This window comes from Gobius niger (assembly GCF_951799975.1).
Source record: "Gobius niger genome assembly, chromosome: 2".
NCBI classification, from domain to species: Eukaryota; Metazoa; Chordata; class Actinopteri; order Gobiiformes; family Gobiidae; genus Gobius; species Gobius niger.
The window spans coordinates 26,543,942-26,673,258 of NC_136853.1; the positions used below are offsets into that span (position 1 = coordinate 26,543,942).

The 129,317-nt window shown below is 40.4% G+C and overlaps 9 protein-coding genes across 13 annotated transcripts; 7 read left to right on the forward strand and 2 right to left on the reverse strand.

The window, feature by feature from the left end:
- The first annotated feature begins 6,096 nt into the window (after positions 1 to 6,096).
- Positions 6,097 to 16,469, forward strand: pthlha (parathyroid hormone-like hormone a). 2 transcript variants are annotated; one of them, XM_079582660.1, is made up of 4 exons: positions 6,097 to 6,142; positions 13,271 to 13,393; positions 15,487 to 16,032; positions 16,124 to 16,469. In XM_079582660.1, exons 2-3 carry the CDS (start codon positions 13,284 to 13,286, stop codon positions 16,007 to 16,009), a joined length of 633 nt encoding a protein of 210 aa, XP_079438786.1. In that variant the 5' UTR covers positions 6,097 to 6,142; positions 13,271 to 13,283; the 3' UTR covers positions 16,010 to 16,032; positions 16,124 to 16,469. The 2 variants fall into 2 exon arrangements, with proteins under 2 accessions (XP_079438786.1, XP_079438785.1); XM_079582659.1 differs by lacking the exon at positions 6,097 to 6,142 and adding an exon at positions 12,867 to 13,073.
- A 1,751-nt stretch (positions 16,470 to 18,220) lies between these two features.
- c4h11orf98 (chromosome 4 C11orf98 homolog) lies at positions 18,221 to 21,316 on the forward strand. The gene is made up of 4 exons (XM_079582661.1): positions 18,221 to 18,321; positions 19,168 to 19,292; positions 19,420 to 19,517; positions 20,942 to 21,316. Exons 1-4 carry the CDS (start codon positions 18,283 to 18,285, stop codon positions 21,070 to 21,072), a joined length of 393 nt encoding a protein of 130 aa, XP_079438787.1. The 5' UTR covers positions 18,221 to 18,282; the 3' UTR covers positions 21,073 to 21,316.
- A 131-nt stretch (positions 21,317 to 21,447) lies between these two features.
- On the forward strand, positions 21,448 to 25,585 carry mansc1 (MANSC domain containing 1). The gene is made up of 5 exons (XM_079582658.1): positions 21,448 to 21,830; positions 22,716 to 22,794; positions 23,224 to 23,544; positions 23,631 to 23,771; positions 24,042 to 25,585. Exons 3-5 carry the CDS (start codon positions 23,301 to 23,303, stop codon positions 25,025 to 25,027), a joined length of 1,371 nt encoding a protein of 456 aa, XP_079438784.1. The 5' UTR covers positions 21,448 to 21,830; positions 22,716 to 22,794; positions 23,224 to 23,300; the 3' UTR covers positions 25,028 to 25,585.
- An 8,673-nt stretch (positions 25,586 to 34,258) lies between these two features.
- Positions 34,259 to 68,807, forward strand: lrp6 (low density lipoprotein receptor-related protein 6). Its single transcript, XM_079551804.1, has 23 exons — positions 34,259 to 34,565; positions 36,042 to 36,438; positions 51,109 to 51,306; positions 51,385 to 51,581; positions 51,695 to 51,826; positions 52,317 to 52,713; positions 53,781 to 53,952; positions 55,978 to 56,194; positions 57,146 to 57,435; positions 57,611 to 57,837; positions 57,910 to 58,094; positions 58,317 to 58,643; positions 58,876 to 59,078; positions 59,175 to 59,386; positions 61,628 to 61,818; positions 62,752 to 62,961; positions 63,072 to 63,197; positions 63,275 to 63,511; positions 63,629 to 63,739; positions 63,847 to 64,077; positions 64,155 to 64,291; positions 64,366 to 64,463; positions 67,868 to 68,807. Exons 1-23 carry the CDS (start codon positions 34,511 to 34,513, stop codon positions 68,166 to 68,168), a joined length of 4,851 nt encoding a protein of 1,616 aa, XP_079407930.1. The 5' UTR covers positions 34,259 to 34,510; the 3' UTR covers positions 68,169 to 68,807.
- Positions 68,808 to 73,143: 4,336 nt separating this feature from the next.
- Positions 73,144 to 80,741, forward strand: tbk1 (TANK-binding kinase 1). The gene is made up of 21 exons (XM_079551865.1): positions 73,144 to 73,199; positions 73,891 to 73,996; positions 74,249 to 74,389; positions 74,506 to 74,635; positions 74,740 to 74,921; positions 74,998 to 75,158; positions 75,311 to 75,421; positions 75,510 to 75,689; positions 75,795 to 75,991; positions 76,089 to 76,147; positions 76,675 to 76,766; positions 76,857 to 76,958; positions 77,037 to 77,115; positions 78,840 to 78,961; positions 79,043 to 79,119; positions 79,204 to 79,243; positions 79,331 to 79,432; positions 79,678 to 79,774; positions 79,844 to 79,944; positions 80,041 to 80,112; positions 80,447 to 80,741. The coding sequence occupies exons 2-21, from the start codon at positions 73,910 to 73,912 to the stop codon at positions 80,484 to 80,486; spliced, it is 2,172 nt and encodes a 723-aa protein (XP_079407991.1). The 5' UTR covers positions 73,144 to 73,199; positions 73,891 to 73,909; the 3' UTR covers positions 80,487 to 80,741.
- Positions 80,742 to 85,467: 4,726 nt separating this feature from the next.
- On the forward strand, positions 85,468 to 88,327 carry gpr19 (G protein-coupled receptor 19). Its single transcript, XM_079551713.1, has 2 exons — positions 85,468 to 85,595; positions 86,367 to 88,327. The coding sequence occupies exon 2, from the start codon at positions 86,393 to 86,395 to the stop codon at positions 87,671 to 87,673; it is 1,281 nt and encodes a 426-aa protein (XP_079407839.1). The 5' UTR covers positions 85,468 to 85,595; positions 86,367 to 86,392; the 3' UTR covers positions 87,674 to 88,327.
- Positions 88,328 to 90,355: 2,028 nt separating this feature from the next.
- Positions 90,356 to 91,313, reverse strand: crebl2 (cAMP responsive element binding protein-like 2). The gene is made up of 3 exons (XM_079551860.1): positions 91,241 to 91,313; positions 90,793 to 90,990; positions 90,356 to 90,716 (listed from the first exon to the last, which is right to left on the reverse strand). The coding sequence occupies exons 1-3, from the start codon at positions 91,253 to 91,255 to the stop codon at positions 90,570 to 90,572; spliced, it is 360 nt and encodes a 119-aa protein (XP_079407986.1). The 5' UTR covers positions 91,256 to 91,313; the 3' UTR covers positions 90,356 to 90,569.
- Positions 91,314 to 91,722: 409 nt separating this feature from the next.
- dusp16 (dual specificity phosphatase 16) lies at positions 91,723 to 101,520 on the forward strand. The gene is made up of 7 exons (XM_079582683.1): positions 91,723 to 91,868; positions 94,437 to 95,132; positions 97,649 to 97,787; positions 98,118 to 98,281; positions 99,215 to 99,374; positions 99,446 to 99,569; positions 99,863 to 101,520. Exons 2-7 carry the CDS (start codon positions 94,854 to 94,856, stop codon positions 100,878 to 100,880), a joined length of 1,884 nt encoding a protein of 627 aa, XP_079438809.1. The 5' UTR covers positions 91,723 to 91,868; positions 94,437 to 94,853; the 3' UTR covers positions 100,881 to 101,520.
- A 2,089-nt stretch (positions 101,521 to 103,609) lies between these two features.
- Positions 103,610 to 126,044, reverse strand: eps8a (EGFR pathway substrate 8a, signaling adaptor). 4 transcript variants are annotated; one of them, XM_079582657.1, is made up of 22 exons: positions 125,934 to 126,044; positions 117,592 to 117,670; positions 116,055 to 116,119; positions 114,830 to 114,897; positions 114,590 to 114,751; positions 114,371 to 114,520; positions 114,223 to 114,305; positions 114,019 to 114,155; positions 113,784 to 113,857; positions 113,358 to 113,484; positions 113,177 to 113,265; positions 113,024 to 113,098; positions 112,760 to 112,908; positions 112,447 to 112,627; positions 112,246 to 112,373; positions 110,510 to 110,621; positions 110,288 to 110,428; positions 107,547 to 107,805; positions 107,071 to 107,251; positions 106,166 to 106,298; positions 105,800 to 105,852; positions 103,610 to 104,223 (listed from the first exon to the last, which is right to left on the reverse strand). In XM_079582657.1, exons 2-21 carry the CDS (start codon positions 117,648 to 117,650, stop codon positions 105,841 to 105,843), a joined length of 2,385 nt encoding a protein of 794 aa, XP_079438783.1. In that variant the 5' UTR covers positions 117,651 to 117,670; positions 125,934 to 126,044; the 3' UTR covers positions 103,610 to 104,223; positions 105,800 to 105,840. The 4 variants fall into 4 exon arrangements, with proteins under 4 accessions (XP_079438783.1, XP_079438782.1, XP_079438781.1 ...); XM_079582656.1 differs by lacking the exon at positions 105,800 to 105,852 and having other exon boundaries at positions 112,339 to 112,373; XM_079582655.1 differs by lacking the exon at positions 105,800 to 105,852 and having other exon boundaries at positions 103,610 to 104,044.
- Positions 126,045 to 129,317: the final 3,273 nt, after the last annotated feature.

Genomic DNA, 129,317 nt, shown 5'->3' on the forward strand with positions numbered 1-129,317 from the left:
AACCACAGGATTAGAACTGATCTGAGATCAGATCATGGGGATAGTACCGTGATGTAATGGGTGTGATTGGTGCCTGATGTTTGGAGACAACAGAGCTGCATTGACAGACACCACAGCAGAGCTGCACTTACTCATATTTTCTCTTTTCTGACGTAGGTCAGAAAATGTTATTATTCTCCTTTGGTGTTACAGCAAGTGAGGCTTTAGACTCACAGCACAGACATGAACCACAACCACTGATGCTTTAAATATGGTTCCTGGTTTAAAGGGAGACACTTTCCTAAATCAAGACCCTTTTCAGCACTATCATGGATTTTCATCCATCCAAGCAAATTAAGATAAGATGACCTAAAATGGAGAATAATTCAAGCAAAAATGACAAATATATTCACTAACTATCACTGCGATGAGGTGGACCTATGACGATATAGGTCAAACTGTTATCCCTGACACTAATAATGGCCGGGGGTTGATGACTATGACTATGTACACCATTTCCGGTTGACCTTCAACTCTGTTTGTTTTTCAATTTGTACGGCAGGTAAATCTGAGTATACAGTAAAACAAAGGCAGGGAAGTTTAACTAGTTAAAACAAGTGACTGGCACAGTTAACATTTTACACAATAAATACAGTGCCAGTTAATTCCCAACCCTGACATCTGCCCTAACTAATGCACAATGACAAATAAAGCACTTACTTAATGTAGAGTGTGTACTTCAATGTGTAATGTGTTAGTAAAGTCCAAAAGAATGAATGGTCTCAAGTTAGCATCTATAATTGGTAAACAAAAACACTAACTTACTTATCAGCAAATAGCCAGTTATGCAAAAGCAGTAGTGCACCACTAGGTATACGGTGCCGCCAACATAACAAGTACAACACTAAGTCAATAAGAACAATCAAAAACTATCAAGTCGAGTCAGATGAGGCGAGAGATCCGACTTTTCCTTCGTCCATGTAACCACGGTGACTGTCCTGCTCTGTGATGCCATGTGTGACTGTGATGTCACTAAGTCCTCCGCCACGGGCCACCTCCGCTGCTGTAGCATTTTTCTGCTCTGTGTTCATTGGCAGCAGTGACAGTCATTTGTGGTGATGCCTGAGGTTTACGGAGTTGTGAGGCTGCTGGCAGCAGAAACAGAGAGACTAGCCTGTGTGGGCCGCCCTCCAGCCTAACACGCAGCACCCCGAGAGCACAGGAGAGCCCTTGGGGGCACAGGCCAGACACCCACAGAGAAAAGCAACACATGAAGAGAACCATCTGACGCATCTGGACTACAACCAAGCCACACTCTGGAGAAGAAGAAAATAGAAACAAAGCCTAAAAATACTTTTTCTGTTCAAGTGACATTACTTGACACATGCAACCGACAGTAGTGCAAGCTCTGCTTGTGCTTTTCCCTCAGTAAAAGTGTCTGTGAACATGTGAACCAAGACTAAATGTTCTCTCAAAACTAATCTACTTAAGCTGTATTGTTTGTTTATTGATTTATGGTTCTGTCTGACTTTTCTCTCACACAATCATGTCTGTTGATACCGTACATTTGTATTGTATTGCACAATGCCTTTTCCTGAAATATGTGGCTCTCATTGTAGCAGACATATTAATGTATTGTCACTGTGAAACGTTAGGATATGGTTTGGTGTGATTATAACACTAAAGATTGGAGGGTTTATTTGTGGACTTAATGTCTCAGGTAAAGTGTTCTTCCCTTGAGACAATGGAGCACACTTCAGAACCTGCTATTTTTCCCCATTGACTTTTCAAATAACAATGATAAATAAAGCCGCTAGCACAAATTAGGCATCAGAGTTTGTGAAGTGTTAAAGCAACCAGTTAATGTCCCCTCCTCTTCTTGGGAGTTTCACCTCCTCAATCCTATACAGTATTAGAGGAGACCGGTGCATGTTAGTATAAATTACTAAAGTTATCATCTCCTCAATCTTGAATGTCTTCCCTGTCATGGGATGTATATAAATTCTACATTTTTAAGTAAAGTTGCACTGTGTGCAAGACCCGACCGCTAATTGCCAGTTGTCTTAAAGGAAAGGACTTTATCTGTATAGCACCTCTCACAGACACGGTCACAAAGCGCTTTACATGAGACAATTTTACCGAGTTGAGCGAGGGTTGATAATGTCTTCCTCAATATATCACCGTTCACACAAAAGTCTGTAAAGGATATGAGGCCATTGGCTGTAATATCGGCTGCTTCTCATTTGTTGCTGAAGCCCTCAAGCTATTTAGTAAATGTTTGGGTGTCGCTCATACAGTGTGAGCAGGTCACCCCTAGTGGTGAAAACAATCACGATCTTTTGCCTGTGAATGATCTATGTGCGATACGTACGATGTATGTACAATAATTGAATAAGTAAATCATGCCTGTTGTGCGGCTGGATGTTTCATTTCGTCTGAATTACAGCGGAATCAATCTTGTATCGGCTACTGCGTAAGTTACTGATCAGAATCGACTTATGCAAATCTAAATAAATTGTGTGAATTATGCTTGACGTTTAACGTATCTGTGCCAGACACATATAAATAAATTGTTTATCAAATGTTTAATGAAGAATGTCGCCTTAGAGCTGGGCCTTAAACTTTATCAAACTAGGGCTGGTCGATATGGCCAAAAATAAAATCTCGATTGTTTTGGACGATTAAAATTTTAATCAACTTTATTCTCTCATATGAAGAAAACTGCTCAGAGTCCTGCTCATTAATCTTTCATAATGTAGCCTACAATTACGCCCATTAAGATAACATAACCCTTTATTATTAAAATCGTTACTCAAGCAGTTTGTACAAAAATTCATCTAACGTAGAAACCAATGAAGACCCATTTCTACTTATGTTGCAGCTTTTTTGTTTTGTTTTTTGTTGTGTTTTAGTCACTTTATCATTGCATTTTTGTCACCTTTTTGTCGCTCTTTGTTGCTTTTTCTTTGTTGCTTTTTCATCACTCTTTAGTCGTGTGTTTCTGTTGCTTTTTTGTTGTGTCACTGTTGCTTTTCAGACATGTTTTTGGGTAAAGATTTGGGTAAAGCCAAACTGGAGAAAATGTGCTCAGTTCATGAGGGGGTTAAGAGGTTAACGATATGGGGATGTACAACACACATGTTATAGTTTTATCACAAAGGCTTTCATCTGAAATAAACTGCTCTTTCTTTGTTTTCAGTCAGATCACTGTCTGGCATGATCAAATACAGAAAAGCTCTATAGCACAGCTGTGTTATAAGTGGAATCACTGAATCAAATGCAATTCTAATATCCACCTTTGCTCACGGAAAGAGCTGAAAATCAACCGTAAGAAAAACTGTCCATCAAAGCAAACGTTAAATTCTCCCAGAACAGCTGAAGAAGACAGACATCTTTACAGATCATGCAGGATGAATTAGAGAGGAGCCATGTAGTCTCAGACCACACCCTCGCTCTACACACACAGAGCAGCAAAATAAAGGCGCAATAGGCTATAATGCCCCAAACAAATTTTTAAGAAACACTATTAAAGTTCTAAGACGGCCGATGCTTCTTCAAACTTAAACACGGTCTATCTTTGAAATTAGACACAAATACCACTGCACTCGACGTGGTTTTTGCCTGTTCAAAATGTGGCTGAATCTAACTCTGCTCTGTAACACTGTAGTGAACCGGTCTTGGGAAAAATATGAGAGCTGACAGAGAGGATCACTGCAGTAATATATGCCCAGTGACTCAAAGGGGAAAGAGGTTTCTGGGAAATCATCCGAAGAACAACATAAGCAGATCTGAATGCCACACTAGGACATCACGCCGGCTCAAACGTGTTCTCAGTGTCAAGGAGGCCATGGAACTGTTATGCAAAACGGCTGCACGATTATGTAAAGATATTGAATGGTGATTGTTGTGGTTTGTAATTAAATCAAAGTTTAGTTCACACTGCGCATTTCAAACACTGCGAGAGAAAAATGAAATATAAACTGCTACACCATAAAAATACAATAGTCACATGCAAAATGTTTACTCAATGAAGTCATTTTACTCAAGTACAAGTAAAAAGTATTGACCCAAACACATACTGATTCATCTTCCAGTTGTGACAAAGATAATGAGAAACAAACTTTGTATTAACGTGAAAATCCTAAAACATAAGAAGGCACAAACTAAGTACCGTATTTTCCGGATAATAAGTTGCACTCTTTTTCATAGTTTCTGGGGGTGCGACTTATACTCAGGTGCGACTTATATATCAAAGTATACGGTAACCCCACGATGCTTGTTATTTTCACACTGACAGCCGCTAGAGGGCGCTCTAGGCTTGTGTACCAGTATCTATCAGTTCTTCTGTACCACTGAAGATAAAAAACACGGTAATCGAGGAGCAGAAAGAATAAGAATAAGATCTTTATTTATATAGCGCCTTTCACAGACATAGTCACAAAGCGCTTTACATGAGACAAAAGAAAGTTTGGAGTGAGCGAGAAACTTGTGCGGGACTGGCAAAAAGTGGAGGTTACTCTTACTGCAATGAAGGAACAAAAAAAGCTAATCGCGAGCTAAAAGCTAGAGGAACGAGTTCACAAATGGGTGCTTGAACGACGTGATGCCGGGAGAGGCTTGTAAACGGTGTAGTTACGCCTCAATGCCCAGGTAGTTACCACGGCTGGTGCGACTGATACTCCGGAGCGACTTATAGTCCGGAAAATACAGTACATATATCTTATGTTAACATGAACTTTTGTAACTTTAAAACTTGCTCACATTGGCTCAACTCCAGAATACAGATACTTCATTACAGTATTACTCGAGTGGAAGTAAAAAAGCACTGAATGATATAACTACTCTAATGAGGACAGTTCCTTCAAAAAGTTACTCGTAAATGTAACAACCCGCCTCTGATTGTTTTATATTTAGATGCCACGATGGCGTATAAAGACCCCTTTCATAATAAGGCCTGTTTCTGACACGGACTGTAACAAGGAAGTAAAACATTAATAGCTTTCATTCACAAGAAAGGCTCCAGATAAAACGCACGTTGGCGGCACTGTACACACAAGACTGGAGCCCACTAATAAAGATTTTAATATGATTGTATTAGTGCTGTTTCTCGCTTCAGGCCTCATCTTTAACCAGGCAGTTAATTAGGAAGTGAGTAACATCTTTCCCGAGACAGATTCACACTTGCATGGTTTCAGTGACACATGGCATTATCCACATACAATCACTTATGAATTCTTACTCATGTGACTACCGTATCCATCAAGCGAAAATAAATGTAGGATTGGCACGTTTTTCCCCTTCTTCTGCCATAATGTACAACTGAATCAAATAATTGACTGGCACTATGACAATCTAGTGTAATTTTATGACTCAAGATGAAAGTCGTGTGAACAATGTAGACACGAGTGTAGTTTAGACATCACAGAGTCATTCACTCTCATTGTGAAATGGCTCTATTGACTGTGCAAAACAACTGTTATGGTTACTCAAATTGATATTTTGACTTTACTACCACTTGTCTGTCTGTCTCCTCGGGGAACAGAGACTCCCTTCACGCTGCCAGCACCAGGGAGAATCATTTGACCTTCGTTCACAAACTCTTAAGAAAATCCAAGCAGCACTGGAAAACTGCACTATGAAAACAAGGCATGAACAACCAAACCACTACTACTGTTTTCAACTTCTCCCCCTCCAGTCGCTCAAACTGTCTGACAGTGGGAGCCGTATCTAACCTTTAGCCCATGTCTCTGCAAAATGATCACATTAATCTGCCTAAGTCAATTCCATGTAGGTGTAGAAATAACAGTCACGGTTTCTCGTCATGCCTCAGTGACGTGTGGGTCTATCGCTGAGAAGTTATAGCAAAAGTACCACGGAAACCACAGGGACTGAATAAATAGCAGAAGATAAAGTAAGCATCCATCTAATTGCACGTGGGGGTTTCTTCTACCGAAAGGCGGAGATGATGCTGATGACCGTATGACATCAGCAGGAGGGCCTAACCAGAGACTTATAAAAGCTTTTAAAACCTTCACACACTAACAAAGTGAAGCCAAGAAGACACTCGACAATCTTACCACCCAAGATTGGTCTCCCTTCTCCAAGTGCAGCCGTCAAGAGGACCTCCGATTTTACAAGTCTTACCCGGACGGCAGACTCATAGGTGAGCGCTGTTTGTGTGACGTAACCTCATTGTCTTTCAATGCCTAATACAGCAACAATGTAGTTTGATTTTCGCTGTTGTAGAATTATTTTTAGCCAACACTGCCTAAAACAAAAACGGCATTGTAATTTCACAATATGCACAAGTTCATTGTTAGATTTTCCCTTATAGCCTCGTTTTGGCATATTTTGACGGCTATATAAGTAATTCTTTCTACTGTGCACCTATGCATGACCTATGCATGATCATGGCTCAGAACTTAGACGTAACTGTTCCTGGATCGCTCTGTCACATATTAAGACATATGACTTACTGCCAGTGTTGGGGGTAAGGTATTACAAAAGTGCAGTTAAATGTATAAACGGAAAAAATTGCAAACTTTTTCCCAAATAAAGGACTCTGCAGTTGTAGCTAACGTCGTCAAAACAAAGCAGAGAGAATGGGGGAAAGAGAAGGAAAAGGAAATCTTTGACTGCAGTTTTGCTCAGTGGAATTATTACAGTTTTCGGTTTATATTTTGCCAAAAGTAACTCAGAAGTAACTCAAAGTAGTGAAACTCAGCTACATTTTAGAAACAGTAATATGTAATACAAACATATTACATTTTTATATCTGTAACTACTAATACAGAATATATTACAGTTTTAAAGTAACTTAACTGCTTACTGCAACAGTCATTTCAAGCAGTGCACAAATTATGATCGTGAGGACAGTTCAGGTTCCTTTCTGATTCCTTTTAGGCTTGTTTTGTGTGTTGTTGGGTGCCCCAGTGTGAGAACTTTAACCAACATATATCATCTTTACAACTCCTCACTGACACATAAATGAAAACAGACTGTGAACTTTGATGTTGTTTGCAGAATCTGCTTTTAATTTCAATATGTATTTTAGTACTTAAAGCTTTAAGTCTGTGTTGTTTCATTTCAACTGTCAAAAATTACCACAGTTCTATTTGGTCATTTGACGAGGATTATCTCAAAATACTATACTGTGGTTCACGATACCAAACAGCTTGGTTTACTCGTGCTGTATGTTGTGAGAGCGGAGCATCATGGAATTCCATTTCAAGCACAGAGGCTGAACTTTTGCGTCAATCCTCCGTGGATAGAGCTTGTATACTGGAGAAAAGCAGTGGTTTTGTGGGCTCCACTTGGCGTATTATGTTGAATAGTAAGAGGGTCAGACAGAGGAGCAGCAAACGTCCACAAATATGTCTACTCTGAAGGATTAGTGTTTGTGGTTGTAGCGCGCAGTGGAGCGTGTGGGCTTGTGGTGGGCATATGTTGTGTACTGCAAATCGCACAAGAGAAATTTCCTAATGTCAAGTTTGCCTTTTACAGTCTCTAGTCATTTCTTCCATACAAATGCACATTTCGAAATTCCTTCACTAAAATATGTCACCACGGAGTAAATGTGGGGCCGCAGGGGAAAGGGTGATCCAGAGGTTATGATGAGAGGCAGGAAGGCCACCCCTGAGAAGAGAATGACTCTTCATCATTCCTCAATCATCGTCGTCTCTCTCCATTCACTGTCGGACCTCAAGCTTCAGCCCTGTGTTTCACAGCTGTGACAGCGCTCTGAGACATTAACTACTTTTCCTTCACATTCCCTGAGAAGCAGAACCACTAAGTACTTTCAAACTCATCAACACCTTGTGATATTGTTAGGCTTTGGTTTAAACTTATGGTTATGGAATATAAAAGTCCATTATAATTATTGAGATGAACACAATTGTGCTGAAATAATTATAATTCCCAAATGAACTATTATTTAAAAAATCGTTTATGACGGACATTAGCCTTTTATTTTTTAATGACAGACATACTCTAAAGACTGAAATATGTGCACTTCTTTCAGGCCTGCTGAATAACTAAAGGATAAGCCATATGTCAGTGTAGTACCTGCAGGTTAGATCAAGCAGGACCATCATGTCCACTAATGGGACTTATGTTAACAGTGCTCACTTTTGTATAGAGAATAAGAACGGTGGGGAGACAGCAGAGCTGGGGGGTGTGCTTTCAAAGATTAAAAGCCGACATTTGTTTTGTGCATGTTTTGCTCTGCCAAGACACAGCAATTTTCTGTGAATCTAAAACAGCTTTCCTGGCTCAGACTCCACATACAACCTGCTGCCAGGAAAAGTCACTTTTTTCCATCTACCTGTTTACACACAGGTAAAGTAGCTCTTGCAGGTCAAAAGCGCAAGGCCATTTTCCAGGCTGAAAGTGGTGGATGTCTGCAGCAGGTAAACTTTTCCAGCACACAGCTGTGTAACTCCTCCTTTTGTCCTGGTGTTTAAAACACAATACATTACTTTATGCTGACCTCCACAAAAATCAGTGCAAGTACGTTTGCACCAGATACAAAGGTATAAAATATGCCAATTATCTTGATTGATATTTAAAACGTCTTAACAATCGATTTAAAACGTTCGGGTATTTTCAAACAATGACCAATACCCTCAGTGTGTACATTATGCGGCGTTTATAATGAAGCTATCACTGGGTAAACGCCAAGGTCCCATTCACAGACCAGCGTCGCCAGGCCTGACTGTTTGAGGTAATTGAAAACAGAGTGAGTCACCTCTGCCAGGATTCTTAGTGTTGAGCACAATAGACAAGGAAGTCCTGATAATCTGTGTTGTGCAGCTTAACCTGAAAAAGAGGTGTCTATACGAGTAAGGCTTTTCCAAACGCCGAGCATTCATCATAGCGCAGTGGGCTCATCTACAAGAGCACTGGAAAGACTCCAGGACGGGCTGGGGAATCAACTGGCTGAAACATTTTCGGTAGGTTGTCTAAAATAACAGCAGATAAATAGAGATCATCGTTTTTGATAAGTCTGCCTTTTAGTGCTTGAATCAGTAAATATCTAAGGAATTACTGTACTTTGAAATTACACAAACAGGGCAAAACAATCAAATGTTTTACAAAGAGCTGCAATTAAACATTTTGTTTGGGTTGGGGCGTATCATGACAAATTAATGGGTCGGTACCAAAAGCTTACACAGATCAAGCACCGAATACACGAAATACAAAAACAAAGAGCCCTTAACATTGTGTACCAAGCTCCTACGCAGACTTTAAAGGAACAGGCCACCGTTTTTCCAAACTGAGATATGTTCTTACCTGAGCTTAGACGAGTTGATGTGTACCTGTGTGGTCTTTGTGCGTGCGTGTTGTTAGCATTTAGCCTCTCCTCCTCTCCTCTATGGGGCCAAAAGGGGGTGAAGTTAGAAGCGACCAAGCTCTTCCACGTTTTCCCCAATTTAAATACGGTTACGTGAGTAGTTGCTACACGATCCAAGTATTACACAAAATCAAACGGAGCACTTCCATGTCCGCACAGTAAACGCGGACGTCGAAGTGCTACAAAGGTGTTATTACGCCGTACAATATAGTGCCCCTTTTTATCCGCTTAGAAAATCGACATGTTAAATTCTGTGTAACTATACTTGGATTGTGTAACTACTCATGCAACTGTATTTAAATAGGGAAAACGTGGAAGAACTTGGTCACTTCTAACATCACCCCCTTTGGCCCCATAGAGGAGAGGAGGAGGGGCTAAATGCTAACAACAGCTTTGTTTTTTTTGCGTGACTGAGCGCACGCACAAAGACCAGACAGTTACGCATCAACTCGTCTAAGCTCAGGTAAGAACACATCTCAGTGTGAATAAACAGTTCCTTTACCATTTGCCTGAGTCACTGATAGTAATAATACTGTAATAATGTTGTTTGATGTGTTGTTTTGCTTCACCTGGATCAATGTCGTGCTCAAATCACCTTCACTACAATCTGGCCAACCATCCACTCCCAAATTCTTACCTCCACAAATGTTGATTGTTGCTTTTTAGCCTCATTTAGTTCTACTTTGCTCCTCACTGCACCAGCAGGCAGAGCAGACCTATTGACCTACTGAAACGGTTTCTTGACACAGGTAAAATGCATTTAAATCTATGTATTTCCTGAAGGAACTGCATAAGGGGATCGTTGTCAGTGCGCAGAGCCATAGTGCGGGCTTTGTTGTGACTGACACATACTGAAACGTCACAATGCGTTCCAGCTGTCGTCTTGTGAATTAAGAACAGGCCCCTGACAGAAAAAAAAAAGCCCAGCGCACACTTATCTCCCAGTGTGGAAATCGTTTGTGGGGAAAAAAAAAAAAAAAAGTTTACTCAAGATTGTGGAGTCAACATATCACGTGTTTGGAGGTGAGATTTATGTGCACTTGCAACAGTTTGTTATATTTTTGAGCACAATGCGAACACTGGACTGAGATGTGTGTTTATACAGGACGGAAATGTAGCCAGTTGATGTGTCTGTTCTGCAGTTCACATAGAAATGCTTTTGTCAGAAGGCATTTGTAAACAATGGGAGAGTATTGGATAATGACACATGCACTTCTGAAAGTCAAAATCCCATCACGCCATTAAAACGTGGCTTTAATTACCACAGGCCATCAACAAAATCACACGGTCCTAAGATGGAACGCCCCATGCGCTGTGAGAAACTGCTTTTGAGTGGATGAATAGTAGAGTTATATCCAGTCGTCGTAGTTGTTTTTTGTTTTGTATACTTTATTGTCCCCGTACTAGGGAAAGTTCATTGTCTGATATGACCTGTCTTCCCTTCCAGTAGGACTCTCTGTGGGTTGTTGTGACGGGCAATGTGTCCCAAATAACTCTGTTTTATTTAAATGGATTTGAACAAAAGATTTTCTCCAAGGGCAATGCTTCCTTGTTAGTAACTTTGCTTATCCAGAGCCATTTTCGAAGCATTTTCCAATAATACGGCCATATCTCAAGCGCTTGTTTTAAAATAGGAGTGTAAAACATTTCTACGTTCCAGAAACTCCCCGTCATTTCCAGTGTTCTGTGTGACTGACGGTTTGTTGACATGATCCAATTCTGCTTTGTTTGTACAGCACATTTTGTAAACAAGAGTGCGGCACAAAATAAGTAAAATAAACATTTCTTCAACTATAGCTAAAAAATAAAATCCAGAGGAATCGACAAAGGCAAGTGGACTAAGGAATAAAAACAAGAAAAACAACATACAGGCTTAATAGTCTATAACAACAAAAGACACACACGTATTGCGCTTTACGAGCTTGACAAGCTTCTCAAAGTGCCTCGACCGCAATCATTAGTCATTCATTCCATACTAGGTAGTAAGCTACAAAAGTGATGTATCACTTATAGGGTAACACATGTCCGACTGAGATTTGTATAATAAGGTACAATGCCGAGGATCCCTATGCAAGTACTGGAAGAATCCTCAAACTCAGAAAAGTATTATGGATTGAAGCATTATAAACTTGTGTGACTCAAACGGTAACAATGTTAATGCTGTGTAGATCGTAGTTACTGCTCTTTAAAGAGTTGCATAACACCACATGCTGTACTTCAGAAATGTTTCCGCCTACACAGTTACTCAGCATGATTCGATTAGGCCGCATTAGACTCATTAGACGTCTAAATCTGCATCCTCTTATATGTGTTCATTGCTGCCTGAAAAAGCCAATTATAAAAATCTATCAAATTAATCTACTGCGGGGTAGGCAAATTATACCCGCAAACATCAGCATTTCCATTACATATAAACTATAGTGCATTATCTTCAGTGGCACCGTTGAAAGCATCGTCTCCCAGAGGCACAAACCAAAAAAAAAAGGACGTCAGATCCCTCAAACATGACTTTTTGTGACGGCTGGTGGCTGCACAAAGGCCGGCAGTGACCTTAAGTCAAGCTCCTTGTCAGTGCGCATTAGCAGGTAGGATTTACAAAGAGCTAACATGTTATTCAATCTGCGTCATATTGGTTATGCAGTTTGTTTGTTTGTTTGTTTGTTTGTTTGTTTGTTTTATAATATTTTGGAATGAATAAAACTTTTCTTATCTCTGTATCCCCAAGTCTGTGTAGTAAATGGACAGGAATCTGACCATTTGAACCTAACATTTAACTCATCATAAAGCATTAACCCATGCCCTCAGCAGTGTTCATTTTGACAACATATTTTAATTTAGTTTTTGTCTTTTGATGAAAATGTAATTCAATTTTAGTTGAGATTTAGTCACAAAAAAAAATCTTCAAAATGCAAGAAAAATTGCAGAAAAATTGCAAGAAAATTTAGTCGACTTAACATTTATAATATTCATTATGATATTTAATCAGGTCCTCTGCTTCATGGAGCTGCTCCCACATGAACAAAGCTCAAAGCTGCTCCTTTGGCGGTAAATTAACATGATAACAATTGACGTTTGGATGATTTTAGTCTCTCGTTTTCATTTTTATTTAGTGTTATTTTAGTCGACTAAAATATCTGGACATTTTAGTCATGGTTTTTAACTTAGTTTTAGTCCAATTTCACTCATCAAAAATATCACTTTGACTAAAATTAGGACGAAATTCACACTGGCCCTTAGATGTAAGGAATTGTCTGGCTTCACATACTTTCAGTTGCTTCTTAAAAAAGTCTTGTTGTATATTGTTTGGGCGCCACCTACCTGTCACGATCCAACTAATTCTCATCTGCTCCTCTTCCACTCAGTCAGGGCAGACACGATGGGAGACCCACCTCTTCATTGCTAAGTCCTCCCTTTTCCTTAGCCTCTGACCTGCCAAGTCTCTCAGACAGCGTGCAGCCAGCGCTCCCATCACACTGACGTACAGCAGTGGCAGATCACACATTACATAGAGACATGCGCTGTGCAGCATCTGGACTACTGGAGACACTTCTTCAAGTTCGCAAACTGAGGAACTATGAGCGGCATCTTTGAACTTGTGGAACTTTTGTCTCAATAACTTGTCACCGGAATCGCTTTATTGACATTTTTCCATCAGAGCAGAGATTGGAAAATATAAAGTGGACATTTGGACGTTATTGTTGTGATTTTGAATTGCTTTCTGTGTGCCGGACACACTTACAATGTAAGTTTGACAAAATTGACTTTTTTCTTGTTTGTTCTAGCTCCTTGTTGTCTTAATGGAGTTGTTTAATCCGGAGTGGCCTGTGTGGAAACTGAAGCACAGACTTTTGTATTTGCACATATTAGAGCTCAGTAAGAAGTTTTGCTTGTATAGATAATCTAAAAAAAAAAAAATCTTTCCTGTTTCTTTCCTCGCAGAAACGTTTCCAAGATGCTGTGCTCCAGGAAGGATCTACAGCAGTGGTGTTTCGCTCTCTTCTTGCTCTGCTCCCCTGTGCCGTGTGCCTATGGACGACCCATAGATGCTCTGAGCAGCAGAATGTAAGTTGCACTTTTCATTTTCTATCCCCTTTACATGTTTATTGGTCATTTAAATCTAAATATACTCCCGGCCCCTGAAAGTAGACTAAACTTTCAGAAGTGTCATTTTTGCCGTGGGTGGGAGGCAGAGGATGGAAAATGTGTTCATTTGTTAAACTGGCTGGCGGCTGTTGAGTTAGCCCTGGCCCACCTGTGTGTTGACTCAAAGCAGAGAGCGTTACAGCGCGATAAACTCACCGCGCTGAAGCTGAAACTGGCTGACCCCTGGGGGAAGGCTGTGTTTGCTGTTACATCCCATCATCTGACACTTCACAGATTCTGGACCTCTTTGACTCCGCTCTGTTGGATGTCGTCCTGAAAAGAGGCGCACAGGGGTTTAAATGTTTTGGAAATATTTCTATGCAGATTTTGTTTAAATATTATTTTATGAAGATTAGAGTGCAGAATAACGTGTCAATAAATGGGTGTCATTGTTTTTTTTTTTTAATGACATCTGACCTGAGCAGGAGTTTAAACCATGGACAGGTTTGGAACATTTTGAACAGACAGAGGTGATGTAAAAGTTAGGCTTGCTCTGAACTTACCATAGCTTTCATTTAGTCGATCTACATTTGATAAATAACTTTAAAGTGGTTTCACTTTTGGAATATTATCTATTATTATTTTATTTATGCAAAAAAAAAAAAAGATTAAAATTTTAACTTTTCACTGTTTATGCTCAATATATGCAGGGTGTAAGATGTTATTATTAAATACTTACAAAATACATTAAGAATACTTAAAATCTTACATTCATTTGGAGCAGTTAAATACAGCGTTACGGGATAGTATAAGCCTCCATCTGAGCAGACTAGGAGCTATAAGGCGGATACCTGGATGGACCAACTGTGAAATGAACGGAATATTTGTCGATGGCCTTTGAGCTGACCTTTTCTCATCAAAGAGAGCGCGAAGAATTTCAGGAAATATCAGTATGCAAAAAAACAGTGCTTTTCACAGGATAATAGCATTTTCACCTCACCCCTCTGCCCTCAGGACGGAGGTACAGGGCGCTCAAGCCTAATCCCCTCTGTCTTCACATTTCTTAACAACAGGCCTGATTGTACCACTGTTGTTCTTTGTTGTTCTGTCTGTCCTGTTATCAAACATACACTGTGTATGTGAAAAAGAACTTCTCCTTGGGGACATTAAAGTCTAAAGTCTAACTTTGTTTGGGAGCCCCATCCCCCACTCTTCCACCTAAGGACTACAAATGGAAATTACCTTGAAAAAGCTAGTCAGGGACAAACATCTTTGCACTTGAGCTTAATGTAATTGTACATTGCCCGGATAGATAGAAAGAAAGATAGATAAATGAATACAATGTTTATTCAGGATGTTAACATTATTTCAAATGAAAAATAGACTGACTTTGTGGAAGGAGGACGTACATTTTGGCCATTTAACCAAAGAGATCTGACGTTTTTTTGGGAGACAAGCCCTTCAGATAAAACCATGGCCTGATGGGAAAGTTGATCAGCTGGCCTCAGGTCCCTCTGAAGGCGCACTGTTTGTGTGCTCAGACACCAGAAGTGTTTGGCCGGCGATGGGGAGCCGGAGTTCCCATGGTTCAAACCGTGCACTCTGTATCTCTGTTATTATAGGAGTTAAGATTCAGAGTAATGTGACCCCGCAGCAAAGCAAAGCTCTTTCTTCTGCTCCTGCTGTGTGTGAAAGATAAAGGGTCAGGCCCTGTTATAGGAATCAAAGCACCACATATTATAATGTTTTCTCATCTCACAAGCACCTTCATCAGCCTTAATTGTCATTTTAGACTCTTTTATATCCTTTTTGTTTAAATGTGTTTACTTTCACAACAAATGAACATATGTGAGCATAACTTTGTTCGTTCACACTTTGGTTCCCATTTGCTTCTCCAGTAACAGTTAAGCTTTAAATTAGGCTATTTAGCCTGCACGTTGTGTCTGGGTCTATTTTGCATTAATGTGTATATTCCGCCCTCTCCTGGACAACAGGTTTATTGAATTTTGGAAGCCGGTTTTCACTGAACACATTTTGGTTCATGCTTCTGACCAAATGTTTTTGTTTTGCAGAAAACGCTCGGTCACACATGCCCAGCTGATGCACGACAAAGGGCGGACGCTGCAAGACTTTAAAAGACGAATGTGGCTTCAGGAGCTTCTGGACGAGGTCCACACGGCCGAGATCCGTGACTTACCAACCCGGACGACCAGCAGTGGTAGTAGTACCAGCGGTACCAGCGGCGCAGGCGGGGCACTGCCAGGAGCAAGTCTGGGCATCAACCTGAGCACCACGGGCAGCACCCTGCACTCGAAACCCCCCGGAGGAACCAAGAACCTGCCCATCAGCTTCAGGCTGGACGAGGAGGAGGGCACGAACCTGCCACAAGAAACCAACAAGTCACAAACATATAAAGATGGTGGTCTCAAGGCGCCTGGCAAAAGAAAAAAGAAAGGCAGGTCTGGGAAAAGGCGGGAAGGCGAGAAGAGAAAGAGGAGAGCGCGCTCACTCAGTTGGAGTTTGGGAGAGGACCAGGGCAGCGGACTGCACGTGGAGTGGAGGTCTCTGCTCGGCCTGCAGAGGGCGCTGCATTGAAACGCTGTCAGACTCTGACATAGGTGAATATTAAACTGTAGTTTAGGCCTGATACAATAATGTTGTACTCAAACAAACCGCTTCTAACCATGTGTTTGATATTCTGTGTTTCAGAAAACTGAAGACTCCTGAACTCATCTTACAGTCATCTGTAACAGTGATTGTTTGGCAGAAATTGGAAAATATTTATTATTTGTACATATTTGAGAAATAACTGAATAGATATCTGTAAATGGTTAAAAGGTTATTAATGCTCTGTGGGGCAACAGAATTTAGCCTCTGTGAATCCCTACGTTTCTTTTTTTTTATTATTCCATGTCAGATTTTTTACAGTAATTTATTTTGTTCGAATGGTGTATTTATTCTGTAAATGTATCGAGGTGCTGCTGACCTTCTATATTTTTGTACCATAATGCACTTTAGATATAATATAAATATATATACCATTAATTTGCTTGTTGAGAAAAAAATGATGATGGCTTTCATGTGATAATGTCAATCTCTTGTTTTATTGTGTTTCATCTTGTGTCCTCGTTTCTGTACTTTGTTTTTCTATACTTTTTTCTCAGCCTGTTACCTCTGGTGTTTTCCATCAGCTGTGTTTTCAATCCCAAAGTTTATTTGTACATAATGTGTTATTGACTCTGTATTGTTGTTTGGCATTTGCACTGAGATTACTGAGCAAATTAAATATTTGACAGTATCTGATTTTTCAGTATTTTGTTATTAATTCACATAAAATCAGCAGGCTTGAGTTACACCGAGGTTCTTTATTTTTGACCAGAAAAAACAGGCATAGCTAGACATTGATATTGTGAATTACTATCACTCTCATCACAATATAAATAAATCAACAATATATAGAGCGATTATCGCCGATCGCCCTGCCCAGAGCAAGGTGGCGCTATTGCACCCTTTGTCACCCTCAATCTTAGATTATGGTGTCTTCGCTACTGCCTTTGTGGTATTTTTTACATTAGTTAGTTCTTAGTTGCACCTCAAGTGGAGGAGTTCAAGTATCTCGGGGTCTTGTTCAGACGGATGGAGCGTGAGATCGACAGACGGATCGGTGCGGCGTCAGCAGGGGTTACGGTCGCTGTATCGGTCTGTCGTGGTGAAGAGGGAGCTGAGTCGGGGCAAAGCTCTCGATTTACCGATCGATCTACGTTCCCACCCTCACCTATGGTCATGAGATTTGGGTAATGACCGAAAGGACAAGATCGCGAATACAAGCGGCCGAAATGAGTTTCCTTCGCAGGGTGGCTGGGCGCACCCTTCGAGATCGGGTGAGGAGCTCAGTTACCCGGGAGGAGCTCGGAGTAGAGTCGCTGCTCCTTCACGTTGAAAGGAGCCAGCTGAGGTGGCTAGGGCATCTGTTCCGGATGCCTCCTGGTCGCCTCCCGCGGGGGGGGGGGGGGGGGGGGGGGGTTCCAGGCATGTCCTAGTGGGACAAGGCCTCGTGGAAGGCCCAGGGTACGCTGGTGGGACTCATGTCTCCGAGCTGGCCTGGTGTCGCCTCGGGGTCCCCCCAGAACAGCTGGAGGAGGTGTGTGTGGACCGGGAAGTTTGGGCATCTCTGCTGAGACTGCTGCCCCCGCGACCCGGCCCCGGATAAAGCGGAAGAAAATGGATGGATGGATGGATAGTTCTTAGTTGGGGGATTTTTGGAGCACAATATCATTATATGGCTATTTCACAGAGTTAGGACAGAATGGGCAAAACAAACAAAATAAATAAATAAATAATATATAAATAAATATTTTTTGCAGGGGGGCTAACATGCCTCTCAGTACCCAACATAGTGGGTGTTTTATGACTATGTTTATATTATATTATATTATATTATATTATATTATATTATATTATATTATATTATATTATATTATATTATATTATATTATATTATATTATATTATATTATATTATATTATATTATATTATATTATATTATATTATATTATATTATATTATATTTAGCCTAAAACAACAACTATTATTTGGTTTCCAGTGGACACGAACACGTGTCCCCTCAGGCTTGACATTTACATTGAGGCCCATCTATCTTAGGTGGATATTTTTTCCATATGCTAAAACCTATGGGCCGATGGTATAGAGAAAATTCGAGATAGAACAACAGGCAGGCAGTGACGTATGAAGAACAGTTCCGTCTAAGAACAGTTCCACCGATCGAAAGGGGGCAGTAATGAGTAATCCACAAACGTTTTGTGTTTCTTTGTAGTAACGAAGTAGACTGGTTACACGTGATTGTCAACATGGGCGCTCCAGGGGGAAAAATCAACAGACCAAAAACAGTAAGATGCTGTTTACTTGATGTATTAAACACATTTCTTCTTATAGAGGTGTTGAGCTGATAAAACAAAAGCGTCACTTTGGTAAAACAGCCTCCGTGATCTTCAAACAGCAGCGGATTCGTGTTTTGACGATATCACTTCCCTTCACCTTTGGTACCAGATACAAGTCTGCTATTGGTGTGTGCAGTATATCTGCAACTGCTTTCTCGTTTGTGTGAGAAGGTTATAGTTTTGAGGTAATTCAATAGTCAAAGCCTAAAATAACGTGAATATTCAAGTATATCTTATTAATGCACTAGAAGCAAAGATAAAACAGGCAAGATAAGGTATTAGCAACATTTTACATAAATATCTAATCTCAATTCTAATATTCATTGTAGAAAGAGAGACCAAAGTTCTCAATACTTCTAATTAATACTCGAGTACTGCATAATAAAACTCTTAAAAGCGATTTCTTCAAAATGTTGCTGAAGAAAATAACTTAATTTTATATAGGGCCCTCACAAAGCACTTTGCATGGGACAATTTACATTCACTCCATTTCCCACAGTGCCTTCGACCACCACCAACCCCTCACTCTATACACACCATGAGCCTAATGTTTTGGCAGAAAAACCAGTGTACTCGGTGCCAAGCTACACAGACATGGGGAGACCATGCAAACTCCTCACAGAAAGTCTGGATCAAGCCTGGAACCTTCTAGTTGTTACGCGGTGAAACCTAACCGCTGTGCCACCGTGATCCCATAATCAAGAAATTGTACTTGTGTGAATTTTACTATTACTGCTATTACTACACATGGAACAGTCAGTTTTTGAAGAGTAATCAAATCTTTCTGCATTGCAGGAATTGGGTAGAAAGCTATTTAAGCGGCGACGTGTTTTAGGTCGAGAAAAAAGGAAGAAACACCAGATTGTGGGAGCTGTGGTCGATCAAGGACTCATCACCATCCATCACTTGCAGAAGAGAAAGTGAGTTCATGCACAGCAATAAAACCATAACATTTTCTAGATCAAAAGAAATGTTAATTTTGATAATGGAAATGTTCTCAGAATTTGTGTAATTAATGCATAATGTATTATTATATATTGTTCAAAGGTCAAGTCCACGAGCAAACATCACATTATCAGGAAAGAAGAGAAGAAAACTGCTCAAACAACTTGGTCACATGGAGAAGGAGAAAGCCGGTATGGAAGGTAACGCTCACACTCATTTTCTCTTCTTACTAGTAATATTTAATATCTTTGAAGCTCAATCACAAAACAGCAGTCGTGGAAGAAGCACTTAATATTCTTACTTAAAGAGACTAGATGCAAGTTGGTCATTTTATGCTAACTTCTGCCACCTCAGGTCTTGTGTCAGGTGCTCGTGCCCAAAGTAGCAACTTTTTGAGTGTCAGTGCAGGATTATAGAAGCAGTTGTGGTGAACATGCCTGAGCTCATTCTACACATTAGGACATGGCTGGAACATGTAGGGGATGAAAATACTTCATTTTAACATTTTTTAAACTCTGTATAGTCCCTTTAAGTAAAAGTGCAGATACAGGACCAGAAATGTACTTGAGTAAAAGTAAAATTATCTGATACAATTAAATACAACAAATTAAAAGTATAAAAGTATGCATAAGTAAAAAGTAAAAGTATATAAAAGTTTAATGTGCAGGATTTTTTAATAATTTGAATCAAACCTGGTCTAAACAAGAAAACCACAAACTCGGGTCAAAACAGGAAGCAAACTGTCTGAACCTGATCTAAACAAGGTCTGAAGGAGTAAACCACTAAACCAAGTCTAAACTGGGACCGAACCAGTTCTTCGTAAGAGAGGTCACTTTGAAAATAAAATACTTGTACTTTTAACCCGATTTAAAAATTTAGTAGAGTAGAAAGTACAAATACAGGCTCTAAATGTAGAAAAGGAAAATGTAAAGAAATGTATAAAAAGTATTCATCCTAAAATTTACTTCAGTAAAGTAAAAGTCAGTGTTAATTTTGACAACATATTTTAATTTAATTTTAGTCTTTGTCTTTTGACGAAAATGTAATTCAATTTTAGTCTAGTTTTAGTCAAAAAAATATCTTCAATTTTAGTCTAGTTTTAGTCGACTAAAATTGCAAGTAAATTTAGTCGACTAAATTTAACACTAATTTAGTCGACTTTGCATTGATAATATTCATTATAATCCTATTTAATCTTGTTCCTCTGCTTCATGGAGCTGCTCCACATGAACAAAGCTCAGAGCTGATCCTTTGGCAGTGAATTTAAATGATATGAGGCTCTTTCAGACGGTCAATAGAAGTTTGGATGATTTTAGTCTCTCCTTTTCATTTTTATTTAGTCTTATTTTAGTCGACTAAAATATCTGGACATTTTAGTCATAGTTTTAGTCTCATGAAAAACTTTTAATTTAGTTTTAGTCCAAGTTTAGTCGTCAAAAATAACACTTTGACTAAAATTAAGACTAAATATTTTAGTCGACGAAATTAACACTGGTAAAAGTACCTATCATTTGTCCTTTTTACTTGTACTTTTTACTTTCCACCACTGCAAAACGGGATGTGAAAAGTGTGGGAACTGGGCTGGATAATTACCCGATAACAAATACTGCTCTGCTTTACACAGTTGAAAATGAACCGCAGAAAAGCATCACCACTGTCCAGAGAAAGGTGAAGAAGCAGACGACGGCCCCAAAACAGGCTGCGGGTCAGGAGGACGTGGAGATGGCAGATTTGGGGAGAAGCTGCAGCGCCTGATTTGTCCACTAGGGCGCAGTCTACGGCCTGAACTGAAGTTTATGGATAAACGTAACACAGTCGATGTGTTTCTCCTCAATGCATTTTGGAAAGCTGATGTTTGTAATGCGATATGTACATTAAAAAATAAATTAATAAATACACAGAAACGTGGCGTAGAATAATATGCCAGATGCTTATTACCTTGCACCTTGATATCACTTAATTCTTATTGCTTAAAAAAATACCAATATTAATGGTAGCTTTTGTTTACAATGTGGAATCATCCCTTTTGCCGTTGAGCTGCATTGTTCTTGTGCTTCATCAATTATTAAAATCAAATAAATCCATCCTTTTAATAAACAACATGATTTATTTTATTCATTTATTCATCGATGCACTGATTTAAAACGTAAAGCACCGTGTTGCTGTCGGACCTGGGCATGCTGGGTCGCGGGTCCCTCTTCATTCCCTCCCCCTTCCGGAGGACAAAGACTAAAATGGGTCAGACTCCAGCGCGCAGCACATCCTCCGCACCAGCCACCATGTAATGCACTCCATCATCCTGCAGACTGAGAAGAACAAGATGCCGCTCACAAGATCTCCAGGCACCTCGGCATTTCTTCGCCTCGTCTGACTGCCGCCGTTCACAAAAGATTGTTTTTTTGTCCCCCCCCCAGACATCTCATGCGCTTGAGGATGCCCGGCTGTACATTGCGTTGTTCGCTGGAATGAACCGAAGTGAGAGCTACAGATGGATGCGTCCTCGGTGAAATAAGGTATACGGCGTGTAGCTTATCCATATATTTTTTTCCTGAAGGGTAAATCATAGTTAAAATACCCGTATTCGTCACAGTTCACGTAGTTGCAGTGATGTTGGAGGGGTTGGAATAATGTGCGTAATACTAGTGTAAGCGGGTTCGGGCAAAATGCTCAATTACACAATGAGAAATTAGCCATCGACTAAAGTGAACAGTATTGCTTCTCGTTTGGCTCTGGATCACGGGGTTTCTTTGCTATGCAATCCACGGACATGTATGGAAAGGAGGAGGATATTTGTGCGGATCATTGGCCGCATTAGCCATACATTTGCTTTAAAAAGTTAGCAGAAAGGCAGAAAAAAAAAATCACACAACAGTAGTCTACGGCTACGTATTAACAGGCATATAACACCACGCCCCCAACCCTAAATGCAGGCTTTGGGAAAATTTCCCTTGTAAGTTTCATTGAGAAATAAGTGGGATTGTTGATCATCTTACTGCTTTTAAGAATCAAAACTGTTTTTAATACTTAATATTTAATAATATGAGGAACTATGAGTATTTGGGCTGCACACTCGCACACATCCCAGTTCTATTGCCTAACAGCATAAAGGTTTGATTTCTGGGCCAGGTGAGGCCTTCCAGTGTAGATAAGTATGTTTGCATAGTTCCCATGGCAAAAAAAACATGTACAATAGGCCAGAATGAATGAGAGAGTTGAGTGCGAGAGCGGCACAACAGGTGGAAATGATGGCTACAATCTGGTGTGGTGGTGTTATTATCTTTTGTATTTTTATGTAACCATGGACCAGTCACACACACACGTCATAATTGAGATAATGGGTCTGATTGGAACAGCTGTAAAAAAAAAAATGAACTAAAGCTTCAAATGAACCCACGCAGGAGAAGGAGCAAAGTCTCACGGCGTGGACTGTGGACCCGAAGAAGTGTCTGATGGAGGACGACTTGTACTGCGAACCTGGTGAGTCCTCTGCTGTGTTTGTACATTTGACATATTCCTGCTGTAGCTCATGTACTTTGTTCGAAGTACTCTACACAGATCATTTATGACAACATTTAGAAATAGTGCGGAGCAAATTTTCCAAATATGGACACATCTAGAAACGCCTTTGATGTAGGTGTAGGTTGCACTGTGTTAAGTCATAACAGCCCTTGTTCTAGTGTGCCATTTTTAGCCGTCTATTTTTACACCGCTGTTAAATTTAGTTCTTCTACATCTGTTGTCAGTGAAGATATTGAACATTGTAACATTTTGAAGTTCGCATTACCTTAAGGCACCTGAGAAAAAGCTCATGTTACGAAACACTGTTTTGATGATCATGTACACATTGATACAAAACCTTCTTCCAAGGTGAACAACCCCTATTTCATGCTTGTTTTCTTTCAAAAGGACATTTGTGGATCCCTGCTTCTCTTCCGTGGACTTTGTTGTCTCTTGATTAGATATCTGTGGACTGGCCCGCTGCCATGACTTTATTAATTCCCCAATACCCTTTGTGGAAAATAAGGCTACCTGCTGCCTTGGCATTGCTAATAATTGTGCAATGTGTTGTGGCTGTGGAACCAGAGACATGTTACTCAAGGCAACATCAGAAAGCTATAGTGAATGTAAGGCAGGCCCTAAGCAAGCCAGGGGTGGTTATGGACGCCCGAGTGGTTCGATCCGAGCGGGACTGTGTTCTGGCGTGTTGCTCTGAAGAAGTTAAGCCAGGTAAGTTATTAGGTCATGCTTTTTTTTACATGCTCCATTATTTATTTATAGTTTCTCTAACAAAAAAATATTATCACTGCCTAAAGGTGCTAAATGCAACATGGTCGTATTCAATGGCAAAAAACAGCCTAGTGAAGAAAACTGCTTCCTGTTCCACTGCCCGGCTGAGCAGGACTGTCCACTAATGAAAGCTGTGGAGAGCGTTAACACATATGACATCTACAAAGGTAAGTGAAAGGTTATATTAAAGAAGGGCTGCACAATATATTTTTCCCCATGCATTTTTGTTTAAGGAATGGATGGGATTTTACGATATATTGTAGACGCTGTGTTGCCTAATATTGCGATAATCAATTTGTGATATATCGTGCAGCCCTAGATTTAACCATTTTCTCTATATTTTGTTTACAGTTCAATTCATTTACATGATTTCATTTTCCAAGCTCAACATGTGTGGATGGAGAAAACAAATACATGCATTTTTACCCTCTGTGCAGGATTGATCCATCTAACAACAGTGAGACCAATACTTACAACAATCCTGCCCAGTATTGCTACCAGCACGCCTGCTACAACAACTACATCCACTCCAGCTACTACTACACCCACTCCAACACAGATGCCCACCACTGCGCCGCCTCCAACCACCGCTCTGTCTCTCACCACCACCACAGCGCCACACACGGAGCCTTCACCTGTTGTCATCATAGCCACTATACCTGCGGACTCCGCGGCACCCACCACCACAACTGCCACCACAACAGATGCTGCAACCACCTCGGCACGAAGACCGAGTAAAAGCAACAAAAAGCAAAGCAAAAACCCGAAGAAAGGAAGGCTGCATCCATTTACCACAACAACCACGTCTGCACCTTCAACCGCAACCCCGGCGCTTCATGTGATTTTGGTTGACACGGAGGATGCATATAGAACTGCTGACAAACCACAGTCAGAAACGGAAATGTTCACCACAACCCCAACTACCACAATCACTACACCTACTTCTACGACTACTAGTACTAGTGCTGCTACTACTACTACTACTACCACTACTACTACTACTACTTCTACTACCACCACCACAACAACCGCCGCACCTACAACCACTACTGCGCCTCTTACCACCTCAACTACAACTGTTCTTCCCACTACTACTGCTACTACTACTATAACTACAACTACTGTGATCGCAAAGGAGGAATTTGATCATTTTACTACTACTACTGCTGTCAGTCTACTCATCGTACCCAAAGGTGTGGTCCAGCCTGAACACTCACTCCAGGACCAAAGTCAGGACCAAAGTCAGGCCAAAGCGGCGACAGCCAGCCACACGGCTGTGAAGAGTGGGGTAGTGGCTTTCATGGTACTGGGACTCGTCGTGATTACAGTGGCGTTGGCAATAGGGGGCAGGAAAGCCATGGAGTCTTTTGATCGGCGTCATTACACCAGATTAGAGCTCAATGATCTGCACTATGAAGTTTGAGGACAATATCTTCACTTTTTAGACAAAAGACCGATGGTTTAAGAAGCTATAACTAGTATTTTTAGGCTTCAACACCCAAGACATGTATGCTTCACAATGTATTATGAGCACTGAACTTTGTATGCCATTGTGGATGTGCAGAGTAAAGAAGCACATGCAGAAAAGGCAAACATTCATTAATATTTTTCTCATGCATTCCAGGTAAAGTGATCACATGTGGGTCGATCCTGCCACATGAACTATGGGTCAGTTGCTGAATATAACCTAAACAAAGGCCACTTACTTAAAGGGTCAACAATTGAGTGCACTCTTACACACATTATATTCTTAATTCACCTTTATATAAAGTAAATTTCACATTAAAATTTATATAACATTACTGAATCACATCTCAATTTTTAATCACACTAATCTTATTGTGTCTGTATAGACACACATGTTTTTTTATACTATATTTAGATTTGGAGTAGGCTGAATGTGCATTGACTTACATTACATATTGACTGTGTTGGGTAGTAACTGAATACTTGTATTTAGAATACTCATTTTGAGTAACTGTATTCCGGTACAATTACTTTTTCATATGAGGGTATTTAGAATACAGTTACTTTACTAAAATGAAAGGAATACATCGCGGTACTCAATCACTACATTTCAGCTTCATGTTGCACAACATGAATAATAAAGAAAAGATCGAAACGATCAGGGAAATGTTTAGCTCTGAAATGCCTCACTTTTTGTAATCAATGATGTCTTTCATCCCAAGACATAACTGAAGATTTAAAACTCTACACACTTAACGGTTCATGCAAACAAATGTGCACCGTGATGTGCTGTGATCCGCGTACCAAACAGGCATTTCAACAAACTTAGTTGACATGTTTTTATACATAAATCTAATGCAAATCAATGTGAAAGTATTCTAAGTATTCAGAATACAGTACTCTGATTGGATAGAGTAACGGAATACGTTATGAAATATATTTTAAGTCGAGTATTCAGTATTCTGTAACTAAATACAATTCAAAGTATTCTCCCCAACACTGCATATTGATAACTTTATGCCTTCATGAATTATACCAGTGGTTTTCAAACTGTGATACTAAACATGTTCCACTGATGGTACTTGGGCTTCTTCAGGTGGTACTCAGGGTCATCTGCAGTTTTACACTTTATTTTAATTGCAACATAATTCCATTTATTATTCTGTATTTATTTTTTGTTGTAATTTAAGTACGGTGATTCATGGTGTTCACCCAGATATAATTTTGTCCAAGACTAAACTGGGTTTAAAATAGACCTACATTTTAGGTCTATTTTAAACCCAGTTTAGTCTTGATTTGCTCTTGTTCTGGGCATAATGGTACTTAGATGCAATATCTTGGTACTTGGTGTGAAAAGTTTGAGGACCACTGGATTATACAGTTCTGCGATCTTGTTTTCGAAGGGTATATTTCATAACATACATTATAATTTGTTGACAGCTTTGGTCAGGTGGTGGTGGGCTGAAGTTGTACATATTTTGGCATTGTTATTGTGTACATTTTGGAGCCACCTCATTTTACTTGATGTAATTTGATAGTCCAGACAAAAAAAGTCATGCTATTGGTGTCAAAAGTAAAAAGCAATATTTTCTCTTAAATACTCAGGATGCAGAAAGCAGAGGAACTGTTTAGCGACTGTCTTACCATATGAGGTACACAACGTACCTGCATGTTTTTACTACAGCCATAATGAGCTTGTGGTGATCTCACTATGTCAGCCTCACTCACTGTGTGGTTTTATGTCCACATAATCACTCACATGTGGATTCAATTCAACCTAAATGCAATCTTAAAAGTGCATTGCACTATTATATCCTAATTAATATATGCCCTAACTTGCGTCTTTTAATTCAATATTTTCAGTGCTTTGACTGTGCTAGGATTTTTGAATGTTTTGAGTGTGCCGACTACAGTGGACATGTTGAATCGCGAGTTCACCGGTAGAGGCCAGCAGCAACCTAGACCAGCGTCTGCCCCGTCTGCACTGCACTTCTGTTTAGATGTATTGATAGACTGTTTTCGTTTTGTGAACGTGATGCTTTAGCATAATTTTGAATTTTGAAATTTTGTTTGTAAGGATTAAAATTGGATTTTTCAACCTTTCACATCCGTGTTTGTGCCTTTTTAAAGTCTAGTTGCAATTATTAATTTGCACTACGAGGCAGTCTGCAAATAACTGCTGAAGTAATGTAGCCGCAAAGCAGCGATTATGGGCCCTCGCGGACCGCCCTGTCCAGAACAAGGGCCTTTGTCTCCCTCAGTCTTGAAAAAGTATCATTGATACTGCGTCACGTATGTTTATTTTTCTCTCAATGGTCTTAGTTTTTTTAATTTTGGCATGAAATACAACATTGTGACAATTGTACAGTTAGCCGAGGCGTACTCTTTCTGTAGGGGGCGCTAACGAGCCCTCTGTACCTGACAAAGTACAAACGTGTTTTTGACATTACACCATTGACAATATATTTTGAATGCCTTATACAGAGAAATTGTTGGAAAGCATCTTTATGTTTGCAGCGGGGCCGCAAAGAATCCTAAAAACCTTTCCAAATCATTTGATTTGTCCAGGGCTTCCCAAAGCCCAGGTACTAACTGCCATGTCTTGGTGTTGAAGGAAGTACCTCCAACAGTTCCTTCCAGTCCAAGGCTTTGGTTCAAAAAGAGCTGCTTATTTACAAGTAGACATTGTTCGTACATTCACAATCATTTTTTCTTTCCTTACACGTTTCATCTGAAGCATTTTAAGCTGTCAATAACAGAAAACAAAAAATAACAAAAACAAAGGGAAAACAAAGGAACAAAAACTAACCTAAAAGGGACAGCATGTGTAATGGATCAATTCTACTCACCTACTCATCTACTTTACTTCACCAATGGCATAAGCTTTTTAATGACAATTTCAAAGCGAAGAAAAACTTTTCATGGTATACAGCTGCATAGTCTATTCAAAAAACAAAAAAATACGACCTAAAGGTTATAATACTTTCTATTTTTCTATATTTATCCAAATTAATTGGAAAAAAGGTTGGATTCTGTCCTTTCAATTCTGTCTTATGAATAAAGCAAAAGAAGTACATTATAAAATATTACAAAGGTATTATTCATGAACAACTTGGAGTTGTTCAGAACTCGCCCGCCCTCTTCAACAGAAACAGTCTTCACCCGAGTGGACTGGGCTGTCACATGCTGTTGAAAGACTTTCAGCATGCTGTACAAACAAACGCACGGGATTGACAACCATCAACAATGGCGTCACACCCTGCCCCGTCTACTTCTCCTGGGAGCCACCCTATTCCATTGAGGGTCCCCTGTCTCCCGTGATATGATACACCTATACGGACTATTATTCAAAATAGAAAGAGCTCTATTAAAAAGAGCTCTGTTAGAAAGAGCTCTGTTAGAAAGAGCTCTATTAAAAAGAGCTCTGTTAGAAAGAGCTCTGTTAGAAAGAGCCAGGGAAGTACTGGGACTAAAAAACGGCCCTGGACTCTGACCAGCCTGGCCCAAGTTAGTGTAAACATACACGTCCACAAAGACATATTTTGACATCAATTTATAATAGGCCTAATTTTTATTGCGCAATTGCTGTGTCGCCAATGAACAACAGAGCTGTTAAACAAATAGAATAGAGGGTTTTTTTTTGCTGCTTCACTGTGCAATTGCACGCCGGGTAGCAGCACCCTCTTACAGACTGATGGCCCTCAAGCCAGCAGCCCTTCTGTGCTCCTCCAGAATGGACCTATGGCCAGTCCGCCCCTGGAAGGAGCTCTGTGAGGCGCTCGGATCAGACAAATCTAGTAGCCTACACATCCCGTGTCAGAATGTGGTAACTGGCCCGGTTACATTTAAACACACTGCACTTAATGCCAGATCATTAAATAACAAATCGCTTTCAATTAATGATCTTATTTCCTTTTATAACCTTGATTTTATGTTTTTAACTGAGACGTGCTGGATAAAAACACAGAGAATGCTGTCCTAATTGAGTGTACCCTTCCTAATTTTAACTTTATGTCTGAAATAAGACAAAATTAGAAGGGTGGGGTGTCTGTTCCCTATTTAAGGACAACCTGTCTTGCCACAAACACAAAATTTGCGGACATAGAAAATGCAGCTTTTGTCAGACGCCCACCGACAATGTCACCCACCTCTTCTTTTCCTGGTCATCCAGCTTCAAATTTTGGCAAGAGGCTGAAATCTACTATAACTAAAAATAAATCTATCCCCAAAACTGGCAACTGCAATCTTCTTCAAGTTGGAGAACATTATAACATTATAAAACCATATAGCCGACCATAGTCACTCCTAATTGAAGAACTGTTAATGGAGCACACTTTCAAATGAAGTGACATCAGAAAATAAAAAAGAAAGTTATGTTTCATCCAGGGGAGAGGGGAGGGTCTGCTGAGGAGGAGCATTCTGAAGGGCAGAGGGTGAAAATAATTGTCTTTTTACTGACAAAAACTAACATATTAGAAAGTCTATTCAAACATAGACTTTGAATAAAAAGCAGTCAGAGATGATGAAACCTCTGAAAACACAAAATAAAACTTGAGAAAGGTTCAGGAAAAAGGTGCCTTATCGATTAAATTCAATGTCCATGAAAAAATCTCGTCCTTCGCTGCTCCATGAAGGTAGCAAAATAAAAAACATAAATTCAGCTAAAAAAAAATCTAAAATAATTTTACCAAATTTTGACAAAAACTATGTTAATTTCGTCGACTAAAATATTTAGTCATAATTTTAGGCAAAGTGATATTTTTGACAACTAAAATTGGACTAAAACTAAATTAAATGTTTTTCATGAGACTAAAACTATGACAAAATGTCAAGATATTTTAGTCGACTAAAATAAGACGGAATAAAAATTGAGAGACTAAAATCATCCAAACTTCTATTGACCGTCTGAAATAGCCTCATATCATGTAAATTCTCTGCCAAAGGATCAGCTCTGAGCTTTGTTTATGAGGGAAAAGCTCCATAAAGCAGAGAGCCTGATTACATATGATTATAATGAACATTATAAATGCAAAGTCGAGTTTTCTTAAATTTAGTCGACTAAATTTACTTGAAATTTTAGATCTTTTTTTTTACTAAATCTCGACTAAAATTTAATTACATTTTCGTCAAAAGACTAAAACTAAATTAAAATATGGTGTCAAAACTAACACAGTCAAAGCATGTATTTTTCTTAATTCTTGGAATTTAAAGGATCTGTATCATGCTATTTTAGCCATCCCAAAGTAAAGTATAGGCTTTTATCTACCTCTACCACTATGGAGTACTCATTTTTGAGTATTTTCCGGGGGTATTTTGCAAACCCGGAAGACACGACGATTCAATTCAGTTAACTCCGCCCCCTCTCTCCGAGCTAATCCGCCCCTGCATTATTAGCAGTAAAAGAAATATAATGTCACATCATAAAGTGAAGTTACTTCACGATGCAGTTATAAGGAGTTGACATCTGCGACACAGCTTCATAAACGGCTAACACACACATGCTAACACGCGCTTTGATTGTCGTGGCCGCTCCATCACATTATGGGACTCGCGTTGGTTATAAAAGTTAATCCACTTTGATTCTGGCGAAGGTTCACCAAACATCCATCAAGAGACAGTCACAGAAAAACACTATTTTGGCTGACATTATCGTTAGGTAAGAAAAATAAACAGGTGTCCAGAGTAGGTTAGAAAGAGCTCCATTTTCAAAGCTTTCAGTGCAAACATGACGTCTGTTCAGACGCTCAGGGGGTGCGTTTGTTTTGGTCGCAGTTTTTTAAAATGTATTTTTTAATTTTTTAAAACATAAATAATGAAAAAGCTCGTTTTCCAGCAGAGGGCGGAGCAGCTGCTCAGAGAGCAGGATTCAGGTGGATTGCTGAGAACTGCGTGAATGAAGCCAAAAACCACTCTGGGGATGTTTTTGAAAAGGAAATAGCATAACAACATGGCTAAAAGCTCCTTCAGTGCTTTCATAAGTCACACAGGCCAGCACCACGTTTTATTCTTTTCTTTTGCCATGGCGCATTATGGGTAATTTTGGCTTGTGCGATGCAGCGAAGGCTACACTGATGTATCCTTGGCAAATTCTCAACATAACCAAAGGGAGGACACATGCCTCTGGACGACGTGAACATTGGAACTGCACTTGATGATGGATGCCTGACCACGTCCACATCAGACCAAGGTAAGGCAAGGCAAGGTACCTAGGCTTTGGGAAACAGCCCATGTGTAATTCCTTTTTTGTTTGTTTGTATATACTTTATTGTCCCCGTAGGGAAATCTGTCCACTGCATTTAACTCATCCTTCGATGCCGCTGGGGCAACTCGTAAGGAGCAGTGGTCGACGGCAGTGCCGTGCCCGGGGACCCATCTCCATGATGTGGAGCCAGGCTGATGGTCAGAATCACCTGGCTGGAGGATTCACCTATTGCACATGTTTTTAGTGGTAGGGGAAACCGGAGTACCCGGAGGAAACCTACGCAGACACGGGGGGAACACGCAAACTCCACACAGAAAGGCCCCGTCCTGGTGGGAATCAAACCCGGGACCTTCTAGCTGTGAAGCGGAGGCACTAACCGCTGCGCTACCGTGCCGTCCTTACTCCCGAAATACAAACTCAAGAGGTCACTGCTGAGGCTAGCTGAGCATGCGCAAACACGAGAGACAGGGGACTGGACAAGAAGAACTGAAGCTCCAACAAGGACTGGACGTTCTGCGATCTTGGCCCATCTGTTGAGGGACTCTCATCGGCCCTGGGTCTCTATAGCCTGTCCATCCATGGGAGTAAATCTCTCCTTCTGTGGTTCTCCCTGCACACTTCCTCGTTGTGCCTGAGAGTCTCAGGCCGGGATCGGCAGTTCGAATGCCAACATTTAAATGCCAACATTCTGCCCAAAAGTTGCTATAGTCAATGGTCCAAAAACACAAAAAAACATATTTTTTTTAAATTTTAAAAGCAAAATGGGAAATTTCTGGTCTGGCTGATGTGACCTAATGTCTGTGACATATGACCCGAAGGATTTGTTTCTAAGTAAAAATTTGTTTATAGGGGCAATTTTAGTAAAAAACAGAGGAAGAATATGCCTGTTATTTCCAAAATTAGTACAGTCGTAAATAACAGAAACACCCGCATTACTTCATTGTAACTGAATCTTTCCCTTTATTTTGTGAGTTTGTGCATCAGAGTGAGTCTGTGGAAATGTTTAGGAAGAGGCAAGACAGAATTAGAGGTTTTTGAACTGGTATTTGGACACAAATTATTGGAATTCTACAGTCGTCTCCACACACCCCTGTATACAGCTGGTCATCAAGTCTGACTGTCTTTATTTGCCTCTGCAAATGTTCCTTCTTTTTGTACAAATACCGGTTCAAAAACCTCTAACTCTGTCTTGCCCCTTCCTAAACACTTCCACAGACTCACTCTGATGCAGAAAGTCACCAAATAAAGGTAAAAAAATCAGTAACAATGGAGAAATGCAGTTGTTTATGTTTTTTACGACCGTTTACTAATATTACTAATATTTCTTCCTCTTGCCAAACTAGGTAAAAATGACCTCATGGTGAAAAAACTGTGTCAGGGCGTTAGTTTGAAGCCTCAAGGTTCAGAAAATATGCAGAAGTTTGAAATTACATTTTTTAATCTGTTTTATAGAAGCGTTTTGAAAAATTGTGATTATAATGTAAGTCTGTGGAGTCAAGGGCCCACAATGGGAATCCATTTTAGTGACTTTGCGATAGAAAGTTGGCTGTGAAAGGGTTCTAATATTTTAAAAGTTTGATTATTTTTATATGTATGCCAAGAGAAGAGGTCAACCTCCAAATAAAAAAAAAAGTTGTTCCTTCATTTTTTTTATAGCTCTCTAAAGTTACAAGCACATTTTTGTGTGGAAGCTCCTACAACGCAACATGTTATACTAAAATTGCCACTACATAAACAAATTTCAACTTAGAAACAAATCCTTCAGGTCATTTTACACAGACCTCAGGCCACATCAGCCAGACCAGAAATTTCCCATTTTGTACTTGAAATTTTAAAAATATTACATTTTTTGTGTTTTTGGAACATGCGCTGTAGCAACTTTGGGTCAGAAAGTTGGCAATGAAAGGGTTAAAACATTATGAAAGTTATATTATTTTATATGTATGGAAAGAGGAGAGTCAGACCTTCAAAATAAAAAAAAAGTAAAAAAAAATATTGTTCCTTCTTGGAGTTATAGCTCTCTAAACTTTCAAGCACATTTTTGTGTCGAAGCTCCCTTAACATGAGTATTTTTTTTAAGTGTTTACAATGGGGTAAAAATCCAAATGACGTCAAATTATTTTAGATCACCAAAAAATACACCCCCTGGAGAAATTTCACTCAATTGGCTTTAAACATGTAGGAGTTATGCAAAAAATGTACTTGAGTGTAATTAAGGGTTAAGATAAATACAGAAATAAATAAATTAATACAAAATGAATAAATAAATATATAATAAATAAATAAATACACTTATAATAAATGCATGCATTTCTTTGCAAATTTGATCTTTATTTTATTTATTCATGTATATATTTATTTATAGATATATTTATTGTTTTGGCAGCCACGGTCCTCCATACCTTAAAACCAGCTCTTTCCCACAACAGAATGTTACTTTTATAATTGTGAAGAATTATGAAAATTTCCTTTCTTTCTTTCTTTCTTTCTTTCTTTCTTTCTTTCTTTCTTTCTTTCTTTCTTTCTTTCTTTCTTTCTTTCTTTCTTTCTTTCTTTCTTTCTTTCTTTCTTTCTTTCTTTCTTTCTTTCTTTCTTTCTTTCTTTCTTTCTTTCCCGATACCCATAGGCCTACTTAAATTCTTGTTATCTAGAACCAGTAATGTTAATTAATTTTCTACATTTGTATCGTTTATTTGAGCTGAAACAACCAAGGAAACCAACATACATCAAAACTAAAAATATATATTTTTTGGTACATGCTTTTTTTTTTTTTATTGGTATTATTGGTTTTGACTACTACTTTTATTTTTTTTTCGATACCAGTACAGTACCCAGCCCTAGGGCTCACACGAAGAGGCCGTACCTGTAGGTTGCAAGGCGCTTTCGTTGCTGTAACATTATCTTTGACCTGTTGAGAGCATGAACGGAGCACAACAATAGAAACCGGAGGGCCAAGGAGCTCCGCGAGTGGAGAGAGGGAAGAGGCGGAGGGGGGGCGAGCTTCCTCACAGCGGAAGGAGACGACGGGTTTCCCGCAGGACAATGTGAGGCGCAGAGAGTTGATCCAACGCAGTTAGCGATTAGCCAAGATGGAAGTTTGGACTAATTAACACGTTTTGCAGTGGTATTACAGTCTAATTGTTTGGGGATATTTGTATCTACCGGAGGAATCGGCTGCAACGATGGGAATACTGCGCTGAGGAGAAAGCGGCGACAGGGCAAAGAAAAGGGAGAAAGATGGATGTCGTGCTGCGGAGTCTGTTGTTGTGTAGTTTTTGTTTTCTCGTACGAGGTAAGTTTTTGCCATTATCACAAACTTTTTCTTTACTTTTCAATTGTCTTCAGATTGCAGATGTATTTAACAATTTCAAGATCTCAATCTAGTTGGTTTTATATCAGATATAATGGGATATTTCCAGGCTTGGGCCCACTGTTTGATTCCTGGTGTGGGAAGCTAACATTAGCAGCTATGCGTGCTCTTCTGTGCCTGAGAAGCCAGATTCAGACCACAGACAGGACTGTTGTAGCCAACTTGTCTAAAATGCCAACGATTATCTAAGCTTAATGTTCAAGTCGGCTCTCTTAGCTCACAGCAGAGACTGGGACAGTGATTTGAGCTAACTTAGCCACTTGCTAACTTTCGTTCGAGTAACTCCACAGCTTGCAACGATTACTTGAAACCCAAGAACAGCAACAGCTAAGACAACAAATGCTACGTAGAGCTAGCAAATTATGTCTTAGTCTTTGGCTATAATATAATGCATATCAGAGCCATTGTAATGTGTATGTTTACCAACTGTGTCTTGTATTGGTTTATGACAAATAAACCCATATCTGTTTAGTAATGTGTTCTTGTGTCATAATTACATGACATATTAAACGTTGTTAATGCAGAATACAAGCACCTTTACGTTTGTTATTGATTCGATCCATTTATGTTTTAAAAGGCAAAATTAATTGTAGTGTTCTATCTTCAAAAGTGCTTTTCAAAGCTTCTTTTTTGTGTGTAGTTTGTGAGGAGATGTGCAGTTCATGCTGTGGGTTTATTTGCTGTTGGTCAGGCACTGAAAGATATATCGCTATCGTGTTAATATCTAGATATGAACATTCAAGATATCAATATTGTAAAGGAAAAATATATCGTTATCGTATTAATATCTAAAAATCTAAAAAGCAATATATAAACAATAAGGATTTTCATCAATATAACTGCACTCTTTTGTATTATGATTTTATTTTTCTGGAAAATGCTTAGTTTTCACCTAGGGATATCTGGCATGAATATGACATTTTGTCCATATCGTTCAGCCCTACACTGCATAGTCGCTTACAAATGTATCTCTTAACTTAAGTTGTTAAGGTAAGTGAGAATCCCTGAGCTTGAGCCTCTCATACTTTGATCTAATATAATCTGAATGATAGAAAAACCCAAATCAACCCATGAAATGCATCAGGGCTTAATGTGGCCCTGTCAAGCGCCTTTAATACAACATGCCTATCAGTGGTATGGTTGTGTTCTGTGGTGCATGTGGCATCACAAAGTGTCATCAGTGAGGATGGAGCCCACATCCCTTATTTCCTGAACTTTTTAGCATGAAGAAAAAAAGTGGATGCAATCATGTTAAAAGCATTTTGTGTGTCCATCGACAATAACAATCAGGTTGCTGTTTTTATTGTCTTTGATAACATGCTGCTAGGCTGTGATGCTGCACAAAGTGATACCATCATTGTGTGTAAATCAATCATGTTTTTTGTTTTGTTTCCTCAGCCGTGCCTCTGTTACTGTATGCCAATAGACGGGACCTCCGACTTGTGGATGTGGCACATGAAAAGGCAAATGCCACAGTGGTGGTTGGAGGGCTTGAAGATGCTGCAGCTGTGGACTATGTCTTCTCACAGGGTTTTATCTACTGGAGCGATGTAAGCGAGGAGGCTATCAAACGGACTGTCTACAACCAGTCAGGGGCAAGTGTGGTACAGACTGTTATAGCAGGCCTGGCCTCTCCAGATGGACTTGCCTGTGACTGGTTAGGGAATAAACTTTACTGGACAGACTCAGAAACCAATCGAATCGAGGTCGCAGAGCTGGATGGTTCTCTGAGAAAAGTCCTCTTCTGGCAGGAGTTGGATCAGCCCAGGGCCATCGCTCTAGATCCAGCGCGAGGGTAAGTCAATTCCAGTATTTTTACAAATTTTACAATTTCAATGATCAGGTCGGCAAGGTTGATATTAGGGCATATTTGACCTTTCAGTGACTGAGTGCCTTCGCTTTCCATCCCAGTGGCTCTTTTGATGCTTCAGGATCAATTTTATTTCAGCTTTTTTAGGGTTATCGAAATGGAATGTGTATGTAACCATGGATACAGTTTAGTCAGCAGTGAAAACCTAAAAAACGTGTGAAAAACTTAATAAGAGCTATAAATCTAAAGTTGTGGACATGTTGGAGACCACACTCATCTGCACAATAACTGAGAGGTGCAAACCTTATTGCTGTCTTCCGCAACCCGCAGGTTGGGGGGTCTTAAAAAGTCTTCAATTTGATTTAGTAAAAAAAGTTGTTGAAAATGTGGGTTTAGGTCTTAAATTTATAGCATGCGTTTTTAAGACCTGCTCTTGTAACAAGTTATTTATATAATTAATAACACAAGAGTTTTCTGTTTGGTTTATAATGAAGCGTGGGTCAGAGCCTGGTGGTGCAACGCTTGGAAACGGCTGTTTACAGAGGAGCTCACACTGTTAGCCACGTTAGCATCGTAGTGTCTTTTTTTTTTTACTCCATCTGACACTTTTTAACTTTTGGAGGCAGCTGTCCCTCTGTCAGCAGGTCAGAAGGATGCACCTTCAAAAGCCTGTTAGGTCAGCGCGAAACGGCACGAGAGCACATCGGGTTGGCTGCTACATCCTTAGCATCATGCGGCGCGGCTATCTTACAGAAGTTATTACGATAATATAGACCTTTAAAAAGTTGCAAGGTTCGTGTTTGTGTCGACGTTTTGTACAGGGCATCTGAGGCTTTGAGTGAGGGACAGGGCGTAGGGTGAAAGGGTGCGTCCCTGAGTGAGTTATGGTGTTTGGTGACGATCTGCAGCAGCGCAGACTTGTTTTGCGTTTCCTTTTCACCGGAGTGGCACCGCTCTGACAAAGAACGTTTTAACGTCAGTGAAGTAGATTGATAGCGTACTTAACTCCGTGAGTGTGCAAAGAAACAAACTGGTGTTAAAATACACTTGTCTTTGTCAACTTAGTCCAAGCACTGGATTCTCTCTGCTGTTTAATTCCGTGGTAGTCCATTCATTTGGAACAAGAAATTATGGTAATTCATGTAGAATATTATCTAATGGCCACATAATGAATCTGTATAAAGCTGCTAATTAAAGCAATATGTAAAAGGAAATGCCTCCATCTCTAATACTTATTTCCGTAACCATTTGTTAATTTTAGTAATGCACAATAAAGGAAACTTGAACCGATACCGATAAACTGATAACTTCCAGATAACCGATAACCAATAATTGTGTATATATTTGCACTTTATTTTGTGACACGAAATCAGTTCTGCCCCTCATGTATGAAGTCTACCAAAAACTATACAAGTGTATAGATATAGATCAAATAATGAGGTGGTTTCCACCTTTCTAAAAGCCCAGGGTTTTTACTGTTCCATCATCTAAGCAGGTCTGTCTCTGTCATTCTGCTCATCGGTGTCACATCTTATTAGTATTTTTCTTTTTGTTGACATAAGTTCTTGGGGATATGATGATACATATCGTGGGGACGATAGAAAAGTGTACTTTTCTCTTCTATCGTTTCTAACCTAATTTGATCAATAATAAAGCAAATATTTCATGAAATAGGCTACGACTAATGTATTAGTGTTGTCTTGTCACTATGCAGTAAATATAAGTGATAAAAAACAAGAATAAAAAATAACTTTTGCGCAAAGAACTCTGTGTTGTGGTTTTGCGACAGTGCTTTACGTTATTTGAGTGAGTTTGCTGTCTTCTGCCGCTCCTGCACCTGCTGTAGCAACGACTACATCTCCTGGACATACATCCCTACTACAACATGTTTATTTCTGATTCCCCACCTCACATAAAAGTTCAGTTAAATGTCACCTCTAAACAGAGGTTACATTAGCCAAAAAGTATCTGTCATTCAATAGCTTTGATGACTCTCTCTAAAACTAAACAGCTTTTTGGTGCCATGATGGATCTCACATCGGAGCTCAGAGCACATGGATTTGGATAAACACACGAAGGAGAGAGAAGAGGCGTGGTGCAAGAGGTAGTGAATGAGCAGATGGATCGGCAGCTAAAGACGCAATATGCGAATGGCTCGCTCAATGTTTCTGAAGCATTACGTCAAAATTGAGAAAATGCAAATAATAAGCTCGAATTCACAGTTGCATTAGTGTAATATGAGCCTTAATATGGATGAGATGATGACACTCTGAATACTGTAAGTTGTTCTCCGCTGAGACCTTAATGCACAAGTTTACATATCTGTTGCGAAATTCGTGTTCTGAGACTCTGTTCAGATCATGATTAGTTAGATCCATTTATCCCGCAATCTCACATTTTTCCTAACTTAAACAATATGTAGTATTTAAAATGCAAATTAATATTAATATTAATTCATGATGGATAAAAATAGCTCATGACGGATTTTTTACAACCCGGTCCGTCAAAATATAGGAGAGAAATTATCCCTAGCAAAACCACTGCTTCAGAGATACAGATTTGGAGTAATATAGACTGAGTGTTTAACTGAGTCTAGAGGTGTGTCTCTTTTCCTACCCGTTCTGTGCTGTGCTGGCTGCAACCTGCCACTGACATGAGAGAGAAGTGATGTGAAATCTGTGCTTGTGACAGATTCAAGTTTGCATTGCGCATGAAGTAGATGAGATGGCACCAAAGCACGAGACTCTCCCGCATTGGGCTAATTTGTGCATTTATGTGGCAGAAAACACGAGCTGCATGGCTCATTTCATCAAATTAACTCCTCTCGTTCGATCGAGGGGCTATCGTCAAGAGGTGATCATGATCGGCCGATCACGGACTCATTTTTGTGATTGGTGAATGGTAAAATGCACCGATCAGAAGGGGATTTCATAGATTTTCTTTCAGTAGATATTCTGGTGAAAACTCTGGCATATAGTGCCGCTCTGAAGTTGAACTGGGTTTTAAATGTAATTCGTGCCTACACAACAGCCTGTATACTGCTCTAAGGACCTCTGCGCCTGCCGGGTGCACTCGTTTCCAGACTGCAGTGCAACTAAACTAAACAACCACGGAGCTAGAGCTAACCCGCTATGTTTAAGACAGAAGCATAATGAAGGTTCATGACCATAAAGTACCCGTGTATGGGACTTTTAACAGGAGGAGGCCATGTGCCATTATTTACATTTGCATCTACCGCGTGACTTCACATGCTCTTGTAGGTAGTACAGATGCAATATTTAACACAAAACAGTGCTTTATGAAACATGTTGAAACTACGATCAGAGGCTGGAGTCCGTGAAACCTGTCCTGTCTTATTTCACTGAGAAGATGTGCTCTTTAGTGCTGAAGTGTTACTAAGTGACTGCTAGTCTAAAGAGGAAGTAAAATGTGTCTGTGTTTGGCACCTCATGTCACCGTCTCCTTGTGCAACTTTTCTACTTTTTCAAATGTTGTCCAAAGTTACAGCCCAAAACCAAAATGCTGCTCCTAATTCCACTGTGTTTTGGCTGCGTGCTCCTCCGGCCTCTCCATTACCATCCATAATGTCTGAAGCAACTACAGTCACAACTCGGACAGGGATTTGATTGGCTAAAATAACACCCGCTGTAAAAAAATACTTTACTGTAAACTATAGCAATTAAAGACTAACTTTATTGGACCATGAGGGAAATTCTGTTAAAGTAATAAAATAATACATGTTAAAGCAATACAGCATGTAAGAATATCCGTAATAATAAATGTAAAAGAAATTCACCCAATACAGCAAATTACATTTGGAAAAGCCCAGTATTTGTCACTGTTAAATTATGAATCATAATAATCAATTAAAACCATGTGATCGGTGTCGGCAATGATCGGTGTAGACAGATCAAATTTTAGTGATCGGTTCCAAAAATCTTGATCGGTGCACCTCTACTATCGTCTTTATTTTCTCAGAAACACAAAGATAATACATTGGTTTAAGACCCGCTCCGTGTTAAACTTACTTGAGGATTTCCTCGTCTTTTTCTCATTTTGTTGCGTTGAAAATGTTGGAAGTGACTTTGATGTAAAAAGTCAAAAAAAGTCTCAGTTCATGAGTATTCTTCGTATTTTCAGCTAAAACAGTGCAGAAGTCGCCCGGGAGAGCTTTTAGCTCCGGCCTGCAGTAGGAGCGGGGCGGCGCCGCCGAGAGAAAGGCAGCGAGTTGGAGCTACAGATTCAATGCGATTTGAGGTTATAATTATTTATCGGGCCTATTTAGCGGCTTTATCTCCATCAGTGATTCACCTCCGTGTTTCACTGTAGTAATGGTGCACAGGCCGTGTTGACTTCTCTCCATATGTAACATTTATGGTTTCATCATTTCAAATGACTTTGTCTCAGAAATGTTGAGGCTTGTCTCTGTGCTGTTTGGCATATTGTAAGCGGATACTTTGTGGCATTTGCGAAGTAATGACTTTCTTCTTATCGTGCATCTTCAAGAAGCTACACCACTTTTTTCGAGAGTCTTGTATTTCAGCTGAAGTTATCCCTTTGTTTTTGTTTTTTTGCATCCACAATTTCCCTGCCAGTTGTTTATGGATTTTTTGTTGGTCTACTGGAGGAAAAGTGTCGCTCATCCGCCTGGAAGCTGCACATGGGACGCACTTGGACGTTCCAACAGGACAATGATCAAAAGCACAAGGCCATGTCGACCTCTCATTGGCTCCAGCAGAATAAAGTGAAGGTTATGGAGGGGCCAACTCAGTCTCCTGATCTCAATATCATTGAGCCACTCTGGGGGAAATCTCAAACATGCAGTTCATGCAACACAGTCCAGGAATTTACAGGAACTAGAGGCTTTTTGCCAAAATGAATGTCCAGCTTTACCATCCGAGGAAATAAAGAGGCCCATTCACAACTACCACAAAAGACTCCAGGTCATTGTCATTGATGTTAAAGGGGGCAATACCTCATTATGATTTGAAAAGAGTAAACTCAGTTGTTTGATCATAAATCACTTCACACAACCACTAACTATGAGTGAGAAAAACCTTTTGTGTTATCATATTTTCTGAAAATGGCCAAAGAATAAAATAAATAAATCTGTTAGGGTATGGCACAACTCTATATCATTCATAGGCTCAAATTTGTCCCTTCCTAATGTGAGCTAGTCTGTCTCAACATAGACCACAAAAGAGGAATGGATTTACCCATTAGGACTCGGATAAAGAGGCTGTAATTTATTCATTACTTTTATTTAAATGGACAGATGATGCTCCATCTTTTTGTACGCTCCTTTTGGTTGTCTACAGAAACTGTGTCTCCTCTGTGTTTGATCATCGGCGCTGCTGATAAGTCATACTGTGCACTAGACAATCAGTCCCCTCAAGATTTGATACTTGAGTATTATTCAGTCGCTCTGTTGAGTCATAAATCACAGAAGCTGTAAATCTTCAGTACCTGGTTGTTTGACCCAATACAAGTTTATTTTTTCTAATTGCAAAATGTGTATAATTGTGATGAATATTGTTCTGTGAGAAAGCTACATGACGGCATCACAGCAAGCCCAAATCAAAAGTTACATTTCGGTCACTGTGGCAACTGTTTCTTTCACAAGAACTCTTGCATAAATATAATTTATGTTTACTCATTTATTTATTGTAAGTTAAGTAGTTACATTGCACCCATGTGTAGCACATAATTAATGCTAACTTTTGGCATCGCATGTTGTCACCTGCCGACCTTCTGAATGTCTTCTGTAACTAGAGAGAGGGGCTAGGTCTTTGTAAATATTTTCCCTCTTTCTGCACCATTTGCGCGCTGTGAGGTGAGGGAGGTGCGGCGCCAGTCTCCTTCTGCTATTAGCGAGTGTGGCGCACATAGATGCGCCACTTGATGAGAATGCAACGGTGCCGGACGGGCAAAACGGGATCACAGTAGCTTTAAAGCCACTGAAAAACTGTCTCTTGTTGAGAAGCACAGTCCGATGGGCACTTTGCCTCGCAAATTCAGTTAAATCCATTTTACTAGTTATTTTGCGTGTAGTTATATTTGCGCATAAGTCCCAGCGCCTCCACAGGTTTAAGTCATTTGGATTGAAGCGAGGGCTGCTGCTTCTGCTCCGCCTCCTCTCACTTGTCTGGGTCTTTACAGCATGTGCCGCTGTGAGCTCCTACCACGCTCTGTATGAGTTTTGTTTCTCTGCTACTGGATCTGTATTTGCCGATATAGGCTTTATCTGACAGATAAATGCTGCCTGTGCCTTCAGGTCGCATCTTTCCCCTGTGACGTGGTGGTGTTTGTGTGAGGGGCTGGTGCTTTTACTGTGCGAACTTAAGGAGTCACGGTTCTCTTGAATTGGAGCTGTAGGTCAACGTCGGTGTCCTTTTGTGTGTTCTCTGATTGTCATTCGGGCTCTATTTCATCAGATTTGTGTGGAGTCTCTGCCACAGGCAGGTCTGTTTACTCCGCCCCCTGTCTGCAGCTGAGCAGTGACACAGGGGAGACACACATGATTGTTTTACAATTACGCCTATTAGAACTGTTTTCGTGTTCTCCAGAGTCGCTTTAGTTAAAATGTATGTAAAATGCAAAGAAAAGTTTGATTTTGACGTAAGCAGAAAACTTTAACTTTTTTTTTTTTTTTAACTTTAAGCAGAAAAGTAAAACGCTGTTCAGTTGCCATGCATAATAAAAACCGAAACCATGCGGTCAAATTGACGGACGGCCTTCAAAATTTTCCGTCAAAGCTAAAAATATTGACTTGAATATGACAGAGAATTTTTAGCTAATGTAGCCTCTGCTCTGCACAGATGTGTAGCTATAACATTATTTTTTCATGCATGTTTCTGCCTCTTAAAAGCAAAAAGCACATTTTGAACATTAAAACTGGATAGGTTGTTTCGCCAAATGAATGTGACGTGTAGCATGACCTCAGGTTAGGTTGCTTTATTTGTAGGTAGGTAATTTATCTTTCAATTCCAAGAAAAACTAGTCAAACATTAAAACACGTTATACAAAGACAAACATCACACACCTTAAACCTAAATATAAAGCTTGTAAGTACTCCAGATACTGACAGGATGTGCCTTTACTAAAGATACAACAGAAATTTAAGCCACTTGGACGATAACAAGGATAAAGAGCAGTGTCAGGCACGATTAGATCCCGACTTATTCATAAAGGAAATGGCAGCAGGAACAAAGCTTTGCTAAACGGTTCATATGCCTTATAGGCATTGAAACTATGCCCAGATTGAAGCAAAAAAACTTCAGATGCAAAGGGTGATCACTCAGTGTCTTAGGAGGCTTCTTGCCATCCTCTCTGTCTATTGTACAGAAAGTCCAAACTGGTCTGAGGCCGGCGGATGACTTGATTTGACCAGCTGATGCAGGGCGTTTTAGTTTCTAACAGAGGAACTTCAAATGCCCGATAGAAAATCATCATGGATTTATCTACATGAAAAAAGGACAGTTTCCTTAATACAGTCGTTGGTGCATACAACAGCGCAGTTTTCATCAAAATTCAGTTAACTTTGACCTTTGGCAGTTCTAGATATATTGTTTTAAAGTTGGATTTTGTTGATAACTGCTTCAGTGTCGGAGAAAAACTGGTTCTCCGAAACCCATGGTGGAACGCAGTGCTGGACTCATTTCAACATGGATGATTAATGCATCAGGTACCAAATACAATGCAGCTCTTGTGGTGAGGGGATATGTTGTGTGCACGGCATTTCTCCTGCTTTCTTCTTCACTCTCTCGGGACCAAGATTTGTTTTGAACTGGAAAAATCCCTTCAACTGGTTGATGTATTTCTGCAAATCGTTTAGCCTGAGTTTGATTTAAGTTAAGTGTTTTTTAAGATGATACTACTTACCAGGGCTCCACACTTACATTTTAGTTTTTTGTTGCGCTGGTGCCACAAAGCTTTTGATTTGGTTGTTCTCACAATATTTTGGTCACTCGGATTCGAAACACAATATCAAAAATTGTTTTAATTTATTAAAATTATGAAGGTCAAGGTCAGGATCCAATTCATTTATACAGCACATTTAAAACATCTATTGCTGCCCAAAGTGGTGTACACAGGCAATGCAAAATTTCAACAAAGTTAAATACATGATTAAATTACAAACAAAACACAAACAAGCTTGTGTTGAAGGCCTGAGCAAGCAAAAACTGTACTGAGAAGACGTAAATGGTAAAAGCAGTGATGATCTGCTGATCTAACTTGAAGTAGCTGTCAATAATCACACCCAGATTTCTAGATGTTCGGTGGCAGTGGTGACTCAGAGGGCCTAAAATGGAAAACTCAAAAGGAATCCCAAACGTTACAACCTCTGTTTTTAGATTTGTTAAAGGAATAGGCCACCGTTTTTCCATACTGTGATATGTTCTTTCCTGAGCTTAGACGAGTTGATACGTACCGGTCTTTGTGTGTGCCCGTGGAAGAGCGTGGTCGCTTCCAACTTCAACCCAGCTTGGAGCTATAGGAATACATTGGGAGAGGCCAAATGCTAACAACATGTTTGGTTGCATCAACTCATCTAAGCTCAGGCAAGAACATATCAGTATGTGAAAACGGTGGCCTGTTCCTTTAATCTTAAAAAATGTTTAGAGCCTACCACTGCTTTGCTCCCTGGAGGCAATTTACCAGGGCTCTATCTGTATTTGGTTTTAAAAGCAGATATTGGACATCATCAGCAAAACAGTGAAACTAAATATTGTGTTTTTGAAAAATGGCCCTTGGGGCAGCAAATACAAAGAAAACAATAACGGGCCTAAAATAGAGCCTTGCGGCACTCAACAGCTGACCCTCGAGCTAAAAGGGCCCAAGTAGACAGAGAAAGAGCGGCCCTCAAGATACGACTTGGAGCATTGTACGGCTGTGCCTTTGATGCCCACACAGTCCTCGATTTGAGAAAGCAAAATTTGGTGATTTACAATGTCAAAAGCTGTGCATAAATCACAAGAACAGTTGAAAAAACAGAGTCAACATATTTAAAAAAAGATCAGTAAAACTCTTAAAAGTGCTGTTTCATTGCTGTGACACCAGGCTATTGGCTTCCAGGTGGTTTTGAATTTACACGAGCCACTTTAGCGAGATATTACTTCATGATCTGGGTTGTGTTTTTTTTAACCAAGGCCGCTCAGTAGCATGCTTGGGACACAATATGACATTGACGAGGAATTAATAATGGTCATTAGATAAGCCCAACCGACTCAAAGGCATCTTTCAATATTTTAGGAGGAAGACAATCAAGCGGACAACCGGAGGGTGTGAACTGGTGCCCAATTTTTTGACAGATCTAGAGATTCGGATGTCAAGGTGCTCAAAAACTGCAGAACAAACCGGGTCTGCAGCTGTGCAAGCCTGTGTTGAATCTCAAATCGCAGAAATGTTATCAACAAAAAAAATGAGAACGTGTTCACATAGTGATGCAGATGGCACGATGCTGCTGATTCACAGTTATGAATATGTCCAAAAGTGCTAACAAGTGAGCTGAATTTAAGTTTAGGTTTACTGCAGAACCATATGCCCCCATTGCCACAATTGTAGTTTGCAGCTTCTATCCCAAGACTGACGATGCACTTTTTTCACTAGGGCTGGACAATTTATTGCATTTGTAATTTTATTTTTGGCCTTTGTAGCTGATGGCCGTGGTCTATAGAAGTGAATGGAGCGTTGAACACTCCACCATGTGCTTTTGTTTACATCTCAGTCTCCTTGAGGTGCGCGGAGGATGGTGCATGTGCAGTTAAGATATCAGCGTATAACTATTGCTTTTTTCTCTGTTAGCATTGAGTCACTCCATTCAGAGTCCCAGGCCGTGCTGCTACACGCTCCCCCTGCACTGATCACAGAAACTCCTGTTGTGTCAAAAAACTAACCACCGACTGGATTCATGACTATGCCCCCCACAGAGCTGAAGATGAGCCATGTTTCTGCTTGTGTAGAGTAAAGAGTTGTTTGCAGCACAGTTGGGATCTTTTAGGAGGCTTTGGGAATGTTTTGGATAAAGATAAGAACTTATCTCAGAAGCACTGACAAAAACACAATTCAGTGCAAATAGCAAGAAATTATTTAGGCTATTTACAAAAAGATATTTCGGTATGAGATGATTGTAAATTATGTACGTGACCATATGGGGTATTTTGTTTAAAATGATTCTAAAGGACTATAAAGGTGATTGTAAGCTGACTTAATTCATTTTTTCCCCCTTTGATCTAGATTTATAATCAACTGACTTGTTTTTGTTGTGCGAAATAAGCTAGTTGTAAATAATCCATGTGTAATAACATTCTCAGTTTAAGATATGTTTTAGGTAACAAAATATAAGAGCGATTTATGATTTTTGGCTAAATCTTTCAACCCTGCTTTATACTGAGGTGTAAATAAACTCTGCACTAGCTGAGGCTTGTAAAAGTTCTCCGGGAACAACAGCCTCATCCACCGTAGGCTCGTCCACTACCTGCTCCAACAGACTCACCACTGAGAGCGAGACATCGCACTGACGATGAGGTGAAATTATACCGCCGTATTCACCTAACTGTGCCCCGCCCACTTTTTGCCACAGGCCGGCACCTCTTTTCTATTAACACTTTGTTAGAGTGCGAGAACGAGAACTGTAGCTTTATATTCGACAATAACCGTATGAATTTTGAGTGCATCTACTACAAGCTACTCTGTAAAACCTAACGGATAGCTACTGTTACTGTGTGGTGGAGGCTAAACTGACCGGGTAGGTGCCCATGGCTCCATGCGGGCTCTGCACTCGTTTTATGCGTGATCGTGGTCAGCGAGGACAGGGCGGACAGGTGGACTGTGTGGTCATTGGACGCTCACAGATATGAGCGGCTCTTACACAGTTTCTTCTGATCAGATTGATGTTTTTCAATCAATCGATCAATCGATCAATTTAAAGCTATTGTATTCATGATCTAATTTCAGCTAAGTCTGTGGGTCTTCCCCCATCTGGAAGATAATGAAAGTTAAGTCACCTGCCCCTGAAGCCTCATGTTCATGTTGCTGCTTCGATGAAGCTGTGATCTCTGGTCCCTCCCTGGTCCTGACTCCAATCAAAATCAGCTTAGTGCGCATGCAAATTATATCGTCTAATTATACCGGAAAATGATACCGGTGTAATGGTGTACGATATGATATGGCCCAGCCTTAATTTGGGCTTTATGCCCGCAGGCCTGGGGTTGGGTCGGGGCGGTTGGGCCCCATCTAAACTCTAATGTGGGTTGGCCTTACTGAGCAAGTATCAAAACACTTCCCTTACTCAATACTAGTGAAATGGGGCTGCTTTTATTGCTGACACGGGGGGAAAATCTTTGACAACGCAAGGAAGTGAGTAATGTAGTGAGATTATTAAGACAGATATACAAACCTGCAGCATTAGCGTGTTCAGCCTCAGTCTGTCCAATTAAGATGTATTCACATGGGCACATACACAATAACACAATAACGCACTCCTTAGTAGAAATGTCAGTGGCACTATCCACCATGAATGATAGGTAGCGGGCCAGGGATATTTTACGGACTGACTTCTTCAATATATTAGAAGCGTGTGTGTGCCCGCCTCAGAGGAGTGCTCTGGAGATGCTGTTGGTGCCGTTCTTTGTTGCTTCCCTCATATAACCGACCGTATATATTGTTTGTTTTGTTTTGCTTTGTGCGACCACTTTACACCACTCGCTTATGTGACCATTTTGGTCACCGTCTAGCGCCCTGCTTGCCGTGTTTCACTCGCTGCTTGTTTGCTGGTATTAGGTGTCCTTGTTTGAGCGAAACTCAACCTGCTACAGTTTTAAAGACATTTTTGCTTCCAGGCAAAACTATCTGTCATGTTGTTTGTGTTGAATGGGAATTCATGGATCTCTTTTCGGGTCATTTTTTTCTCATTTGGAAATGTGTGGAAGATGTGACGCCTGTTAAAATGATTCAACACATTTTTTTGAGGAAAAGAAATTGTTTTGGAGTTGCGATATGCAACTCTTGGGATGTCCCAGGGATCACCCTTGGTCATCCTCACAATCACCCTGGAATGACCCACAATCACCCTGGGATGATTGTGGGTCCCAACGCCATACCAGTTGAGAACCACTGTACTAATATATTCAAAATTTAGTATTAAAACTAGATACTTGACCCTTGAGTCTTTTCCAGCCAATGCGCTGCGGCAAATAATCGTGCCGGGAGAGCAAAAAATATGTATATACTTTGAGCCTTTTTTTGGTGGTGTGCCTCGTATGCATTGTGATGTTTGTGTAGGCTCTCGGCCGTCTAGGAATTATATCCGTCATAGTAGAGATTTTCAAATGGTTGACTTGAGGACGTTTTGCCTTAAGAAACAAAATGTCCTCAACTCCCAACCTAGTGGAAGTTTGCACAGATAATATTTTGGCTCATTGAAGTACTTCTCCTAAATGTAACTTTCACGGGATACTATTTCAAATGTCAGAATTTAATACCTAGAGTCTGAAGATTCTAATGGAGCCTCTACTCCACAGTGAACCGTGAAGTCCCAGACAGTTCATACTAAGATTTAACCGTCCCACTGCTAGTAACTAAGTCTGAGTCTGATGTTGTGCTCGTAGAAGATACCATAGATACAGCAGATAGATATTAGGATGCATGTCTTCTGGCAGACGGCATGTTTGACACACACAAAGTCGTGAATGTGAATGTTTTTGATACAACAGATTGACCAGTCGAAGTGAAACACCAGGAAACTCGTGGTTAGATTCTGTGTTATATTATCTACATATTTGGGCAGTTCAACCGCTTTGTTCCTCCATGTCGCTTTATCTGTAATTGTTTGAAAATGCACCCCTAATTCAGCATTTGTTGAAGTACAGTAGTTGTGGAGTAGTAGGTGAAAGAGCAGTTCTTTGTTTTCCGCGGGAATGTGACTGTTTGTAGATGTTGCCAAAGATACTGTCTGTATTTATGAACAGGCTCCTGGAGCAGCCAAAGTCATCTAATGGAGGGGGATAAATGCACATGCACATTATGGGGGTGACAGTGCCTCGGGTTGTCTTAACCCCTTAACACCGTGTGCTGCTAATTCACGACATACCGCTTCCTGCAAGAATTTAGTATTAGCTTGAAAGCAAAAACACACCCAACCTCTGAGTGAGAGGCGGGACATGGCCACACTGCAGACCCTCCAGAATATCCTGAAGGACAGTTCCTCTCCTCTGCACACCTTCATAACTCAGACCCCCTCCATTGGAGACCAGCTCTACCACGAGCTTTAACCAGTGTTAATTTCGGCGACAAAAATATTTAGTCATAATAAATGAGACTAAAACTATGATTAAATTGTCTGGATATTTTCGTTGACTATATAAAGACTAAATAAAGGAACAGCTCTGAGCTTTGTTCATGAGGAGAAGCTCCATAAAGCAGAGGACCTTGTTTAAAGGGGCTAGATGTATGTTAGCCATTTTATACTCACTACTGCCACCTCAGGTCATACATGTAACTGCACCTTCTATATGAAGCTTGTGCATGACGGCACTTCGGACCCGAAGTAACACCTTTTTGAGTGACAGCGCAGATTTTTTGGAGGCAGTTGTGGTAAACAGGTCTGGGCTCATTTTACACATTAGGACATTGTTGGAACATGTAGGGGGAGGAAATTTGATAATTTTACAGTTTTTTGACTCTTATAATAAATATTATAAATGCAAGGTTGACCAAATTTGCCATACATTTAGTCGACTAAATTTCTATGCAATTTTAGTCCACTAAAACGAGACTAAAATTTAAGATAATTTTTTGATTAAATCTCAACTGAAATTAAATTACATTTTCATCAAAAGACTAAGACTAAATTAAAATATGTTTAAAATACAGCTTTAAAGCAGTACTAAGTAACTTATTTACCTTAATAAATCCTCTCCGTAGTCCCTGTGGGGGTAATACAAGTGTTTGTGGGATGATTGGAGGGTCTTTCATCTCCCCCTGGTGTCTCTGGCCAGAAAACCATGTTTGCAACTTGACTGCCCCCGGTGCGGAGAAAGCAATACACACTAATGTAATCACGAAGAAGAAGCTAACATGCTAACGGGCAAAGCTAACTGCGGGCTAACGTCACTTTAAACAGTGTTTACAGCCAAGTTTGAGTGAGAAAAATATTTCTATTGTATAATTGGATGTACAGTAACCCTCTCTCCCTTCGCCTTTCCTGTCAGCGTAGTATTTACTCTCCAAGACAATTAATAAATTTAAAAATCGTAACTTGCTACTACACCTGCAGTTGCGCTTATGGCTCTAGGGGGAAGAGTTACTTAGTACTGCTTTAACGTTGTTTTATAAATCTGTTTTTATAGATTTTTTTTGTTTTGTTTAAATTGACACATTTCAGGTTGAATATTTTGTTCCTTCCTGCTATGTCAATGTTTCATAAACATAAACCTAAACCTAAAAACACTGATAATTTATTTTTTATATAATTGGAACTAAATTCAGCCATCAAGGGGTGAAGGTTAGCGCTTTATACTTGCTCCTGCAGGTGCACACTGCCGTATCACTGTTTACCATCATAGTGGACATGTCGGCGATGCACCAGCTCTCATGTTCTGTATCAACATAGTATTTCTCCCTAATAATTGCCTGTGTATTGTGCCTTGTTTTCAGGTACATGTACTGGACGGACTGGGGTGAGATTCCCAAAATCGAAAGGGCTGGAATGGATGGGACCAATCGTTCCATAATCATTGATAAAGAAATCTATTGGCCCAATGGGCTAACTCTGGACTACAGTCTGCAGAAATTGTACTGGGCTGATGCCAAACACAACGCCATTTATCGCTCAAATCTTGACGGCTCCTCCAGGTTTGTGACACGGCTTAATTTTCCCACAGTGCAGCTCTGCCAGGCTTGTATGTGGTTCTAGCATCTTTGTCGTTGCAGAGAGGTGGTGGTCAAAGGAGATCTGCCTCATCCGTTTGCCTTGACGCTCTTTGAGGACACATTGTTTTGGACTGACTGGAACACCCACTCCATACACTCGTGCCAGAAACAAACCGGTGGCGATCAGCGAATTGTTCACTCAAATATTTTCTCCCCCATGGACATTCATGTGTTCAGCCCCAAAAGACAACCTGCCTGTGAGTTGAAACCTCTCTGCCTCTCTTATGCTACATAGGTTTAAAGGTGCATTTTGTTGTATGTATCGTTCTGATGGGCACATTTTTCTTTCTTTCCCCTTTGTGTTGAGCAGTGGGGTCTTCCTGTACTGCAAATAACGGGGGTTGTTCCCACCTCTGTCTGCTGTCTCCATCAAAGCCCTTTTATCAGTGTGCTTGTCCCACTGGTGTTCAGCTCCTCCAAGACGACAAGACCTGCAGAGATGGTGAGGACACTCTGATATCCTTTGCTTGTTCTGTTTGTTCTCTCTGAAAAGATTAATTGCCATTCTAGCCAAAGGAGAGTTGCCAGCTTCAAATTATAATGCAGTCAAATAAACATGGGTTTGACAGATTTGACAGAAATAATGGAGAAGGAAATTGCTCCTTTTTTTCCCTTTTACCTCAAAAGCAAAACGCAGTGTAAATATTGACATTCAGTAAATTGCGTTCTGTTTTGGGGGCATTAAACTCCTCTCACTTTCCTCTTCACTAAGCTTTGCTATTAGCTGCAAAGGCTTTTGTCACAAGTGATGTCGCATGATCCCCTCACAGACAATAGCCTCTTTGCTTGAGAAGATGTGAAACATGATCTTAATTTGGCACTCTTTCATTTACCATAAACACAAAGACAGTATTCATAATGTATTAACACGTTTATTATAATGTAGTTACATGTACAAAACTATTTTCTTCATCTTTCTTCTAATTCCACAGGAGCAACACAGATGCTGCTTTTGGCTCGAAGGACTGACCTGCGGCACATGTCCTTGGACACACCAGACTTCACTGACATCATTTTACAGGTCGATGACATTCGTCATGCTATTGCTATTGATTACGACCCAGTTGAAGGATACATCTACTGGACAGATGATGACATCAAGGCCATCCGACGCTCCCTGGTAGATGGCAGCGATGCTCAGTTTGTGGTAACGTCTCAAGTGAGTCATCCTGATGGCATTGCTGTGGACTGGATCGCACGAAATCTGTACTGGACCGACACAGGAACCGACCGCATTGAAGTGACACGGCTTAATGGGACCATGCGCAAGATCCTCATAGCAGAGGATTTGGATGAGCCCAGAGCTATTGTTCTGGATCCAGTGGCTGGGTGAGAAATAATACTCTAAACTTGAACTATTGGCCCTCATTTGTCAGTGTTGTGCACAGAATGGTGTAATGGTGTAAATGGTGTTATTACGCAAGTGAGTTTATATTGTTCCTGTATGTTTCACAATCAAAAAGCACATCCCTTTCTGAGCAGTGTGCTGGATCAAAAAAAGGAAATAAATGCAATAAGAAAAAATCCCCACAATTGCATATTAGCTCCCAAATTTTTAATGTGTGCTCACTCCAAACGATGTTAAGTTTCAGGCTAAGCGTCTTTCATCAGACATGTATGTTTCCTCACATTTTCAAACTCCAAACTGTGTAATGGAGACAATGTGGCCAAAGCTGGTCCACACTCTGAATACGGTGTGCAGAACATACAACATAGCAGGGTCGTAAGACATTAATAAAAAAAAATCAAGCATGGAGCCACCAGGAATCCATTATCTACCAGTGCTGCCATTTTCAGCAGCTGTAACTGACCCGAAGTGTCCAGAAGTACAAGATGTTTACTGCTCAGAGACTTGTAAACACAACCACTATAACTAAAATGTTTAGGCTGGGTCAGGAACGATCCAGTCAGAGTTTTCAACATTTCTTGAGACAAATAGTTTAATTGCAGTTTTTGTTTCTCCTGATTCAAATAATTAGCAATGTGTTTTAAGCTGTTGGGTGCAGGAGGATTTTTTAGCACACTGAACATACTTGTCCTGCAAACTTTGCAACTTTGATAAATGAGGAGCAGTCACTTTAATTATTTGCAACAGGGAATATTGGTCCAATGGATGAACATATTATACATAAAACAAACAATTTGTTCCAGTAACTTCTATCATGTTTTGCAGATTTCACTTCTCTATGTCCAATCATGATTTACAATATATTTTTATTGTGATATAAAGAATTTCAAACTGACCAGATGCAAGTAGAAAAGAGAGAGAGTAAATTTGCATGTTAGCACAGAGGTACTAAAAGGACGACAGTAAATATGACCAAATGACTCGTATATTACATTTGTGTTTTTCTATTGTAAACCCGGGCTAATTACAGTTGACTTATGTTTTATAGTTTCATGTACTGGACTGATTGGGGAGAAGTACCAAAGATCGAGCGCGCTGACTTGGATGGGATGGAGCGAGTAGTAATGGTCAACACATCCCTGGGCTGGCCAAATGGCCTCGCTCTGGATTATGCTGACCGCAAAATCTACTGGGGAGATGCCAAGACTGATAAGATTGAGGTAATTCTTACCCTTTGATTGATGTTTTATGAGTTAATAATAATAAAAGTAAAGAAATTAATTGTAGTTTCATTGAAACTCTCAAATTGAATAGAGTTGAATAGAGAATAGAGTTCTGCTACAGTGAGTTTTCTTAACTCTGGGTGATCTCAACTAGGACTTGTGTAGTTCTGTTTCTATTTAGGGTTTTGGTTTCTGTGGCTGTGAAACTTCACATTAGCACCTCCAGCTGGTTCTGCTTAAGCTTTTTCCCCCCTAACTTTCTCTGTGGTTTGCAATGTTTGATGGCAACCTTCGAATCAAAAGTCCCAGCCCCACTGAGATGGTCCTCAGAAGGGTGTTAGAGTATTCAGTGCTCCGTCCACCTCCTCATGGTCTGGGTACAGCTATTTTTCGTGGAGCAATCCCACATCTGTTTCCGATTGGGCGACCTCTCCAGCTGCGGTCGACAATGTTTAGAATAGACCAGAATCTGAAACCATTGCCACACTGCGGTCAACTCTCCAACCAGCAGACCTTTGGACTGAGGATAGAAACAGCATTTCTATTTATACCCCAACTCCTATTGTATATTGTGTTGGGGGGAAGCGTATCCTTTAATTTAGCTAAAAGTTTGTTCATTCATTGAATAATACAACCCAAAAGTTTAAGACCAGCTGAAAAATGGCAACAATTCACATTTTGCATGGTTGGATCTTAACAAGGATCCAAGTAGCACTTTAAAATGCTACAAAAAGAAAAAGGAGTGAGACAAAAAATGTTTTGAATAAAGCTTTTATTGGGCTGTTTTGCAGCTGATCAAAAGTTTGACCACATGCCTTTTAAAGGTCCAAATCTGCACAAAAATGTGGATTCAGTGTCATTTTCTGTCAGGTATTCACACTGTCATCCCATCCTGATGGCAAAGGCAAGAAATAATTCTCTTTTTGAGCGTGTTTGGGTTGTTGAGCTGCATAAGCAGGGCCTTTTGCAGCTCACCCTCGCTGCTGAGGCAGGACGCAATAAGACCGTCATTTTGAATTTTTAAAAAGTTTTAAAGGTTATGGAACCTTGTTAAGATCCAACCAATTTTTGCCATTTTTCAAATGGCCTTAATCTTTTGATCGGGACTGTACTATATAATGAAGAGGTAATTGTTAGAGATTTTTTAATGGCGTCCGAGAGGATAGATGAAGAATAGGCAGCAGTCTGGATGTCTGATGCTGGAGAAGTTTATTTACCATCGGTGCGGGACCCGGAGACATCGACTCGAGACATTGTGCTAGTCCTACCATTCAAGTCTGTCTATGCTTTCACAGAAAAGGGATAGATACTCTCTGTCGAGCGTCATACTGATATGCAAGCAAAACATTCAGTGGCTGAGGCCAGGCGCCTGAGCACCACAGGACAGAGATAGTACGACTGTACAGCATGGCGCAGTATGATAAATAGTGATTTAATTGTATTCTGTAACAGATGCTACTCACGCTGTGGGCCTCTAATCTTTGAGATAAGCCATTATTTCAAATTTACCTCCGCTTTTCTCCGAAGTAATTCGGCAGTTGTATTTAATATGAAGCTTTAGCACTAGACTTTGGGAAAATCTCAAATGTTTATTGATTCTGAAAAATGTCGGTTTGCTTGGTTGACTTTGGTAAAACATTTTGTGACAATAATTTGCAATGGAAAAAATCTAAAAATCTATACTGGACATTATCCATCAACCCCAAAACACTATGTTAGGCGGCTAAAAGATGTGACTAGTTGGGGAGAAATCAAGCATTATCACATTATTTAAGATACTTTTATACTGGTGAATGTTTTGATCCACGTTGACAAATCAGATTTTCTTAAGCTTTAGCTTTAACACTTTAGATTTATCATTGTTTTGTTGACAAGCTGCTGTAAACTATGGCACTAAATGAAAGAATTTTGATCAAGCACGAATGTCTGCAGTGTAGCATATGACCGTATGCTTAATTTAATTTCTGCTGAACATTATCAATGCTTCAATGTGTGCATTGCATGTGTTCCTGTGGTTTTCAGGTGATGAACATGGACGGAACAAATCGACAGGTTTTGGTGGAGGATAAACTTCCTCACATCTTCGGTTTCACGTTGCTCGGTGACTACATCTATTGGACCGACTGGCAACGGCGCAGCATAGAGCGTGTTCACAAACGCAGTGGCGAGCGCGAGTTCATCATTGACCAGCTGCCTGACCTGATGGGCCTCAAAGCCACATATGTTCATGAATCCTTTGGTGAGTTGTTGACAATGATCTAATAGCAGATCTAATAGGAGACTTTGTCCTTAACTTACCGTACATACCAGTGTCCTCGTGGCATAATACAGTTTCCCTGGACTTGCATATCTGATTATGCTTCCACGAGAAGAGATAAAAATATTATGAGCCATGCATTCCAAGAATGACAATTAGACCCCAGTCTCCAGCAATGTTTTGCAAAGGGATATGTTAAGGACCCAGTATGACTACAGGGAGACAATGCTAGGCCATGGAAGAGTTAGCAAGTTTAGTCAGTTGACAGTAAGGGGTGTCAAACAGATGATTTAATTCGGACCCTGTGCTGTAGAGCATACATTCCAGAGTATGTAAGAAAAAAAGTAAGTCTCTAGCCCATTATTGTGCGGCGTTATGATTTTTTAAAGAATAACCAGAATGCTCATTCTAGCCACTAGGGGGCTGCTTGAATATAAAAAAAGGAAAGAGTTCCACATGTGTCCAGCAGAGGGCACTGACATAATAAGAGCTCAGGATATGAACAACACATTATATAGCCACGTGGTAAATGGACAGTCTGCCTCAGGACGGCAGTGGCTTCAATAACAGCTTACCACCACCGAGTGTGGAGTGAATGAATAATGACTACTATATAGTGAGGAACTTGTGAAGTGCAGTACAAGTGTAAGCCGCTGTTATTAATGAAGCTACAGTTAAGTTGGGGCTTTGACCAAATCACAGCTTATTATTTTCATTTATTGTCAAATTTTTCTCTATGATATGCGGCCCGCGACCCGCCGTGGGAGCTTAATTTCGGCCCGCGACTCAAAATGAGTTCAACACCCCTGCTCTAGTGAGACAGTATCATGGCAAGAGAGGACTAGTATCTAACAGCAGTAATTGATATTGAATGTTACAGAATGTGTTTTTGTTAATTTAAAATGTCTAATAACTGTCTAATTTTATTTGCAGGGACAAACCCATGTGCAGAGAATAATGGAGGCTGCAGCCACCTGTGCCTGTATAAGCCCCAGGGAGTGCAGTGTGGCTGTCCCATTGGCCTTGAGCTCATATCGGACATGCAAACATGCATTGTCCCTGAAGCCTTTCTGCTTTTCTCGCGTCATACTGATATTCGCCGCATTTCCCTGGAGACCAACAACAACAATGTGGCTATTCCTCTCACTGGTGTCAAAGAAGCTTCAGCTCTTGACTTTGATGTCACTGACAATCGCATCTATTGGACAGATATTACGCTGAAGGTAAGCTCAGTTACTCATGTAGGTGTGTGTCTGTTTAACACCTGCTGTTGATCGACAAGCCTCAACAGTTAAATCAATAAAGTTAATAATTGACAACAATGTCTTATTGTCATTAATTGGGATTTGACGCTGTTTTATTAAATGTTAACTTGTGCTCATGTCATTTTGTTTTCAGACTATTAGCCGAGCATTCATGAATGGCAGCTCTCTGGAACATGTGGTGGAGTTTGGGCTAGACTACCCAGAGGGAATGGCTGTGGATTGGCTTGGAAAGAATCTGTACTGGGCCGATACTGGCACTAATCGCATCGAGGTGGCCAAGTTAGATGGACAGCACCGGCAGGTCCTGGTCTGGAAGGATCTGGACAGCCCCCGTGCTCTTGCTCTTGACCCAGTGGAAGGGTGAGACCATAATAATATCTTCTTTGCATTTACGTATTCAAGACTTTAGACTAACCACTTTTGTGTAACCAGATACATGTACTGGACGGAGTGGGGCGGAAAGCCAAAAATTGACAGAGCAGCCATGGACGGCACAGGTCGCATCACATTGGTGGCCGATGTAGGTCGAGCCAATGGACTCACAATTGACTATGCAGAACGGCGCCTCTATTGGACTGACCTGGATACTACACTCATAGAGTCATCCAACATGCTTGGTAAGAGTTTGACTGGGCTTTATTCTGTGAACCACTATCATGAATCCATAGCAGGGTTAAATGTATTCAACATGTGAGCCCTCAACAAATCTCTATTCTGTGAAGGTAAACTAATTTATCTGCATATTTTTTTAAACAGTTACATAACCGGGTGTTTTTATCTACAATGTGTCCCAGTTATTGTGCATGTGTGGATAAAGCGCCTTGTTCTCTGTCACGTAGGTCAGGACCGTGAGGTGATTGCCGATGACCTCCCTCACCCCTTTGGCCTCACACAGTACCAGGACTACATTTATTGGACTGACTGGAGCCAGCGCAGCATAGAACGTGCCAACAAGACCAGTGGGCAGAACCGCACCCTCATCCAGGGCCATTTAGACTACGTTATGGACATCTTGGTCTTCCACTCCTCACGGCAAGGGGGTTGGAACGCATGTGCCTCAACCAACGGCCACTGCTCCCACCTTTGTCTCGCTGTCCCCGTCAGCAGCTACGTCTGTGGATGCCCAGCCCACTTTTCCCTCAACTATGATAACAAAACTTGCAGTGGTAAGGCCCATTGTAAACATTTCAGCTGGAGCTTTTGTTTGTTTGTTTTTTTGTGGTGTGACAGAGGCACAACGGTCCTTGTTTAGCAGAAAAAACTTGTGAATCAAGAAAGATTGTTGTTGTTGCTTATGTTGTGTGGCCTTCTGTGTACACCCCGTTCTTCTTGCTTTGAATTTCTCATAGTTTCATTATGAATAGTCACTGATATTTGCTTGTGTATATTTTCTTCCAGCTCCGACATCCTTTTTGCTGTTTAGTCAGAAAACCGCTATTAACAGAATGGTCATTGACGAGCAACAAAGTCCAGACATCATACTTCCAATTCACAGTCTTAGAAATGTGCGTGCCATTGACTACGACCCGCTGGACAAGCAGTTGTATTGGATTGATTCCAAACAAAATGTTGTCCGACGTGCCCAAGAAGATGGGAACCAGGTGGGTCAGAAATGTTTCCTGCCAGTAGTTTGTGATCCTTCAGTTGATTTGCTTTTCGCTAACCAATGACTGTTTTTTTTTTTTTTTGCTTTGCAGAGCATGACAGTGGTGTCTACCTCAATGGGTGGACCTACACAGGGCCTGCAACTTTACGACCTCAGCATAGACATCTACAGTCGCTTCATTTATTGGACAAGTGAAGTCACCAATGTCATTAATGTGACCCGGACAGATGGAAGTAGAGTGGGAGTGGTGCTTCGTGGGGAACATGATAAGCCTAGAGCCATCGTGGTCAACCCAGAGAGAGGGTAAGTGCCTCAAATCACATCATTAGGGTTGTGCTTATGTAATTCAGACTATCCACGGCGTTGTTTGCCACATTCAACCATGCAAATGCATTATACATTGTCATGTATTTCTCGCAGCTGTTTTAATATTTATTTGAAGTGCTCTATTTTACCCGTTTGGCAAATGCAGTTTCTTTTCAAATTGCTCTAATTTGTTCATCTTGTTTATTCTCTTGGCTCGTGAAGTTTCTGCAGCCCGCTGTAGCTCGGTGGTGCCATGTTACTTGTTTCGAACCATAATTACAGGCTTTCCTTAGGGCTATGGTTCTTATAGTAATCTCTGGGTCATTGTGTGGTTTTGAAATGAAGTCTGCAGATGTTCTGGTTCTTTCTAAACCCAGAATGAGAAATAGGCCAGAAACAAACACCCATAGTTGTTAATCATCTTTTAATATAACTAACTTTTTCAAATAATGGAGCCTTGGGACCCACCTCCATCATAATAATCCACAACCCAAATATAAATATGAATCTCTTTTCAAAAGTAAAAAAAAAAAAATTGGTCTTGTTTTATTTAATGTCAAAACATTGATATTAAACAAACTGCATTTTCGCACAGAGATCTTTCGCATTGTTGTTCGGGTTGGGCGATTTTGGAATAAAAGATGATCACGATTATTTTCCTCATATTGAGCAATCTTGATTTTTGATTAGATTTTTTCTTTTGTTTTGATGATAAAAAGCAATAAATGTGGCTTTTCCTGCACCAGTAAGTAAACGGATGCTGCGCCGGACTCGAAAGTGCGAGCTAACTGTCCTGCTGCAGACACAAAGACTAGATGGACACCTCTAAACCTCACAGTACAACATCCCTCACCTGCCTCCGCACCACGTAAACATCTGCAAAGGAGCCTATAGTTGCAGATTAGACGTGCTCAACAATCAGGATGAATCTTGGACCATTCCTCTTTGCAAAACTGCTGCAGTTCAGCGAAATTCCTGGGTTCACTTACTTTTTCCTCCCTGTCCTGTGAATGTTTACACGTTATGGGCATTAAAAATATGATAACATGTAATTGTTTGGGTAGAATAATAATGAAACCTGAATCTAAGTAGTGAGCTAGGAAATATTTTTCATTTACTAAAATCTTGGCTTTTTAATGTGAAAAACACAGACAATTTATAACTCTCTGCCCAGTGCCCACTGACTGCAAATTAGCAGTTTTGCTCGAACACTAAAAACAATGCATCTGTTTTTTCCAATGCTTTTAAATATAAAAACAAGTGATAGACTAAACAGCTTTATGAAGCATGGAAAGGACAAAGCAATGAAATATATCGAATTTTCATACATTTCTCTGTGTATGGCTGCCAAATGGGTTCAAACCTGCCCTGAGCCGCTTCAGTCATTAGGGGTGTTTTAAGATGAGCCAGGTTGGCTCAGGCGAGCGGTGCATTTCCGGCCGTGACGCAATCTGTGTGACGGTCCTGATGCTCCCGCGAGAGCAAGGCGCCTGGAGCGCCTGAGCAAGGCGGGTGAAGTTGCTTTTCATCGCCTTGCTTGGTCACCTGAACCACAAAGGCCTAAGGGATTATGGGAAATGAGGTGCGGTCAACACGTGCGCTGAGAGAGGACTGACGGATGATGGGATCTTAGTTGTGTTTTGATTAGAAGCATGTCGCCCTGACGCTCCGCGGCCTCCTCTTTTTGCATCGCATAGATCTTTGATCTGCAGAAATGCTCCACAAAGTGCCAAGGATGAGTCCAACATATACCTACATTTAAACAAGCAGAAGTTTCGGATTCCAATCTTAAACTGTAAGAGGAGAGTCTATTCACTGATGACGCGTATCTGTCTGGTGAGTGGGAGAAGCAGATATGCGTTCATAAACTTTTAAAATAGTTTAATTTACAAACTCTTTCTTACAAACGCTGCGTGATCTGAGGCTCCTCTGTTCTCGGGGCCGTGATGTGTCCGACTTGATTCAAGGCGCCTTGCTCTTGCCCCGCTGAGTAATGTTGTGAAGATGCTACAGATGGGAAAGGAACAGTTGAGAATGGAAATGGATTTTAAATTTAAAATTTGAATTCAATTTGAATTTTAATATTGTTGAGAGACGTTATAAAGTTTAAGTGAGCAGAGTCACTGATTCTCCTGCTTTTGAGCAGAAAGTGGGAGTGGCTGACTGACCAGGCTAGGAGATTACATCAAGCATTTTTGTTATAGTGTTTTGTCTTTCTTGTGTCGTTTTCACCTGCAGGTACATGTACTTCACTAACCTACTGGAAAGGTCTCCAAAGATTGAGCGTGCTGCTCTAGACGGGACAGAACGGGAAGTTTTGTTCTTCAGCGGATTGGGAAAACCTGTTGCTTTGGCCATAGACAATGAAGTTGGAAAACTGTTCTGGGTGGACTCAGACCTACGACGCATTGAGAGCAGCGATCTGTCTGGTGAGCATATTTTTCTCACAGATTTTACCCATTTATGATCAGCTGTGAAAGGACAGGTTTTTTTTAAGTAATTGCGTCATTTTTGGGGTTGACCTGTCCTTTAAAAAAGACACTCTGTAGGTATTTTTCTCAGCACATTTCAATGACAGTAAGAAGATAAAAAACAATGTGTTGGCAGCTTTACACATGACATAAACATGACCCTCACTGGTCACTTAGTCCATTTCTTGTATTTATTCTGTATTGTTGCTCTTCATTGCCCTCTCCTGGTTGTTCATTGATATTGCTTTATGTTGACGTGTTACTAGTCGTAGTAGTGGCTTCAAGTATTCCACGGCCTTTGTAATATTCTTGTCTAATACTGTGTGATGATCAAATGCTTCATTCTTAAAAAGTAGAGTCTGAAACTTTCTGTATCATGGGCAATGACATGCTGGCATAAACTACCATCAATGTTCGAACACAGCACACTCAATCAATTTTTATGAAGCGCTTTTTGTACAAAAACGAAGCATCAATTCATCAGCGTTTCATTTTTTTTGCCTGCTATGTTGTAACATGGGTTGCTCCCTCGTCTCCTACGCACCTGCCCTAAGTATTGGATGTGTGAAGTCCTCTTCTCTATACAACAATGAAACAAAGTGTGACTGAGTGCATTAGTATAGGTCTGCAGTTGATCTATCTGTAAGGTTTTTCCAACAGAAAAAGATTTTGTAGTCAGACTGCTAGAGATTCAAATAATGAAAATGAAACTGTATTAATTTATTCATAAATAATATATCTGAAAAATGTATTGACACTTGTTGATCGCTTGCCGCCCTTCCCGCTCACTCTCCTGCCATCCCCTTAGATATTCTCCCATTTTGTTGGCTTTACTCCACAAGTTTTTGCCCCACAAACCTTTTGGTTTTGTCCCTGCCACTATGATTTCAGGAGCCAACCGGATTGTGATTGCAGACTCAAACATTCTGCAGCCAGTTGGCCTAACAGTGTTTGGGAGCCATTTGTACTGGATAGACAAGCAACAGCAGATGATCGAGCGCATAGACAAGACCACAAGAGAGGGGCGCACCAAGATACAGGCCCGCATTGCTTATCTGAGTGACATCCATGCTGTCCACGAGCTGGACATGAGAGAGTACAGTAAGTGCTTCTTCAATTACCTGAATGATGAGGTTGTGTGTTTGTTATTAAACTCACATACCCATTAAGACAGAGCTGTATTCTGTTCGCTCAACAAAATGTTTTCACAGGTAAACACCCATGCACATGGGACAATGGTGGCTGCTCCCACATCTGTATTGTAAAGGGGGATGGAACGACTCGCTGCTCCTGTCCGATTCACCTGGTGCTGTTGCAGGATGAGCTTTCCTGTGGAGGTGAATGTGGTACACCGGGGTTTCACCAAAGTTTTTACTGCTTCATCAACATTAGCCTTATACTGTGCTGTCCACAGAGCCTCCCACCTGTTCCCCTGAGCAGTTCTCCTGCACATCTGGAGAGGTGGACTGTATCCCACAGGCCTGGCGCTGTGATGGCTTTGCTGAATGTGATGACAGCAGTGATGAGGATGACTGCCCAGTCTGTTCTGAATCTGAATTTCAGTGCGACAGCCGCCAATGCATCGATATGAGCCTGCGCTGCAATGGAGAGGTCAACTGTCAAGACAGTTCAGATGAGAACAAGTGTGAAGGTGCGCACTAGTGACAGTTCGAGTGTTGGCTATTATAATCCTTATTTAATTTCTCATGAAGCACAATGAAATAGTAAATGTGTGTGTACTGACAAGTATTCTTCACTCTGGTTTTAGTGCGCTGTCCTCCTGATCAGTTCAGCTGTTCCAATGGTCAGTGCATTGGAAAACACAAAAAGTGCGATCATAACATGGATTGTACTGACAACTCTGATGAGCTTGGCTGCTGTAAGTTCTTTTTCCCATATTAACAGTTCAGGATGCATTGTTAGTTGTATTTATCAATTTTCCACTTGAACAAATGTTAACCGTCTTAAATGGTCCTTTGATTTTAGATCCAACAGAGGAGCCGCCGCCTCCTCCGAACAACACCATCAGCTCAATTGTTGGCGTGGTCTTGGCACTGTTTGTGGTTGGTGCGATTTACTTCGTGTGCCAGCGTGTCCTCTGTCCTCAGATGAAGGATGATAGTGAAACAGTAACCAATGACTTTGTAGTTCATGGGCCGTCCTCTGTGCCACTTGGATATGTACCCCACCCCAGCTCCCTGTCCAGCTCTCTCCCAGGTGCTGCCTGTGGTCCATAGTGTGATTGTAGTTAGAAGCACTTTCAGGAAGCTAACCCCCACTGCTGCTGTTCACAGGTATGTCGAGAGGGAAGTCTGTGATCGGCTCCCTCAGCATCATGGGTGGGAGCAGTGGCCCGCCGTACGACCGTGCACACGTCACTGGTGCCTCATCCAGCAGCTCGTCGAGTACAAAGGGCACTTACTTCCCCCCGGTGAGTTTAAATCCCTAATGAGATCACTTTGAAGACAAACAAAGTGTAACTCTATAATACATTTGCTGTTTCAGATTCTGAATCCTCCACCATCTCCTGCAACCGTCCGATCTCAATACACCATGGAGTTTGGCTACTCCTCAAACAGCCCCTCAACGCATCGATCCTACAGGTATTCATTCATTTTTATTTATTTCAACCGTGCTGATTATTATTTTTTTCATAAAGTAATAAAAGTCTTCAATACTGATGCGAAGAGACAAAATCTTCCATTCTCACGCAATTTAAAAAGAGCACAAAGGAGACAAACTAATATTATGTGCCCCTTTATCCAAAAAAAGCTCAAACATTTTCAAGATGGTCTGAAGTACCGGTTAGAGCTGTCAATCAATTCTTTCTAGATGTATTGTACTTGATTGATTGACTTGAGTGTTGTTCTCTTCAACAAATACTTTAACGATACCATTGCGCTGACATACCTTGTTTTAATGGCGATAATGTAAAGGTAGCAAACTAGAAATAGCTCTTTGGTGCCTAAAACATGCCGAGACAAAAATGGGACAAAGTATTTTGTCAGACGTTTGCTCTTCTCTATGGTCCTCATGGCGGACAGCTGACTTTGCTGTAATACCGCCCCCTGGTGGCTTTGGGCTTCATTTAAACTGCTTAAAAGCCTGGCTCCAAAGAGTTTTTCTTTTTCCTAAAAATTGCTGAGACCCATATGCCAACGCTGGGGGAGGTATCATATTTTGGAAGCCGAAATCTATGATTGACAGACCTCTTGGGCTCTGTGGAGGCGTCGTAGGAGAGTGAGCAGCCATGTTGATTTTACAGACCACTCCGGATCATTACTTTGAATGGGGCTTATGGGACCCACCGATCTCTATTATTTAGCTCTATGGGGAAAAGGCAAGGCATGTTTGTTTATACTGTACATTTCACACACCGTTTCATACTTGTTCTGTAGGTGCAACCTATGGTGGTATCTGTGTAAGCTCTCAGTCGTACAGGGATCATCCACATTAGATGAAGTTTCTTGTGTCATCTTCTGTAGTGGAAGTGTAGAACGATTGCCGCCGCTCGTCGCTACCTGCTGCTGCCGCTTATTGGACATTATATTTGCCTGGATACTTCATTCACCTGAACTTTAAATTGTCATATTTATTGCTCTGTTTTATTGCCTTATTGTTTGGTGCAGCCCTGTGAGGCAACTTCTGTTGTGATATTGGGCTATACAAAACAATTAAACTTAAACTTAAGCTTGTACGACCGACAAGTGCAGGTAGCCTTTAATAGAGGGCAGGGACTTCGCCAAGATAACACCTCCCATTAGTCTTTATCTTAGTGAAACCCTAGAGTTGCTGGCGAAGCCTTTTGGATGAGAGGCGAAACATCCTACGACTACAGAAGATGACTCAAGAACCTTCATCTGCCTGTTGTGGTGTAATCTGTTGAAAGCTTAGTACAGCCTTCATCCCAATTTACAATACTTGTTTTGAATACTATCAAAATTAATTTGTTAAAGTACTAATACTTAATTACTTTTTTATTTGAAACTGACTAAACTAGACTAAAACTTGAGTTTTCGTCAATTAAAGCTAGACTAAACCACATTTAGAAATGACTCAAATGTGACTAAAACTAAAAGCATTTTCATCCAGAAAACTAAAACTAAAAACTGTTCTAAAGTAACTATTGATATAAGCCTACACCTAATGCTCATAATTCTAGTATTTGGTCACATTTTATTCACAAAATTGGTCTAATACGTTTTTTTTTTTTTTTTTTTTACAAATCGAGATGAAAACACCATTGTGTCTTATATTAAATCCATGTGGGAACATGCTGCAGGCAAATTTAGGACCTACTGCATATTGGACCATGGATAGGCCATTTTTGTGTGTCTTCAGCTTAATTTTATTTTATTTTTTTCTGGTTGGCACATGGTGAAATGTGTCTGTGCCACACAAACACAAACCTGTGCCTGCGGACACGAGTGTGAACAGCCATACAACTCTCGCTTATTACATCAGCATCTTGTCCATGAGAGGACTGAAAGATTTTTATTGTTTTGACTTTAGTGCAGCTTCTTGGTACCGATTAAACTTGGCCTTTCAAGAAACTGCTTGTGTTCAAGATTGTGAGTACGTCTGCGTCTTGTTAGCTGATCTTTGGCACAACCAGATGTGTAGAGTAGCCAAAATATTTACTAAAGGGAGAGTGATGCTTTTTTGATATAATCATAAAATAAAATGTAGTGACCCAAACAGTTAAGTAAAAAAAAAGTACTTGAATGTTACTTGAGTACTTTGATTAACTCAGTTGAGTAACTGAGTAACTTTGAGTAACTGTTTGAGGGAAAAAGTCTTATTTACTTTCAATGGCACCAGAAATTGTGTGAAACAAAACATAAAATCATGTGGAATTCTAAGAAAATGGGATGAAAATACAGAAAAACTAATTGATTCTGAAGAACAAGGAGCACTAGAGGATCTGCATGTATTTTATCAGCTGAAATATTTACTCACAGTGGAAAAAGTAACAATTATTTTTACTCAAGTAATAAGCAGATGCATCGTTATTAGGGCCCGACCGATATATTGGCCGATATTAGGATTATTTTCAATATCGGCTATCGGCCAAAATTGGCCGATAAAAAGGCCGATTTCTTCGGGATCGAAAGTGGTAGAGACTTCAGCACCAGAAAGAGCTTTAAAATGAGCCCACAACTTCCTGGGCCTCAAGGGAGCGGAGAAACATTTATTCCGTATAATTACGGAATCATTTGAGATTTACTGTTTTTTGTTTTGGAATCTACTGATTTTTGTCTTTCAAACAAGCTCCCTCTGAAGTAACTACTAAACATAATTACAGAGCGCCCCCTGCTGTCACAGTTCAAAACTGACACATTTAGAATCTTCATACCCAGGAATATTGACAGTTCTAAAATTTGGCCAAAAAATATCAGTGGTGCAAACCGGCATCGGCCAATCAAAATACCGGTGTACAGTTACATTAAAAAGATGCACCAGGTTTAGCATTATGCTAATTTCCATCTGTAATCCCCACATCGGTCGAGCGATATTTCTGTATATTTCTATGATAGAAACCTTTACTATAATAATACATGCTTAACTTTAGGCTATTTGAGAGATTAAAAAAACAGCATCAAATTAAATGACTTAAAATATCGGCCTTTGTATCGGCTATCGGCCATGCCAACCCCCTTTATATCGGTATTGGACCCCGAAAATCCATATCGGTCGGACCCTAATCATCATAATTTTACTCAAGTAAAAGAAAAGGTACCGTATGATAAAACTACTCGAAGTACATGAGAATAGTGTAATCTGAGTGCGACTAGACAGTGTAGTGATATTAGCCGTATTTGGGCCCGGATCTTATTGGTTGAAGATTTACCTGCATTTACCTGAGAACCTTTTGCTTGAAAATGTTTTATTTAGATGGAACAGTTTGAGCAAATCTGACACCGGCCTATCGCAGCTTGACCCAGCCCCCGCTGTAGGAGCCTGGAATCTGATTTATCTTCTCCTAATCCCTCATTGTCTCTTTCAGCTACCGGCCATACACATACCGGCACTTTGCCCCACCCACCACCCCCTGCAGCACTGACGTGTGCGACAGTGACTACACACCAGGGCGCCGGGTGCCTCTAAAATCTGGCGCCACAGCTAAGGGCTACACCAGTGACCTCAACTACGACTCCGAGCCTTTCCCGCCACCGCCCACGCCTCGCAGTCAGTACCTGTCTGCGGAGGAGAACTGCGAGAGCTGCCCGCCTTCGCCCTACACAGAGCGCAGCTACTCTCACCACCTATATCCACCTCCGCCGTCCCCCTGCACGGACTCCTCGTGAGCCTCAACGCCCCTCCACACAGCTCCATCCCCTCACTGTAAATAGTAATTGTGCATATCTGAGGTTAAAAATGGGAAAGAGAGACTGATAAAGGAGGATGACAAAAGGAGAACCAGGAGCTGCAGAACATTTGTACATTTAAAAAGAGAAAAGCATATTTATATATTTTCTATACAGTGTTTACTGATGATGCCATAGAGGTTTGTATTAAGAAATTTGTACATTTTTTTAAGAAAAGGTTTTATTGAAATTATCTCAATATATAAGTTGCCTTAAAGTGGAAGAAAAAAGAGGCTGAAGGACAAAAAGCACACAGCAGGACATTTAACTTATCTGATGCCAAATATGACAGACAGCAGCAACCATAGGTGGGGACGAGCGCTCCCCCTGAAGGTTCATCCGAGCAGCTGCAGCTATTTGTGGTTACCATGGAAACTGGAGGAGCAGGTGAAAGTAGAATGTGGTACATGATTTAGATTTACCTCCTTTTATTTACCAAGCGGTCCATCAGGCTGTCTTTGCTATGAATGTGAGTCATGCACAGCCATACCACCACACCGAGCGGCACATACTCTGTTTCTGGCCTTCTATTGAAAACCTTACATACAATTTATCTCTGCAGAACAAGCATTGCATTTTTTTTTTATTACAATTATGTTTTATTTCAGAAGGGCAGTGGTTCTCAAACATTACACACTTAATGCCACTTTGTGACATATTTGACCTGCAAGTAGCGTTGGGCCAAGATCAAATCAGGGCTAAACCAGGTCTGAATACGGTCTAAAATATGACTAAGGTTAAATTATGTCTCAACTGTATGGAAATGATGTCTAACTTAAATGCATCGTTTCAACTTAAAGGGATTTCAGGAGACTCATTTCCTGGTTATCCAGAGTGTTGCCGATTTCTGGAGATATTTCTTTTTTGTCATTCATGCAGTTCTTGTATTTGAAGAGTTACGTGACGCTAGGCTAGTGCTAGGCTAGCGCATTTCTATGGTAACAGCTAGCCTGCATTAAAAACAGTCTGACCCGCTCCACAGTGCACCTGAGGCAAATCACTTATAACGCCAGACTACCCATATAAATGTCTCTGTCAATAGAGTAATTTTAACCATTTAAAAGAGCTAATTTTTGAGCAGCATCAGCTTCGTGGTTGTATAAGCTACGCAGCGGCGGAGTGATCTGCTAGAAAATAGTCCCTCAAAATGCGGTCATTCATGTGATGCAAGGTCAGTTATATTCCAAAAATTACTCTATCGACAGAGACGTTTATATGGTTAGTCTGGCGTTATAAGTGAGTTGCCTCAGGTGCACTGTGGGGTGTCAGACTGTTTTTAATGCAGGCTAGCTGATACCGTAGAGATGCCCTAGCTTAGCACTAGACTAGCACCACGTAACTCTTCAAATACAAGAACTGCATGAATTACAAACAAAAATATCTCCAGAAATCAGCAACACTCTGGATAACCAGGAATTAAGGCCCTATGTCAAAAATCCTGAAATATCCCTTTAACAAGCCCGAGCACCACAGTTTGAGAACCACTGGTCTAAGGCTTCATTAAGATTCCGCTAAAGTGACCCAAATCCATTACCTGTATCTGATCTTTCCATGACCGAAGACGGATACTTTTTTTTTTGGTAATGTGACCCTGGTTGCTTCCATATGTGGTCTTAAATCTGATGTTTTGCTTTTAGTCTGAACGGCCGAATCACGTTTGTCCGACCTTCAGATGTCATTGTGCATCAAGGCAGACTGCAGAAGAGAAGGAAGAAAAAAAAACGTTTCCTTGTCTTTGGAAATCATGAAGTGTGTCGGTCAATGAAGCCACGCACATCTCACATCCGCAGGTTTCTCTGTGCAGACGTCGCAGCTACTGCCCCACAAAAGGCCAGACCCTAAAAACGGACTCTCCTCCTCCTCCTTAAAACCGTTACGTTGTCACCAGTGGTTTCTAAGTCCATGTTCACTGTGTGTGACATTGAGCCTTCTCCTGCACATGTGAGAGACGGTGGATTTGAGACCTCATCAAAAGCATTGAACCACCTTGGAACCGACACACGCCACTGTAAGAGAAAGTAGCGCTGTCTGTTGGCGGCCTGTGGAACTGCGTGTCTTCGGAATACGCGGGAACAAGTGAACCGATATCAGCGCTTGAAGCACCACTTCATAAGATTGATGGATTTGAGCCAGTGTTAATTTCGTCGACTAAAATCTTTAGTCAAAGTGATATTTTTGACGACTAAAATTGGACTTAAACTAAATTAAAAGTTTTTCATGAGGCTAAAATTATGACTAAAATGTCCAGATATTTTAGTCGACTAAAATGAGACTAAATAAAAATTAAAAGGAGAGACTAAAATCATCCAAACTTCTACTGACCGTCTGAAAGAGCCTCAGATCATGTAAATTCTCTGCCGAAGGATCAGCTCTGAGCTTTGTTCATGTGGAGCAGCTCCATGAAGCAGAGGAACAAGATTAAATATGATGATAATTAATATTATTTATGCAAAGTCGACCAAATTTACTTGCAATTTTAGTCGACTAAAACTAGACTAAAATTGCAGATATTTTCTGGACAAAATCTCGACTAAAATTGAATTACATTTTCGACTTAAGACTAAAACTAAATATCAAATCTAATGTTCAGACAAGAGATTAAAGTCGCATTTAATGGAGATGAGAATGACATTGCAAAATATCAGATTTAATTTTTTTTAAAAAGGCCAAATTGGGCATTGAGACTAGAAAATGGCAAAAGATCAAGCTCCGTATTGGACTTTTTTTTTTTTTCTGTTTGTGCACAATTATTAGTAAAAGCTGTGGTACGAAAAAATTAAGCTCATGGTACAAACTTCTATTAAGCTCTATGCACTTAATGATTTTGGAATATTTATCCCCCATAGAATACCTTAAAAATCGAAACTTATGCAAAAAACAAAACAAAAAAAACATAATTCTAAGTTGTAATAAGTTTCTTTTTCAGTATCTTTGTTCAAAAGTCTTTATTACTGCAATGGTGTGAACCAGGTAGAGATGCCCATGACTCCCCTCCAATTTAACAGTAACATTCAATGTGAAACCAAAATGAATGTTTGTGCATTAGTCTGAAATATGTGAGTGTTTGCCTGCAGCTCTTCGGTCTAAAGGTAAAACTACCAAAACCTGCCTATCAAGGATGGGAAGCAGCGTTTCTCAAACACAATCTTGTGCCTGACCAGTTCACATTGTCATGTTTTGTTCTTTTTACTGTGAGGAAAAACAGAGGAAACCAGTGGCCACTAAATGCTACGTACTATTTTTATACTGCATACGGTGTAGATACATGTATTTATAAGCTATATAGAAAATAATTGTAAATCTATCCATTGAAATCTTGCAGTACTTCACATCTTTTTATATCGCCTCATTATATTTTTCTACAAAATATCACTCCAGATGTTTGACAATCTCAAATCAGTCAATTTGAAGAACATATCCAGGTTTTAAGTGTCTGTTCAAGAGTCAGTCTGATGTTTTTACTGATTGTGCCAAAATAACTGTTACCTAAATAAATAACTGACCAGTGTGGAGACAGAAGTCTGGGACCAGAAGTGAACAAGAGATGGCATCAACTCTGTTGCCTTGACAATTTTACTGTATTTGCAATGTCTTTTGTAAATCTGTTTCATGTCTTTCTGCTTTTCGTGACCACAAGAAATATATTTTTTGAAGTTAACTTTTTGCCTTGTCTAATCATCAAAGGTGTGTGTCCCGTTTGTTCTGTTCCACGTTTAAAGGTGCCATCAAAGAGAAAACTGTACACCAGCATGAGTGACAATCTGCATAATTTTAAAATCACAATTTGTGCATCAGCCCATTTTTCTATCATAAAACGCAATGTGATCTTTCAGAAGTTAATGTAGACAAACGATTAACTTAAGCTCTTGGTTAAAAGAAAAATACCAGCATAATAACAGGGTTTTAAAGATTTGAATGGTAAATTGTTCGTTCTTGGATCGTGTCCATATCTTTACATGAGATAAATGGTCATATCAGTATAAGACTCAGACTCTGTAACAAATGAACTTAACAGAATACAGTTTTACTTTGAACGCCTTTATTATTTTATAACAATCCCAGACTTGTTAAAAATGAGAAAGGCAGTACAAACGTGGAATATTGCCAAATGTCCATTTTAATTTATGTTTATGGTATGAACTACCGGTGGTACTTTTACTGACGTGTCAGATGTACTTAAACGTTTTTCAGGATGAGGTTCTCATTTGATAACTGCACTTTACGGTCCTGATATCCTGGTATCATGCAGATGTGGTGCAGCTGGAAAACTGCAAAGCTGGTTCTTGTGATTCTTTTTTTTTTACCTTGCGATATCTAATTTGTGCTAATTGATTTTGAAGTGATTATTCAAAAGTACAGACAAAGGTTGAAATATCAAGCCAGTAGCACTTTTGGTTTTCTTTTGGATTCGAACATCCCGTTTCTTTGCAAAAATGTGAAATGACCAACATGCTTTTTTTTTTTTCTTTACCTGTAAACACATGGACCTGTACAGCTCATCCAGCTGCCACCATAAGCTGTAACTCAAAATACTGTGTTTTCCTCCTTAATTTGTTAAATACAATTGCGTGAAAATGTATATTACTGTGTTTTGTGTTTTATTTGAATTTGAGTTGAGCACACATTTTTACACCTTCACAACCTTCATAACCTAACCTAACAGGAAGTGGGCCTTTACAAATACATTCAAGATAAATGTTTTCTTTTATTAATGCATTACACGGTCGTTATAAAAGGCAATGTCAGAATAAACAAAACATACATAAATAAACGGTTTGGTATGGCCCAATATCACAACAGGAGTTTCCACACAGGGCTGCACCAAACATCAAAACAATGAAACTAATTTAAAGATGGCGGAAGTAACAATGACGTACACGTCCTTGTCCACGCCCACTTCACTCTCATTGGTCGGCTCTGACACGTGACCAGGGGTCTGCGGAAGAGTCGCAAACATCCGCATACAGAGGGGTAAGGAAATAAACAAAAAAATATCTACGTAAAAGACTGAAAAACAACCGCGCGATGTGTTATTAGTTTCTTTGATTGCTCAGAGCTTAAGCCTTTACGTATGAAGGAACGGCACGTAAAGGTTTGAGTGTGTTTTTGTGATCGAAGCTTTCCTGCCTGATTGCGAGTTCTTTGCTGTCGTGTCGAAAGCGAAACATAACAAATAGCCATGTTCAGAGATTAAAATATACACGAGACTGTATTCTAATCCATTCGGTCTGGGCACGTTTAATGCGGTTTCAGTTAACTAGCAACTAATGCTAAATCTAAACCAGTGTCTAATTTACGGGTTTTTCTTTTACATTACTGTGTCATTACCGTCATTCCGATCTTGATACCGAAGATAACTTGTTCATCTGGTATTCTTTAGTTTGTGCTTATTCTGCGGATTTGTCTGGTTCGGTTACCGTGTGTTAGAAACAGGTTTTTGTTGTTTGAGGCCTAATGGGAATTTCCCGGTAGATTGACGTCACCACTTATCAATATTGTAGGTAAAATAAGACCGCGTGAGCTTATGGAATATACAGCTGAGAATCGGGGCTAAGAAAGCATGATTTTTTTTTGTGTGTGTAGTTGAATTAACTTTATCAAAAATGTAAGCTTAATATTGTAACTATAGAACCTTTGTTAGTTGTGCTGTTTTTGTCTACAGAGTCTCTTGAACCTTCAGGATGCAAAGTACCACAAACTACCTTTGGTTGATATCAGACCTTCTGGGTCAAGGAGCGACAGCCAATGTTTACCGTGGGAGACACAAGGTTAAATGTCTTTACTTTCACTGTGATGTTAATCTTGAATGCATTCTTACAGGAGTGGGAACTTATAAGTTGTACTTCCTCCCACTCCTTTTCGAGTTCAAGTACAGTATTAAGTATATGTAGAAACATGTTAAAATGTAAACGCTTCACGTGTTAATGTTAAAAACATGTGTATACGTATGTAATGTACATTGAACTCGGAATATACAATCAATCAGCCAGGGTTAAGTTTTGAGTTGTCTTTGTGTTCAGAAAACGGGAGACCTGTATGCCGTGAAAGTCTTCAACAACCTCAGTTTTCTGAGACCATTAGATGTTCAGATGAGAGAGTTTGAAGTCCTTAAGAAACTAAACCACAAAAACATCGTGAAACTGTTTGCAGTGGAAGAGGAGGTGGGTAATCATTTCATTTGCAAAGACACATAACAGGACAACAAAGGAACTACAAGTGTGAGAGAAATGTAGGTTTGTCACAGAGCATTTACTTTTTCCTCATATTTATCTTTCAGTCCAACACTCGTCACAAGGTGCTTGTCATGGAGTACTGCCCTTGTGGGAGTCTTTACACTGTTTTAGAGGAGGCTTCCAACGCCTATGGCCTTCCTGAGGATGAGTTCCTTATAGTTCTTCATGACGTAGGTCAGTGTTGACTGAAGCGGTTACGGAAACTGAAAATTCTAACTTCTATTCCATGAATTGACGCTCATTGTGGGGTTTCCTCTCTTTGGCTGCGGTGCCTTCAGTGGCCGGTATGAATCACTTAAGAGAATATGGCATTGTCCATCGCGACATCAAACCTGGGAACATTATGCGGGTGATTGGAGAGGATGGGCACTCCGTCTACAAGCTGACAGACTTCGGAGCTGCCAGAGAGCTGGAGGATGACGAGCAGTTTGTGTCATTGTACGGCACTGAAGAATATTTGGTGAGAAACTGCACCTTGTTATTAGCCCCAAATAATGTATCTAACTTGGCATTGTTTTGTTTTTCTTGTCCCCTAGCACCCAGACATGTATGAGCGGGCTGTTTTAAGGAAAGATCATCAGAAAAAGTATGGTGCCACTGTAGATCTGTGGAGTATTGGTGTTACTTTCTACCATGCTGCTACTGGCAGTCTCCCATTCCGGCCTTTTGAAGGTCCCCGCAGAAATAAAGAAGTGATGTACGTCTGTTTATCTCGTTATATTTACAAAAGCTCAGTTTTATTGTACATGTCAAAGAGTATAATTTCATTTATTTTTCCAATGTGAAGTTTTTCTTGTATAGAGGACTTTTAGCTGCACATATGAAAATCACTGACTGTGTTTATATCAGGTATAAAATTATCACAGAGAAGCCTCCGGGAACAATCTCTGGTCACCAAAAGTGTGAAAATGGGAAGATCGAATGGAGCACAGAGATGCCAGTCTCCTGCAGCCTGTCTAAGTAAGCATTCGGTCATATATAGTAAGAAAGACACATGGGTTTAGCATATTGTACTGTTTTATATGTTTTCACTGCATTTCTTAAACAGGGGATTGCAGAGTCTTCTTACTCCAGTGCTCGCCAACATCTTAGAAGCGGACCAGGAAAAGTGCTGGGGCTTTGACCAGTTTTTTGCAGAGACCAGTGACATCCTGCATCGCGCTGTAGTCTATGTTTTCAGCCTACAACAAGCCACCCTTCATCACATCTACATCCATGAGTACAACACGTAAGCTATTCAAAACCACCACAATGATCTGTTTTGTAGTACTCGTAGTTTAGTACTATCGTAGTCCTACACAGAAACCCGATCTTTCCCCATTACGTTTTACAGAGCAGCACTGTTCCAGGATCTGCTGTGTCGAAGGACCAGTATCACACTCCACAACCAGGAGCTTCTTTACGAGGGTCGCCGCCTCATCCTCGACCCAAACCGTCAAGCCAAAACATTCCCCACAACCTCCAGAGACAATCCCATCATGCTCGTCAGCCGAGAGTCCGTCACCACTGTTGGACTCATCTTTGAAGACCGTATGTCTTGATATTTTACTCATATAAACATATAAATCATTGCCGTACTTTTTAAATCCAGGTAATTCATTTGTGATTTCTTTTTTGGTATTTGCAGCAAGCCCACCAAAAGTTCAACCCCGCTACGATCTCGATTTAGATGCCAGTTATGCTAAGGTACTATTAAACAGATATATCATATTTTCCGCACTATAAGTCGCTCCGGAGTATAAGTCGCACCAGCCTTGACAACTACCTGGGGATGGAGGCGTAACTGCACCGTTTACAAGCCTCTCCCGGCAGCATGTTGTTCAAGCTCTCGTTTGTGAACTCGTTCCTCCTGCTGTGGCCATATAGCTTTCAGCCCACGATTAGCTTTATTTGTTGTCTTCATTGGAGTGACCTCCGCTCACAAGTTTTTCGCTTTTTAGAAACTTTTTTTCTTCTGCTCGATTATCTTCGTCTTTTTCTTTCTCAGTGGTACAGGAGTAGCCGACACTGGTACACAAGCCTAGAGCGCCCTCTAGCTGCTGTTAGCGTGAAAATAACACATGTGAAATTATATATTTTGATATATATAAGTCGCAGCCTGAGTATAAGTTGCTCCCCCAGCCAAACAAAAAAAGTGTGGCTTGTAGTCCGGATAATACGGTAGTTATAGTCGATCAATAAATTGGCCTAAAACAAACACATCTGCTTTATAGACTTTTGCAGGTGACGTGGGACACTTATGGAAGACTTCTGAGTCTCTCCTGGTGTATCAGGAACTGGTACGAAAAGGAGTCCGTGGGCTGATGTGAGTAAAAAATGTTAAACACGCTGAAAGTATCGATATATTTTTGTCCGTGCTATCTTTTACATCAGATGTGATTCTTTATCCGTTCAGAGAGCTGATGAAGGAAGACTACAGCGAGATCCAGCATAAAAAGAATGAAGTCTTCCATTTGTGTGGCTACTGCACACAAATACTTGAAAAGACAGAGCAGTTGTGAGTATCATCCATTAAAAACCTCTTTAAAACACCTTTCACTGTGAGTTGTGCTAACTGGTCTGTTTTGCTGCACAGATTTGAAGTGTTCATGCAGGCCAACATGCTGTCAACAGAATACGATGAGATCTCAGACATGCACAAGAAAATCCTTCGGGTATTAAGTATTGATATACACTTCTATTTTGATTTATTTGAGCTGAAAACCTTTCTTGGATGTAACACTGCATGAGACATGTAAGCAATGGTCCATATGTTTGATTGGGGTGTGTGCTTGTGTTTATGGATGGCCATACTAGCCTCACTCAATATTAAAAATGCTTAATTAGGCCAGAGTGGCCTGGCGTCGCAAGGGCCTATTTGTCATGTTAGGGCAAACAAAGAATGTAATTGTGACCACGCCCCCTGACAAACCGGAAGTCCGCCATTTTGACAAGAAGTCTGTAAAATGCTGAGTCAGCATTTTTGCTGACGTCACATTTTAAAGAGGGGGTATTGTTCTTTTTTCAATCACATAGCACCAGTCTATAGCAACAACTACAATGATGACGAAACCTTCTGTTGGTCTGTAAATGCGGTAAATTAGAAAAACTGCCTTGTATAAAATTGCTCTCTCAAAATGGCCGTAGCGAATGTCTTGAAATAGGCCTCTGTCTCTTTAAGAACCTCTGACTCTTTCCGACACGCCCCCTCCACACGCTGTCTGTGGCATCAGTGGGGAGGGGGTTCTGCTGAGGAGCAGTGATTGGTTACTCGGCTGGTGACGAAAGCTCGGAGGCGTCTCCAGGAGGTGGGGTCGTTCCTAGGAGGACTCAGGCAAACCTATCCCTAAAATGGCTGCCATCAGAGTTTTTACAGATTACTCAAATATACGTGAATGTGCCAAGGCAACACTTCAGGCATGTTTTTAATGAGGGAATGACATAATAACATGATGTAAAGCTTGAAAAAGTAGATTTTGCATAAAACCCCCCGTTAACGAACTCCTCCTGGGGCGTTTCACCGAATGAGCTCAAAATCGCTCCAGCTCATCTACAGATGTGGGGCATCAAAAGTTACCCAAATCTTTTTGCTATGTTTTACGCTTTGTTTGCTCCCATTCGCACAAACAAAGTCCGACTAAAAATCGGAAATATACATTTTATTGACCTTTCACCCCTGGACACAACAAATGTGGCGTCCCGATCCAAAAAACCAATGGGACCCATACCGTATTTTGTACAGTGGTGGTGGTACATGGTGACCCCCGGGGCCCTCCATATTATTCTAATTGGACTGACACATAAATCTCCTATTATACAAAATTACAGTGCACTGATGCTACTTGTGAAATTAAAAAGATTATGGACGCGCTAGCGCCCTCTGCAGGCTGGAGCCATTATTCACATGGAGAGGCTAAAAATGTACTGACAAAGATTAATGGCACATCAGGGCAATAAAATGCAGTCTGGCGCCCTTGGTAGGGTTATGGCGCTAGAGGGGGCATGGCCCGAGAGGGCCGTTCGATGCCGCTTGCGGCTTTAATTTATTAGCTCTTTTTCCCCACATTGAAGAAGGAATTAAAGGAACAGGCCACCATTTTTTCCATACTGAGATATGTTCTTACCTAAGCTTAGACTTGATGTGTACCTGTCTGGTGCCCTCAGTCATGCTAACAGACCAAAGATGTTGTTAGCATTTAGCCTCTCATCCTCTTCTAGCCTCTCCTCCTCTTCTCTATAGATAGATACTACTCACGTAACAAAGAACATAAGAAAATGTCTCAGTATGGAAAAACTGTGGCCTGTTCCTTTAAGTGGGGACATACTAGAGGAGATTTGGCTTGAGCCTGATTTGCCTCTCCCAGAGTTCAGAGAGCATTCAAATATGTTTAATTTTCAGATTTCAAGTTCTTTGGAGCCCATTGAGCGAACGACACAAGACATCAAAAGTAAGATCCTACCGGGAGGAGTGCTGACGGACTCGTGGACTCAACAAGTGGGGACTCACCCCGAGGACCGAAAGTGAGGATGTTGTTGAGACTGTGTGTGTTTACATCTACTCGGTTATAATATGGTTTGATAAACTGCTGCTATTCTCTTCAGTGTGGAGAAAATCAAAGTGTTGCTGGATGCCATCACAGCCATTTACCAGCAGTTTAAAAAGGACAAAGCTGAACGACGTGAGTACTGTTTGTAAGTAAGCTATATTTCCAATCAGTACTACTTGCTTACCTGTGTGTTTCTATTCTTCAAATCCTTCCCAGGCCTGCCATACAATGAGGAACAGATTCATAAATTTGATAAGTAAGTGTTGACATAGAACGTGTTTTAAAAATCTGTCTGAATGGTGTTCAGTCTTAACGCCTGTTTTGTTGTTTGTTTGTTTGTTAGACAAAAGTTGGTCCTTCATGCCAGTAAAGCAAGATCCCTTTTCACAGAGGAGTGCGCCATGAAGTATCGCTTGTTCATTTCTAAGAGTGAGGAGTGGATGAGGTGAGCAACATCTATTTATTACTCACCGTTATGGTATATTGCTTAAGGTTTATTAACACAACATTATCAGAACAGGCGGTTAAAACAACCTAGACAAGCATTGCTGATCCATGAGGGGAACTATGTTTTCACACTAACTCAATATTATTAAAACACTCCTACAAACCAACCAAAGAGCAAGGAATAATAAAATATAAATAAAATGGTAGAAATGAGCACTTTTACACTTTTAGCTGTGTTCACAGGAAAGTTCATCACGTAAGGAAACAGTTGTTGGGTCTGTCTGGTCAGCTGATTAGCATTGAGAAAGAGGTGACGATGTTAATGGAGAGAGCCATCAAGGTAAGTGCGAGTACATTTGTGTGTTTGTTTACGATGCTTTGTTAACAAACTTAATCTCTTCATGTGCAGCTGCAGGAGCAGCTTCCCCAGAAAGTCCTCCCTCTGGTGTCCAGTGGGATGAAGCCACAGGCCTACCTGAGTCAAAACACACTGGTAGAAATGACTCTGGGGTGCGTGTTGTCTCACATGTTCTGAAGCCACTAATAAAGCTTCTTCTTCAGGTTGAGATTATGTATGTTTAATGTCTTTCTGAATGCTTATTGAAGGATGAAGAAGCTAAAGGAAGAGATGGAGGGAGTGGTTAAAGAGCTAGCTGAAAACAACCATTTCTTAGAACGGTAAGACATAAACATGTTAGGAATCCATATTTGCTAATGAATTAACACGTGACACATGCATGTAAACACGCCGGACACACACACACGCATGCACGCACGCACGCACACACACACACACACACACACACACACACACACACCCTTTTACATTGGAGTAAAGGTAGGTGTAATGTAATGGTAGTCACAAAACACACAAAATATTTGATTGAGTGAAATGTATTTATTTATATATTTTAACCCTAAATAACAGACAGGAATGTCTATTGCAACGAATCATGCCATTCTTAAAACATATATAAGGATATGATCAAATAAGTATTTCTGTTTCTTTCAGATTTGGCACGTTGACGTTGGACGGAGGATTGAGGGGATAATCTGTGCATGGCTCCAGATTGTATATATTTGCTGTAAATATGAAGAAGCTGTGTAAAACTTTTCAACTTTTAAACATTAGAGAAAGATGCTTATACATCTACTGTAACAATTTCTGCTCAAAAGTTTTAAATGAACATGATTTGGTTGTACGCAGACGTTTACATACAATGTGTAAAACATTTTTCCACTGTCTGACATTCAGCCAGACTATTTCACTTGCGGCTACTTTGTCATTACCAAAAATAAATATTTTGTGTCAACAGTTAAATGTTGGCTGCAGAATACTATTTAAATGATTCTACAAATTCTGAGCCTGACAAATGTTTTAACCTCAGACAGTGGGGGAAAATATGTTTTTATACACTGTAAACGTACTGTCTCTTTGTTTAGTTCTATAGCTCAAGGGAGTCTTAGGGCGTTTTCACACATGTTGGAGCGCCTTATGGATGGACCCGAGACTGCTCTAGTTTCAACTCCATTTACGTCAAAGTTATTTCAGCCCGTGATCCCGCACGCTTATACCAGACGTCGCGCGTATCCATTCTTTCTCTGCGATAAAAAGAAGCGTGAAAGCGAGAGTTCGGCCCGAGGTTGGCCGCCTTCACAACACACCCGCTCCGATGCACAGTGATGCTCAGGCCGCTCCGAGACCACCTGTTTCAGCCGGACTCGGGTCGGCAGTTTAGACCGATTTAAAGGGCTGCGGTTCACACTGACCCAAAAGTGCTGCTGTCGGTTCGAGAGCCCCTTTAGGTCGACCTAACTGGAGCCCGTGTGAAAACACCCAGAGCTCAGCAGCTTTGATTTACTCACTCCCCATTATACCTTTAATACAGGTCAGAGCTGCAATGAAGTCCTCCATGCCTGCCTGTCCTTGCCCTTGTTATGAAGAAGCACTCCATTTGGTTAAGCACTTTTGGAAGTTTTAGTTCAAAATATTCTTTCGGTCCTCAAGCAAGTGTGGAAAAACAATCACTGTAACATGAAAGTTTTTACAGGTAGAGGTTACTTATTTTTTTCTCCTCCTTACAGTCCTTCACTGGTTGCCATTGACTCCTGCTATTGATATTGTCAAGAGTCTCCCAGCCCAGTCAGAGCATGTGGAGACTATTTTTTATGAGCTGAGCAGGGAACAGGATGAGTCCTCACCCCAGCTGACCATTGGTGTGATTTCTGTTAACCCAAACCTTCCAATTAAATGACATTGGGGGAACGTGGGGCAGAATTTGCCAATCATGGTGATGCCCCTGAACAGCATTATGACTGTTAGAAAATCCCGGCATAACGTACTAACCTGATAGAAATTATTATCTTTTTTGCTGATTTCTAGATATTAAATTCTGTAGGTGTATACTTTTAATTTCTATCAACTGCATTGGCTTTCATTTGTTTCTTATATGTTATCATTTCATTACTATTGGATCTTTAAGGAGTTACAAATGTTACTTTAATTCTTTTGAGCAACATTGGCCTGCTGCCAAATAAGTTAAATGCAGGGTGACCGTTAAGTATATTATTTTTCATTTGTCAGTAGATCTATATTTGCAGTTACTTAAATGTAACATTGATTAGTCTTTTAATTTAATTTTCACATGTCTGATTCGCTAAAGGAAAATATTTTTATGTGATTCTAAACTGGTCATCTCTACTTTCTTTTGTGAGGTTGTAAATAACAAGATATAAACTGCTAATCCAATCAATGTTACAACGTCCCATTTTGTTTTCAATTTGATACAAATATTTGTGTCTATTTCTTTCCCTTTTCTTGCAGATGTCCTTGCACAATAATCTGATTTTATATTTCATTAATAGGCAGGCAGATGGAGCGTATGACTAAACTAAACAGAACCGTCAGCGTTCCGGTCTGAGTGTCAAAACAAATGATTAAAGCTGACACTCGTTAGGCTTCTGTTGGTATGCTGTTGCCATGGCATTCCAATGTGTTGGAACGCAGGTCTTGTTGTGTGGTTGGGTCATGGAGTCTATGAATAAAACAGGTTCAACTTTTGTGGGTTTTCATTGCGTATTGTCCGTGAGGGCTTTAGTTTTCCAGAGAAGGGTTCTTTAAGTCGTCATCTTTACTGGTTGTGCACGGAAGTAGACATTTGCCTTTGATTCCATTTTCATTACAGCTTTGACGGTGGATAAGTTATTGCTCGTAATTAAAACAATAGCCTATAGTTGTGTGCCAGCCAGTGGTCTAATGCAGTGGTCCTCAAACTATGGTACTCGGGGTCATCTGCAATTTTAGACATTACTTTATTATACAGTACTTTTTTAATCCCCCGAGGGAAATAAGTTTTCTGCACTTGACACATCCTCTATGCTGCTGGTCAGGGGTGGATCTACAGGGGCTGCCGGTCTTGCCACCCCATTGATGTCAGCCAGGTTTTGTCCTTGTCTGGAACTGTCTGAATTCTAGTGTAGTCTCAACCTGGCACTTTATAAATGCATTGTTTCAAGGACTAGTTGCAATCCAGAACATCAAATCCTGATTAATGTGATATACAATACACTGTATATTTCAGCCGAGTGTGAAGCGGCCAGGATGAGGATCAGCACTTCCAAATCGAGGCCAGAAAGAGGGAGAGAGGGAGCTGAGTCAGGGGGCAAAGCTCTCGATTTACCGATCGATCTATGTTCCCACCCTCACCTATGGTCATGAGATTTGGGTAATGACCGACGAGATAGCAGATACAAGCGGCCGAAATGAGTTTCCTTCGCAGGGTGGCTGGACGCACCCTTCGAGATCGGGTGAGGAGCTCAGTTAACCGTGAGGAGCTCGTAGTAGAGTCGCTGCTCCTCCCCATCAAAAGGAGCCAGCTGAGGTGGCTACGGCATCGGTTTCAGAGCGGAGTTACAGAGATATTATCGATAAACTGAGACTAGATCTGCATTTTGACAGTTGCCATAGTTACAACAGTCTAAAGAGTTTAAAACGGCTCCACTTTTAAACTCTTCAGACTGTTGTGACGTCACGTGAACGCAACCTATAGATACAGAAGGCGTCTCCGGAATCGCCCATATATGGTCATGTTTAAGGGGGAAAACAATTTTGAAAAAATCTAAACTTTCTCTAATAGGTAGCGTTCACGTGACATCACAACATTCTAAAGAGCCTATAGTTTAACATTGAGGTGGAGGTCAACTGACGGTAACTATGGTAACGGTGGTAACTGACAAAATGCATATTTTTATGTCTTTGTTTTTTGGCTCATATCTCAGTCATTACTGGAGGAATCCACAAGAAACAAAAACTGTCACAAAGTTCATCGTCTCCTCTGTCAGCACATATGAACTAATGTCCAATTATTATCTCTAAAAAATGTCAAAAAGTGGTGACAATATGCGAAAACATGACCATGATGTTGTCCAATAGAAAGGACTTTCAAACATAAAAATAATATCACAGGTTTGTGAATCCAATCACGATCAAATACTGAAGAGGAAAAACATTCGTGAACGCTACCTATAGGTAGCGTTCACGATTTAGAATGTGATGATGTCATAATGTCAGATGGAGGGCAGGGCCAATCCAACTCTATGGGAGAAATGCAGTTTTTGGAAGAAATCTCCAAAACGAAAATTGACAAATGTTTTTCCTCTTCAGTATTTGATCGTGATTGGATTCACAAACCTGTGATATTATTTTTATGTTTGAAAGTCCTTTCTATTGGACAACATCATGGTCATGTTTTCGCATATTGTCACCACTTTTTGACATTTTTTAGAGATAATAATTGTACATTAGTTCATATGTGCTGACAGAGGAGACGATGAACTTTGTGACAGTTTTTGTTTCTTGTGGATTCCTCCAGTAATGACTGAGATATGAGCCAAAAAACAAAGACATAAAAATATGCATTTTGTCAGTTACCACCGTTACCATAGTTACCGTCAGTTGCTCTCCACCCCAATGTTAAACTATAGGCTCTTTAGAATGTTGCGATGTCACGTGAACGCAACCTAATGCAGAATTATGAATATAGTTTTCTACTAAATAAAGATACAAAGACATGGAGAGGAGCAAAGTGGTTCAACAGCCCATAAGTACATAAATAATGGAGAATTTATGTATTTAACATGTAGCATCATATTAGCATCGGGCTAATGCTAACGTTAGCCAGCGCTTGCTACAACTGCTGTTTTTTCACATCTACAGAACAATCTGCTCTGAGAAAATATCCATATGGACACGATTTACACTTGACTTTATTTGTATGTGATAAATCAGTTCATATTCCACCAGAAAATGTCTAAAAATAGTGAAAAAGTGTGTTTCCCAAAAGATTCTATTTTCCCCTTTGACCAGTCCACGCCCCCTTCTATGACGAGATGCCGTCTGTATCTATTGGAAACTTACTCCGTCTCCGTGGTGATGCTGCGGTTGCTATGGTGACACACGGACACCGAACCCATCAGTGCTCGAGCGTTATGGGAGCTATTAGCCTCCTTGTACAAAGCAGACAGAGCTGACCAGTGGTGTGAAGATCAGCAATATGAAATATTCACATGATTCTGTGATTTGAACATGTATTGTTTCAGTGGGCCAGTGGCTGACTGCCCCCGATCAGGCTCTGAAAAATAGACAATAGCCTACTTAATTAAAGAAGATCCTCAGATTTGTTGTCATAAAGTCAGTGATCTAAACACAAATCAGTCGTGCTCCACACCAGCCATTCCCGAAGTCCAGAGAAGTGTTCCCTTGTAGAACACAGAAATCACAGACATTGTATTTCTATGGCTGAACAATCAGTATCCCAGCAGCTTTTAGACTTAAATGCATAGAATAGTAGAAAAGGGCTAAATAGGTATAGGTATATTTAAGCAATACACCAAATATCCTATGGGGGCTCGGTGGATCAGGCACTGCTTTGGCTCCAAAACGCTTGTTCCGTCCCTGCTTGCGCTCGTGAAGCCAATCTGCTCCTCCTTAGCGCCATCCCCGCATCCTGTGAAGAGGACGGACAGCGGAGACAGCGGAATCCAGCCGAACACCACCATGATCTCCTCCTTATCTTTTCTGCGCTGTCGCTTTTCATCTGGAGTCTTTGCACATTGCGGAAACCGACCGAGCGAAGCGTTTCTCTTTGCGATCCTGTGAACTGGTGAGTCCGCGCATCGACTCGACTAGGCCAGGGAGATGGAGACATTGGAAATTCAGATACGACGCAGGTCACTGGAACTCTAATGTGTCTAATGGGGTTTATCATGATAACAGTGTGTAAATGGCACGGAAAATATGGCGTGTTTGTTTATCAATAAGGAATCGTACATAAGGATGACAGGCGTATACCGATGCCCGCGCGCTCACTGCCTTGTTTACAGCCTTTTTTTTCTTCTTCATTTTTTTTTTTTTTTTTACTCAGGCTAAATATTTGTATCAGAAATAGAAAATATGGTCGAGATAGTGCAGCCCATGTTCTGCTTCTGTGCCTTGTTTCATTTATTTCATCACGCGTTTTCATTTGCGTCTTAGGCTCGCCATCTATTGGATTGAATCACAGCGTCAACACAGTGCTTCAAATAAGACTACGCATGAACCTGTTTCTCTTTTGCGATTCCTTCTGCTTTTTGTTTAAAATTGTATGTGACTTAGAGAAGAAAATTGGCGTATAGGCAACGGCTACACATGCACGCCTACAACGCACCGCCTCGTGAGGTTTTCACAACTTTAATGAGTGATCTCAGAGGACACTGAGAGAGGGAACTGTCTGAGCTTAATGAAATAAAGCACATGGGGAGGAGGCTGCGGGTGAGGGTGCAGTCACAAATGAATTCTTATGGGTGCTGTTGTAAATATCATTTAAAGTAATCTTTAGGCTTTTTAATTCATTCGTGCCAAACTAATTAAATGCACCTTTTTTTTGTCTTCACAGATGTTCACAATTGGACGAATACAACCATGGTGTATTCTAAGCCATCACACTCAATTATCGATCCCTCCATTTATTCACCAGCCTTTTCCTCTTACGTGTCATTTAACTTCTCTGAAAAGGAAAACTCAAGTGGCCTGTCCACTTCTTCAACAACCCATCTCAGCAGTGTTGAATCCTCCCTGACCAGCAAACCGAATGGAACACTTGATGATAGTGAGCTGACCTCTACTGAGGTGGCCATTTTAGGTGTTGTGTTTGGCATCATATGGCTGGTGTCTATCTTGGGAAATGCTCTTGTCTGCCTGGTCATACACAGGAGCAGAAGAACTCAGTCGACCACCAACTACTTTGTTGTGTCCATGGCATGTGCTGACCTCCTCTTGAGCCTCGGCTGTGCCCCCTTTGGCCTCTTGCAGGTGGCCTCAGGACAATGGCCACTTAGTGCAGTTGTTTGCAAACTTGTGCGGTATTTGCAGCACCTTTGCCCAGGTGTTCAAGTGTATGTACTGCTTTCTATTTCCGTTGACCGCTTCTATACAATTGTCTATCCCCTCAGCTTTAAAGTTTCAAGGGAGAAAGCCAAGAAGATGATCCTGGCCTCTTGGCTGTTTGGAGCAGTCTTTGTAGCTCCCTGTGTCTTTTTCTATGGCTTCACAGCAACCAATAGCAGCACGAGTTATTGCGATTTTTTCCTTCCCCTCAGCTGGGCGGGAATAGCCTATGCTGTGCTTCAACTTCTGTTAAGTTTTATGGTTCCTGTGGCACTAATAGTGTTCTTCTACCAGAGAGTTGTTCGCTACATTTGGAGGATTAGTGCTGATGGCCACACAGTGCGCAGAACAATGAATATTGTCCCACGGACTAAAGTCAAAACTATCAAGATGTTTCTAATGCTCAATTCAGTTTTTTTCCTGTCCTGGACACCCTTTTATGTCGCCCAAATGTGGCATCCGATAGACTCTAACAGCACCAACAGACAGAGGTTGCTGTTCTTTGCAACTCTTATCTGGATTTCCTTCAGCTCCACAGCAGCAAAGCCTACCTTATACTCTGTGTATAACGCAAACTTTAGAAGAGGTATGAGGGAAACCTTCTGCATGTCATCAATGAAATGCTATCGTAGTAATGCCTACACAATCACTGCTAGTTCTCGAATGGCTAAAAAAAACTATGTTGGTGTGGTGGACATCCCAGGGCAGACCAAAACAGTCTCCAAGGATTCTGCTTATGAATCACTTCATCGAGAGGAAAAAGACAAAAAAGTAGCATGGCCTACCAATTCCAATCCTCCTAATACTTTTGTATAAGGTTGTAATAACTGGTTACACTGACAACAGAATAATGAAGTTAATGACATGCTCAGCTGTCACGCAGAGAGAGCTCTGTACTAATACATAAACAGAATGTCCTCAGTGTGTAAAAAGGGCTTATTGCCCCTGTTGACACACATTCAAAGTTTGTGAACAGCAACATGTTTCATAATCACACATCCGTTTGTCTGATGGGTGTTCTATGTTGGTGATGGCAAAACATTGATCTTGTAAGTGGAGTAGATGCATATGTTAGTGTTATTGTGTGTACTTCCCAGATTTGCTACTGTAACACGTGATAATATGTATTTGTGGCTTCTAGTCATACTTCAATTTACTTCAACTTAAAATGTGGGTCTGATATTTTAGTCAACTGACTTAAGAAGGTTTATTTCTCACATGCAGTCATACATACAGCAACATGTGTTTTGTATCTGCTACAGATCAAGGGTTTAGGACCACTTGCCTTTAAAAGGCCAAATCTGTACAAAAATGTGGATTCAGTGTAATTTTCTGTCAGGTGTTCACACTGTCATGAGGGGGTGCTGTCATTTTTCAACTGGTCTTAAACTTTTGATTGGGACTGTAACAAACACAAATATTTAAATAGAGCACACAGAACTGGGCATCACAGTGATGCAGAGGATTGTTCTCGGTCATCACAGCAAGAAGCCTTTCTGTGTGGAGTTTGCATGCTCTCCCTGTGTCTGCAGTAGCGGCTACTCCAGTCTCCCCTACCACTACAGCTAAAATATGTACAATAGGATTCCCTCTAGGGCCAGGACTCCTCTGAAAAATAGATTCTTAATCTCAGTTGGGCTTTCCTGCTTAAATAAAGATCAAAGAAAAGGAAAAAATAAGATATATGGGTGATTCTTCAACTGGGGGCAATTGACTGTCCATGACGGAAATTACATTTTACAAAATAATCTGTAACTCCTTTTAAAGTCCAGTATGAACATACTTGGTTGTTTTTGTCTGTCTTGTTTTTTTTTTCCCCGTAATGGAAATGACTGTGATGGGAATGACAAAACATCCCATTTCTTTTTAAATCTCCAAATGTGTTACGTGCAGATATTGAAGAAACCAATTATGTATGTGGTTTCTTTAATATCTGAGTTTTCAAGAGAAACATGAGCCGTTTGGACATGATTCAAAATGTTTTTTTCTTTAGTTTACAAAAATTGCTTCTGTTTTTTTTCTTGATTTTGCTTTTCTTATGGCTGCAGAGTCCGCGTACTTTTGTGTTCATTGTTTTTTCGATATTAAAAGGAAAATGTAAAATCAAAAATTGCGTTTTTACATATTGTCTACTTGACGCAATATTTTAAAATTGACCATTTTGTTTTTGTTATTTGTCTATATCAGACATTTACTTGATAATAAACACTGCCAACAAAGAAAATACTACAATTAATTAATCAATTTGATTGTAATGTACTTTCTTTTTTAGCAGTTGACTATGAAATACTTGTCTGATACAGGGAACTTTATAAACAAAATTGTATTTTTTTTATATTGCAACAAGTACAGAATATGTAAAAGAAAAAAAGCAATTCTTGAATTTGCATTTTACTTTTAAAATCTGAAATATACTGACCTCAAAAGTACACGTCCCTGCAGCCCTGCTCTGTCAACATGGGCCTTGTCAGTAGTAGATAAATAATATGTTTGAACAATCAATGCATTAAAAAAATAAATATTTCTTTTGGTAAATTTGATTTTAAAAAAAGGTCACATCCACATTACATTCAATTTTATGGTGGATTAAAAGTGCAAAACTGAACCCAGGGACAAGGCATATCCAATATAAAACCACATTTCATAAATAAAAAATAATAGAGCTATGATACATTTTCTCACATTTATTGACAAATTCAAACTTCACACATTCTTCCAAAACAAAGCGAGTGGAAGGTGGAATGTTGTACTTTTCTTCAGGTTGAAGTTGCTTCAAACCCCTTTGGAGTCTAAAAGCAGAGGAGGTGCAAATTCCAAAAGTCAAAAGTCGATCGCAGTAGGTTATGCACTAATGCTTATTACATTTTGAATGTGCATTTTTATTTTCAATTGTACAAAAGATTAATGTGGACCGCGTCTCTTTTTGTGAGCTGTTTTAAAGGTCTATGTTTTCTACTTAATAAATTCACTTGAAAAAAAATAAAAATCAAGAAATTAATTCCAAGACTGTTTCTACGTGTTCAAGCGATACATCAGCAATCATACATTTCTTAAAACACAAATTGGAACTACAGTAAGTTCACTTAAAATTAATAAATGCTGCACATTCAAATATTTATACACGTGTCAAAATATATTTTATACATCGAGTTAATAAAAGGCCACTTAAAGGCCCTATGTCGTGTTTTTTTCTGTGTGTTATGTGTTATGTCCTTCAGTCTATTGTAAACACAGACACCTTACGTTGTGCATCCAACTCTAAATCCTCATCAACTGAAACAGACTAGTTGTTATTTGCATTACTCTTTGACAGTATCGCTTCCTGACAGCAGTGAAACGCGCTTTTAAACTTATCCCTGAGAAGAATTGGGATGTTACAAATGTTAAACGTGAAACAATGTTATGACAGGAATGAGTTTAAACCACAGGGAATCATTTTTAATGTGTATGCACTTCCCATTCCGTTGTTTGCTACAAAAAAAAAACGATATAGGGCCTTTAAAAAAACACACTTAACACTACAAAGCTATACCAAACTTGGCTTACACAATGTACAAAAATATACAAATATACAACTACAGCACGCAAATAAACGGAATATTGCGAGATTAATAAAAGCGTCACGGTGTCCTCTAATGGAAACGCTGCATGTTACATGTTTGTTATTGCCACGGAGTTCTCTCTACTGAACTGTGATCACTTATGTCTGAGCTTATCCACTGTTGCTGTTGTTTTTGCTGTTCTTTGAGGCTTTTGTGCCGCTTCCATTTTGAGGGATTTTCTGGTCATCACCTGTGAGCAAGGCCTTAATCTCAGAAGGAATCTTCCCCTGGTCCATGGCGGAACACCACTGTTTGTACTGCAAAAACATGGATAGGTTACGTTGTCAGCGTATTAAGACAGATACAAGACATTGTGCTACAGCAGTAGTTTACCATCTCCAGCTCCTCCCGTAAAGCACAGATGGCCCTCTCTTTGCTGGACACCAGCTCCTCCAGGTACTGGTACCGCAGCTTCTTCCTCGCTCTGCACTCACGGGCGCTCTGGCGGCTGCGCTCCAGTTTGGCTTTCAAGTCAATCTTAGCAGGTTTTCGGCCACGTTTTCCAGGCTTCTTCACTTTACCGGCCATCATCTGCAAGAGATTATAGGCATCACCTTTCTCCACTTCATTTGACAACTACGTTGGTTGGATCGCGTTACTGTTGTAGTACTAGCTAAGATAGCTGCTAGTCTGCTAACACAAGATATGTTGCACATCTGGCTATAATAGTAACACTGCAATCTTAGACTGAACCTCATGGTAATGATCGCTAAATACATGATTTGTCAACCCGAGAGTGTGGCTACTTCGATGCTAGCCCAGCATTAAAACATGAACTTACCTTGCTGTCATCCATGTTGGGGTCACCAGGGTGGCAGCTGGTTAGCGTTCACTATAATTAGCGTCAAGAACACAAACACTTAAAGCTTTACGAGTTGCTATAGAGCAACTGCGGTGCACATCTCTGTTTTGTTTTGATAATTTTGTTTCCGTCGCTTCTTCTCCTCCTGTCTGGTCCAGTACTCGGGGCTCATTACTGCCGCCTGTCGGGGGGAAGTGCAAAACTAAGCATAGCTAAGATTTATTTTTATTTTTTTAAACTGATGCGAGCCATTTTAGTGCGGAATATGATGAAACCATTGAAGTATAATACGGTGACACGTAAACTATAAGAATCTCTGAAATCCCCGGATGTTTATCAAAGAAGTGTAAGTTTGTGGAGGAGTCATGGAGGAGTGCGCACTGCGTCTTTAAGGAGCCCATTGAGTTCATTCGACTGTTGCTTCGATGACGACATTCAGTATTTTTATACATGACCTCATCTCTTATGGCAGCAACAGGACCTCACCAAGTCACAGCTCTTCTTTCCTCTTTCCATAGCCTCTGTTCTTCTCAAATGTTCATGTAGATGACTATGTCTTATTCATGTGGACGATTAAAATTCTGTTCTGACGTCGACTTCTTAGACGGTGAGTTTTCGAAAGTATCAATAAATCATACAGCTGCGGCCGGTTTACGAGGCCTTACTTGTAAGTTTTCTCGCTGGTTGTTTGCTTGGTAAACTTTGAAGTTGTTACTTTTTGTTCGGACAAAGTGTGTGCCGTAGTCTCGACTGTTGGTTTTCCGTCGACACACATTCTGCCAAAAATGTGAGGAAATAACTCGAGAGCGTTTCTCTAGAAAAGTTGGTGTCGGATCTAGTCGTAGATTGTGGCCAGTATTGCCCGAGAGGACGCGGAAACTAGTTCATGTCAGTCCAAACCAATGTAATATATATACATATATAACATAGCCTATATATATGCTTATCATATGTATATGTATATGTATGTGTGTGTGTGTGTGTGTGTGTGTGTGTGTGTGTGTGTGTGTGTGTGTGTGTGTGTGTGTGTGTGTATGTATGTATATATATATATATATATATATATATATATATATATATATATATGTATATATGTGTGTGTGTGTGTGTGTGTGTGTGTGTGTGTATATATATATATATACATATATACATATATATATATATATATATATATATATATATATATATGTATATATGTGTGTGTGTGTGTGTGTGTGTGTATGTGTATATGTATATAAATGTATACGCAAGACACAACACTTTATGTAGTTTATGTAGTTGCAGATTTTGCCATCTTCGTCGTCACAACCATTTGGTGCACAAAGAGAACATGCATCTCCAAATGTGAGAAAAGAACGTGTTGTTTCACCACCAAGGCTAGAAAACTAATTTGACTCTTTACTTGCTCGCCATGTACATTATCATGTAGCTAAAACTGACGGGACGAACATTTTGAAATGAGGTTTCAATGAAGCTACACTTTTGCACCAGTGTTGAAACGAGTCCATCGCTTCAAACATTAGTTTGTCCATGAAGGATGTGTCTAAAAGAGTGTAATTCCCCCTTATCAATCCAAGATCCCACGTCTCCCAATAGAAAATGAATTAAAACTCTTCAAAATAATGTGTTATGTTTTACAACTCAGCACTCTACAACACCATAGAAAAAGGTTTTCAAACCATCATCTGTACTTGACTATTTTAGAGCTGAGGATGTTTTCGACTTTCTGAATTTGAAAACAGCCCGTTACAGATCACTACTTGAAAATCTTTTCATACTATGGAAAACGTTTGTACAACTCAAAGCTGCTCCAAAAAATATTCTCTAAGCAATCTATACACAAGGAGTTCAGAAATATCAGAGGTGAAGGAGGGATAAAAAGGGAGTATGTAATAAAATAGGAGTCAGGTTTGATTGTCATAGCAGGTTGTATTAGGATCTCTGTCATTACGTTGGATATTTTGCCCCAAATCTATTAACTAATAAATACTTACTTACATTTAGTTTTTCATTATAGATTTCTATACAGGTTTAACACCGTTGGAATATTCCCGAAACTCTGTAACTTTGTCACAATCAACACTCCATTTCCATCTGTTCTGCGTTGTCTGGTCATTTTTGTTCAAATTGTAGTTTTTGTTCAAAGGAGTTCCCATCTCCAAGACATGACCCCGTTTATTTGAGTGGATTAAGTCTGATGTGTGTGAGACATGACCTGAGACAACAGCTGGGCCAAAGAAATGAACAGTCACAAAGCTGATGCGCTGCTGTTTGAAAGTAAGAACATGTCTGACGTCTGTGCTTCATGTTCATGCCTGTCATCTTTGTAATTCTAAAGAAGTACTGAATGTGATTGCTTTCAAATACTTTGACCAGATATACAGCAAGAATAGGCCCAAGTCGGTTTGGACAGAGTGAGTGATGAGTCTGGAGCTGGAAAGTAAGAGATTTAGTGAGTAATTAATTACTGAAGTAGAAGTACAAAAGTACAAAAAAACTACTTTAATATTTTGAGTACTGTGTAACTATTTGAATACTAATGATAATGCATCAGTGTTATACAGCACGCTTTGTTTGTTGTTGTTGTAATCCAACAAAACATAAAATAAAGCCATAATCCTTATTTGTGTTTGTTTGTTTGTTTCAAGGATTACAACCCATTCTTTAGATTTGGTACACAGAAAACTTTGATTCTTTTCTGTATGTCACTGACAGATTGACTCATTATAGAGTAACCAAATGTTTCACTCAAGAGTACTGTTTCTTTTAAACAATATTACTCATGTAGAAGTAAAAGTACTGTGTAATAATGCTACTCACAATTATTTCAATAAGTTACTCAAGGTCATGCACCTCAGACCTATTTTTATTGGCCCTCAGGCTTCTTGCTGATTTGGCAAACATTCCCTGTACTTTTTACTGAACTGTTATTAATTCTACATGAAAATATTCTTAATAACAATTTTCATAACGCTTTTAATGTGGCATCACGGTTCCCATCCTAAATAAAGGTGCAGTTAAATGGTTAAAACCTCTGTTAATGCACCCAGTTGAATGTTTCACTGCACTGACCCTCCACGCCTCCCACACTGCAATATGTGGCCCACGATTAAAACAAATGTCACAGACCATGTGTGACTTAGCGTCTAAAGAACTGTTGGTTTGTCTCTTCCAGTGAGGCCGACTATGAAGCCCAGCACAAAGGTACAGAGTGATGTCATCGATCCCGAGTGCAGAGGGAGCCGTGCCTTTTGTCTCACTTCAGCCACAGTGTGAAGGAACCCCTGCCCGCTCCACTTACAAGCTCTACTCCCATAAATATGCTGTGGCGCAAAGGGCTTTGGCATTTCTAATTGCCACAGCAAACTGAAGGCTCTGAACGCTGCAGCCTCTATGTTTCATGGACTGGTTTCACACGGCCAAACGCCATCACAATGACTTCATCCCTGGCTCACATAATGGTGCTGTTCTTCTCCTGAGGGCCTTGCCAGTTTGTGTTTTTGCACAACACGACCAGTCAGACACAACGAAAAGGCCACTGCACTACGGGTGACAGGTTTTCTGGCCCCAGGGGTGGGAAGGGGGGTGGGTCATGTTTGGGGGTTGTGGGGCAGAGGCAAGTAAGTGTGCCTATCAAGTAGGGATGCAGAGGCCAAGTATGGTCCGGCCCATTGGGGCAGAAGCCTTAGTGGCTCTGCTTGAAGGCGGCCTGGATCGAGTGGTGCTGATCGACAGCAGGCCCTTCGTGGATTATAATTCGTCCCACATCCTGGAGGCAGTCAATGTCAACTGCTCAAAGCTGATGAAGAGGAGGCTGCAGCAGGACAAAGTTCAGATCACAGAGCTTCTCCAACACTCAGCTAAGAAAATGGTAACTTGATAAGTCATCCTACCTTACTCTTAAACATCAGAGATCGTTTCTCTTTCTGTGTATGTCTTTTCCAGACAAGATTTGAACAAGGGTAGGTTCGGTTAAACTTTATTGTACCAGAGGGAAATTTGTCTTGGGCTTGCCATGCTGTGGGTTGTTACACTGCTTAGACATACAACTCCAGCAGTGATACACTTCAATACAATACATTAAAATATGACAACAGGAAAACAGTCAACTTATTCAGTAGAAGTTCAACAAGGAATATAGCTGTGCTATAACAATTACCAATTCAATGAAAGCATCATAGATAAGATCATACTTACGACCCGACCACTAAGGCCTATCTACTCTTATTAAGAAAAACAACCAATACAGGGTTGCTTTGGCCTGTGCTGCCTGATATCGCTCATATTCGCTCATAAGCTCATATTTACTAAAGAGCACAAGAGAATGTTGCCTGTGCCAGGACAGAGGTTCAAAGATTGTTTGTAAAAAAGAATGGGCTACTCTTTCCTTCCATATTTTTCCTGGAATTTCAGATTAACTTCTCAATTTTGGTTTTACACAGAGCCGTAAGGCTGCCATGCCATATCTGATCAGATTTTCCAGAACAGCATTATAAAAACAAGTCTCTTGAGAAAATGAAGCCTCTGAGACAATTGGTGATACCAAAGATCCACATGCACATTCCACCTGAGGTTGTCCACATGCACCGAGATATTTGAAGGACTCTACTATTTCACTGGCCCAATAAAGACCGGGCCATGTGACCGCAGTCTTTTGGGGTCGTTTCTTTGGTTAAGATTCAAGTGGTGTCCACACACCAGAAATGTAAAGTAGATGGACTTTCACCTGCTGTAATACTTGTCAAAGGCCGATAGTCTTGATTTGAGGCTGGGCATGAAGGTATAATTGTTGTCTTTTTCCAGAGCTGTGGGACCAAACAGCTCCATGTAGACAACTGGAAGATGGGGCGCAGGCCTCAGATAACTCCTGAGCACAATCTGTCGATAGAAAGCCTGAAAGGCCAGTGTTCACTCTCAGTAAATAAAACAAAAAGAATGAAAACAATTGTACAAATTGTACAAATCTTCACTATTACTTCTATTACTATTACTTACTTAGTCGTCCTGTATAGTGAGTCTACACGACACTTTTCCCACATTCTGGTTTGTTACAGCGTCATTCCTAAAATTATTAAATCTACACACAATCCCCACAATGACAAAGTGAACAAAATATTTTACTGTTTTATAAATTTATTAAAAATAAAACTATTATATTGCATAAGTATACACACTCAGAACTGAGCACAGGAGGATCCCTTTTCCACTGACTGTCCTTGAGATGTTTCTACAAACTGACCGGTCCAGATGTGCTAAATGGATTGGTGCTGCAGTTTTATTTTTAATACATTTTTAAAACATTGTAAAAAAAAAAAAAAAAAGGGTATTGGGTGCAGATTGATGAGGGAGAAAAAAATGAAGATTTTAATAAATTTTGGAAGCACTCCATCATATGGTGGAGTGCTGCTGGACATCCAGCTCTAGGAAGAGTCCTGGTGGTTTTGAGCTTCTTCCATTATGAATGATGAATGTCTCTGTGCTCTTCGGGAACTTTAATGCTGCTGCAATTTTTCTTCCCAAACCTGTCTCTGAGTCTACAGACAGCTCCTGGGACCTTATATAGACAGGCCTGTACCTTTCCAAATCAATTAATTTACCACAAGTGGACTCTGTGGAGTCAGTTTGTAGAAGCATCTCAGGACGATCAGTGAAAAAAGGGTTCTCTCCTGAGCTCAGTTCTAAGTGTCTTAGCAAAGAGTGTGTACACTTATGCACATGCAATATGCTTTTAAATAGTTTTATCTTATAGTTAAACTTTTTTCACTTTGTTATTACGGTGTATTGTGTGTAGATGGATGAGAAAAAAAACACGCTTTTGGAATGACGCTGAAACAAAACAAAATGTGGGAAAAGTGTAGGAATGTGTTTCCCTATCCACTGTATATGAAGAGTTAATTTGCTAAAACAGATGTAAAAAACAATGTTTGTTTGCAAATTTCTCTTTACACAGTGCTTTTCATTAGGCTACCAGGTCTGTTTTAGTGCCATGAAAATTTAAAGTCACTCGTTCCTAATCAAATGTACATAACTTTAGTTTCACAAGTGCCATCTGTGGAGTACAGTAACAAATATCCATGTTTATGTTTGTTCATTTGGTCGAGACAGTGCATGTTATTGAACAAACATGGATACATGCATGTAAACACGCCACGCCTATTGTACATGTTTTTAGTGGTAGGGGAAACCAAAGTACCCGAAGGAAACCTACACAGACATGGGGAGAACATGTAAACAGAAAGGGCCCGCCAGGTGGGAATCGAACCTGGGACCCTGTACACCTATATATATATATATATATATATATATAAATGTGTGTATATGTGTATATAAATGTGTGTATATGTGTATATGTATTAACATTGTCTTCTTTTTTGTTTGACTTCTTAGTTGGAGTTGCGGGGCACTCAGGAAGTTGTTGTATACGATCAAAGTTCTTCAGACTTGGCAGCTCATAGCTCTGACTCTTTCATTTCTGTGCTGCTGGTCAAGTTAGAGAAGACCTTTTCTTCTGTCCATCTGCTCTCAGGTGAGTCTGCAATACCAAACATTCTCACTAAAACAATCAAAAAGACAAGTGTGGCACGAACACAATTCACCATTTGTGTACTGAGCAAATACTATTTCTGTATAATCACGTTGTGTTTATTGCATAAAAAGTGACGTGTGGTGTCATGTAAATGATGTAATAATATTATTAAGACCCCACTATTTGACATTAACATCGCAGATCTTTCCTCTGATCTTCAAAATTATGCCAATAGAACAGCACATATTTCTCTGAGTAATATTTATGGAAGTGACAAAAGCTGCTCCGAGTCTGTAGAGGAAAACAACATGCTTTTCATGACCTTCACAGGTGGTTTCTCTGAGTTCTCCCACCTGTTTCCGGGCCTTTGTGAAGGGAAATCCATGTTGGTGCCATCGTGTATGTCCCAGCCCAGTCTACCGGTAACAAATATTGGGCCAACACGCATCTTGCCTCATCTTTATTTAGGCTGCCAGAGGGACGTCTCCAACAAGGTACACATCCACAACAAACCCTCCATTAACATTCTGCTTATAAGACATACATTTTCAATTCAGTTCTCCAAGAGAAGATAGGTTTAGGACTAGACAACAGCAAGTACTAACAGTGCATATCATCGTCTCTGGGATGAGAGCATAGACATGGATGCAGCATCACTATTGGCAGCTGAAGCCCAACAGGCTGGCTCCGGCGGCTCTTATGGACTTTCCATTCGTTCTTTTTTTTGTCTCTTTAAGTCAGTCAGGCTTGTCGTTCCTACCTCCACATGTTTTTCATAACATGCGCATATTCTTTCTATTTTTTCCTTTCTCTGTTTTCATTTTCATTTTCGCCCTGAACAACTCCGTAAAGATGATTTTTCAAAAGATGGAAAGCTCCAGTGCAACAGATGGGGCTTACAGTGTGCATTAAAAAAACTATCCTGGTGACTTAAATTTGACTATAAGTTAAAGGCCCTATACCGGATTTTTTTTATTGCAAACAATGAAAGGGGAAGCTACTAAATGAAGTTAGTTATGGTCCAAACTCATTCGTAACTTTCGTAGTATATTTGTTGCATCCAAATTCTTCACAGGGAATTTCACAAATGTCACTTTCACAAAAATGCAAGAAAATAGACTAATAAGTTCACAAAATTGATCCAAATGTTTGATAATTTGATGCATACTTCTTTTCCACACAAACATTTGAGTTTACAATATACTAAAGGAGGACAAAATAAATGTCATTTCATTTCTAGAAGTAAAATCAGGTATAGCTCTTTTAAGTATTAATCTCCATTTCTTTTACTTGTTTTTATTTCATCACATATCAATACAATCTGTGATCATCCAAACCAATTGTGGAGATGTAATGTTTTTAATTCAGTTAATCATACAACTCATTGACGGGGAAAACAATATCCGTATATATTTGTGTGTGTGCAGGAGCTGATGCAGCAGAATGAAATTGCTTATGTTCTGAATGCCAGCAACACATGTCCCAAGCCTGACTTCATCCCAGACACACACTTTTTGCGAGTTCCTGTGAACGACAGCTTTTGCGAGAAGATCCTGCCCTGGTTGGACCGATCGGTGGAGTTCATTGGTCCGCAGCATTAGCATTTACATAATCTTCTTTTATGCATTGAAGTTAAGCATCATAATTTTGTTTTTCAGAGAAGGCCAAAGCTTGCAACGCACGGGTCTTGGTTCATTGTCTGGCAGGAATTTCACGATCAGCTACTATAGCTATTGCCTACATCATGAAGAGGATGAACATGTCTTTGGATGAGGCCTACAGGTACTGTAATGTAACAGTCACTGCCTCAGCAGCAGCAGTAGTAAAGTGAAGATCAGAGCTAGTTTAAAACACTCAATTACAGTATTCAACTTTGTAGAACAACAGTAAACAGTGCTGCTGTGCTTCAGACATTGTCAGTAGTTATCAGTAGTCGACTTGTTTGTGATCCTTCACATTCCCGGGTCCAAACAGTGTCTCTGTAATGAGAACAACACTTTGTGGCTTAATTAAACTGTCAAAACTCATTACCCTGATGATGCACTAATGAGCCCCACATTGCTGTTGTGTCGCAGGTTTGTGAAGGAAAAGAGGCCAACCATCTCGCCAAACTTTAACTTCCTTGGCCAGCTCTTGGACTTTGAGAAGAAAATTAAATGTGTTAGTGGTCCAGATGCTGATGAAGTAGATGTTGTCTCCAGACCTGTGTATGACCAAACCTGTTCCGCCTATCCTGGGACTGTTTGTGAGACCTCACCCCTGCCTTGTGTCCTCACTGAACACCCTGAGGAGCAGCTGCTGGAGCCCCTCAGCAGTGTGCACCTCTTTGACGCTCCAGAGGAGGGCATACGACTCAAGCGCTCCTTCTCATTGGACATTAAGTCGTGTGTCGAACCAACAGGACCCAGCGGACACAGAGTGGACGCAGGACGGACCTCTGGTTTCAAAGAGACAACAAGTAAACCCTGCCAGTTTTCTCCTGTAGAAGAGGTGTCTGAGCAGTCTACGCCAGAGCAAAGTCCTGATAAAGAAGAGACCAGTGCCCCTGAAGCAGCGTCTGAACCACCCAAAAGCAGCAAGCGTCCGGCTGCCAACAGCTGCTCGCAGCTGCCGCGCAGTGGCAGCATGGAGGACGGTGGCACCAATATGTGGATGGGACTGTCCTGTAGCCAGCAACATTTGGTCAAGGGCAGCCCAGGTAGCTCTCTAAAAGGCTGGCACTCTGACATTTTGCTTGGCCCTGTCAGTGTGTCCACTGTGTCCACGTCCGCTTTGTCTGGCAGTTGGTTTCTGTCCTCTGAGTCCACACGTTTTTACTCCTCATCTGCCATTTTGTCCGGTGGGGGCTTTGCTTACAACTACAGCCATGGCCTGGAAGCGGTGCGGCGCCGCAGCCGCCAAAGGACAGGTGACTGTGGTGACTCCCGCCGCAGCTGGCATGAAGAGAGCAGCTTCGAGAAGCAGCTCAAACGCCGGAGTTGTCAGATGGAGTTTGGCGATGGTATGACAGATAGTCACCCTCAAGAGGAAATGGTCAAAGTTGGCAGTCAGCCCAGCTTCTCAGGAAGCATGGAGGTGATTGAGGTGTCCTGAAACTAACTGATAAAGTAAAGGGAAAGGAGGGGGAGCTCGGGGGATAATCATTCTCATGAACAGGCAATTACACCAATTTGCTGCTTATCGGCCTGTTTTTTTATTTCAAGACTGAGAATTAAAGCTGTTTTCACTTGAGTAAAAATCATCAGTAATTACAAATGAAGATAAACAAATTATGTAATCAACAATTACAGCAGCAACACACATATATCCTAATGACCTCTGACCTTGTGAATGTGATTAAATGGACTGTGGATGTAGAGCCTCTGAATGTTTTGAACCTTCCTCTGCTTTACACTAAATGCCTCATCAACAAAATCAACAACAGAAAAAGGATTTAGTTTTCCATGTTTGTTTTGGATGTTCTCGTACGCTGATTCCAGACACAGAGGGAGCTGGTGGTTGTGGTCCCAGGCTAAAGCTGGCTGGTTTTATGGAGATGTAGAGCTCAGCCCAGACTTGTCTTTGCACTATTTGAGTCAAAGGGTGAACTTAATCAGAGATGATAGTGTTTTTCTTGATGCAGCCATACTTCAGCTTTGAAGATAAGAATGTGCATAATCATTATTTTGTAGTACAATTGTTGATTGAAGCGACATATTTTTTTGATGTGACAATTGAATAATTAAAAATAAAATAATGGTGCCCTCTGCTGGACATCTTTATATCAGATCTTGAAATGTCTTGTAATTTTCATCCTCATTTCACCCATCCAGATATCTGACAATTAAATATATTAGTTTAGCCACTACATGGGTTACATTTTAACAGTGTCCTGTGCTGAGTAGCAGAATAATACTGCATCGGTTGTGTGTGTGTTCTTGTACTGACGACATTGTGAGGGCCAGTTTGAGTTTTTAACCAATGGAAATTGAGGACATTTTGGGTGGTCCTCACTTATTTAAAGACTGTTTGAGGGTCAAGATGTGGTTTTAGGGTTAGAATTGGGATTAGGATTAAGGTTAGGGGCTTATGGTTCAGGGTTAGAGTCTGGGTAATACATTATGTACAGTATATGAGTGTCCTCACTAAGATAGCAGTACAAACATGTGTGTGTTTTAGCACGAGTCTAATTTCTGCTATCTGATAAATTCAATGTAAAAATCATATTTCCGAAGAACAGACGCAGAAATTGGATTTTAAAGTTTTTGTCCCTTACAGATTAACTCACTGTGGAAACTTTGCATGACATGAAGCAACAGCGACGCTTATGGAAATAAAGAAAAATCATGTGTATTTGTGTAAATGATTTATTGCAGAATGGGCAGATCCGAAAGGAAAAGGCACCATGAAAAACCTACAAATCCATAAACTACAGATTCTGATTGGGATTTACTGAAGTGTCATGTTCCCGCTGCGATGAATAGTATTTGTTCACTTCCGTATTACTGCACAAAAGTAAAGTAACTGCCACATATAGTGCCAGGAAATTAATCTTTTTACCATTAACAGTTGTATTATGCAAGCATGTAATTATACAGTGGCGTGCTCAGCAGAGAATAAAGAACCGTCCTTTAGGTTTCCTCTGTAATGCACCATTTGAAGTCATTTTTGCTGATTAGTTTGGAAATCCAGACAAATAGTTATAGGTTTCTCCGGTCCGTGCGCAGAACACCTGAGCTAAAACGAGTCTGCAGTAACACACTCATTTTTGCTCCGATTTCAACATATAGGACTTTCCAAAAATGACCACATTTCAGAGAAGAACAGGTTTGAGTCATAAAGCTATACATTCTTACAGCTTAAACATATTTACACATTCTTGTGCTCATTATGGACGTTTTTTTGTGTGTGTCATCAGATTATGTCAGTGAATTTTATGCTTTGAAATTCACAGAAAAAAAACGTAATATATATTTTTGTCACTGAATTTTCAGTTCACATTATCCAAACTGAATATTCAGTCAATCTAAGCATGAAAAATACAGACATTTAAAATTCACAATCTGATGACATAAAAAAAATGTTCCATACAAATAAAGCAACTACATGAAATGGTGAGGCTACTTGTTGATTTGAATGGAGCTTATAGGAAGAAGAGACATTACATTCATAGATTGCACAATGTGTTAATTTTCTGTGCAAAAATGCTCAAATTGCCGTCGCTATTTCAAGCTTTTGAATCTAAATGATTCAAGGAAAAATGCCATTTCTCACATAACACTTAATTTCCTTTTTATATTAACATTTCTAGATCACAATAAATCTGACGTGATAGTGTTTACCAAAGAGAATTATATATAAATCCTATTTTCATTGGTCATTATTTCTACACTAATAAACTCCAGGACAATAATAGTCTTCTACAGTTTTACATTCATATCACAGGTCAGCCATCAGTTCCCGGTTGTGGAAAAGTCCCCTTTCAAATGGTTAATCATTTATAGGTTATGTTTTAAGCTGATTTTTTAACATGAAACATGGGATTTTCCAAATTGTTTTCACACACGAAAAAAATCTCCTTCACAATCACGAGATCACCTCACAGGTGAGCCTCGGAAGATTAGAATATCGTTCAAAAGTTCATTTATTTCTGTAATTCAACTTAAAATGTGAAACTAATATATGATATCGACTAATTTACATGGATGTGCTACGTATCTCACTTTGCATGTGATGAGTCTCCGTTTATTAGTTCTATTAGTTTCACAGTTCAAGTTGAATAACAGAAATTAATGAACTTTTGAACGATATTCTGATTTTCCGATTTTCACCTGTAAAGTCATAGCTTTGTCTATTCACATAATAAATTAGTAAATCATCCAAAACAATAAGATTAGCTTGGAATGAGGTAAAATTATAAGATGAAGAGGCTTAAAACGATGAGCAGTATAAAAACAGACTTGACCACATACTGTATTACAGCAGTATCAAATGTTACATTAAATAAAGTGATTAGGCATTGCGCTAAAATTCAGAATCCCTTCATATTGAAACAATCGGTGACAGGCAAAAAGTACAGCTTGCAGCCTTAATACTGAGAGGTGTTTGTATCGACAACAATGAATAGCTTTCCTTTATCTGTCCGAGTTCCCATCAAGGCAAGGTTGGCAAGTGTTGGAACATACTGGAAGCTCCACTTGTGTTCCCTATGGAGAGGAGCTGAGGAGCTCCTGCCGCCGCCGCATCACCTCCAGGAAATGAGCGTGATCCTCAGCTGCCTAAGAACGAACAGCGTGAGACAAAAACTGCACTATTGGTTTTAACCCTTAGACAAAGAATGGGCTGCTCAGTGGGCGCTGCCTTCATCAAAAGACTCCACCCCTGAGTCACAGGTGGACGCGGCCAGCTTCTCCTGTCTCCGTCTCATGATCTCCTGCAGCTCAGAGCCAGAGCTCTTCTGCAACACAAAACAGAGCCACCTCTTAGAAAACAGCTATAGCAGCAATTAACAATCAGGACTAAGATCTGTTCGGCCAGCAGCAGCAAGTATGGCTTATTAAACCGTATTTTCCGGACTATAAGTCGCTCCGGAATATAAGTCTCACCAGACTTGGCAACTACCTGTGCATGGAGGCGCAACTGCACCGTTGACAAGCCTCTCCCGGCAGCAAGTTTTTCAAGAACCCATTTGTGAACTCGTTCCTCTTGCTGTGGCTCCAGCTTTTAGCCCCCGATTAGCTTTTTCTGTTTTCTTCATTGCAGTTAGAGTAACCTCTGCTTTTCGCCAGTGCCTCACAAGTTTCTTGCTCACTCCACACTTTCTTTGTGCTGCTCGATTACCTTTTTTTAATCTTCAGTGGTACAGGAGTAGCAGATACTGGTACACAAGCCTAGAGCGCCCTCTAGCGGCTGTCAGTGTGAAAATGGTAAACATGTGAAATTATAGATTTGGATATATAAGTCGCACCTGAGTATAAGTCGCACCCTCAGCCAAACTATATAAAAAAGTGTGACTAATAGTCCGAAAAATACGGTAAAATACAGAAATGAATACGTCTGTGAGGCCTACTTTGGTTTAAGCCAATTTATGAAAATTATACAAATGGAAAGGCAATATTAAAGTGTTGTGTATCTTAAGGAGCAAAATGAAAGGCCTCCATGTAAATGCAGTAATTGCTGGGAGCTACACGGTAAAATATACAGAAAACATCTTGAATGCTGTTAGAATCGAGGTGCATGCTGGGTAAATTCAAAGCAGCACTAATTACTAGTAACTGGCTGCACAAAAAACACAAGTCAAAAAGGTAACGATTCAAAAACTTAATACAGTATCTTGTGAGTCTCTTTCCTGCCTTACAAATAATTCCCACCAATTAACTTGTCAATTTGTCCAGCCAGTTTGTAACAGATGATATCGCCCACATGTGACACAAACCTGTTAGTTTGTACTTACCAAAGCCTCAAGGACTGGTGACATACTGTGTCTGTTTCAAGTGGTATACAATGAAGAAGCATAACTTTCTGAAATGTATGGCAGTTTCAGGTACTTTAAGGTGACATAAAGACAAGGAGCTATTTAGTAAAGAACAGAAAAACACCTACATGACTTTTCTCTAGCACTGACTGACTTCAACACAAGGGGCACAGTCCAGACCAGACCGGAACTGGTTATTTGTAAATGGTAACAAACACAGTAGTCCTACACTAAGAACCAACACAGGTTTGCCTCTTAAAATGTTAAGATGCCAGTGGTTTGACACATCCTGGACTCTAAGCGGAGCAGTAGATCATGGTCGGGAGTTAAAGGGATCGTTGGGGATGTGAAGGAGTTCTAACAGCAGGAAAATGCTACTCTTAATACAAGATAAACTGCATCTTGATGGTCAGATTAATATGTGTAAGGATTTTTTAATTCTTCATCAGTATATTAATGCAACAATAGTGTTTAAATGTATTTGAGTAGAAATTCAAAGGTTTAGATTTCAATCTGACCATCGAGATGGAGCGGAGTTTCTCCATTTATGACACAATACCTTAATAAATGTTGCAACACAATCAGGAGATCAGAGAGGAGTCAGAAGAAAACCTGTAGGTGGGAAATAGACACCACACACCAGACCTTGCCAGAGTTTGGGGACACAAAATGTGAAGACAAAGGCCTAGAGCTCAGAAGACGACTTGAGTTAACATTTAGAGCGGCTTTAACTCACCAAGTTACAATACATAAAGAGCACATGGAAACTGATTTAGCGTCATACAAATGTACTGTGTTAAAACCGTTTGCAAAAAGGATGATGTAAACCTGAAACACTCATGACATTATAGTGTCTCTCACATCTTCATCCATCTGGTGACTTTAATTCATTATTTTCATTTTATTGCATGGGCCGAGCACTCACCTCCAGCGCCGCCTTCTGCACCATCACTTGGCTGTAGACTCGAGCCCCATCATCGGGACAAACTGTCTTCAGCTCCTCCTTATTCAGAGAGAAGAGCTGGGCACCGGTCAGGACACCGAGGCTTGAGATGGTCCTAAAGAAGAAGAAGAAGAAGAAGAAGAGGAAGAAGTAGAGGATGAAGAAGAAGAAGCGGTAGAAGAGGAAGAGGAAAAAGAAAAGGATGAAGAGGAAGAAGAGGAGGATGAAGTAGAAGAAGCGGTAGAAGAGGAAGAAGACGAGGAAGAAGAAGAACAGAAGGAAGAGGAAGAAGAAAAGGAAGAAGAGGAAAAATAAGAAGAGGAAGAAGAAGAAGAGAAGGAAGAGGAAGAAGAAGATGACGAAGAGGAAGAAGAAGAGGAAAAAGAGGAGGAAGAAGAAGAAAACAAGAAGAGGATGAAGAAGAAGAAAAAGAAGAAGAGAAGGAAGAAGACGAAAAAGAAAAAGAGGAAAAAGAAGAAGAGGGAGAAGAAGAAGAAAAAGAAGGAGAGAAGGAAGAAGAGGAAGAAGAGAAATAAGAAGAAGAGGAAGAGGAAAAAGAAGAAGAGGAGGAAGAAGAAGTTCTTTATTTATATAGAGGTCAACATTATCCAGGCGCACATCTTGTTTTTGTATTTTACAGTGGTTTCTGGAAGTGTTCTGACCTAATTTCAAATTTCTTAACCATTTATAATAAGTATAATTCTAAAATCTATTTTCTATTAGTAACAAACTCACACCTGTACTGTACGAAATGTTAAAATAGACAAAGAATATAAGGTTCTGAAAGAAATATGTTGTTATGTCAGATTTTCGAATAATAACGTTGGAATAATAAGAGGGAGCGCTTCCTGAACCCGCTGTATATGAGGCAGGATGGTTTGACTCACACAGCGCTGAATCCTTTGGTCTCGAGCCAGCTCTTCACCTCTTCTGGGGCAGAGTCGTAAGAGAGGCTCACAGTCGGGACGTTTCCTCGACAGGGACCTGGGAACTTCTTCTGAGCACTGCGGCCCAGAGTAAGCCTGTGTATGAGCTCGTCTTGCACCTCCTCCATGTTGGATTTCCTCCCTGGAACCACAGCGTTTGTCATTTACAAAACAGGACCACACTCTTCGTAGGACTGTTGTGTTTTCTCACGGCCTCAAACTATGACAGTATTTGTATTTGCACATATATTCCCCCTAAAACTATTTGTTACCATTTTTAAAATATCAGTATAGGGTAATTATGGTATTTTAGGGTCTAACTGTGCATAATAAAATAGACATAAATAAAGGCGTCTGCTGTATTCAGATGTTTTAATTATTCTTCAATTACAAAAACTCAAGACAAGGCTGAAGAACATCTCACTAAGAGGACTCACTGTTTGCAGTAGCGGCTTGTTGTGCTTGGTTGTGGTCTCTCATGGTGACGTTCTCGCTGGATGTGGTGCTGTTGTGCCGGCTCACAGTGCTGCTGCAGCTGCTGCTGGGTTTGATGCCCTCAGTTGTGGGAGGGGGCACTGGGGGAGCGGGCAGGCTGGCCGGGACAGGGGGAGGGGACGTGGGGGACGTTGGGGTTGTGGGAGTCAGTGGTATTGGAGTCACCACTGATTTACTGTGCTCTGGTCGGCTGGTCTGCTTCTGAAAAAACAACAGGTGACCATTGACATCGGGACAGCCAGTCCAAAGGTTATTCAGACTATACACAGGTTGTACTCATGTTTTAGTCACTCAGTTCTAGTTACTAAAAGGTGTCATTGTCTGTCTACACACACTGGTTTACCTCATTCAACTCTCCCAATAATTGCTGCCAAGGTAAGCGAACAAAACAACAAAAATATGACATGATGCAACAGAACATTTAATGTCGGTGTCTGGCAGCACAGCAAACTCACTACACAACCGTCTACACTTGAACGATAAGAAGATAAGAAGGGAACAGAGGTGATGGTGAGAAGAGGCCCATGTGAGGCCTCGAAGCGTTCAGCCAACATTTCAAGAAAACTAACCCCCAAATCTACTGTTTTCTGTTGCTTATAAAATGTGCTATATAAATAAAGTGGATTGGATTTATAAGTGTTTCCAAAGTGCTGCACATAAGATCGGCAATATAGGAATACAAATAAATAAATATAATAAAATCAAGTGCAACAAAAAAATAAAAATAAAAATAAAAACATAAATAAGATGTAATAAAAAATAATAATTAATAAAATTGTAAAAAATAATAAAAGAAAATTCCACAGCTTAGGGCCGACTACGGAGAACGCTCTGCCCCTTCACGTCCGAATGGCCCCCACCGCGGAGTGTGTTAAATCTCTCTTAAAACCCACTTTTATTCTCAGGCTTTTAACACAGCATGAGTTGTGTGGTCCTCTGTCTCTTTTATTTTCATTTATTGTTTATACAATTTTATTAAACCTTTTTTTTAATTGCTTCTTATTTATGTTTTTTAATGAATAATGAATTTTAATGAATTTTAATGTTTCACTTGATTTGATCATATTTATTCATTTTTTATTCCTGTATTGCTGATCTTGTGTGTCCCCTCTTGTTTTACGGTTCGTCTTAGGAACCACGAGCCGGAACTGGCCCTCAGACCTCAGAGCACGCGCTGGAGTGTAAATTTGGATGAGATCTGTGAGATAATGAGCGGCCAGTCCATTCAAAGCTTTACAAAACAAACAATAACATCTAAAAAAAAATTCTAAAATTAACAGGAAGCCAGTGCAAAGAAGCAAGGTTTGGTGAAATAGGTTTAGATTTTTTGGTTCCTGCCACGTAGTTCTGGACTAACTGCAAGCGGTAAATAGCATTTTGGCTGATTCCTGTATTGAGCAAAAATGCTACATAAACGAGTATCTAATAGTGTTGTCTACATAAATCGGTCACTATTTTGACAGTTTAGTGCTTATTTAGTTTAAATCCTGTGTGTGTGCCCAAAAAACACCTGTGTGGCATTCAAATGATTATTATTTATACAGAATAGACACTGGCGCTGTCACTTCTGCTGGAGTTTGGGCTCTTTGCGTTAGAAATGTGTTTAATTGGGGAGACCTGGCTCTTGGGCAGAGATAGTAATGTTCCTGCGTACACCACGTCTCTATAGCCCACATATTCTCTGCTGAGGACACCCAGATACATTACACTCAATGGAACCATCCTAATAAAATAACCCAACGTCGGCTCACACTTCGAAGCCTTAACACAGAACGTAACATCACTAAGGAACAATCAAACATTTCAAGTGTAGCAACTTCTCTTTGATTGCAGATTGTTTTTTTTTCCCCTTTAAAATGTGAGATTGTTCCTCTAAAAGGAACAGGCCCCCGTTCTTCCATACTGAGATATGTTCTTACCTGAGCTTTGACGAGTTGATGCGTAACTGTCTGATCTTTATGAGTGCGCTCAGTTAAGCAAAAAGACCAAAGATGTATGACGCATTTAGCCTCTCCTCCTCTCCTCTATGGGGCCAAATGGGTGAAGTTAGAAGTGACCAAGCTCTTCCACGTTTTCCCTATTTAAATACGGTTACTAAGGTGTTATTACGCCTTACAATATAGTTTTATATAGTTTTTTTAATCCGCTTAGAAAATCGACATGTTTGTGTCACTACTCACATAATCGTATTTAAATAGGGGAAAACGTGGAAGAGCTTGGTCGCTTCTAACTTCCCCCCTGTTTGGCCCCATAGAGGAGAGGAGGAGAGGCTACATGCGAACAACATCTTTGGTCTTTTTGTGTGACTGAGCACATGCACAAAGACCAGACAGGTACACATCAACTCGTCTAAGCTCCGGTAAGAACATATCTCACTGTGGAAAAACGGTGGCCTGTTCCTTAAATAGTGCACACCAAAAACTACTCTTCAATCTAGCTCCACTTTACCTTGAACAACTCAAACTCCTTCTTTGGCATCATAAGCTTTAGTTGATGGAGAATGGACATGAGATGATGGTTGAGTATGAACGGATGATTAAACATACACTGTCTGGCCTAGCACAAAAGTTGCCACCAAAAAAAAAAGTTCGCTGGATCGTCTTGATTGCAGTGTTTCGATAATAGGAGGAAGTGACTTTTCTGTTTGGCCAGACAGTGTTTTCGGTGAACAGATGTACTCTACCTGGATAGTATGGCTATAGACTGGTTCTCCTCTGCTCGTCATGTCCACTGCTTTGGTGATCTCAAGGATGTTGTTTGGCACATAACCAGACGCCCCACAGACATTACGCACTTTCCACCACTGCTTTCTGTCATCGAGAACCTGTTGCAAAGAGATCAGATAATTACCACTTGAGCGTTCGGTATATGCCACGCTGAGCAAGTATCTGGGCCTCTCATTCACCTCTAAAACTTCATCCTTCATGACCGACAGCTCGGTGTTGTTCCTTGCAACAAAATCGTATTTGGATTTGGCGATCATTGTGGCGTGACCTCTGCCATCAGCCTCATACCCTCTGACAAAACACAACTGGCGTCATGATAATGAAGTAAGCAACACAAAAAGCTGTACACTTTACTCTAGTGTAAAGATATTATTCATGTATTTGGTTTTGTTTAGAGCCCTGGAGAAGTGACGCAACATTTCAAGATTGTTTGAAAAAAGGGGGAAAAAAATCAAATATTTAAAAGAATAGAGAAAAACAGAGACATTATAGTTGAACAGGTGGAGGGGTTTATGGTTGCTAGGAAACGGAGCAACAGAGTAGTCAGTTAAACAGTCAGTTGGGCAGAGTTGGGTTAAAAGGATATATTGACAGCTATAGATACAGATGGCATCTCGTCATAGAAGGGGGCGTGGCTTCGCCGAGGGGGAAAATATAATCTTTTGGGAAACACAATTTTCCACTCTTTTTAGCCATTTCCTGGTGGAATATGAACTTATTTATCACATAAATAAAGTCAAGTGTAAATCGGGTCCATATGGATATTTTCTCACAGCAGATTGTTCAGTAGAAGTGAAAAAAACGGCAGTTGTAGCTAGCGCTAGCTAACCATTAGCATTAGCCCGATGCTAACATGTAGCATCAAGTCAGCATTCTCTGTTATTTCTGTATTTATGGGCTGTTGAACCGCTTTGCTCATCTCCATGTCTTTGTATCTTTATTTAGTAGAAAACTATATTCATATTTCTGCATTTGTTAAAGTACTTTTTGAATAATTAGAGAAAGTTTAAATTTTTTCAAAATTGTTTTCCCCCTTAACTGTTTTCAAACATGACCATATATGGGCGACTCTGGAATCGCCCATATATGGTCATGTTTGAAAACAGTTAACAAACGCTGAATTGTGAATATAGTTTTCTACTAAATAAAAATACAAAGACAAGGAGAGGAGCAAAATGGTTCAACAGCCCATAAATACATAAAAAAAACGGAGAATGCTAACATGATGCCACATGTTAGCATCGTGCTAATGCTAACGGTTAGCTAGCGCTTGCTATGACCCCCTTTTTTACATCTGCTGTGAGAAAATATCCATATGGACCCGATTTATACTTGACTTTATTTGTATGTGATAAATAAGTTCATATTTCACCAGGAAATGGCTAAAAAGAGTGAAAAATGTTTTCTATTCTATTTCCCCCCTCAGCGAGGCCACAACCCCTTCTATGATGAGATGCCATCTGTATCTATAATTCATATTCCGAGTATAGTTTCAGATGATAAAGTCAATTATCAGTTTCTGGCTCTATTTTTGTTATCTGTGCTAAGCTAATTTAAGTATTGTGATCCAGGTGCTCAGTTATGTGTGTAATCGTATAGTTATTCCAATGTACTTTCAGATCACCAGACCTTTGTAACAAATCAAAGCCACATTAAACTTCTAAACTGCCCTTTGTGTCAAAATTCAAAGTGTTGAGTGGATGAAGAATTCCAGATAATCATAATAGGCTACAGTCCTACAATCCCGAATAGTGGTCCTTCGAGCCGGATACAATCACTAATAATAGGAGTCAGATTACATCAAGTATTGCAGTAGTTCAGAAAAGGGAAACAGTTCATTAAAGCAGATCAAAGGGAAAATGAGTTTGAGTTTAACAGTGAGCAGCAGTTCTCCAGGGCTTTGACATCAAGTTACCGGTCCACACAGCGGCTGACAGCCTGCCTAAAGGCGGCCACGGCCATGTCCTGGTCCACAATCTGCATGCGTTTGTAGGTGGTGTTGACATACCCGTCTGCAGGGGGCAACCTCTGCATCGCCGTTTGCTATGAGACAAGGCACAGCAGCTTTAATAAGGGAAGCAGTTTAGAGACATGTCAAAGAGACTTGGCTTTTCACCTCCTGTAACAGCCGAAACTTCAGCTCTTCACTCTGGATTTCAGCATTAGCCAGGGTCTCGGCTAACTGGGCAAGCTCCTGTTCACGTGAGAGAGGAACCACGGGCACGGCAGGAGGTTCCCAATCATCACGAAACTTCAGCACACAGGGAGGGAAGTAGTGATCTTTGGGCCACTCCAATCTGGAAAACCCACACAGATCATCAAGTAGAAAGTTGTGTATCATTCATTTCATTTATTATTACAGAAGCTATAACTATCTCAATATTACACAGCTTAAATGAATAGATTCTGACTGGAGCATGAGGCCTGACCTGCACTTGGTCCAGCCGTCTCCCAAAGCCACCCACATGTGCCGCTCCTCTGCTGTTCCTGCCTCATGCAGGAAGTCAATGGTTTCTTTTGTGAGAAGAGGAACAATGACACCACGGGCCAAGTCCACACTGCCTGAGGCCTGGATCACCTGCAAGTGAATTGAGATTTAAACAAGAGAAGAGAGAAGGACATATAAAATCAAGTACACAATGCAACAAACACACATATTTTTATTAACTACATGACAAGCCAATGCGACGCACCATCTTCAGTGGCACGAACAGAAAGTGAACTAGATCCACAGCACTCGGGTTTTGGATCTGCTCCTTTAGTTTTCCCTGCAAAGAAACACAAACATTTTCAATTCAAAAATAAGTACAAATATTTGTGTGAATTCACAGTGAAGTGTTACCGACCAGCTGGTTGAAGGCATGTTTGAATTTCTGCAAACAATCAACAAACTCTTCTTCACAGGGAGGCTTGGAGCGCAGAGTGAGGACGCCCTCTACAGGAAACCATCATACAATACATTCATTACAGACAAAGCACAGTGCATAAATAACTATGATATAAAAAACTTGAATAAAAATGTCTTACCCCCTGGACTTCTCTTTTTGCCTTTTTTAGATCTTTTCCTCTTGGACAGCTCATTGAAAGCTTCTGCAGCCTTTTGCAGTTGGGTCACAAAGAACTCAATGTCATCCAGAAGATGGTTTAATATTTGCTGTGGCACAAAATGTAATGTTTAATTATTAAGACATTTTAATCTTCATTTTGACCTTTGAAATATACACTTTAATACTTAACTCATATTTAATCATTAAACCCACAGTCCCCGAGTTGATCAAACATTTAGTCTGCTTATTTTATGTAACCGGATTTGAGCTCAAACGCTTCTGGACTCTGATCATATTCAAACAGAGTTCAATCAGCTTAACCCTCTCTCTTTTGTGTGCCGCACCCAGATGACGCCCCACAGTGAGTCGGGACAGTAACACACAGACACAATAAACCAACACTGACCACTTCTCTGTCGACGCGAGTAGCGGTCATCTCCACTGAGCCGTCCTCCAGCTCATACACTCTCTGCTTCTCATCTGTAAATGTATTATGTTTTAGGACAAGGCTAAGAAAATGGAAATAAAACTGTAAATATGTCTGGAGTTAAGGTGGATTTGGTTACAATGTTAACATTACAGTCATGAGGTCAAACTCAGGTCCAAATGGATAATGCTGAGTGCATCGAGTGAGAACTCACTGTCTTGCTGTTCGCTGGTCCAAGCCGACCAGGCTGCCACTCGACTCTTCACATCCACCTGAGTGTCTGCAGCGGGCGGCTCTGGGGCAGGGGCAGCAGGGGGCGGAGGGATGATCCCGTCACTTTTTAAGATCATTCTGCAGACAAACCATTCAACATTTAGCAGCAAATAAGCGTCCCAAAAATAACAAGCGAGACCCTTACTTTAGTGTCTCTGGCCTCTTCTTTACTTTCCCACTTTTGGCATCGCTGATGGCACTCTCGATATCTGCATGGATCAGGTTTGCCTAAAGCAAAGCCAACACAAGGTTTGAGCTTGTGCATTAGATTAGGCACAGATCCAACTCCTTACCTTGATGTCGTCGCACTGGAAAAGGTGCAGGTCCGGTTTGATCTGCCCAGACTCTTTACAGACCAATGCCAGAATGGAGTCATAAGAGCAGGCATTGAGCACTGCCTGACAGTGCTGTAATGTCCCAATGGGAAAGTTTTCCAACTCGTTCTGGAAAAAGGAAAACTGTCACGGCTTCTGAATATATTCTAAGCATAATGTATTAGGCCCCATGCCGACCTTGGTCTCCAGGTCGATGAGGCTCACAGCCTTGTCCGCCACCTGCAGCAGCATCTCCTGAGTCCACACTTTGCCTTTAGCGTCGAGCAGGCGGAGCCGCCGGATCCCATCATCTACGGTGATCATCCCATCTTTACGATCCAGAACAAATGTTGTTAAGTGCTGAGGAGGGACCAGATACAGCAGAAATGAACAAGTGCTGCAGATCACCCAATGTTAGCTTTGTGAGAAATGCCTCACCTCCACATGATATTGAGAAGTGTCGGTCAGGCTGTTGATGCTAGTTTTTGTGTAGTGTTTTCTTTGTTCTGAAAGAAAAACAATGCTAATTTTTTTTCTTACAAAAGGCAAATTTAAGACGGTGCAGCAAAGTGTAGTGTGTTTCCCTGAATCTCTGAAGAGTCTTGATAAGCAAGGAGCGCACAGCAAACGTGCCACATTATTCACCTTATTCCGCCCCGCCCACTTTAGGCACTTCCCTTGTATTGACACAGAGCGCGAAGAACGAGGGAAAATGTTCCCCGCTAAAATCTGATGTTTAGCAGAGTGATTTGTGTAAAATGCCCAATGTTCATTTGCACCAACTTGTCAACACTGCACCGCTTCTCTACACGGCCTAAAATCGGCTTTATATTTGTGTAGTAATTGACTGATTTTATCTTGAGTTTTCTAGTCCTGTGTAAACTAATAGGAGTGAACGGTGAAGGGAATTCATGGCAGCGCCCACGAGAACTTCCAGAATAAGGTGAATAGAAGTACAGCATTTCATGAGGCCAGATTCATCCAATTGACTATTATATTGCTTTGGATGAAATCTTTTTTTTTTTTTTTTTAAACCTCAACAACAGTGGGGAAAATCCATGCAGAAATGCAAACAATTCACACGGTTCACTCTGCTCACTTTGACTTTGCTTTTTGTTTTTGGCAGACGAGCGAAGGAAATACATTTCTTCTCTTCCTGTAAATGTAAGAAAGTCTCTGTGAACCCACAAAAAGGCAGATTGTAACAGCTCCAGAGCAACAGAGAGGTGTCAGTGATGCCTGAATATTTAAAGCAGAACTAAGTAACTCATGCCCCTAGAGGCCATAAACGCCACTGCAGGTGTCGTGGCTGTGAGAGTAAATACTACGCTGACAGAAAAGACAAAGGTAGAGAGGGATATTGTACATCCTATTACACAATGGAGATCATTTTTTTCTATTAGTGTGTAAATTGTGGAATTCTCTCCCTTTACATATTAGAACTGCAACATCTTTGGAGAAGACTGAAGACTCACTTTTTCGCACTGATCTTCGGCACAAGCTGAGTCAAGCATTTTCTCATGTTGATTTTATTTTCTATTTGTATTAAATGTTGATTGTTTTATTTTATGAATCTGTACAGCACTTCAGCGGTTCCTTTTTTAAGTTAACAAGTTACTTAGTTCTTCTTTAAGATGCGGGCGGGAATAACGGACAAACTTACCGTAAACAGCTTTGGCACTGGACTTGGCTTTAGGTTTGGGAGGCTCCGGAGACGAGCCATGGCCACTGCAACAAACATAACGAATCATCCATCACACACGTCTGAAGAAGTGAAGCTACAGTATTTGCCGCTCCTGCCTAACTCAAACGGACCCAATCATTTATCTGCAGTCACATGTTGTTCGTGAGCACTCTTGGGACGCGGAAGTCGCCTCAATAACAATCTACCGACGGTGCGAGGGAGAATCGAGAGCTGCGGTATTGACCAAAAACACATTGACAGAAGGTGGCTTTTGTGATTCATAAGCCTGTTTGAATATGAACGCAGAACCGCGACAATAACACAAGCCCGCTCTTCGTTGATTGGTTTACTCCGCGTATGTCCCGCCCTAGAAATGTAGTTGATGCCGACTCTGACACGGCGGTGAGTCTGGAAGTATGAGCTGCATTCCTACAATTAGCAAAAGAGCACATTTTATGACCGACTCAAAGTGAGCTCTAATTCAGCTGATAATAGATTTGAGCTTCATGATTCACTTGTGTTTTTATTTACTTTGTTTACATGTTTACCGGCTTGTTTATTTCATTTTCAAATATCTTCTTTTTATCAAATAAGTACTGGCATTTGCTAGTCGGGGCTATGGCGACCTTTGGGGGCACAGCAGGCTTTTTTTCCTTAATAGTGAGTCCCAAATAAGAAAAAAAAAAATTCTTCTTAAAGGTACACTGTGTAACATTTTGGACTATACTGTGGTCGCCAAACTAAACATGCTCCTAAAGACCAGCTCAACGCAGAAAATGCTATTACTGCAGTGTGTAATAAAATAATGGATTTGGATGAAAAACTAACCTGCTTAAATCTCAAATTCTATTGCCTTTTGTCACATCTCCATGGAAACGAGCCGGAGACAAACCGGGTCCACTCCCGGTAAAGTATACACTTATATCTTAGGAGGGGTGAGCTTTGTTAATGTTTGTTTGTACATTTATGAGGTATTTTTCAATGATGAAATTATCTGTTTTGCTTGTATTGCAATTTTATTTAATGGGTAAAATTCTACGCGGTGTGGCTTTAATGAAGTTTTCCAAGCCTATTTCTCACGAAGGAATACAACTAAAAGTAAAATTATTACTCTAACCATTTATATTCCTATGAAGGATTTACATTTAAATCCATCATTGTAGTTGCGATCATCTTTAAAAGGAATACAATGGGACCAGCATCAGCCCAAGAACAAATTATTATCTTGGGGCAACCTGTGTGATCTATTCATGTCAAGATGAGTAGTTTTCTTTTCCCAGAGGCAGCCGAGGTGCCAGGCTGGGCCCAGAACCGCTTGTGTGTCAGTGAAACAAGATATTTTCACACATTGACTTCATTCTGACTGCTGACAGCATCAATAATTAATCAGACTGCGTCATGCTGCAAAGACCATCAAACGACTCCACTACTTTACTCCCTGGACCGAAGCGACCCACTTGTTGCTCTTCCAAAATAAAACATACCCTATTAGAGCGTGCAGCAAACCTTTACTTACTTGATTTGAGAGCTGTAGGAGCGGAAGACGTTAGAGGTCGGGGTGTCATAGCCGTTCATCCTGCCTCAGTGACAGTCAGCTGAAACAACAGCACATTTTAGACGGCATGCTCTAGCCTCGTCTAAATGAAGCTGAATGTGAAGAAAATGTACAACACAACTATTCGCCTGCAGTGGCACAGACAGAGATACACTGTTTCACAATTCACAAAAGCTGCATTTAGATGTTTCACAAAATATTATGTGGTCTTACAATGTTATAAACCTGCCAAGTCTGTACCTTAAACTTTTTCTAAACATGCATGCGGTACTAGTATTTCAGAGGTTCATACATCAGAGTCGCCTTCTGTTAAATGTGCACAGTGAACTGAATTTAAAACGTAAATCTCTCTCTCTTTTCCCGGGCAGCCCTAATTAGCGGGTGCCAAAGGTGTCCCATTTGAAAAGGCGCAGGTCACCGGCTGCGGGACATAGACAGAGCTTATGTTTGCTGAATAAGGACACGGTCATGCTGCGTGTACAGTGAGACGGTGTGTGATTGCTTTTCCCAGGACTCCTCTCTCCCTTATGTTTTATTCAGCCGGGACTCACTCGCACATCGGACTCTGCAGCCATGGCAACGGGTGCTGACAACGCTACACCAATACTGTTGAATCGGTCGCATTCACATTTCAGAATTTGATTTGAAATGCAGGTCTTCACTTTTTACTCAGTTTGATGGGATTAAACAAGTTAATTGTTAAGTTTTACTTCAGTAAAGCGGCAATTTATGAAGTAAACAGAACAGATTTATATTTCACACTTGTTTCATACATGTATCAGCAGATTCTGTATCATCACTGGATCCCACACTTTGAGAAACACTTTTCTCAAACATAAGTGATGTACAGTAGGTTAGAAGGTGTGTACACGATAGTTGCATAGCCACTGGAATGAGGAAGTAGAGCAGGGCGATGTGGCCTAAAAGTCAGATCCCGATATATTTAGGTTGAATATCGATTTATGATATATATGCCGATATTTTTTCCGCAAAGTGAGGGCTGTGAAATGAACTGTTAAGTCAAAGCCAAAAACGTTTTATTTAAGACTCACTATAAAATGTAAACATAAACACTGCACACCAAAGCTCCGTATGGTCACATTTAAATAAAAAAATATCTTAAAGGGACTATACAGAGTTTAAAAATGTTAAAATTAAGTATTTTCCTCCCCTACATGTTCCAACAATGTCCTAATCAGAATAAGCTCAGACCTGTTCACCACAACTGCCTCTAAAATCCTGCACTATCACTCAAAAAGGTGTTAATTCGGGTCCAAGTGCTGTCATGCTGTCGCGCTGCAGTTACACATATGACCTGAGGTGGCAGTAGTGCGTATAAAATGGCTAACTTGTATCTAGCCCCTTTAAATAAAAAATAACCAAGAAAATAAAGTTTAATCTCTTTCTGAGGGTAGGATTTATATATAAAGAGATAACAAAACAAAGTGCTCAGTTTTAACTTTTTTAAAAATTGGCTTAAGGTGACCTGTCTCTTTTTGGTAATTTAAAAGCTCATCTGAATTTGAAATATCCCGATATATGAGATATGGTCTAATTCCAAATCTCATTTAAAAATATATCGATCTAATCTTAAATATCGATATGTCGCCCAGCCCTATGAGGAAGTGGAATGTTTCTCTCTTCATCCCATTTCTAATCAAAGGTAAATAATAAGCATCCCAATAAAAAATGTTAAACCAGATAAGATTTGGTCAAATTTAAAAAGGTAGAATGTAAAATATAATAGTAGTAACTCAGTTCTTATGAAATGGGAAATGAGCTCTTTCTTATGTTGCACTACCATGTGTCTTTATGATCAGAGTCAAGTGAAGATAATGCAGCACATTTCTTTCAAGGCATCGGTTTGGATCCTCTGATGCCTCCTCCCCATTACTGTAATTTATTGACAGTGACGAGAGTGAGGCAGTAAATACCAGACAGACATATCAGTCCCAAACAGAAGCTCGCCATCCTGAATGTACGGTTTTGTCCTGACCCATAGAGGCCCGAGAGGCTGAAGGAAAGTGTTGTTGATAACCTGTAGCAGCGATATATGCCTGAGTTACTGTTTAATCAATGCTTCATACGACTTTCTATTATGTACCCTATTGTAATTTGTGCCTTGCATTTCTATCTAGCCAGGGACCCTCGAACCATCTTCATGAACCTCTCGTCAATGAATCAATGAAAAGGTCCATGCTATCCTGACCAAGCAGAAATGTGGCTGTAACATCTCTACACACTATCACTGTACGAGGGGAGACTGAGGCCTTGCAGAGGAACAACCTGCTGAATCTGGTTACTATGACAACACAGCCTAGCATGCGGCCGGTGCACCCCACAAATGAGGAGCGGGGCAATAAAGCGTTTCCACAGCAGCACAGGCCTCCACACACTTACAGTGAGCTAGCTGCTAACACCAACGCAAACAGAAATGTCCCTTCATTTATTTCACATCAAACGTCACGAGGTAGAAGTACAGAAAATGCATCAACATCACCGAAATAACTGCACATGTAGCACAAACATCAGAGCTGACAATTAATTATTATCTGTTACTTTCATGAAAATGAACATTAATGTTTTATCAGCCTCAGAACTGTTTAAATATTAACTCATGTCCAAATAGACCATTGTTGACTCACCAAAGAGGAACTGCTCTGTCACGGTTACCACCCGCAGCTCCACACCAATAATCTACAAGTTTAAAAAACATTAAAAAGTTCAAAACCACTGCAACTGTGTTGAACAAAGCCAGACGCTTCCATCCAATAGAAGAAAGTAAAGAGGATTTGTAAGAAGATTTACATCCATGCTGCCGACGCACATAATCCTTTCTCTCAATAAAAGCTTGTGCCGTTGTCCATGACAGTTTCTTTTTTTTTTTACCTCATGCACAGTCACTATTTCTAATAATATGTGCATGATGTATGTTGTTCTGCAAATATCCCTTATGTAGCTCCTAAACCTTGCCAAAAACAAGCAGGCCATCTACAGAACACCTTCCAATCTGCATGAATTTAAGAAGAAACTTTGGTGAATTGAAGCGAAACGTCCTCAACTCAACCAAACCCAGTCCAGCATTCCCAAACAAATGTGCTTGAACATAATATCTTGACACGGCGTCATCATAAAAAGGATACAACTTAAAAGTTATACCAACAACTCTAAGAAGGAGGCTAAACCGTGCATCTGCAGTTTGCTTCATGCAGAGTTTGATTGGGTGACCTCAGGTCAGCGAGCGGCTCTAATCAGGCAGCAGAATGAGAGCACAGTTAGATTGATTCATTTGTGATCACAGCCCTCTCCTCTGATTCCCTACATGATCCAGGACACTGAGCTCAGCTGGGAGCTCACACTAACCTACTTACAGCAGCAGCACATGCTAAATATGAATGTAAATGCGCTGAGGAAACAATGCTCCTAAAGACCACAGACGGACTGCAGGCCCCCTCCTTTCCACTCACAGGGCCAGTGTTACACACAGGGGTTGCACATCCGCACTGACACACACTATAGAGCACATGATTCAGGACAATAAACTGCCACATTTAAAATCTGTGAAAAAGTTGTTTCCTTCATCCTGTTAAAAAAGATACTGTTTAGCATTTTTAAACATTACAACATCCACTTGCAATGATCAATATGCTGCTCTGGTACCAACGTCACACATCACATAATGTTTGGTCCATGTGTTTAGTTTCTAATATCTGAAAACTAAACACATGGATCAAACAAATGATGCTTGAGCCGTCTACAGTGACACATGTAAATAACAATGGACTAATGACATATTTACCAAATGATCATCACTGTCTTTTTGTAAAAAAACTGAAAACACTGAGACAGACAAAAGCCTACCTTGGTGCACGTCTACTCCCCCTGCTCACTGGTAAAAGCTGAGCTGTGCCTCATGTCTGGCAGATTACTCGAGCTCCTGGATTTGCTGCTACATGTTTCCAGGGTTGACAAGCTTACACGGCTAATTAATGAGTCATTTGGAGCAGTGGGCGGGGCCTCAGAGACTGACAGGTGGCACTGGAGAAAACACTGACAGGATTTACAGACAGACTGAACTTTACCGCTGAGCTCAACTTTCAGAAGAGGTGGTATTCACAGCTACGAAGTCCACAGGTGTACAGCTTAAAAAAACTCTCATTTAGGGATGTCAAGATTAACCAGCTTTACAATTACCACATTTACAACAGCTCACGGTTAATCGGACGAATTTTAGGACCCAGGGTAAACCACTGTCACGTCGCATAAGCCGTAGTGTCCAGTGTTAAATCCACCCCAAAACACATCAACGCAGCGACAGGTTTAATAATCATGATAGTTTTAAAAGGGAAGAGTCCCAAAAGAACCACATGATGATCATTTGTTTAGGTCACTTTGATGTAGAGTGAATTCATGGGAATATCTTATTATAGAAGATTTTAAGACATCGCACCAATTTGCTTCCTTTAGATATGGATGATTTAGATATAATTAGATATCGATAATTAAATAAACAGAAACATTTACAAAAGTCTTGTTTCTTTTTTGTGAACATTTGGACGGCACAGTAGAGGATTGAAGAAATTCTCTACTTTCTTCCTTCTTTTTGATGATCATGAATAATCGTGAAATTGCGATATATACATATAGACTCAAAAAGTAAGATTTGTGACATCTCTAGATCTAATCCACTTCAACCAACAAATACAATGCGACGACAATATCAATAACCACTGAGAAACCAGTGCTTCAATTGTATCAATGATTTCTAAAATGGATCCATCGACACTGAAACGTTAATAGGCCGGGTTCACATCAACTCAATACATCGTAAAGAGGCCACTGTTTCACATTGAGATGGAGCCAAGTGACTATAAACACACTGCACTTGATGCATAGAGCTGCTTTATGGCACTACACACTTATTACCTAATCTCAAACAATGAACAAACTCGTCATTTGTGGAGAATAGATTTCCTTTTTATATAATTATATTGGACCCTGATTATGACATCGAGTTTTGCTTATCGTGTCAACATCTTCTGTTCACTCACTGAACTTTGACCCTCCCAAAGGCACACTCCTGATTAGGCAAGTTTAATCAAAGAGAACAGTCAAAATACTCATGCAGACTCAGTAATCTGGTCAGTATCATTATTCCTCTGATTAAATAAATGTAACGCACTCACAATAGGACAGCCTGAAATATTTCACAGAACAATTGTGAGGTTAACTATAATGAAATGGAGACTTTTTGGTGGGAGATGTTAATATGGAGAATCTCCCATCACTAGGGCTGTCACGATAATTACTATATCGATTTACTGTTTAATAAATAACAGATAAACAATATATTTTTGGACTCAATATTTATCGTCTGTACATTTATTAGCATTTCCCCCCTACGTTTCTTTGTAAAACTTTGATTTTTAACTGAAGCAAATTGAGTTACATTGTATGCCATGTTTATTACAGCTTGTGTGGTAGTTCAGGATATGATGATGCACTTTTAAAACAAGTTTTTCTGTAATTTTTATGCCTGAGAGTTGACAGTATCCAGTATCGTTAGAGTCAACAATATCGTTTATCGCGATACTTTCCTGCCTCAATATATCGAACTTCAAATTTGCTATCGTGACAGGCCTACTTCATTCCAGGTCTGCAGTGTTTTTTTGTTTTGTTCCTGAAATGTGACCCTTGCCACTCTTTAAGGCCGCAGCTGGCTCTTGTTTCCATAAGCGTGCACTGTACAGGTGGCCCAGAGTGACACCTGGCAGGCTTGGTTACATCACAGTGTCATCAGCAGGACTCAGGAAACACCTCAGTGAGACGCCTGCAGCGCCAGCCAAAGCACGAGTGCTTGTGCTGCTGAAAGAATGTCTGTGTTAGCATGAGCCGCTGTGACTGAGCCGCGCCACCACTGTGGACCAACCTGACCAGCAATTTTTTGGAGGTAGAGGAAGCCGTAGCACCTGGAGGAAACCTGGCTGGCTGCTTTCAGGGCATGGTGTCCTGCACTGGTCAGCTCCTCCTTCCTCCTGCGCAGCTCCCTCCGCTCCACAAGTCTCTTTCACCATCTTCTCCTCGTTTGTCCTTGTTTTCTTTCTTGTGACGCCTCCACTGTGCTGCAGGTGGGGGGGCTCTTAGTTCCTCTTCAGTGTTTCAGAAGAAGACATTTGTGTGTCTCAAATGTCTCTAGCTCATAAGCTAGCTGTTTGTTTACTTTTTAAATGCTGCTTTCTTCAGGACCATTATAGACTCTCTGCAGTGATAAAATTCACCAAACTCCACAAAACAAGGCAAAGATGTACAAAAGTATCCACTAAATCGTGTGGAACACAGAAACAACATATGTAGTTTGCAGACAAAGACAAAAACGCAGCTGTACCAAGAGAGATGGAGGTTGCTGCTTTGACCCGATGCTGCCCAGTCGGACATTTTAGATGTTTTCATCTTCAGCCAAAAAAACACGTGGTATTTCATCAATGATTAAGAATCTAATTAGTTATTAGATTGTGACTATTTATCCTAGAAATGATGAGAAATTAAAGTTAAGTTCTTCAGTGTGAAAGCGGCTCTGGTTTACTCATGTTTACTCATCTGTCTAACTTCCATGAACAGTAAAAGGCATCACACTCTGTGACCGTGACCTCTCAGTTCAGTTCAGTTTAGCCTGGTCTCTTATTAGCTCTAAAACACTGAACGAGTCAACACTCCCCACGGCCCAACCCGCCGCGCTCTCCCCTCCTGGGTCTCTTGGGGCTCAAAAGTTTGAGGATGGTAAAGATTCTAAAACAGCAGTGAGGTCTCAAGAGGCAGTCAAAGAGACTTTCCCACAAAACTAAAAACAGACTGACTGAGCAGCTGTGGACTTTAATCTCCCATTATCAGACGAAAGCTGCAAATCTTCAGAAAATGCACTGAAAGTACTTCAGATTGCATAACTGTCCGCTCAAAGGTCCTTCAGATGTTCTACATCAGCAAACTGGGATTTACTCTAGATTCGCAGTGGAGCTAAGTGTCCCACTCATGCAGGGAGCAGACCTTAGAAATGTTAAGATTGATGAATACAGCACATTCAGTATCTTTTAAATGGCAGTGTGGAGCTGGATGTTTTCACTTTTCCCCCCTTTTCAAGAACAAGACCACAGAAGTTTAGGTAATTTTTAATCATCATTTTCTAGGAATAAATAAATCTAGCCTATTGACTATAATCGAGTTTACAAATATCAAGTCCAGCCTCTGTCAGATGAAACACAGGGACTTCAGGGATAAGGTGGTAGAGCTGCGTGCACAGAGACTTGAGTCAAAGTAAAGCGCTGCTGTTATTCTGGAGGTGGCAGAGATGCCCACCTGAGACCTGGCCTGTTCATAACACCAATTACAGAGGCAAGAACTAATGAGCGCGAAGAGCATATTAATATCCTCTGAAACACGGTCTGCACCTGCCCCTGACTCCAGAGGAGCATTAGAGGTGGCTCTAGGCACATGGCTAAGGGAAGGAGACCTGAAACATTGGGCATTGTTCCAAAAAAACTGTGCAGAGACATGATAAGGGCTGCTGTTTGCTTGAAATGGTGCTGGTGACAAAACACTGTGTGGCAAACGGAACGCAGACCCTCCTTTCAAGCCGACGGAACAATATGGAGAGGTGCTGCTATCTCATCCCTGGCAACAGCGCCACGTTCATTCAGCCAACCTAAACAAAGGCCCCGTGGCGAGGGGCAGGAACACACCTCACAGACCACCGGTGGACCACAGCTGGACACCAATGCGTACAATAAATACAAGCTTACCTTAGTCTGCTCCAACACTCATATATCTAAGGTGCAATGGCATAAACACATACTGCTGTTCAATAGGGGCCCTAGTGATCTGGACACAATTGGTTGGTTGAACTAAAATGTATTCTTTGGGTGTTTGGGCAATAAGTTGCTTACTATAATGATTAAAAAAAAGAGGTTATATCGTGCTTTCTTTTCAGCACACATTAATCTACTCCAAAACATCAGTCAGTAAGAATGCGTAAGTGCTCGAGCGCGACATGGTGTAGCCAATATTTAAAAACCTCGTGCAGTCTGGGCTCTGCTTACATCCAGGGCAGGCTGTCTCTTCTCAGCAGAGCACAAGGACAGATCAAGTTGCCATGGTTTGAATTTAGATACGCTATGATGAACAGTGTAGTGTGCAGTTATTAGGCACTACACGCAGACTCACGGCTTTAATTGTGGAATATAACGCTATTTCCCATTAAGAATGACAAAGAAGGTGAAGTCGTCTGCAAAGTAATGAAAAAGAGGGTTTACCTGCAGGTGAGCGCTTTATAAAATAATCCATGTATTGCGACTTCAGACTGCTACCACATGGCACTGGTCTTTCTCTTGGAGGGTGGTGTTTTGCTGAAGCGCTGGGAGCTGCGGTCGACCACACACTTGACTTTGAATAACGTGGGTCAGCTCAGAGCCAGCCTGCCGGTGTGTGCGCCTCAGCCCTGCGCACTGGCTCGCAGGCACTGGACACGCCCATTGGCAGACTGATGACTGTCCTCTTGATCTGCATGCGGGAGTGGGGTCGACACATCCTTTCATGCATTACAGGCACATTTGGTTACATTACATTTTCCATGGACCGACATTCATCATCATCCAGGATGTTACTGAGTAATAGCGGGAGGTTTCAGGCCTTACAATTTTCAGTGAAGCCAATAAAGTTTTAAAATTAACAAATAATAACCTATACCAGATTTACCGAAAATAATAAGTCTCGTTTCCACCGAAGGGAAATATCTCCCTGCCGACTTGCAATGTAAGTACCCAACAGCAGGTGTCCTTTAATGCCATGGCGCCCTCTGCCGTTACTACTCGCCTACCAGGCAGTAAAACAAAGAAGATAGTAGAGTACTGTAGAGTAGAGTAGAGTAGAGTAGAGTACTGTATAGTAGAGTAGAGTAGAGTAGAGTACTGTAGAGTAGAGTAGAGTAGAGTAGAGTAGACAGAGTACTGTATAGTAGACTAGAGTACTGTATAGTAGAGTACTGTAGAGTAGACAGAGTACTGTAGAGTAGACTAGAGTACTGTAGAGTAGACTAGAGTACTGTAGAGTAGACAGAGTACTGTAGAGTAGACTAGAGTACTGTAGAGTAGACTAGAGTACTGTAGAGTAGAGTACTGTAGAGTAGAGTAGAGTACTGTAGAGTAGACTAGAGTACTGTAGAGTAGACTAGAGTACTGTAGAGTAGAGTACTGTAGAGTAGACTAGAGTACTGTAGAGTAGAGTACTGTAGAGTAGAGTAGAGTACTGTAGAGTAGACTAGAGTACTGTAGAGTAGACTAGAGTACTGTAGAGTAGAGTACTGTAGAGTAGACTAGAGTACTGTAGAGTAGAGTACTGTAGAGTAGAGTACTGTATAGTAGAGTACTGTAGAGTAGAGTACTGTAGAGTAGAGTACTGTATAGTAGAGTACTGTAGAGTAGAGTACTGTAGAGTAGAGTACTGTAGAGTAGAGTACTGTAGAGTAGAGTACTGTAGAGTAGAGTACTGTAGAGTAGAGTACTGTAGAGTAGAGTACTGTAGAGTAGACAGAGTACTGTAGAGTAGAGTACTGTAGAGTAGAGTAGAGTACTGTAGAGTAGAGTACTGTATAGTAGAGTACTGTAGAGTAGAGTACTGTAGAGTAGACAGAGTACTGTAGAGTAGAGTACTGTAGAGTAGAGTACTGTAGAGTAGAGTACTGTAGAGTAGACAGAGTACTGTATAGTAGAGTACTGTAGAGTAGAGTACTGTATAGTAGAGTACTGTAGAGTAGACAGAGTACTGTAGAGTAGACAGAGTACTGTAGAGTAGAGTACTGTAGAGTAGAGTACTGTATAGTAGAGTACTGTATAATATAGTACTGTTTAGTACAGTACTGTATAATATAGTACTGTATAGCATTGTACTGTCTAGTATAGAGGTATGCACATACTATCAAAACAAATAACACATTTCATAACTCAGTGTTGACACTCATCTGGCCTCTGTTGCCTGCAGTGAAATCATCTGCATACCCTCAAGTAATGTGGTTTTGTGCAGCATAATCAGAAGCAGGTAGTACCCAGTTACATTTGCATATATACACACATACATATATATATATATTATAAGTATCTTACTTGAGCAAAAACAATAGCTACGTGTTCCACTCTGAGCAAATGAATGGCATGTTCTTTGGAAATAATAATAATAATAATAATAATAATAATAATAATAATAATAATAATAATAATAATAATAATAATGCAGCGGTTTTATATAGCGCTTTTCTGGACACTCAAAGACGCTTTACATTGCACTATTCATTCATTCCATACTTGGTGGTGATAAGCTACTATTATAGCCACAGCTGCCCTGGGGTAGACTGACAGAAGCGAGGCAACCACTCTGCGCCTTTGGCCCCTCCGACCACCACCAACCACACACTCACTCACTACATTCGCTAGGCTTCCTGGTGTTACCAAACGGTCTTCATCCAAGTACCGACCAGGCCCTTCCCTGCTTAGCTTCCAAGGTCTGACGGGATTGGGCATCGCAAAGGCGGTATGACCACCAAATAATAGTATTCTTACATTAATTCGTTTTGTTTCTCATGATTAATGTCACGACTGAAATTTAATTTAATGCTAAGTTAATCAGCACAGAAGTAGAATTTTCTGTTTTAACACTTATTGAAGAATTATTTTGGTCTGACTTTTTACTTTTTTTAATTATAAAGTCATTAAGCTCTCTCTCTCATATTTTGGTCTGCCCACCTCTGACAATCTACTCCCACACTAATGTGATGGGACTGCTGACAGGCTGTGACATGAATGACTGGTCGCTTCAAAGAATTTGCAACATTTTATTTAGTTAAACACACATGTCTAAACTTTGTGACAATGAGTCCAGATCATCCCTAAGGTTTAAGTGACACAAAAATGCACAAAAATGGCACCAATAAAGACGAACATGTTTGACTGACACACATGAAGCAAGACAAAGTACTGTAGACGAGTGTGCAGTGCTAATATCTGCAGATATTTGTCAGTCAGTGTTTTGTCAACAGTTGTAACAAAGTGCATTTCTTCATCTGCAAATAAGTCCAGTAACACCAGAGTCAAAATAACCAAACACTTGGCTCAGGTAATGATCCACATACACAACAATTAAAAAAATCTAAAAGCAAAAGTCATTCCACAAGAATTACTCGATGATACGTAATGATCAGTAGAAACCGAACAGTTAAGTGGTAGTATGTACAGTACATGTGATGTCATACTTCATAATGAAATGTGACTCAACCAAAAGTAACAAATGCCATGTGGTCATTCACAAACCCAGGAGCCTTCATCTCGCAAATACATCCGATCTGACGTTAAAATACTTGAGTGGTAAAAGGAAAAACAAGTTAAATTTATCTGGGCCACATCATGGTCCCCGTATTGAGCAGATCAAATGAACAAGTATACAAATTTGTAACTAAATTCAAGTATCTCAATCACATGAGCTGGATATTGTCATGACTCTGGCAAAGATGTGGCAATGCATTGGCACATTTAAAAAGAGATAAACCAGTGATAAAGAACATTTCAACTGAGCTCATCCCAGGAGAACACACTGTAATGCTACATCCTGTGACCTTTCACGAGGTCACCTACTTTCTGCTCACTGACATT

Coding starts and splice junctions, on each gene's coding strand:
- pthlha (XM_079582660.1), top strand. CDS start 13,284: ATGCTGTGCTCCAGGAAGGATCTACAGCAGTGGTGTTTCGCTCTCTTC. Junction 13,394..15,486: donor GATGCTCTGAGCAGCAGAAT/GTAAGTTGCACT, acceptor TTTGTTTTGCAG/AAAACGCTCGGTCACACATG.
- c4h11orf98 (XM_079582661.1), top strand. CDS start 18,283: ATGGGCGCTCCAGGGGGAAAAATCAACAGACCAAAAACA. Junction 19,293..19,419: donor CATCACTTGCAGAAGAGAAA/GTGAGTTCATGC, acceptor TATTGTTCAAAG/GTCAAGTCCACGAGCAAACA. Junction 19,518..20,941: donor GGAGAAAGCCGGTATGGAAG/GTAACGCTCACA, acceptor TGCTTTACACAG/TTGAAAATGAACCGCAGAAA.
- mansc1 (XM_079582658.1), top strand. CDS start 23,301: ATGACTTTATTAATTCCCCAATACCCTTTGTGGAAAATAAGGCTACCT. Junction 23,545..23,630: donor CTCTGAAGAAGTTAAGCCAG/GTAAGTTATTAG, acceptor CACTGCCTAAAG/GTGCTAAATGCAACATGGTC. Junction 23,772..24,041: donor CACATATGACATCTACAAAG/GTAAGTGAAAGG, acceptor CCCTCTGTGCAG/GATTGATCCATCTAACAACA.
- lrp6 (XM_079551804.1), top strand. CDS start 34,511: ATGGATGTCGTGCTGCGGAGTCTGTTGTTGTGTAGTTTTTGTTTTCTC. Junction 57,436..57,610: donor GGACAGATATTACGCTGAAG/GTAAGCTCAGTT, acceptor TTTTGTTTTCAG/ACTATTAGCCGAGCATTCAT. Junction 58,095..58,316: donor AGAGTCATCCAACATGCTTG/GTAAGAGTTTGA, acceptor TCTGTCACGTAG/GTCAGGACCGTGAGGTGATT.
- tbk1 (XM_079551865.1), top strand. CDS start 73,910: ATGCAAAGTACCACAAACTACCTTTGGTTGATATCAGACCTTCTGGGT. Junction 74,922..74,997: donor ACGGCACTGAAGAATATTTG/GTGAGAAACTGC, acceptor CTTGTCCCCTAG/CACCCAGACATGTATGAGCG. Junction 75,690..75,794: donor TACATCCATGAGTACAACAC/GTAAGCTATTCA, acceptor TACGTTTTACAG/AGCAGCACTGTTCCAGGATC.
- gpr19 (XM_079551713.1), top strand. CDS start 86,393: ATGGTGTATTCTAAGCCATCACACTCAATTATCGATCCCTCCATTTAT.
- crebl2 (XM_079551860.1), bottom strand. Junction 90,717..90,792: donor TACGGGAGGAGCTGGAGATG/GTAAACTACTGC, acceptor ATGTTTTTGCAG/TACAAACAGTGGTGTTCCGC.
- dusp16 (XM_079582683.1), top strand. CDS start 94,854: ATGTTTGGGGGTTGTGGGGCAGAGGCAAGTAAGTGTGCCTATCAAGTA. Junction 95,133..97,648: donor AACACTCAGCTAAGAAAATG/GTAACTTGATAA, acceptor TTGACTTCTTAG/TTGGAGTTGCGGGGCACTCA. Junction 97,788..98,117: donor TTCTGTCCATCTGCTCTCAG/GTGAGTCTGCAA, acceptor TGACCTTCACAG/GTGGTTTCTCTGAGTTCTCC.
- eps8a (XM_079582654.1), bottom strand. CDS start 117,650: ATGAACGGCTATGACACCCCGACCTCTAACGTCTTCCGCTCCTACAGC. Junction 110,429..110,509: donor TGAAGGATGAAGTTTTAGAG/GTGAATGAGAGG, acceptor TCTTTGCAACAG/GTTCTCGATGACAGAAAGCA. Junction 107,806..110,287: donor TCTATAGCCATACTATCCAG/GTAGAGTACATC, acceptor TTGTTTTTTCAG/AAGCAGACCAGCCGACCAGA.